The 144179-nt window shown below is 42.4% G+C and overlaps 1 protein-coding gene across 5 annotated transcripts; it reads right to left on the reverse strand.

Moving 5' to 3' along the window:
- Nucleotides 1–26076: 26076 nt before the first annotated feature.
- On the reverse strand, nucleotides 26077–95463 carry ZNF366 (zinc finger protein 366). 5 transcript variants are annotated; one of them, XM_035014613.1, is made up of 6 exons: nucleotides 94455–94730; nucleotides 69166–72467; nucleotides 45486–46828; nucleotides 42045–42236; nucleotides 33250–33424; nucleotides 29637–30184 (listed from the first exon to the last, which is right to left on the reverse strand). In XM_035014613.1, the coding sequence occupies exons 3-6, from the start codon at nucleotides 46812–46814 to the stop codon at nucleotides 29637–29639; spliced, it is 2244 nt and encodes a 747-aa protein (XP_034870504.1). In that variant the 5' UTR covers nucleotides 46815–46828; nucleotides 69166–72467; nucleotides 94455–94730. The 5 variants fall into 5 exon arrangements, with proteins under 5 accessions (XP_034870503.1, XP_034870504.1, XP_034870506.1 ...); XM_035014612.1 differs by lacking the exon at nucleotides 94455–94730 and having other exon boundaries at nucleotides 26077–30184; nucleotides 69166–73001; XM_035014615.1 differs by lacking the exons at nucleotides 69166–72467; nucleotides 94455–94730 and adding an exon at nucleotides 94874–95463.
- Between the last annotated feature and the right edge of the window lie 48716 nt (nucleotides 95464–144179).

Below are 144179 nucleotides of genomic sequence, written 5' to 3' on the forward strand. Positions count from 1 at the left end.
GCAGGGCTCGATCCCATGACCCCGAGATCATGACCAGAGTGGAAATCAAGAGTCAGAGGCTTTACTGACTGAGCCACCCTGGTGCCCCAACTTTACATGACTCTTAAGAGCTGTTTTGTTATAGCTAATGTTTCAGTATGTGGTAGCTAGGGTATTGTCTGCGGAGAAAGAATAAAGTATGACGTACCCAAGGAAGCTGCTTTTTTAACAGTGTGGTTGGCTCATCCTTGAGAGCAATACTGGGGGGAAGAGAGTTAACTTGGTATAGACATGTCATTTTCAAAACTGATAACTCATTTCATTTAGGTGCTATTGTGCTTAGATTAACTTTTCACTCCCTGCCACCCCGCCTTTCCACTGGGAAAAGCCCCGTTTTGCCATTAGTCAGCTGGTTTGCTCTCCAGTGTGTGAGAGTGGTCACAAGGGAGACTAGTGTGGATGACTCAACACAACCCATCACCGCCACTAGAAAAATATCCCAAACCAAGACATACAGGGTCTGATTTCCTGGTGTCATTTATCTAAAGAGCAGTACCATCTCATTGATCCTATAGGAATCCCCTCCAGAGAGGGGATTTCTCAGAAGTGCCTAAGTGTGCAAGATGAACAAGAATCCAAATTTGACATGGATGAGAGCTGTGAGAAAGAGAACTCAAGCGACATTTCAGAAATAAGTTGGTTTGGAATGGAGTGTGACTAGGCAAGGAAGACAGAACTGGTCTATCCTAGGAGAAGGTTTAAGATCTGTTCTCACAGAGGAACTCAGGGTAGGAGCTGGGAAAGGGAGTCAGGAGAGTGGCAGCTTCTTGGGGCAGTTTTCACTCTCTTGTCTCCCTTCTCAGGGAACTGGCCCCTACCACATGGTTGGGCTCCCAACTCCTGTGTCTGAATTGCGTGACCCTATTCTTTGTTAGGCATAGGTGATTGATACAGGGGACCTCTGAGCTAAATGGAGCCAATAAGATTTCTCTCTGCAGGATTTGGAAGTTTAAACTGAGAAGTACAGATATCAGGAGTTCCTGGTGTTGAATGAGGGTAGTGGTCTGGAACTGTCGCTAATGCTAATGACTGGATCTGCCTTGGATCCAGCCCTCCTTCAGGCAGGTTGTTCAACTCTTCCGGGGATTTCCTTATTTATTTGTTATTTACTTCCTTATGTTTAGGTTAGCTAGGTTTGATTTCTATAATTTGGGATCAGAAGGGCCTAATCTAAGACTTTCAGAAAGCTGGCAAACACCTCTCTAGGCATCAATGCCATCTTCCCAATTCTGATTGAAGGAAACTAACTTCTTCTAAGTAAGACTGACAGGTTAATTAGCTGGAAATTAAGGCTCCATTGAAGTTTGAGACTACTTAAGAGTGGAAACCAAGAAAAGTGGCCTCTCTCTCAAATAATTTAAATGATATCTCAGAGAACAAGATTAAGGACCAACCGTGATTGACTCTAGCCAGGGGTAGCTGAGCAGCCTGCCAGCTGATGTTGGCTAAGATTTCTAGAACATATTACTGGCTGCTAAGCCAGACTTAATGCATCAGACTCTCTAGGACCCAGGAACATGCATTTTAAATAAATTCCCTCATCAAGTTTTATGTTTTTTAAATATATCATATATATATATATATAGCACTTAGTTCTTCTAAAACATTTATTCTTGGACTACTAAACAAATTACCACAAACTGGGTAGCTTAAAATGACAGAAATGTATTCTCTCACTGTTCTGAAGCCCCATGTCCAAAACCCATGTGTTGGCAGGCGCATGCTCCCACTGAAGGCTCTAGGGAAGAATCCTTTCTCGCCTCCTGTAGCTTCCAGTGGCGGCCAGCAGTCCTTGATGTTCCTTGGCTTGTAGCTGTGTCTCTCCAGTCTCCACCTCCATCATCACATGGCTTCTCTCCTGTGTGTCTGTATCCCTATTTCCCTCTTCTTAGAAGGACACCATTCAGGCGCCTGGGTGGCTCAGTTGGTTAAGCGACTGCCTTCGGCTCAGGTCATGATCCTGGAGTCCCAGGATCGAGTCCCGCATCGGGCTCCCTGCTCGGCGAGGAGCCTGCTTCTCCCTCTAACCCTCCCCCCCCTCATGTACTCTCTCTCTCTCTCTCTCATTCTCGCTCTCTCAAATAAATAAATAAATCTTTAAAAAAAAAAAAAAGAAGGACACCATTCATTGGATTAGGGCCTACTTTAATTGAGTATGGCTACTCTTAATTATACCTGTAAAGACCCTATTTCCAAATATGGTCACATGCAAAGGTACTAGGGATTGGGACTTGAACATATCTTCTTGGGGAACACAATCCAACCCACAGCACTTCCTGTTGGACATTTATGTTGTTTCTAATTTTTTGCAAATGGTAATGGTACGATGGACATTCTTTTATATAAATCTTTGATGTCATCGTCTCCAATTGTTCCCCTATGAGCGATTGCTAGAAGTCAGTGGTGGGTCCGATGGAGTATCGGTCAGAGTCCAATCAGGAAAACAAAAAACACTCAAGTTTTTATAACAATGGGGAAGTTCATGCAAAAAATTGTTCACATGGGTGATAGCTGTGGAGTCGCTCGGGGCAAGTGAGGTAAGCCGGAGTTTGGGGTTGAAGCCACTACTACCCCTGTGAGCACCTGAGGGACTCTAGAACCACAATAGGCCTGGTGGGCAGGAGGTGGATCCCTAGCCCTGGATTTTGGAAGTGCCACCCAAGGTAAAAAGAGGGAGGGAGCTGCCTTCTCCTTTCCTCCCACCCCCCAGCTTCCCACTAGTATCCCCCTCAGCCAAGTGACTGGGGAATCAAGCACATGACCCCCAGGCAGCAGCTCTCTGAAATTCCGAGCAGACCAACCAAAGGCAGAAGTGACCTGGGGGCAAATGGACAGAGGCTGGTACAGGTATGTGGCGCTGTAAGCATCTGCTGCATTGCTAAATGCTTTCCAGAAAGTGTCTAGCAATGTACACTCTCATAGTAATAAATGAGGGCCTGTCTCATAACACTTTTGCTTGTATTTAGAAGTTAAATTGTTTTTTAAGATTTTATTCATTTATTTGAGTGAGAGAGTGCGCACAAACAGGGGAAGCAGCAGGAGGAGGGAGAGGGAGAAGCCGACTCCCCGAGGAGCAAGGAGCCCGATGAGGGGCTCCATCCCAGGAGCCTGGGAACATGACCTGAGCCGAAGGCAGATGCTTAACTGACTGAGCCACCCAGGTGCCTGAGAATTTAAATTTAGTAAATAACATTTTCCTCTTTTTTGAAAGGCAGTGCATATTCACTGTGAGAAATTTGGAAACTAGAAAAGCAAACAGAAAAATTTAAAATCCTCTCTGCCTTTACCACTCAGTGACAATCATGGTGGACTGTGCCTCATACACATCAGCAAGTGTTCAATAACTGTTCTAGAAATGGAATGGGATAATGTGCTAAATACCTTATTACATGCAAAATGAGAGTTGCTGTTCACAAGAGTGTCCATCTTCTAGGCATTTTTCTGAACATTTGCTCTCCTGAATTCTTGAACGTGCATCCCAGCATTATGCAGCTAAAAAAATCCAGCCAGAAATCCCACCAATTCTGCCTTCTGATCCCCCAGTTTAGTAGTTCGTCTCGCTGGATGGCAACATTCACACGGACTTTTCTTCTCAGCTTTATATCCCCAAATTCAGCCTGGTGTGAGGCTTGTAGTAGGTGTTCTGTATATAAGTGTGTGTGTATGTGTGTGTGTGTGTGTGTGTGTTGACTGATAACAGAAAGAGTACGTGAGTACTCTCTCTGAAACTAACCACATCAGCATTACACCCTTAGCATTACATAAACTCAAAAGTAAGTTAGGGAAAGATAGGAAATCATTTTCTCACAGAATAGCATAATAAAGTTACCGCCCCTGGCAGTATTCTCAGAAATGGAGGAGACTCCTCTCAGGCTCTGGAATATGCTGCAAACGCTGGAGTTTACTATTCCTCAGGTAAGGCAGCTTCTTCCCTAGGTCTGTGTCTGAACGGATTTTCAAATAAAACATATGAACACATCCAAGACTCAGACCAAAAGACAATGCTGCCTTGAGTAAATAAAAGCCTCCAGGGTCTGTGGAAAGAGAGGAAGCCGTTTGTTCACATTCATTTACTGATAACTGAGGGAGAGACAACACCTTGTCCATGGCCCCCGGCCCTCCGCTCACAGTATCAGAGACTCAGGCAAATCAAAGGCACAGCCTGCCTTTAAGTTCCCATCACTGGACTCTGCTTTGTATTTTACTTCCCCACATTACTAAAGTGATGACAGAAAGCCCCCACGGGTGCTGTAAGGGCTATGAGGCATTTTTCAACTTTGTTGAGCCCTTGAAATAATTTCCAGACCTTTGTTTTCCAAAAGAGACAGATATAGTCCACCAAGATGCTGGGTGTCGTGTCAGACAAGGTAGTGAGTTACCAAGGAAGGAGGAAGAAGGGTGCTTTCTGCTGTTAGATGTAAACCAGGTACTGTGTAGGGGATTCAGGCAAACAAGGCTGGACAAAGGGAACCAAAATCAGGACACAGTGGTTGCAGAAGCCTAGGCGCCCCCAAAGAGGAGAGGAACGAGAACAAGACACCCTTGGCTCTTCTTGTCTGGAGTTTTCATGGCTGTGAGCTCATCCTCCTTTATGATCTAGCTGCTGCTCAAAAGTATTTTTTCCTTCGTTCCATTTTTAAGCCAAAGTGTTCAATGGGAACTATCAGGGATCAAGGCCAAGGCCAAGAGGTCCCCACGCAGATTAGAAGTTCTGGAACATTTCTAAGCAGTTTCCATTGCTCCGTGCTCCTCCTCTTGTCACTCTAGCATCTCTGCAGTTGGCTGAGACTCCCCGAAGAAGGGGCTACAGCGCCTTTCCCTTGCTCTGCCTCGCTCGAACACCACTTCATCCCTCCACCCCAAAGATGTTGAAGAATTCAGAGAATGTAAGAAGAGGTCCTTTTTACAAAGGAAAAAAAAAGTCTTAGCTCAGGCAAGTCATTCTTTCTACAAATACTTACTGAGTACTTATCCTGGCTCGGGTTTTGCTCTTCTTGGTGCTGGCAGTGCGGCAGCCAGACAAATCCCTGCACTCATGGGGCATATGATCTGCTGGGGACAGACAGATAGTAACAGATACATGGTGAGGACGTTCGACGGCAGTAAGAACTGTGGGCCAGCCAGGGCAGAATGAGGCAAGACACAAGGAGATAGAGGTGGGATGGGGCTGTGATATTTTAAATAGGGTGGCCAGGAAGGGCCTCTCTGATAAAGGACATTTGAGCAGAAACCAAAATAAAGTGGGAGAAGGAGCCAGGGGATGTATGGGGGAAGAACATTCTAGGCAGAGGAAATAGCAAATCCAAAGGACAGGAGTCCAGAGTGAAGGTGGCTTATTCAAGAAGCAGTGAGGAGATCAGGGAGCCTGGGACACGCTGAACACAGGAGGCCTTTGCCAAAGTTCTACCCAGAGACCGACGGTGCGGCTTGGACTGAGGCAGTCGGGGTAGACGTGGTTGAGACGTGGTCAGATCCGTGAGATACTGTGAAGGCAGAGCTTCCAAGATGTGCTAATTGATATGAGCATAGAGGATGAATAGCATGGAAACAGTGGAAGGAAATCCAGAGTTTGTTTTAGATGTATTCGTTTGAGATATCTTTTAGATACTCAAGTAGAAGAAGCAGCTGACTCTAAAGGTCAGGGATTTCGGGGAGATACTAATGTGGGTATCTGAGGTCAGGGAGATGAGGAGGCTTCAGCAGGGGAGAGGGGAGAGGAGCTGTCAGTGGAGGGGATGAGAGAGAAAGAGAGAGGAGAGGGAGAGGTCTGCCGGTACCAAGTGAGAAGGAGTTGGAAGAAGGCAGTTGTGATGGGCTCTGTCCCAGCTGAGGAGAGAGGAGGAGGAGGCCAGCAGAAGGGGCAGTGCGGAGGTGACCAGTGACACAGACAGTGGTGGTGTTGGTGGAGTGTGGGGAGGGAACTCAAGAGAAAAGAGAGGGACTAATGCAGAAAAGGTGGGCAAAGACTGGCCATCAATGGAAACAGGAGATGGGACAGAAACTGGAAGCAATATAGCGTTAAAGGAGTGTTTCTTCATGATAAGAAGTAAAAGTATTCTTTTTTCTTTCACGTAGTGTTCCTTTAATTCTTAATTACACAAGGAAGGCATGTTTACTGTAGCCGCATTAGGAAATAGAGAGAAGAAAACAGGAAGAATGAATGTATCCTACCGTGAAGAACTGCAACTTCTGTGAACATTTTGGTGTGTAACCTTCTGGACTTTTTTCCACGCTCAGAAAGCTATTTAGTAATCTACTTTTTAAACTTCACAATATAATCTGAATACCTTTTTATGTCAATGTGTATTTACATCATCTTTATTGTCTGCATAACATTACCTTTAATTGAATATACCTAGATTTGCTCAGCCAATCTCTTATTAAATATTTGAATTAGTTTTCTTCTTCTAACTATTAAAAATACTTCTTTGTACCTACATCTTTGTGTTCTTGCCCAGTAATTTCCTTAGAACTGCTAGGTCTACGAGCATTTTTAAAAGATATTTAATATACGGTAGATAATTATAATGTCCTAACCGTAATGTCCTATATTTTCCAAGAGTATAAACAGTAGTGGGATAACATGTTCTCCAAGGCCACTGTAGAATTGAAAATTCAAAGCCCCCCAAGTTTTTAAATTCAGAAACTAAAGTGAAACAAAAGGTCACAAAGTTTTAATAGTAGGAACCTTGAGGGAAGGAGAAACTTTGATGTATTGGCATAAGGTTTTGAGAATAAAGCTTTTATACAAATGAAGATAAAAGAATATGTTCAGATCAGATATTTGAAGATCTGAGAAAATAAAACTTTGAGTAAAGTTTTGTTAAAAATTGTCAAATGTACTCTTTTTAAATTTTTTTTTTTATTATTTGACAGAGAGAGACACACAGCTAGAGAGGGAACACAAGCAGGGGGAGTGGGAGAGGGAGAAGCAGGCTTCCCCCTGAGCAGGGAGCCCAATGCAGGGCTTGATCCCAGGGCCCTGGGACCATGAAGCGAAGGCAGACGCTTAACGACTTAGCCACCCAGGCGCCCCTCAAATATACTCTTGTTCTGTCTCTTGTCATCATAGAATTCAGTCCTGGCTGGTTCATTTATAAGAAACTTTTCTGAGCTGCTAACTGCTATTGCTTCTGGTTATATAACCTTGTTTTGAGATTATGGTGCTTGTTTGTTTATTTTTGTAGGAAATTTTATTGACTTGCACTTTTGTTAAAAGAAATTGGTTTTTAATTTATTCAGCCACCTTGTAACTTTTAACCCACTCACTATGACTTCAGATGATGGATCTTGTTTTAATAAACCCAGTCAGTATAAAACTTGTTCTGATTCTCCTAGAAATAAGAAATCCTTCCCCCTTTTGTATCATGTGGAAGATTCGAATGTCTGTCATTTCCTTTGGCTTACACCTGGACAGTGGCTCCTTATAGATGTGTCTCAGAAGGTGTGTGTGTGGTGGGGTGAGGGGGGAGACAAGAAAATCACCTGGTTATCATTTCCCACTGGTTACCTTCAACGTCACTGTGCCTTTTCCTGCATATCGCTCTTGTTGTGGACTGCTCCCCTATTTGCTGGGGAGGCCACTTTAGACAGATTTCAGCAGATCTCTACCCTCACTAGAGGTCTGGACATAAGGTCCCAGCTCTGCTGTGAAAGCCAGCAGAGTCGTTTGGCATCTGGCCTCTGCAGGCATCACACAGGTCCTATAGGTTGAACTCTGCCCCATGATAACCCACAGCCCTACTTCTCTCCTAGTATTCTGGATACCAAGGAATCCAATAAGAAATACTCTCCTCTTTTATCTTTGTAACACAAAAGGCTTTCTTCATGCTGGATGATCCTCAGGCCTTGGCTGTCTTTCTAGTATCTAAAGATTTCCTTCTCTGTGTGTGTGTGTGTGTGTGTGTAGCATCACTGAGACATATAAAACAAATGTTAATTCCTCTTTGAAAGTAAGAATAAAGGCCTAACTGCCTAGCCTTTGTTTGTGGGGAGAAGGGGATAAAATCCCCTTTTGTTTCTTTCCAAAAGTCTAGAGTAAGGAGGAAAAAACAAACAAAAAGGCAGTAATTAATATAACAATAACTTCTCTTGTTACATGTTAATTCATTCCAGATTCAAAATTAGGTCACATCTGGATTCCAAAGCTGAAATAAATATGAGCCAAAAGAAAATAGTGGGGGGGTGGGGGGTGGGAGCATGTATGCTAATAGCAACTGCATTCATAAGGGGAGGAAGCAGGGGCCTATTGCATTTCTAAATGCTCAATGATCTAGACTCCTAGATTCTAAAGAGTAGAAGAAATCATTGAGACTCTAACTTCCCTTCCAATTAAGAAATCTGTTTCAGGATATCTCTTGCAAATAATGACCTGTCTCAGACTACATATGTATGGTGGGGAAAAGCCTGCTTCTTTTGGAGATGTCTCCTTCCATCCCTGAACAGTTCTAACAATTTTTAAAGTTCTTTGTTGTCTTAAATCAAAAATGTTCTAGGGTGTCTGGGTGGCTCAGTTGGTTAAGCGTCTGCCTTTGGCTCAGGTCATGATCCCAGGATCCTGGGATCCAGTCCCACATCAGGCTCCCTGCTCAGTAAGGAGACTGCTTCTCCCTCTCCTGCTCCCTCTGCTTGTGCTCTGTCAAATGAATAATTAAATTTTTTTTAAAAAATATATTTTGTCCTTTACCCATAGGTTTTGTTTTGTTTTGTTTTTGTTTTTTAGGAGCAATATGGGATAGGGCAGCATAGCATTCAAACATTTATTTATTATTATTTTTTTTTATAATTTTTTTTATTATGTTAGTCACCATGCAGTACATCATTAGTTTTTGATGTAGTGTTCCATGATTCATTGTTTGTGTATAACATCCAGTGCTCCATGCAATACGTGCCCTCCCTAATACCCATCACCGGGCTAACCCATCCCCCTGCCCCCCTCACCTCTAAAACCCTCAGTTTGTTTCTCAGAGTCAACATTTAAAGCCAGTTATCACACTCTCCCATCTGATTCTCTGAGTTCCCTGGTGTCCACATCTGGAAATGCTTGCCCCTCATTGCGGTCAATCAGGGTGATACACACAGACACACACACACACACACACACACACACATGAGCATGTGTCCCATTTAATACTGGGAACTACCCTATGAGGTAGGTACTATTTTTATTCCCATTTTACAGATGAGAAAATTGAGATCACATAGCTAGTTACTGGCAGAGCTGGGATTTAAACCCAGGCATTCTGGCTCTAGAGTTCACATACTTCATCACTAAGCCAGTGGTTCTCAAATTCGAGTATGCATCAGAATCACAGAGGGTCTATTCAAACATAGATTGCTGGATGCTTCTAATTGATTCAGGACTCAGCCTGAGAATTTGCATTTCTAACTAGTTCCTAGGTTATGTTGGTGCTGGTAGTCTGAACCACATTTTGAGAATCACTAGTTGGTGCTAATTAAATCCTCTCTTGATCCCCATTTTTGAGTTCTCTCTTTTGTTGCCTGCCTGGCACTCCAACTGCTCAAGAACTTGACAGCTCTTTCTAAGTTCCAGAGTATGACTAGGCTCCCATTCTGTGCTCTGAGATAACCCTGATAATACTTGTTTTCCTGAATCTCTGTCTATTGTCATCTGCCAGGTGTTCCTGTTCTCAATCTTTCTTCTTGTGCTTCCAGATGCTAGAAATCTCCCCAAACACAGCCACTCCATGATGGGTTTATCTTGTCTATTGATTCTGCTCTGTCCTGTCTGAGTACTGACTGAGCTGTGGCTGAGAGCTATCATCCCTTAAAGCTTCTCTGACCTTGGACGCCTAGGTGGTTCAGTCATTAATTGTCTGCCTTCGGCTCAGGTCATGATCCCAGGGTCCTGGGATCGAGTCCCGCATCAGGCTCCCTTCTCTGTGGGCAGCCTGCTTCTCCCTCTCCCACTCCCCCTGCTTGTGTTCCCTCTCTTGCTGTGTCTCTTTCTGTCAAATAAATAAATAAAATCTTAAAAAAAAAAAGCTTCTCTGACTTAGAACAATTAATGGAGGTCACATGTTCGCAGGTAGCATGTCCTCAAACCTGTCACTGTTCAGCTGAACCTCTTCCGACCTCTCTCTAGGCCATCTATACTCACTTAGTGTATGGAGCTCAGAACTAGACACAGTGCTCCCTATGGGATCTGACTCCAATTCACTGCAATCATCACTTCCTTTCTTCCAGACTTTTATATCCTGTTAACACTGCCTGTGATTGCATCAGTTTACCCTTTTGGCATACGTTGAGTTTTGACACAAGACTTCCAAATATTTTTCAAATAAACCGTTCTCACACCCATCTTTCCTCCATTTTATGCTTCTATAAAATCGTTTTCACTTTGACGGAGACTTAACGGTTACTTATGTTAATTTGCATCTGGTGTGTTTTTATATTGTTCCAGCCAATGGATTTTTTTCTTTTTGAAATAAGTCTCTTTATTATTTTTTCTTATTATGAAGGGAATGCTTCTACATTACCAAAAAAGTCATAAAATATAGATAAACAGAAAGAAGAACATTAAAAATTTTATTATGCCAGCCACCCAAAGTTAATCATTATGAATACCTTGGTGCGTATCTTTCTACAACCTTGATAAACATCCTTCCAAAATGTCCATGCGTTTCTGTACATAAATGATCCATAGAGATTATTTTTAGGCTCATTATAAATCCAATATATTTTATATTCCTTCTAGCTCTGCCAGCCAAAAGTGGCTTCTGTGTTTTGTTAATAAAATATTGTATAAGATGGGCAAGGACAGGATCCTGCAGCATTGCCCAAGATCCTGCCCTCCAGAAGACTACTGAGTGATCATTCAACACTCATTGGATAGCAGCTTTCAACCAGTTAGAAATCCACATGTTAGTACCCCTAGTCCAGTTTTCCATGTTATTCTGATAGACTACATGAGACGCTTCACCTATTTAAGTTGTGACGAGCACTATGCCACCTGTACATGTGATCTCAGTCTTGTAATTCTGGAGTAACCAGGCTTCACATTAAGTTGACTATTTTGTAGTTTCCAAAACCCAAATTATACTACTCTGCCTCCTTTCAGAAATACAGCCCTTTGTCCATTTCCAATTTTCAGGCTCCTTTTCCATTCTTTTTGATTTTCCAAAAATTACTGGCAGCAATTCCATAATTTCTTTGGTTGGGTCTCTCAGCACCTTGGGATAGAATTTAGCCAGGTCTGAAGAACGAAGTCTTTAACAGAGGCTTCCTGTTCCCTTACTATCTTGGCTCCTATCTTGGACTTCAATTACCTCTTAACCATGTTTGTTCCACACTTTCAGCTTTGAAGATCTTTCACTTTCATAAAGAAGATGGAAGCAAGAGTTGTGAGGAAGTTCTCCAATCCACCCCCTCCCCCCCACCTTCATCTGTTAGCCTTAGAACATCAGACTCAGTACATTGTTCTGGCCACTTTGCTCTGGTCATATCCAACAAAAAACCATTTTGATGCCTCTCACTTTTTTCCCATTCATTTTTTTCTCAGCTCAAGCCTTCAAGCTATAATTTTAACTCTTTTATACCAACCTTTTTTTGCCCCTTAGCACTATACTGTTCTCTGACCCTGTCTATGTATGATCTTTCACAATCTGATTTCATTGAAGTGGCCCATTATGCACTTATTTGCTTCCTTACATTCCTTTCTCTTTTCTTTTACACAAAGATCATTTTTAAAAATCATATTTTCTTTTTTTAAAGATTTTATTTATTTATTTGAGAGTGAGAGAGCACAAGTGGGGGAAGGGGCAGAGGGAGGGAGAAGCAGATTCCCTGGCGGAGCAGGGAGCCCGATGCGGGGCTCAATCCCAGAACCTGAGATCATGACCTGAGCTGAAAGCAGATGCTTAACCGACTGAGCCACCCAGCCACCCCTAAAATCATATTTTCAGATTTCTTTTTTTGTAGAGTCATAAGTCACTTACCCCTTGATAGGCTCTGAGCTATATCAACACACCTATCTCTTCTTTGAGTTTTTAAGATATCAGATAGATACCTCACTATTCCCTCCGTTTTACTCTGGGTTATCACAAAGATGATATGGTGTGTCATATTCAATAAGGAGTATATAGATGTCATATTCAGCACAGTTATTAGGTTAGTAGCAGTAGAAACAGACAATGGCTAAGTTATACAGAAATGGAATTTGTTGGGAGAGTTGAAGCTCAAGACTGATGAGAAGTTTTGGAACCAGGCTGTGAAACAGATAGAACCAAGGCAGCTCCAAGGGTTCACTCAGCAGGAATTATTCTCTCCTTGTGTCAATTTACTTAAGATCAAAAGTTCTAGGAGAGACAGTGCATCTGACTGACTTAACTGTCTGGCATCTATCCCTTGGCCAGGGGCAGGCAGGGAACCCTGCTTAACATGCCCAGTAAGACTGCCCTCAATGTGGGGATACAATCACTGCACAGGGAATTGGGTGCAATCACCTGTAGTGGGATGAATAGAACTCTGAAGAACAACAAATGTCCACTAGCTACTGTCTCCCAAGGTTGACCTCACTTCTACTTTATCAACAAGTTCTACCTTTTTTTCTTGGAATTAAGCATTGGTCAGCATTGGCTTTATTGATCCAACTGCTTCTGAAAAAAGGTGTTGTTAGCAAGGGGTATTAGGAATTTATGAGATGCTCTGCTTTAACCAGAAAACTTCCCACAGTTATCTGAATAGTGGAAGTCCCAGGAATACAAGTAATCTCTGTGCCAATTTTAACAATACCTCTAAGATTCTATTTACCTTGTGATCCCAAATCTTTTAGAGAGGAGTATTCACAAACAAATGCATTTATCTTCTATTAAAATATTGAATTACTATAACAATCTGTTTTGAGCTTATCAGACTTTGGGAATCATAAATATTGTCCTGAGTCTTTCCCATTATTTCTTCCTGAAAATTATGAGCTGTCCCCTCAATAACATTAATAACCCCTCTGTGAAAGTGCTGACTCTGGACTTCCTGATACTCCATTTCATTTTTCTTATTCATGCCTAGTACCATTTATAATCTTTGATATTATAGTTTTTCTTGGACTTTTTCTCCCTTCTCATCATTTCAGGAATGCCATTCATCACTATCCTATTAAATATGTTCCTTCAAGCCTCCATAAGTTGTCCTCAACTTTTGCCTGGAACGTATGCCAGCCATGTAGCCAGCTGATCATTTCTCATGACCATCTTCTTTTAAAGACAGATCTTCCACAAGAAGGGATAAAAAATTATTGTGATGTCCAGTTCTTTAATTTCCTATCTAGAATCAGAGATATGAACGTTTCTTCCAAATTCTACCATTTGCTCCCCTGTGGTAGTTGACCGAAGGGAAGCTTTCCTTGTCAAACATCCTCCCAACAGACAACCCAATTCTAAAGTGACCAGGACAGGTTAGCTACAGTCATCTCCTTATTCCTCACCATGGATAAGCTCCACAAAACACATCTTCCACCTAGAAAATGATTAAGCATATAGAAGTTGGAGGAGTAAGAGCAATTCTTAGAATCATTGATTCAAAGACAAAGTCTTCGGAGGTAGTGAGAGTGGCTGGAAAGATGAGACTAAAGGAGAAACATGGTAAATAGAAAAGAACAAAATTCCTGAAGTTTTTCTGCGAATGAGTTTTCTCATATTATCTTGGAGATCTCCCTTGCTTAACAAATCAGAAGGACAGTGGAACTGGGAGATTATTTTTTAAAACTTCTGACTTCTAGGGACTGTATTTGAAATTGAAGCAGGGCCCATGACTAGTCCTAAATGTCATACATAGGTGTTACCAACCCCAGAAAGGCTTGGACTTTGTTAGAAAAGTTGCTGACTCTTGAGAAAGCACAGTTGCCTTGAGGAATTGAGAGCCCCATTAGAAGTTTACACTGGGGGCACCTGGGTGGCTCAGTCAGTTAAGCATCCGGCTCTTGATTTTGGCTCAGGTCATGATCTCAGGTTCTTGAGATTGAGCCCCAAGCCAGGCTCCACACTGAGTGTGAAGCCTGCTTAAGATTCTCTCTCCCTCTCCCTCAGCCCCTCCCCCCATTCGTGTATGCAAGTGCTCTTTCTCTACAAAAAAAAAAAAGAGAGAGAGAGAAGAAGAAGTTTACACTGGAACCTGTCTTTGGGATGCCCTTTTAGTTTCAGAGACATAATAATCTGAAATTTGAAACTTGCCCATGACTCAGTTTCCTTTTCTTTCAGCTGTCTTTAATGAATTTATGAGATCTGACAATGGCCAGGCACGCAGCCACTGAAAGTGCTCCGGCTCTGGCACTTACTAGGCAAAGTAGTTTTTTGGGGTACTTACATGTGAGGGAAGCTGGAGGTAAAATAACATCGGTCTAAGAGAATGCTAAGAGTCAAACGGGAGAAGCCAAGTTCATGGTCCAGGGATTCAAGAACAACACAAGAAAAGAGGAGAAAAAAGCAGGAAGAAGGAAAGACCATTTTGCCCTGAGTAGCGCTGGGAGACTGGAGCTCTCTCTGTCATATGACTGATTCTCCAGGGTGTGGGTAGGGCAGCCTAGGTTGAAGGCACTGGACACAATGAAAAGAGCCATTGGTTTTAAAGACACATCCTTCATTCTCTAGAGATTTCCTTCTAGAATGCTCCCCTCAGTGAGTAGAAGCTGAAAAGTCAAAGGGATGGTTTATCTTACAGCGCACCAAAACCAGCAGCCACTCCTGGTTTTGGGGATGAAAACGTTATTGGTAGAAGGGGCTAGGAAGCTTAACAGAAGCTAGATTCAGTTAGATTGCGCATTTATTTTGGGGCAGCTCTAAGGTTGATGATGGAGATGGGGGCTGGTGGCTACGGAAAGTCCAGAGTCCTCAAACCACTTCTTGGCACCACTTCCTTTCACAATTAAATTAGTTTGCTCCACTGATGATGAAGGCATATTGTGAAAGATACAGAGAACTGTGGACAAGATGTTTGTAGGAGGTTGTGATGGGGTGGAGGACAGGACACACAAAGATACTGCCTGACATCAACAATTTAATGTATACCAGTGATGCAAGGGAATACAGTTCAGATTTCCATGCTGTATTTTCATTTTCATCCATGCAAATAGGGAAATAATGAAAAGAAGGTGAAGGAAAAAGATATAATAGGAATAAGATTATTTAATTCTATCAAGAAAAAGGGAGCAAAAACATTAATCATTAAGTGTAAAAGGGATACTCAGTCAATAATGAGCACATATTCCATGCCCAGGGTAGACATAATTAAGGAAAATAGACTGCAGCCCGAGGGGACATTGATCTGGGTAATAGAATTTCCTCCTCAGGAGTTCTCTGGAACAGAAGAGATGCCCTTGTTCTGATAAGGCTTAGTTGCAGCCCCCAACCCTCACCACTGTTCTCCCTGCCTCAGCATGGAAAGCACAGCCAGTCTTCTCAACCAGATGCACCCTGCCCCAGACTCTGCCTGACATGTTGACCACAATTGACATGTAGACCACAAACCCATGAGAGACTATCAGCCAGAACCACCAGATCAGCCGCTCCTGAATTCTTAACCTACAGGATAATGATGCTTACTATTGTTTTAAGCTGCTAAGTTGTGGGGTGATTCACTACAGTAAATAACCAGTATAACAACCTGTGGACCAGAAGGGACTGAGCCAGGTTTGGGCAGAGGGAGCAGTTGAGGTGTGATCACCTCAGCCGACGCTATGAGAGTTTCTGAAGCTCGCATGACCCTTTACAGTGATACGTATTCTTTTTTTAAACTATAGTGATTTCATTTTTTTTCTGCCTATTGGAGATCATTCCATATCCATTCATAAATAGCTTCCTTATTCTTTTCCACAGCTACATAGTACTCCACTGTGTGGAGGTAGGTATCATAATTTGTTGAGACAATCTCTTCTTGGTGGACATTTAGAGAGTCTTGCTATTTCAAAATATGCTTAAAAGTACGTATTTATACATCCTCTTTGTACACACTCACAGGTAGAAGCATAGAACTAACCCCTGGAGTTGGAACTGATAATACTCAGGCTTCTCACTCATGTTTCAGCACTGATCTATAGGAGCTGCCTGGCCCTTTATGCTTCATCTACCTACCCCTGGTTCTCACCTAAGTGCTGAAACCTTTCTCTTCTGTGAATTGCCTGGAGATCCTACTGCACTCATCACACAAAAGGCACTTTATGTGAACTCAGAAAATTCCTGAAAACCTTATGGGTGCATCCTATCAAGACATTAACAGAGAACTAGCTCAGCAAGTCCACCACTGTGTCCTGTACAGACTTTTAGGTTAACACAAAGTTTTCAAACCCTTATGGTGATAGGACACTGTAAGAGAGTCAAAAGAAGTTAAAGACTTGGTCTTTACTCTTTAGAAACTGAAAATCAAGTCTACTTCATTAGCTGGGACCCAGAGGAGCTGAATCCAATCAGCTAGTTTTTCTTCCTCACTGATACAGCTCCAGTTACCAGGGGGAGGAACTGCCCTGAGGTCACTGAAGATGTTAGGACACTCTTTCAAACTCTTTTGACTATGGCCAACAGTAACAAAACCATTTACCTTGCAATCTATCCAATTATCCACCTATCTATATATGTCTTTTTAGAAAGTATCACCAAAAGCACCTAGCCTTATATGCATAGTACTCTAGAATAGATATTTTCTATTCTAGTCTATTCCTTTTTGTAAAAATGCTGGTCTTAACCCACTCGATTTCATGAACGATTAATGGGTCACGACCTGTAGTTTGAAAACCACGGCTGTCTGTGCCACACCACAGGCCTGGGGTAAGTTTCAGGTGTTTGCCTTGTGTAATAAAAACCTTAAAACCCGGTGCTGTCTGCTTGCTAAATTGTTCTTCCTTTAAAACTTAAAAGTTATCCTCACTAAATGTACTGGAAGCCACATAAATCTGAGACTTTCTCAGAAGTTGGCATTAATGTGCTGTAATTTGGTGCCAGCGCTGGGAATATCAGTAAGTGCACCTGGCTCTGTCATTCTGCTTGATTGTCTGTCACAGCTGGGGAGGTACTTTGCCTCCAGATGCCCTTTGATGCAGCTTGCGTGAAGAGAATGCAAATGCTAGTCAGCTCCGGCCAAGAATCCATCCCCCTGTAGCTGATTGGATTACATGGCCGAGTGGCATGTGTGTCTGTCACTGGGAAGAGTGATGTGTTGTATGGGAAAACCAGGGGGATGGAGTGCAGTGAGAAGACAAGGAAAGGGGTACAGGTATGGGAGAATTCTCCCTAACCTTATGCCATCCCGCCCAAAGTGGTATTAATGATGCCACATTTGCATTCAAGTCAGTCCAGGAGGATGGGGGCGAAAGACCGACATGGTCTGTAAGTTGCCTTGTGTGTCAGGCCCTTCTCTAGGCACATTTCCATGCGGTCACTGCAGTAAGGAGTTAACATGTACTGAGGGCTTATTTTACTTGAGGCATTTATATGCATCATCCCATTTAGATCTCATAATTCTCTGAGGCGGATGCTCTGTGGCTCTCAGTTTTGCAGAGAAAACTGAAGCTTAGGGAGGGAGACTAATTTCCTCTAGTTTACATTGCCAGTATAAGAGGGAGCCAGGCCCAGCGCCCAGATCTGCCCCAGCCCCGAGCTTGTGCGTGTCACCACCGCCCTGCATCATCTCTCTTTGACAGATAGGAAACTGGCTCAGAAAGGTTGTGTCCACACAGCTAAGAGGTGGCAGAGCCGGGAGTCACGTGGAGTCTGTCCCAACACCATGGTCTTTCACTGGAACTGCTCAGCACTGCTGTATCCCAAGCCCACGGCGACCTGGGATAATTTAAAGACAAATGTGGTTCTTCCAGGAATGTAAGCTTGAGTAGGGTAGGGTGAAACAATCCCAGGGCTGCTACTGAGAAACAGGGACTCTGGTGTGATTCCCCACAAACCTGTGAGGACTGGAGGTTAAGGAGAGGGATGTCTCAGATAAATCATCCTGCATCTTCAGGCAAGTAACAGTAACACTGCAAGCTCGTGGACATTTGTGAGCTCCCTGAGGATCAGACCTAAAGGTGTGAGGGCTTTGAAAATGTTTTAGTTCCATAGAAAGATTGGACTCTTAAAATTCCTTCTTAAACCATGTATCTTATGAGAGGCCAAGAGAAATGTTAAATACTTCATTGCTTAGATAAATAGAAACAAATTCCTGGAGGGCAGGAACCATGCTGCATGGCACTTAGAATACTTAGCTCTCAAGTCCTTCTCCACTGTTACTTTGTAAAGCCCCGAAAAGGAATTTCCAGTGTCAGGGAAGATATTTAAAAGTTGGAGGGAGGGGAGGTGGTAACCCCTGCTAATTAATACCACTATTAAGCAATAGTTGTAATAGATGTTAATATTATAGTTAATTAAGGTAAGAATTCTAGAATCATTCTCTCAACAGGAACATAATTATTCTGCTCATAATCTGTACATTTTCTCTATAACTGATATATTGTTTTAAGTTACTCATATCAATGGCCTTTATGTATAATGGCCTCACAAGTTTATTTTATTTTTTTTAAAGATTTTATTTATTTATTTGAGAGAGAGAACGAGATTGAGAGCACAAGCAGGGGGAAGGGGCAGAGGGAAAGGGAGAAGCAGGCTCCCTGCTGATCAAGGAGCCCAATGTGGGGCTCAATCCCAGAACCCTGGGATCATGACCTGAGCTGAAGGCAGATGCTTAACTGACTGAGTCACCCAGGGGACCCCCCTCACAAGTTTATTTAGGAGAGTGACTGGGTCTGTAATGCTCATTCTGGTATCTCCAGAGCCTCTCAGCACACTGCCTGTCACATAGCAGGTGCTCAATAAACATTCATTGGATAAGTGGAGTTGTTGATATCTTCCCCCTTTTTTAGTTCAAATGGGAAAATAATGGTTGGCAAATACTGCAGACACGTTTTTAGCTTAAGAGTAAGTGTCAAGGTTTTGGTGAACGAATTCTATTCCATTGTCTTCGAGACTAAATAGAGGCTTTCATCCCTAAACATAAATATTACTACAAGATTAGCCACATTGGTTCATTCTCTTCAAACAAACAAATGTCGAATAGAGGTTTTTTGATTTGGGGGTTGTTTTGGGAAGCTTGTACAATTTAAAACTGGCGACCTTGGACAAGAAGATAGACAGTTCCTGGGGACTTGATTCGTGGTGGATGTGTGTTCTACTCCTGCCCCTGGGTACACGCATGTCTCCGTCCTCCCACCCCCACTCCCATGGAAGGTGCGTTTCTCCCGGCTGTTTACAGACAAGTCCCAGGGAAGACTGCCCTCAATCTTTTTGGTACAAGTGTTATAAGGGTCACCCAAGGGTACAGCCAGCTTGCTCTAGCTGTTAGTTGCACCTGACTATTCAGGGTCAAGGGAAAATAGGAACAGAGGCCTAAAAAGAAAATAGACTGGTAAAATGGAGGAAAACAACTGGAATAAAGACTTCTTTTCAAAATTCAAGCAGAGTCCTTGCTCTTTGAAGAATAGGAGGTACAAAACAATGGCAAGACAATAAGAATAAAAGCTACATAAATCACTGGACTATTCAGTTTCTATTTACAAGGAGAAACCTCTAGTCCATCCTTTATTTTCTGTTGATATTCATGAGAAAAACACAGGGAGATGATAAAACTAAATAGGGATCTCAGCATTAACAGCTGAACAGACGAAGGAATTTACATGTGTTAATCTAAAAATTACGATCACAATGAGATACCAATTCATACCCATTAGAATGGCTGTTATCCAAAAAATGGAAAATTGCCAAGTGTTGGAGAGGATGCAGAGAAATTAGAACCTTTTTCATTGCTGGTGGGAATGTAAAATGGTGCAGCTACTGCGGAAAACAGCCTGGTGGTTCCTCAAAAAGTTACACAGAGAGTTACCACCATATGACCCAGTAATTCCACTTTTAGGTATATGCCCCAAAGAATTAAAAATAGGGACTCAAACAGATCTTTCTCCACCACTGTTCTCGCAGCATTGTTCACAATCGCCAAACGGTAGAAATAACACAACTGTTTGTACCAGGACAGGTGAATGGATACATGGAAATGCGGTCTACACATTCAATGGAATATTATTTAGACTTAAAAAGGAATGCAATTTTGACACATGCTACAATGTGGATGGACCTTGACAACAGTAACGTCGAGTGAACTAAGCCAGACACAAAGGACAACTATTGTATAATTCCACTTTTACGTTATTTACAAGGAAAAAACTCCAGCTCATCCTTTATTTTCTGTTTATATTCATGAGAAAAACACAAGCTTATGAAACAATATGGATCTCAGCAATAACAGCTGAACAGATGGAGGAATCTAGAGTAGTCACATTCATAGGGCCAGAAAGGAAAATACAGGTTACCAGGGGCCAGGGGGAGGGAGAGTGGGGAGTTAGTGTTCAGTGAGTCCAGAGCTGCTGTTTGGGATGATGCAACAGTTCTGGAGATGGATAGTGGTGATAGTTCTATGGCATTATAAATCTACTTAATGCTACTGCAGTGCACACTTGAAAATGGTTAAAATGGTCATTTTTACATTATGTGTATTTTATCACAATAAAAAAGAATATATTATAAAACCTGTGGATATATGAATTACATTCGCGGTGTTGTACAAATATCACCACCAGCTGCTACCGCCTCCCTCAGAACAGGGATTACAGAGTCCAGAGGCAGGGGAAATAGGAGCTGCCGGGGTTGGCCTTGACTAGCCCTCTTCCACCAGGAACGGGAGCTTTTGGAAAGACAAGCCCTTTGAAATCCACGAAATCATCTGTGTCTCAGATAGGGGCTTAGAGTGACTTCGGAGGGGATTAGACCCTGTCGGTGGTGCCTACTTCCTAGAGATGCATCATTATTCTCAGTGATGTTTACTGAATGTCCCCTGAGAGGCCGGCATTGTAATGATCTCTTTAGAAAGCTCTGCCTAACCTTGCTTTGGTTTTTGCTTTTTCTTCCTTTAAAGACTGCTATTGCTGGGGATTTCATCTTTCTTTTCTTTTCAGCTGGTTTTTCAGGAGAAGAGGCAGTTGACTCAATGCTCTGTGTCTACAGTCTTTCAAAACCACAGCTGAGGATTTTAAATATTAGCCCGATTTGGAGAACGTGCCACTCTAAGCAAAGGCTAGGCTTGTGACAAGTTGGAAGGGAAGCTGTCCTTCAACAATGGCAAATGACACAGCTATCATCTCTGCAAGTCCAGAATGATGAATAGATTTTACCTCATCCCTCCCCTCTCCTGACAGAAGTTGGAGAACAGTTTCATTATTACTACTTTCTGGAAGAAGAAACAAAATTATTTGCCAGTGTGCTTACAATGATGAATTGCTAAAATGGAAGAAGTATCTTTATAATCCTTTTAGATGTCTCTTAACGTAATCTCTTCATTTTCCTTCCAAAGACAGTTTGTTTATTAAGATCCGCCCAGTGAAGACTCGCAACGCATATTGCAAACATCAGTTTAAAATGATTCTTCAGGTGTGATGCCAGAAACTTTAATAGCCCTCTTCGCAAAGCTTCTGTATTCTCTGGCATGTCCTTCCAAGTTCCCTCCTGTCACCCCTGCCCTGCCCTAGGGCATTGTGAATAACAAAGATTTCTGGCTGGACAATGTTGGGTCAAGTTCAGAGAGTGTTCTTGTGTTTCTTTCATCATCTAATGAGGATGGGGGGCTGCTGTGGTCAGGAGAAGCACGTCTTAGGGAGGAAGGGCAAACTGAGATCTTTGGATTCAAAGACTGTGGCTCCATCACTTTCTCTTACATAAAGATTGTATTTGTCGCACACTTCCTACTGCAAATCACGCTGGTACGACGTGACAATGCAGCGGACACACGAGCACTTTTCCCACATCACACTACAAACACAGCCGCCCTCTCTGGGGAGCCGAAGAGAAACGTTTGGGCTTCCAGTTCCCCTCCATTTGTTTGAAGGATCAAGAGAACACAGTTTCATTTTCAACAAAAATTAAAAAGGGAAATCATGAAAAGAACCAGCCTCCTCTTTTTTTTCTCTCTCTCTTAATATATTGTTGCATCCAGGGCAGAGGAAGCAGTGAGCGCCACTGATACTGGGTCCCTCGGGACCCTCTAAGGGTCACTCCCCAGCTATCAAATGAGCATGTCTTCCTCCACTTGCTACAGCAAGTTTGTAGTGGAAGTTACTGGAAGTTACTTTCAGCTCGGCTCTGCAGTACAAAACCATGAAATGCCGCAGCATCTCAGGATTCAGGCCGTGTTCACACCTGGGTTTTCACAGGGAAGACAGTTTTCAGTTTGAAGGCTTTGGAGGTTTGAAAAACCATTAGCCATGTTCCTGCCAGCCTCCATAGGCCTCTCTAGGAACTGTGTGTTCCTTAAGGACAGGAGCCAATTCCTTCCACACGTTTTTGTGTTTTATTTCTTCTTCAGGTGCTCACTGTGGTGCCGTGGGCCAATTCAATTTGGGGACTTAAAATATGACAATATCCCATTTATTCTGCATTGTTGCAGAACAATGTGTGCACTGGATAAAAATTTCCGGATGACGGTACTGTCACCCTTTGAAGAGCTTAAAAGGAAAATGTTATTTGGAGGGCATCTAGTGAATAAACAGGCAAGTTCATTGTTATTAACATGCATTATTTTACTGGCTGCATCAGAGATGTCCTCAGGGCCTACAGAGACAAAAAGGACTTTTTACAGCCTCGCTTGTGGTCTTGGGAGTTCTAGCGTCTTTCCTTGGTTTTCGGATTTCTAATCGTGTGCTCATTTGTCCTCACTTCTGCCATTCCTTGTCAGGATCTCTGTCTGAGAAGCTTCATTGATTTCTTTGGTCCTGACTATTTATTTCATCAGCAACTGTAACCCAGAACAAAACCCAAGAAACCAGATGGGCTTAATTCTACCTACATTACTTGGTAAATATGCTGTCTTGCCAACTGAGTAAAGAGCATGGGTTTTATGATAGCTCTGAGACTCTAATTCATCCCTTCTATCATTATGTGAGGAGATAGACTTTGTATTAAGTGGCATTTTATTTTGTACTTAGAAAAATATACATTTTTGTTATTATGACAATTAGCCTTCAATAGAACAAACCAACTGGACCCCCAAAAGAGCTTTTGAACTGTCCACTCCTAACTCTTCCTTGCTACCTCTTTAATCAAGGCCAATGTTAACTCTCACAGACTATTAAAACTGCTTCTTAGTGGTCTCCCAACATCATCCTGGCTTCCTTCCAACCCGTCTTCCACACTACAGCCAGAATGAGCTTTAGAACATGTAAATCTCATCATTTCACCCCTCTTGCCCAGTGGCTTTCCATGTCAGCCTCTCCTTACATCACTCTGTCCCTGCTGGGTGTCTCACTGGCCATGTTTCCTATACAATAGCCCTTTGCACATGCTGTCTACTCTGTCTGGAATGCTCTTCCCCTGGTTTTCCCCATATGACTGACTCCTTATATCCTTAAGTTCTCAAATTAAATGTCACTTTTTCAGAGAGACAATTCCTGATCCCTCTAATTAAAGTAGGTATTCATTATTATTCTCTTTGTAGGGTGGATGGACATATGAGAGTGAACACAAGAATGAAAATCTTGGTATCACATGTTAACATCCACCAGGTTGCATGCACCATGGAAGAGAAATTAAAAAATCAGGCAGACAATGACCTTGCCAGTTGACTTCATCCCCCTATCAACAGGCACTCCAGTGCTAAACAAAACAAAACAGAACAAAAAACATATGAAGTAGCCACAGTGATAGATATGGAGGCTACACATGTGCCCAACAGCATAAAGTACATTTACCAAGAATGATCTAACTCTTATCACTGCTGAATATCCAACATACCAGCAACAAAGACTGATGCTGACCTTCCAATATGGCACCATTGCTTAGGAAGATCAACCGGTCACTTAGTGAGAAGTTGACTATATTGAGTCCTTTTCATCTTGAAGATCCAGGGGTTTTCTTTGTCATAGGAACAGACCTATACTTCCAAGGGTAGAGACAGGAGTGCCCCCTCCCCCCCGGCCCTTGTCAATACTCACAGTAACACACTGTTATACTTCTCATCCCTGTCACTCTGGGTTCTGCAGGGTTAGAGATTCTCATCCTCAAAAAGGGATACACTTTCACCTGGGGATACAGCAAGGGTACCATTGAGTTAGAAGCTACAGCTGCTATCTGGGCATTTTTTGTTCCTTGTCTCCAGAAACCAGCAGATAAAGAATGGAGTCACCATTTTGGCAGAGGTAATCAACCTAATCATTAGGAGGGAGAAGGCTGTGGTTACAAAATGGGTCATGGAGGAATACATGTGGAACCCAGATCACCCATTTGGGTTTCTTTTGGTACTTCCTTCCCTACTTGTGACTACAAATGAACAAGTATAGAAACTTCATTCTGAAAAGGGCATGTGTCTTAGTCCACTTGGGCTGCTATAACAAATACCATAGACTGGGTAGCTTTAGCAATAAACATTTATTTCTCACAATTCTGGAGGTTGGGAATTTCAAGATCAAGGTGTTGGCAGGTTCTGAGACTGGCAGAGGTGGTATCTGATGGTGACAGGGATCCCGACAGGTAGTGGAGGAAGGAGAAGATGAGTTTTGGCTGTGTCTCCTAGGCTAATTACAGCAGTGGGGGCTAAAGTTTTTCCCACTCATCTTCCTCTTCTAAGTTTTCCTTCAGAAAGAGAGGCCCACTGGTATGCTGGAGGAGATGTTCCATGAACGTACATGAACAAGTGGACTGGAGTCATACAAGGGGTGGACTGTGGTAGACAAGGGATGAGTCAAGCAGTGTCTCTTCAAGGAAGGATTTGTATCAAGCCGTCAGTCAGTAGACAACCTCTCGCCACTGGTTCCTTCAAGGTCTGTCCCTGCTACAGAGTCACACCGTCCTGAGGTCCTGCCCTTTCCAGGGCAGCCCATACCTGGTGACTGAGCAAGGGGGTGTGTGCAAAGGCCTGGGCATCTCTGCTCAACATGGCACAACTCTGATGGGCAATCCTTGCGATGAGCTACCTGCTATGTTGAGTGAGGCTTAGCAGGCTTGTATCACACACAGTTTGTCCTCTCTCTTTACTCGGCCTTCTTTCCTCCCCTTTCTTTTCACTGGCTCTAATCCCTGGAAAACATCTTGCACCCAGATTTGTCTCATCATCTACTCCCAAAGAACCCAACCTGGTACATGCTTTGGCGGCAAATGAGGAACTTGCTAACTAGGTCATTTGGAGCAACTTATTTCACTCTGCCAAGCCTCCATTTCTTCATCAGTAAAATGGAAATAAAATTTGCCTCTCAGGGTTGTGTGAGGTTTGAATAAAATCAAGTGTGTGATCACCTAGCACCGTGCGTGGTGTAGAGTGGTGTATGATGTTTAAAAGGGAAGCCTTCTCAGAAATGGCTACTTTCCATGCCGACACAGCGTTGTAAGCTGAGAAGGGAGAGCTGAGTGTTCTGTCTTCTGGCCACTTTGTTGGTGACAATAATGGCAAATTCTCACATAGCATGCACCATGAGCCAGGCACTTTTCAAGTGTCTTGCATATATTAACTCATTTAACCTACAAACAACTTGGTGAGGAAGGTTCCGAATCCCATTATCACAGGTGAGGAAACGGAGGCATGGAGAGGTTCACAAACCGGCCACAGGTCTCAAAGATTGCAAGTAGGAGAGTTGGGCTTTGAACCCAGGAACCTGATACCAGAACCTATGCTCATGCCCAGTATAGTACATGGCCTCTTGGTTCAACTGCATCCTACAAAGAACTTGACGCAGAGTAAGGCAATCTTGCCGCTCACTTCCCACTTCCTCATGACACCCTTCCAGAACTAGTTTTTTTGAATGGGCAAGATAAAGAGGATGAGGAAAGTGTCACCCCCCTGCAGATGGTCTGAGCTTCATGAATCCTTTCTGAAACCTTGAGGCAGGGAGAATCCAACATCTATCTCCCTGGGGTTGAAGCCCCAAAGGGAACTACTCTGGCAGAAGGGATGAGGGCAGGAGCGAGACACTGACAATGGTAGTTTCCTAGCAAAATTTCAGGTATTTGCAAATAATTAACTCAGCCTTTTCAACATGTCTTTATTTGCTTAAATTAACAAAATATAGGTTACATGCTATTTTCAGGTAAACTGCTTTTCCACTGAAGCAGAAAGCAATATTCACAACTTGGGTTACTACATACTTGGAGTTTTCATATTTAAATAGCAAGCCAGAATTCTGTACAAAATCAACATTTGGTGTAATGTTGTCCAAATATGCGAAGGATTTTAAATGTTAGCTCTGTTACATTTTGTTCCAGCAAAGCAGACAAAGATCATGATTCAAAATGCGATGTTAATATTTTATTAAATGTCTTTAGGGCTTAATAAATACAGTATGCACATTGGACTTTCTCATGCCGCTACTCATATACAAATATACCAGTTACCCTTGTGGGGTTATGAAAGGTCAGCCTCAGTCTCATGGCCAATGGGGAGTCAAATTTTTTAAAAAAGAAAGAATGAGAGAGGAATTAGAAGGCAAAAAGAGGGAGGTGGTCATAGGCCTGAATAAAAAGGATAAAAGAGAAATACGCCACTTGGCTGGTCAGTTGGCTGTTTCAGAGTGACAGCGGTCAAAAGTCTGGAAAGCTTTCGGTAGTGACCTATTTTCAGAGTGTCACAAGAGGGTGAATGTTATGCTGCCCTAGCCCTTAGAGTGCTGATAACCTTGGACGGTTTTGCCCCTCAGTTGTCTCAGGGTGACCCCCCGTGCTGTCCTTCAGGTTTGCATTCTCATTAATTAGCCCAGTAGGCAAGGTTGGCCAACCTTCCCTTAGCTCTGCACTTACACATGAGGTATCCATGTAATTTCTCACCCAAACTGGGATACTTCTGAGAGTTGAGGTAATACTCTTAGCAATGATCTTGGGGCAGAGGTATAAACCAGGGTTGGTCCAGGCAAGTCAGGATGGTGGTCACTCAACAACATACAAAACCAAGATTTTAGCCTTAATTCTCACAAGGTCAGTGTATATTTTATATTTATCATCAGGCTAGATCTAATTAAGTCTCTCATACCCAGAGTCAAGAACTAAAAACAGGCTTTATAATACACTTCCTAACACTTTTTAAATTACTTTTCTTAGGCATTTTTTCCCCTCAAAATGAAATTTTACTTGAAAGGCTAACATGAAAAACAGATGAAATGTGAGCCACTTTGAGTGAAGAGGGTGTGAGGGCTGAGAGTTTCTCCTTCTCCTCTAGCAGCTTTGGAGGGACCTAAGAGGGACCTCTGGCTCCTTGATCCACAATTTGGAAACCATCATTCTAGACCATACTCTCTCCATCTCAACATGAACTTGATCCTCAAACATTCCCATGCGATTCATTTGGTTGGAAAAGACTAGAGCTTGCTATTCTAGATTTCCTGGTTCTGGCGAGGCATGCCCAGAACACACTGGAAGTATGTCTTCAACTACTATAGGCTACTGAAAGAATGAACTTGTAATGGGACCCTGACAGCTGGAGGCCTCACAGACCATGCAGCCAGCCTCCTGCATGATTTGATCAGAGGCACTAATGAACTATATCAATAATGACTGGAAGGCAAGTCACCCCTCCAAGGACTTGGGACACTTTCCTGGCACAGAGTTGGGCTTGTACCCACAGAAACCCAAACTATTTCCTTCAGCATCCCCTTTGCAGGAGCCTGACCTCAGCACACAGGTGGCGGTAGGAAACCCAAACAGCTTTGGCATTTGCAGTGGTGGTGAGGCTGAAGGAAAGAGCTTTAGGCGAGGGGGGCGGGAGAAATGCGTCAGGGATTGACAAAGCCCATGGGGGGATGATTAGAAGTCAGTGAGTGTCGGGGGAAGCACCTTGGCCAAGAGAAAAAGCTGACATCCAGCAGTCAGACACGGGCCAGGTCTTCTCAATAAATGTACTGGAACTTTAGGAGGAGAGAAAGCAACACAATAAACAGTACCTCACTCTACAAATAAAGAGTTGAAACTACCAACCAAGAGGCAGTTTTTACATAAACACAGACACAGTACCAGAGGGTTACTGCTTATGGTCAGTCACAGATCTGCAACATCCCGTGAGCACTGCTTTACTTGGCACTGGTGCCTAAGGAAAGCCTACTGGCTGGGTTCAGCCCACCCATGACAGTCATGGCCACTCACTAGAGTCATGATTCAAGCATCTAGGAAGAAATAATGAGTCACTGTAGGCTGGCTATATATTTTTAAACATATTAGGTGACCATAAACATCACAGGCATCATCTTCTAATACAAAGAGTGTGTGTTTATACAGTGTGTGTGAGTGTGTGAGTGTGTGTGTGTGTGCACACATGCACATGCATGCGTGTGTTTGTGTCCTTGTGAGGGTCTTATGGAACAGGTAAGAAGCCCTAGGTCAGCAGTATGATTTCAAGGTCTCCTGCTCCACATTTTAATGAGTCTGAAGCCAGAAACACATACTCCTGGAGTCCAAGAGAGCCACCCTATTAGCCCAGTCAGTCTTTCTCGATCCTCCTGCACAGAAGAATCATCAGGGGGAACCTTTTAAAAAACACCAAAGTTGGGGCTCCACTCTAGACCAAATTAAATCAGAATCTCAGAGCTTGAGGCCTCAGCATTGGTATTTTTTTTTAAAGTTCCCCTAGATGATTCTACTGCGCAGGCAGCATTGAGAACACAATCCAGAATCTCCCTTAGCAGTAATTAGCTGATGGTGATTCTAATATTCTAAAGAAGCAGCACTCAGATTGCAAGACTTCCCGACCACGCCCCCAGCTCCAGCGCTGAGGAGAAAGCCACTGCTCAAGGCGACAGCTCTTCCTGCAGCTACTTTATGGGGCACGGGGCCTCAGAACAAGGTCTCCAGGAAGGAGCTCTGCTCAGGACACAAGGGGTGAGCCTGCAGACGCTGACCACTTTGGGGCCATCTGACAATACGCTCCAAATGCCACATCTGATGAAGGCAGCTGGAGCAGAACAAGGCAGACCCAGGCAGGAAGCTCAGAACTGCTGGTTTTTCATTAGTTGAAATTATTCATATTTTCTTAAACTTCTCTCTTATATCTGCAGCAACCACTTGAGAATATCCTCTTCTATACCTCACTCTTCTTGTCATTTCTGGTATGTTGGCTTATTTAATAAAGGTGATTTTCATATATACAACTAGGAATGTTTTCATCTATCTGGAAAAATATGGTAACTTGCACACATTCAACTAAATCATCATTGATAAGGTAACGTGTCAAGCACCATATTTTTGCAACTAAAAAAAATTTCCCATGTATTGCATATTAGTCAAAGGAAAATAGAATTTCTAAAAGCACCTCAGCATCAGCTTACAATTAGGTCTCTAGAATATGTACAGTCTATTATAGTGGAGATGCATAAAATAGCACTGAAGAGGACCCTGCATGTGTGTTAGAAATCAAGGGGCCAAGGAAAGACCTGAGAAGCATTTACATTACTGAGGACAAATCCCTGCTCATGTAGTCTGAGCCATTTATAAAGATTTGCACCATTTGCCAGTCTCCAGCAAATGACAACTCATGCAGAAAGCTATATTTGAACTGCCTAGTTCTCATTTTCCAAATGCAATTTGAAAACTGTCCACTTAGATACCTAAAAGCACTGCTTGTTTTTCCATTTTCCTCTCCAGTAATTCTTTTAAACTCTCATCTCTGTGCTTGAAGTACAAGTAATCAGAAAAGGAGGGGCCCCTCCGGGCACTCTGCAGAGCCCTGAGGTGGAGACACTCTTCTCTGAGGGCGAATTCTCTCTCCGGGCTGCCCTCTGCCCCAAGGCTGTCCTTGCTCCTCTCCTGGTGCTCTCCTTTGGGCTTGTCCTCGTCGTCGTCCTCCTCTTCCTCCTCACAGGGGTCCTCGAGTGCCCTGGGAGCTGGCTCGGGCTGGGTGGGTAGATCGTGGGGTGTGCAGGGCTGCCTGCTCTGTGGGGCCAGGCCCGGGCTGTCTTGCTCCACCTCATAGCTGGTGTCCTCCTCCTCTTCCTCATGGCAGGGGCTGCCCCGGGCGCTCTCCCCATCTGACTGGAACACTGGCCCCTTTGCCCCACGCTTCTGGGAAAGGTCAAAGGGCTCCTCTTGTTCCAGACTCCTGAGCACTCCTGCCGTCGGGGCCAGGGCAATTCTCCCCCTTCCAAAACCTGTGAGAGCAAAAGCAATATTCAGGCCCCAGGAATAGCTGTGAAAATGGGTCATTGCGTGGTACCCAGGGCCATTTAGTATAGTTTCATTTTACATTTTAAAAACAAATTCCTAGGCGCGCCTGGGAGGCTCAGTTGGTTAAGTGTCTGACTCTTGATCTCAGCTCAGGTCTTGATCTCACAGTCGTGAGTTCAAGCCCTGTGTTAGGCTCCACGCTGGGTGTGAAGCCTACTTAAAAAAAAAAAAATTAAATTAAAATAAAAAATAAAAATAAATTCCCAGTAAGGGTATGGAGAGATGGGCCTTGTCACAGATGTAGTTTACATCAGTAGAACTCCTTTAAGGTATATCTGGCAACATGTACCAAAAGCTTAAAATAAGCATAGCTCTGACTGAGCAATTATACAATTGAGAATTTAAACTATGAAAATAGTCATACAGGTGCACAAAATGTATAAGGATGCTCATCACATTTTTTTTTACAGTGAAACTGAAATGATAGAGGTTTACTTAGATAAATAATACAATGAACCACATGTAGAAGATGTAGAGACCTACTAATAGTCATAAAAAGGTGTTCTATATATTTTAAGTAAAAAACATATTTATCATATATATATTTATAGTGCAGTCCCAATTTTATCTATCTTTATCAAAAAATATCTGGAAGAATTTACATCAAAATCTCAAACATTAGGTGATTCTAACATTTTTCTTTTCATTTCTAATATATTTCTTATTATTTTCAGTGAGCATATATTTTACCATAAGAAAAAACAAAACCATAACAAAGGTATTTTCATCTTGAAAAAATTATATTTACCATTTTGGGCCAAGAAGGCCACGCCATAACTAGGCCCCTAAGCACAGATAGAGAGGGCACAAAGAGATCCAAAGCCCCTGTGTCCAACCACAAGTATCTCTGCTGTTGGGCACAGCCATGCGCAAGGGGCTCACTTTTAGTTTCAGTTTGAGGGCCCTGCAGGGAGGGACTTTTCAGGAGCCAACAAACACATGGTAACATTCTGCCCGATTTGATCTTGAAGGTCTCTGGTCCTGGTGAGCCAGCAATCAGGCCCTGAGGAGGAGGTGGGAACAATCAGGCTTCCAGGGTGGGAGCACATAAGGGCAAAGGTCCAAGTCAGCCTGCCTTACGATATTGTCAGGCAATGAAGCTGTCTATAGCTTTAATCATGTAAGGGGCATGGGGAGGATCTTTTTAATCTGAGTCATGATTTTTGAGCCATTTCAAACACTAGAGTGAAAAAGTGCTAACACCTTCTGTAGATGAAAACATTAAAATTGTTGAAAGTCTGTTAACTTTCAAAGCATCTCTCTGATATATAGTGATGCTCTTTATTTTTCCAGAAGAATGACAGAGTTGTTAGGTGCCTTTTAGGATTTGAGCCCCCATGTGGGGTAAGACACGATGACCAGGGTAGGCTTTCAAGTGGAGGACTGTCTCCTCATTGCCTTCTGTCCCCAGGCGCAGTGATTGAACAAACTTCACCTATTCTGGAAAAATCCAGGCCTATGTTTGAAATTGGCTCAGGCAACTAGAGATGCAAAGAATAATTCAGGAGAAAACCAATCTTGGGGAAAGAAAACGGCTTTTATTTTTTAACCAGAATTTTTTCAGAGCTTTTGCATAAACTCTAGGCTTTGTTTTGTGATGACCACAGCTCCCTGTCACTCAGGAGCAGTGTAAGCTCAGTGGGTGCCGTGAAAAATAGGAAAACTATAATCATTCTGTTTCATGCTGTGGGTATACGTGTGTGTTGTATTTATGAACACGTGTGCCTATTTGACCAGCTCTCTGAGAAGGGTAGGAGAAGCGGCCAACAAGAACAGATCACCCCATGTGTTCACCTAGTGTAGTGGGCGCCAGCTTCATTCAGAAATTCTGGAGTTGGAGTCCCAGTTCTGCCTTCAGATTTGGTGTATGACATCGAACAGTTTATAACGCCTCTTGGTCTTGGTCTCCTCTTACATAAAATGGGAATAACATAGGCTACTTTGTGAAATTGTGGGCACAAACAATAGTATTTCTAAAGTGCATGGCACTGCGCTTTAATCACACCAGTATCAGAAAACAGCTGTTCACAGCGTTTTGTTAAGTTACCTCAGTGTGTGCCTGCTCTCCCCCAACACGGACTTTCCAGGGAGCAAAGATGGTCTCACTTTCCTGGTCTCTCTGGCAGCACGTAGCGTGCTGTTTGGGATAGAGGTGCATTTCTTGCCTGCTTGTTGAAGGACCGCTTGTTTAAGTGACTAAAGAGCAACCTGCTGAATTTAGTGGATCGGGAACCTAAACTCTTCACAGCTAAGGGCCCTGGGACTGAGAAAATGGAAGAGTCAAGAACTTTTTACTGGCTCAGTGAGGACTCAGTGAGGGGAGGCAGCAGCCCGTGCTCTGCATATGGGCCAATTAGCCCCACCAAGCAGGAAAACTGTCCTTGGGTGCATCTGGTTGTGAACACGAGGAGACCTAGCCTGCTACAGGTACACTTCTGCTAATGCAGAGCTTACAGACCTGTTTTTTATAAAGGAAAGAAAAATCACATGTCCTTTAACAGCAGTGCGATGAAAAAGATCCACTAAAGGCTTTAGGGTCAGGAAGGTCTGTGTTCAAATCTTGACTCTGCCACTTTTGAGTTGAGCAGCTTTGGGAAAATCAGTATCTTGAAGCCTCAGTTACCCCATCTGTAAAATGGAGGTAATAGAAGTTCCTCCCGCCTTGAGTTGTTTAAAGATTAAAGGAGACAGGACACCTGATGTGGTGTCTGGAGCAGAAACTAGTAACAGTACTGATGGGTGTCGTTCGGATATTCCAATTTCTCCTCTATGATTCACTTTTATGCACTACCTTCAGATATTAGCATTCTATTTGTTATAGTAACATTGTAAGACTCTTCTTTTTCCTCTGCTGTGGTCTTGAAAATTCTGATCCCTTTTCAACTACAGGAATAGCCCCCCAAAGTAAAGCCCCCTAAAAACAAGTTCAGCTCCCTTTTGTTATCCACTGGCCTCAGCAGGCTTGGGTGCTTCCTGGAAGAGTGATTACCTTGAGAATGGAGGCCCCGCTCCATGACCCCGTGCTTGACTTTCATGTGACGTGTCAGGTTCCCCTTTAGGGTGAATTTGCTCGGACAGTAGAGACACTTGAAGGGTTTGCTGTCAGAGTGCAGGTGCATGTGACCCATTAGGTTGTGCATCCGGTTGAATTCCTTCCCACACAGCTGTCAGAAACAATGATGAGGATAAGACAGGTTACTCATGGTGGTGGGCCCTCCCCAGATGAACCCACACCCAGGCCCACGTGAGGATGGATGTGCTACTCCTTTGTTTGGATCTTGGCATTTTAAGCGGCCTCCAAGTGAAATGTCCCCAGTGACGTCAGGGAGGGCCTGGATTGTGCCCGGCTCAGAGTGGAGCCAGTAGGAATGGACTCATGAGATTGTATTCCTATTACACAGTGATTTTTAAACACAAGGCAAAACTTGCAGACCTATTTCAGCTTCATTTGAATGCAGGTTGTAGAAAAGGAGAAAGGCTGATGTGAAAAACAACGGCTCAAAGTGTGCTTCACTTTAATCGTAAGTGTATGATTACTTGTTTAATATTTATGGAGCATTATAACATGGAAGATACTGTCCTAAGTCTGCCATGGAGTATCACATCTAATTCTCATGTCAATCCCATGAGATGGGTGCTGTTATCACCCCCATTTTACAGAGGGACAAAATGAGGGATTAAGGCACTCAGCCAAGGTACACAGCTAATGGGTACTGGAGCTGGGATAATGAACTAAGGCCACTAGACACCAGAGGCCACATGGTAAACCACCACACCATCCTGTGTCCCCTCAACATAACTCTTCTGTTAGACTGTATCGTGCAATGTGTTTCTAATTTTTTAATTTGATTATTTTGGGGATGGATGTCAAAATTAGAAAGAACAGAGAGCTAAAGGAAGGAATATGTCTTCTCTATGGGGCAGAGATTTGAAGTACTGAAAAATATTATCTCAGCTATACAAAAAGTAAACATGTTTTATTCATTTCTTTCTTTTTGTTGTTTTGTCATTTCTTCTTCCAACAAAGTGCAGATGCATGATGGATCAGAACAGTGGTTCTCCAACTTCTTTTGAAAGAACTGAACTGCCTTTTCGAAGGCAATTTATGCAGTTGCAGAAGGTGGAAAACAGAATCTGCTGCTCTGGGTCTTCTCCTTCCTTTTCTTGTCCCCAAGCCCTAGCAGAGCAGGGTTTAGAGGATCCAGCCCTCCCTCAGCTGTGCTGGGAAGAATAGAAAGAAGGGTTTTCTGTCTGTGCTAAGGCCAGAGTGTTAAGAAGGAACATCTTCCTTCCCTCCCCAAACTCAGAGGCCCATGTCGTGAGGGCAGCGAGATGGGGGGAGAGATGGCTTGGAGAGAGGACTCAAGGTAAGTGTCCCCTGAGGCTGACACCAGTTTTCCTTTCTCACAGAGAGAGATTTTCAGGGATAGTGTTGGGGATCCTGGATTGAATGTTTATTAAAGAAGGCACTGTTTCTGTTAGGTGGCCTTGGAGATGAGACTTAACTGGCCCTGGAAGAATGCGTAGACCTAACAAACAATGACCTTGGGAGGCCAGCCGAAAAGAATGCTGGGTGGTAAGAGGCAGCCAGCTGGGATGACAACTTTGTCACAGATAATCCACGCATGGATAATGAATAATTGGTTCTGTATTTTTAAATGATTCATATTTGGGGGTTTTAAGTACTTTTTCCCTTTTTACTTCCTTACTGGCAAGAATGAATTTGGCATACTGGTGTCCCACACTCAGTATTCAGAGCATCTGCACACCACATTCATGTGGAAAAGGTGACCCAAGAGGGAAAAGACTGAGAGTGTTGGTCTAATTTTAACGTCCTGGGGAGAAGCCCTACGTGTGGGATGGATACTTGCTTTCTTTTATTCTCAATAGAGACAATTTAATAAGATGAATCAATCTGTGACTCAGCTTTGCACATGTGTGGAAGTTCTGGTAGAGTATTACTTATTAGCTTAGCTTGGTTTATCCAGTTCTCCATCCTGACTAAGGGGGAAAGAAAGCTTTGAATCTAGAGATTCTACATTAGGTATTTCCACTCATGATTCATTTTAGAAAAAGTATATCTCATTTGGTTTGTGGGATGGTTCCTGATTATTTGGAGTGAGGTTGCAGCAAAAGATCTGAAAACAGCAGAAGCCCTGGGTGGTTAAGCACAAGACACGTGGAGCTGGAGGCTGCAAGATCAGACTACTGCACTAGTTCAAGCTTGGATGGGTCTCATGGTAGTTTAAACCAGACAGAATTGAAGAGATGGGTGCCTTCTGCACTTGGCTCCTAAAAAGGAGACATTCTACTTTTAGGTATTACCTCTACTTGCTAAGGTATTAGAATCTGGACTTGTCTGAAACGGTTTTTATAAAGGAGATGGAATTTTAGCCAAACCTTGAAGAATGTATAGGGTGCCATTTGTTTTTGTTTTGATACAGAATGAATTCTCTTCATTAAGTAGTTTCAGGCACTCTATTCAACCTTAAATGATAGGCAACACAGTGATCACAGCTGTGATAATGACCAACTATTCGCTGTTGCCACAGCTGCTGTGACTTAGAGGTCAGAGGGATCGTGCAGTTCACCCGCCCCAAGGTCCCACTTCCCTTTCCCCTTCCCCATCCCACTCCCACCCCAACACACAGAGATGTGTGCACACATCAGAATGGCTACTGATAAGTAATTTCCAGATTCTTTTTTAGCTTTAGACAAGCCACATTTTATGATCCTTTAACATAGCCCAGTGTGTATTTTTCTAATATAATGTTTTTCTAACTCAATTCATTCACTCCTGAAAATCATGAAACATTTTTAGTGGTACATGAGTATATCAGGACATTAAAATGATATTGTTCCCTGAAGTCAAAGCATATGGCTTTAGGGAAGGTCCACTGTAGGGCATGACTGGTCAGCTATATTATCAGAAGGTGACTGGTAGAGGACACTTATTTTTGTGCTGATGGTAAAATTTATTTTTTATATATCAGAGTTATCCTTCATGGTTTATGGTAGCCTACTGGACCAACCGATGGAAAGCTTTTGCAGGGTTGAATGAAGGTGTGTCAACTCTGAAAGATGTTTGGGGCACTAAAAGGAACCCTAGGTTATCTTCTGAAATGCAAGGGCTACCTTCCTTTTCTTTGTGGCCAACCTCAATATGAAGCACAGGGCTATCCACATAGTAGAAGATATTTTATGTCTGTGAAATTCAGAGAGAGACCTCTCAGTCACTGTTACTGAAGAGAGGCCAGAGAAAGAGAACTGGGCGAATTAAAGATGGCACCCTTGGGTGGGGTTTGAGATGTGAGCTCCAAGAAGAATCATTATAGTAGAGAAAGGGAAGTAGACTGGAAGGAAGAAGAAGAGTTGGGAGGGATCACCAAAATGCTAGTTTCTTTTCCTGGGGAAAGCAGTCAGTCTATGTCAAGGCCCCTGTAATCATGAGGTTTGAGGCTAAGAGCTTACCCAAGTCAAGACTTGCTGAATCATCTCCTGCCAAGGTCTGTGGGGATTAAATTAAGGTGGCTGTCGATACAGGAAGCTACTGGAATGGTGACGTCTCAGATGTCATGGTGCAGGTGGTCATCTCAACCAGTCTGCCCCTCCTGAATTCTCAGTTGCTCTAATGAGGGGTATTCGTGTGCCTCTGACATTAAATCTCAGCTTCTCCGTCAAAGACACACTTTTATGCCTACTTTTTAAATGGAAGGGGACCTCAACATTTAATAGAAAATTGGAACAAATGTTTTGAACTGTCCTTTAAAAGTGGGTTGTACGAATCATTAGGTTTGGAGATAGCAGAGCAGAGAGGTGATGGTGAGAGCCCAAAAGGATAGAGAACTTGCTCCATTTTCTCTTCTGTAAAATGTCAATGATAATAATAGTTTCTTATGAAAGTTGTTGTAAGGATCAAATGAGATCATTCATGCAAAGGTCTTGCCAAATAGTAAGAGCTCAATAAATATTAGCTCTTATTATTATCATTATCATGTACATAGTAGACTCCTTTACATTCTGGAAATAGAAAGATCTTTACAGGTAAGAGTGCTTTTTAAACCAAATTATTTGGAGGAAATATTAGAGGGAGGACGAAGTAAGGAATCCTTTGAGCAAATACTTGCCAGGTCACTTGAGACGTACAGAAATGGAAGGAGTTGTGCCTGACCCAGCACTGAGAAACGTGGTTGGAAAGAGAAGAGTCATCCTGAATTGCAGCCTTTGGGAAAGCCCTTTATGCGGCTCCGCAATCCTCAGCCCTTTAAATAGCTGGCCGAAGCCCTGTTCACTCCTCTGAATTCTGGCCTCCTCCTGCCCCGTCCCTCGCTGTCCAGGGCCTGGAGGCACCTCAGGCCACTTCACGTGAGCTGCAGTGACAATGCAGCCAGCCAGCCACACCGAGAAGCCGGCTTCGTGCAGAGACTGGGTGATGGCAGCAGGCAGCCCTGGCCAGAGGCCCACAGAGCCAAGAAGAGGCATGCCGCTTCGTGCCAACCAGCCTCATCTGAGCCTGAGGACTGAGATGCACCAGGAAACCTGTGTTTTCCTATTCTAGGAGAAAAGGTCAAAGAGCTGAAGCCTGCAGCCGAGGAGAATGGCCTCTGCTAAACTGCCCTTCCCTTACATTCTTCTCTCTCTCTCTCTCTTTTAATAAGAAGGGTGTTCCTTTCCTCAAAGGGAGAGAGAGGGAGGGAGGGAGAGAGAGAGACTGTAAACTGTCCAAAAGGACCGTGAGAAAACAGGAAGCTTTGAAAAGTACAAGAGAAAGCAAGATGAAATCTATTTGCAGGCGGGCCCCTGGGGACATGTGAGGCATTGTTAAGCAGGCAGTTCATACAGCTATATCCTTCCTTCTGCTGAGGAGGGCTTTGCTGCCAAAAGGCTGCTATCTGGTCACTGCCTTAACCCCCTCCATGCCAGCCTGAGAGCCCTGACCCAAAGTTCTGGGCCCCTCACAGGCCCCAGCCGGTTTGTTCCCCATGGGGCATCCAAGAGCTGGAGTGCCAAGCAAAGCCATTGTGGCAAAGGTGGTGGGACCCTTTCCAAGGAGACCTCATCCTCTTCTATCAGCTCTGCCCTCCGCCTTCGGGCCTCTGCCTCAGACGAGGCTGCAGATGACCTGGTGATTCATAACTTAGGCAGCTCCCGGCTTCACCCATCTCAAAGGAGAATTTGTCCCGGAAATTCTGGATGGCTGCTTTTCCTGGACAGGTTTCCCAAAGACGGCAGCTGGTTCTTTGCTATTATGGAGTGTGGCTGCTACAAGGATAGCATCCAAATCAACCCCTGCGTGCTTACGCAGAATCTGGGAAGCGTATTTCTGAAACATGGCTTAAGTCTACAGGCGCAGGTCTTTGGAGATCCTCCAGCTGGCTCCAAGAAGCAGGGAGTCCAGAAGTGGAGCCAATAGCAAAAGAGCCCAGAAGGGCAGTAATTTTTTTTTTAAGAGAAAAAAAAAAGAAATATAGAATGGAAACCTTTCCTCTCCTCTAATTTTCCGTCCTATTGTTAATGCTTAATCTCACAGTGAGCGAATGTTTCTGCTTGCTGTGGACAGCTGTTTCCACTGAGCATGGGGCCAGAGAGAGCCAGTCCATGTTGCAACGGGGCTGGGGAGGAGGGGGGAGTGCTTTAGGTTAGGAAGGATTTTTAGTGGTGAGAAACCCAAGAAAGTAGAATCTGTTACTTAAACAATCTCCCCTTTTTACAAGGTTTTGGGTCAAAGAGACAGAGCTAACTCTTGGAACATGATTGGAGCAAGGTCTGCCTCCTTTTCCAGCCATGTCAGTCATGTAAAGGGAACATCTCCTCCCTGTTACCCACAATAAAGCTTGGGTTGAGTTTTCTGGGCCTCTTCTCCAACATCGCTATGCAGTCAGCCAGCAACTCATCTCTGACTGACTGTGAATTTTGTAGCGATCAGCAAATGGCCCTCCATTCCATACCCAACTCCCAAAGTCCCATCAACCTCCACTCAGGGCCAGATTTCCAAGAATCCACAACGACACTGACGGAGAGTGAAGTCCACAGGACACAATATCCTACAGTGGGATCTGGGGCTAGTTTACAAACACATAGAGCCCTGTCACATACTCTGTAAACTCAGACATGCCCTGAAATTCCTTTGAAATGAAGAAGGGTGATGACACAAAGAGGACACCAAACAGGGGAGCACTTAGCAGGGAGATGGGGACAAGGAGATGCTTCTGGCACCTCCCTGGAGGTAGATGGCTCTTCAGTGAGGTGACTGACCCCTGTCCTTGTTTCAGAAATGTCTAAGAATGGAGAAGGGCCACCTGCTTGACCAAAGTACCTTTCAACAGCCACTTGTTTTTTTCTAATGATAGATACACTCTCCTAGGCAGCCTTCTGACCCATAGTGTGGTCTCCTGGGAAAACCCCTCCACCAGGGAAAGGTGGCCTTTGCAGATGATTCGTCCAATTCCTGCAACAGGCCCATCTGCTACTGAAGAATATAAACTGTGCATCATCTCAGAGCTGGCATTTCATCCTGCAATCAGGTGGTGTGAGCACACATACAGAGCCTAATGCACCCCCAAGGAGAGGTCAAATTGAGTTTCTGAACCACAGAGTGGAACCTCAGGCACCCGTTGAGCCCTGTATGGTACACTATCATTGGGGTGGATGGTGGATGCCCAATGCCCATAAAGCATTGGGCAAAGCTGGCTCACTGATCAATGGGCCCAGGTTGCACTATAATATGCAGTCTTCTGTGCACTGGTACCAGAGAGAACCTTCTAAACCCTCAGATACCACCTGGCTCAAGAAATTCTCCAGGCCGTTCCAAAGCCCTTGAGGTAGGCACACAGAACTGCCCCTATATGTCCCCAGATCAAACCCAGCCTGCAAGTCCTTTTTCTGTATCGGCTCTGCTCCCTGACATAGCCCTTGTTTCAGAGATATTTTCTGCCTGGTTTAAACCCTACTGCTGGACCTGAATTGATGAGGTGGAAGTGGGAGTTGGCTGGACTGGACAGGTGTGGAAGGGACGGCAAGCATGGCTCCCTTCGTGTTTTAACAAGGTGCATGTTCGGCCACCAGTTGATAAGATAAAAAACACAGTTTGTGCTCAAAACCCAAGAGTACACTCAGCGTAACACATGAAGAGTGACTGACAGCGCCTGTTTGCACCCCCACTGTAGGAAAGAGCAAACCCCTGGGCTCAAGTGGGAAGTGGGAAGGAAATCAAGGGTGCCTAACGAGAGAGCAAAGAGGTGGGATATGGAATCCACAGGCTCGTGCAGCCAGGGCTGGCTTCATGGACATGGGACCAATGCAGTCACACAGGCCCCAACTCAGAAGGGTCCTGAGTTTAACACCTTGAAATTCTTAATAATGTTTGAACAAGCGGCCTCACATTTTCATTTTGCACCAGACACTATGAATTCTGTAGCTCCATCTGCATGCAGCTTCCTCCCCCTTCGGCTCAGATGACTCAAGATGGACATAAATTGACTTTCAAACCACTGGGAACTTGAAGGAAAGGAGGGGAAACACAAGTGGGTGGCAGGAAAGGGCTGGAGGGAGAAACCTCCCTCCCCCACCTCCAGAGAATGCTCATAGAGGTCTAGGGAAGCTCTGGTTCCTGACCCCTCTCACCCCGTCCAGGAGTGGCCAACACAGGAAAGCAGTTAGCTTCACAGGGGGTTCCTTCAAGTGGGGAGGGGGGACAGGGGACATGCTGTAGAGGGATTAAAGCAGGAACAGACCCTCGGATGGACAGAGCATAGCATCGGGACCCTATCAGACATGCAGCAACCAAGAAGGAAGACTTCCATTTCAAACAGAGAGGCTCTAACTGAAGGTGGGGTTCCCCTCTCCTTCCCCCTCAGCCCTCTCTTCACAATGGGGATGACACGTGCCCGTACATTCCTTGAATTAAACTACCCAATCCTCGGCAAGATTCCTTCTCACTCTGGAGGTAGAGAAGGGAAGCAATGTGGGGAGGGGATGGGAGGAGAGGGGAACAGTCTGGAAAGCCCAAGCATTTCTAACTAATACCAGTCATTGCCTTGAGTTTTACAAATCTCCAGCTCCCACGTTATCTCCGCTGATAAAATAAAAATCCAACCAGGTTAACCTGATACAGACATTTTAATGAAGATGCTCAATCCTTGCACTCCATGGTACTTAGGAACAAACGAGAAACACTTCAGATGACTGTGCTCACAGTTATTCCCTGACCCAAACAAGCATTTCTGAGGTCATCAGAGGGGCTAACCTCAGAATCTCATTCATCTTGCCTGGGAGACCTGCCCTCAAATTACACGGCTCAGTCCAAGTGTCAGGAGGGCAAGGGGGGTGGTATGAGACAGGAGGGGTAGTGCTAGAAGCCTCTGTGACTCCTTTCTCTATTCTACTTATTGGCTTGTAAGGAGAAGAGGACTATACCTGATTGCTCCTTTCTGGAATGGGAACTCTCCACATCACCTTCGTCCTTTAACAACCTCATTCCCCAAATGGGCCTTCCATCCTCAGACCTCCCCTACTGGCTCCCTCCTCCCCTCTACACTCTGATTTCACAGTGAGACAAACAGGGCAGGATTCTCAGGGACTGGCTAAGGGCTGGTGTGAACATAGGGGGTGCAAAGAGGAACAGAGCAGCAGATGGGCCTGGGGTTGGCCACAGACCTACTCTGAGCCTCAATGACCCCACCTGATGACACAGTAGAAAGTTTCCTGGAGATTCTCCCCCATAGGGCATTAGAACAACCCTCTGAGTCCTCCCCACCTGCATCCCTCCTGGGGCCCACTGCCCACCTTGCATTTGAAAGGCTTCACGTCAGAGTGGACGATCATGTGTGCCTTGAGGGTCTGTTTCTGCACAAAACTCTTGTAGCAGAGGTGACACTGGTAGGCGCGAATGTTGGTATGGATCAGCACGTGTCTCTTCATGTTGGCCAACAGAGTGAACTCCCGCCCACAAATCCCACATTTGTGCTCCTTCACGCCCTGGAGGGAAGCAAGATTCCAAAAACACTGTGGTTAGCAGGTAACATGCTTTCATCAGAATTATAATCTTCATTTTTCTCTTTGCCACACAAGTCCATGAAGAGCTTGGTGACAGATGCTGAGTCCCAAATGGTGTGGCATTAGCCTTGTTAATTGCTGTTTTCTTGAAAAGTGTTGATTACATAATCTTTTTTGTTTTCTGAAAACCATGAACTAAGCCAGACCTTTAGAGGAAAAGAAAGCTACTGCTCTTGTTCCTGCTGCTACAGGGGTTAATTCTACAGTAACAGTTCTGGGGATTAATAGGATTTTGGTAAGAGCACTGTGGAATGATATGTGAAATGAGTCTATAATCCACCTTTCCTGATAATGAAAAAATAAAACCTTCTCAAGTGATACTATCATTTCTCATATGAAAACCACTGTTTTCTGGCATTCTCATTAATGGACTTGAAAATCCCAGAAGAACAATCCTTATGCACACTTGAATAAATTACAACGCTTGAAATAGTCTCTTGGGCTCCCACAGGTCATGGTGACCTCTGTGATTTGGCTATGGAGCCTCTACTCGGCTAGCTTCTGCCCTATAGAGAAATTTGGCAGAGGACAGCCTTCTGAATTAGAAAACAGGACAGAAGGAGACTTTCTACTTTCCTTGCTGTTTATAGAGAAGTGTTTGAATTCTTAAGCATCAATGCCCTCAACTGAAAGCACTCCCAGGGACTCATAGTGTAAGTAGAGTATTAGCTATTCCTGACTCACCAGTGCTTTCCTGAAAAGGCCTCTACAAGCCATCTTAACACAGAATGACTTTTCAGAAGGAAAACTTAGAGAACCATGGCATTAAAACTAAGGTTGTTACAGGATTATAACAAGTTGCTTAGCTAACAATTGTACCTTATAAAACACATATTATCTGGTATCCATAGTGACTTAGGGAGAGAGGAGTTCCAAGTATAGGTCTGAGTCTCTCTGCCTATATGTCCATTTCTTTAATGTGGGACATGATAAAATATCCCTCTTCAGTTTTGGTGAGCCCATGGCACCTAAGGGCAAGTCCACGTCTCTGCCCAGCCATTTATTGGCTGTGTAACTTTAGACAAGTCTCATGGCCTCTCCTGGGGATGGCTCCCTCATCTCAAGATGTGGTGGTGGATATGAGAATCAGGTACTCTTTCCAGCTGGAATACTCTTGAGTCTAGATGATTGTAGATGAGTGGGAATTTAGGCTAACAAAGAGACCTAAATTTTAATGCCCTCCTAAGAAGATGAATTTTAACAGTATGTTGCATATTCAAGCCATGAGTTTAAAATTTTGAAATTAATAAATTAATCTTCTATAATTAATTTTTATAAATAAAAATTATGTTCTTGATGGGTTTCAAACATTACTTCAGCATCTTCTCAAGATTGCCTCTCCACTTGCCTATGATTCTGTTGTCTTGCGACCAAGGAGAAGAATCTACTTATCACTGTTTTCCGAATTCTCTAAAGAGTAAAATTCACACGTAGGCTGGCCTAGAACTCAAGTGAACGGAAGGCTGGACACAACTTGGGGGACCAAGGAAGTGACTGTGTCACTAATAGGATCAGTGGAAGCACAGAGAGGGAGCCCGTGGGGGTTGTTAGGAGTGAGGGAGGTAAGGGGGTGGAGAAGGGGAACACTTGACAGTAGCATTCAAGAGCTGGAGTCCCAGATTCTGGGTGACTACCCCATGCCTCAGTGCCTTCATCTGCAAATCTGGAGTAGAGATACCTGCAGGTAGCTCTTAGAGTTGTTGAAGAGGATTAAATGAGAAGTAAAGCACCTGGTACACAGCAAGTGTTCAGTAAATACTACCTCTCACTATTTGCTGACACTGTGGATTAAAATGGGTTTTGTTTCCTAATTCAAGTGAGACATTTCAGATACCAGGTTGTTTTGTCCATTTTTGACTTCATTTTCTACTATCTTACAGAATTTTTATATGTTCTAAAATGCATCTTTGGCTCCTTTTCCACACATGTAGGAGTCCTTGAAATCAGCATATGGTCCCCTTTGTGGCTGGATCTCAGTACAGATTCTTTGTTGATGGTTCCTGCATTTGGCAGGTGCCCCCTCTCTGGATGGAATCTACGGTGCCTTTTGCGGGGCAGGAGCTGTAGAATCTACAGGTACACTGCCAACAGGGCAGCCACACATTTCGTCTCTGCTGCAGAGCCAAAAAATGCCCCTGTTGTGTCCTAACCTATCAAATGGAACCCATTATAGCAGAGTAGAGATGTTTTCTTGGCTGGGCAAAGTCCTCCACTGACGTTTCTGAATTAAAGAGTGGGTTTTAGAAACTCTGGCTTACTAGAAGTCTCTCCCGCCAAGAAAACCACTTGAGGTCAAAAGTGTGAGGGGAGAGGTCAGTGGGGCAGAGCTCCCCTCCCAGAAGCTCAAAGCAGACCCAAGTCAGCTTAGCTGGGTAAGATTTCAGGGACATGACTGGGGCCTTGCCTTAGTTCATCCTGCAGGACTCCAGTGCTCTGGTTGCAAGCTAGGCTGAAATTAGACCCTCGGGCCTGTAATTCCCAGGGAAGATAAAACCAAAGCAAACAGAAGGATACTCTCTCACTCCTCCCAAAACAAACCACATGGCACTGCACCCAACAAGGCGGGGGCTCTACTACCGGAAGCGCAGGCCTTGCTGGACCCAGAGCCATGTGCATATGAAGCAGTTCTCAGAGCTAAGCGAGAAAACGACCCAAAACGGAGCCACGGCTTCGCCAGCAAAGGACCAAGACAAGTCTCTAGAAGAAGGCTCTGATTAGTATATCCCAGGCACAGAGCTGGTCTTGGGTAAATGAGGCCTAAGGCCACACTCATGCTAGTGCCCTGGATGACGTTTCCAGAAACCGAATTTTAGCGGTTGTAGGAGGCTAAGAAGCAACAGCACAAGGACCTGCTGTTTCCTTCGGCCTTCCTCACCCTCTTTTCCGAACTGGCCACATTATTTACTTCGAGGCCCATCTTAGACTCTAGAAGGCTGGAGGGCAAAGGACGTGCTTGCTGGTCTCCTCAGCGTCTGCCATGTCAAGGCGAGGAGGGAGGTGAGCACTCAGGGAAGCAGCCCCTTGCGCAGGGTTGCACAGCCCCTCCCGTCCCAGGCGGGGGGCGGCGGAGGGCTCCTGGCCCCTCCCCTCCAGGGCTCTGCGCCTGCTCCCCAAGCACCGCCCCCACCCCCACCCCCACCCCCACCCGCCGGCCCGCCCCCGCCGCCGTACCTTGTGCGTGAGGGAGTGCTGCTTGAGGTGGTGGGGCTGCACGAACTCCATGCCGCACTCGGAGCAGATGTAGGGCCGGATGTCCTTGTGCTTCATCATGTGGTTCTGCAGCTGGCTCGGGTACTGGAAGGTCTTGTCGCACTCGGAGCAGCTGTACTGGATGGGCCCCCGGTGCGTGGTGAGGTGCCTCTTCAGCTGGGCCAAAGTGGGGAAGTCGAGGCCGCACTCCACACAGATGTTCTCGCGCCCGCTGGCGTGCTTGGCCTCGTGGGCCTTGAGCTCGCTGGGGTAGGCGAAGCCGCGGCCGCACACGCGGCAGTTGTGCGGCTTCACTTCGCTGTGCTGCATCATGTGGCGCTTCAGGTGGCTGGTCTGCGTGAAGGCCTTGTGGCACACCTGGCACTTGTGGGGCCGCGTGCCCTGGTGGGTCAGCATGTGGGTGTGCAGGTGGCTGAGCTGCTTGAAGAGCTTCCCGCAGCGGGTGCACGCGTGCGGCTTGATCCCGCTGTGGCCCAGGATGTGGGTGACCAGGTTGTACTTGGAGGTGTAGGACTTCTCGCAGGTGGGGCACTGCCAGCGCTTCTGCGCCCCGCCCACGTCCACGTAGTAACTGTCGTCGATGCGCACGTTCACGTCCACCCTCTCCACCTTCTGCTTGGTCTCCTCGCTCTCCTGAGGCTCGGCTTTGCGCGGCAGCAGCGCTTCCGGGGGCTGCTTGGGCAGGAAGGTGTGCCGGCTGAAGGGGAAGGGGGAGGCCGAGGGCACGAAGAAGGGGAACATGAGGCCAGGCGGCACCTTGGGGTAGTAGGGGTAGGGCGTGGGCAGGAACGGAGCGGAGGTCGGCTGGGGCCATACGGCGCTGGGCTTCACGGGCTCCTGCTTGACGGGCCTGCCCCCTAAGTGTTCCAGGGTGCGGTAGAACTGGAAGCCCACATTGCACAGGTCGATCATTTGCGAGTCATACTTGGGGCGCGGGGGCTGCGGGAAGAGCAGAGAGAGGTTCGGAGGGCCGTGGTTTTTGCTCTCCTCATGGAGGACGAGAGGGGCTTCTTCTGCAGCGTGGTTGTAGGGCATCTTGGTGGGCATGCTCTTCCGTTTCCGAGACCCTCCTCCTTCAAAGACCCCCGGGAATCCATCTAGGTGTCCCGGAGGAGGTTCATACCGAAATTGGGAAAAAGGCCCCCGGAGAGCTTCTGGGAAGGGGTGTCTTTGGGGAGCTTTCCCTCGGGAAACCACTGGCTGCAGGCAGTGGGGAAAGGAGGGGGCTCTCTTCACACCCAAATTGAAATGCACATCCTCATCTTTGATCATCTTCATTTCCTTCTGCATCCTTGGCAATTTTCCTTTAAAGAGAAAGAAACTTACTGTTTAAAAAAGAGTCCCTTTTTTTCCCTGAAGGGTTCTGGCTAGATATCAGTACTAATTTATGAAGAGTGATGCTTGTTTAATACTGACCCTCACTTATCCTAGGGCTGTTTGAGTATCACATTTTTTCCCCTTACAAACCCGTTACTAAAGTGGAAAGCCCTGGCCTCCTGGAGTGGGACCCTTGAGGTCCAGTGTAAATCCACAGCCACAGAATCGTAGCTGGGGGTTGGTGGGGGGCGCTTGGGAGTGCACTGGACTGGGAAGAAACCTGAGAACTCAACTAGCCATTGTGCCCACTTAAGATGAGGCTACAAAAAAAAAAAAAAAAAGAGGGTAACAAGGCCCAGACAGATGAAGTGACATGCTCAGTGCAGGAGTCAGAACGGGGATGCATTCTGATGTGGGTTTTCAGCCTGAGATGGAATTGTCATCTGCTAATGGTGACTTACATTTGTCTTTGGGGTTGTTTCTGTTCTGAAGGAACCAATTTCCCGTGCCCCTCCCTGTCTTGGGGACCTTTGCTGCTGGAGGATGAGAGTACTCAAGTCCACACAGGTGAAGAGATTTAACTGGTTAACTGGGATCTCAGATTTTCTGAGTTACCCACTCTGAGCAAGGTGTGCTGCTGGGATGTATCAAGTGGATGAGGTCAACGTGATTAAGAAAAGCCTGAGCCAATGTCACAAAGTCATCTTGGCAACTTATGCATTTTCATCTTCCACCTGGAGCAACCTCAGGTGAAAATTTCCAAGACTGGGAATCTCTAAAACTGCGCTTGCGTCTCCTCCTTCACACAGGTGTCGGGGTAAAGCTTGGCTTTCAGTGACTCCTGAGGTGCATGACATTTCCTTGCTGAGCCAGTTACTGCATCCTGGTGACTACATCAGGTATGTGTGGGAGAGCCTGTGGGCTGGAGTCTAAACCAAGGACTCTGCTTCCTTTCACATGTCTCCTTGCCATTTTTCTACACTCCTCATGTGGATAGTGGTAGAAAGAACCAAGTGGCTGACTCCACGTTTACAGTGAGGGCCCTTTGTACCCAAATCCTCTGAGCTTGGATGGGATACTTAGGGCCCTGACCCTGTGAGATTGGCTACATGCTGAGCAATGTAGGGTGAAGGTCCCAGGGGTGAGAGGGCCAACAGCTTCTAGTGATTTTCTTCAGTCCTTGATGAAGAAAATGTAGATTTGCAAGGACCTGGATATTCCCAAAACTGCACATGTGTCTTCATGAGAGGTTTGAAAACTGCAGCACAGTTAAAACAAAATGGGCTTTTTTATATTGGATTACCAATTCCATACACAGAGGATCCAACTGAGAGAAAAAATATGTCCTTTATTATATGAATATTTGGGCGTTACTTAAAACTGTTACATAAAATCATCAGAAAATGAAAAAATGTCTATTAATCTTTGTATTTATGTGGTGGGAAGACAGTCCTGGTTTGTCTTCTTTCCATGGGTTTGGGGCTTAGTAATTAAGAGCAAGAGCTTGCTTGTTTAGCAGAAGGAAACCTCAGCCCTGGATCCCATCTTTCTGCTGCTGCTTCCTAAAATTGTTACCAAATGCTAGGTCTCCTACCACTGCAGACTCAAGGACCAGGCACCTGTAGGAGATGAAGAGAGCAGCTGGAGAATGAATATCTAGGTTTATGAGGTCGGGGAATCCTGCTCTGCTGTTGACGACACCAGGGTAAGGATGGAGAGGGAAGAGGCTCTTGGATGGTTTTCCATGTTTACTAGGTCTCGCCTTGCACTCCAGCAGCTCCTGCTCCCTGAATTCACATGCAGTTATAGAGGGTGTGGGGGACCCTGATCTGAGAGTTTGTTGCTTCTATAAAAATAATTGGCTTCCAGACAAGGTTAATGTGTCCTATTGAAATAAAGGTGAAAAATGGCAGCTCCTTTCTCTGGATTTCATTTTGGCCATGGTTGGTTGTATACCCTTGGTGGAGAGAAGATTCTATTTGCAAAAAGGCTACTCAGACTGGAGACAACTACTCCAGGCTACATGTGACTATGGCAGACGATGGGAGAGCCCATCCAAGTACACACTGGTTCTGTCTGTCTTATTCTGATCTGGTTTAAAGAGGCAGTGATTCCTATTTCCTATTCGAGAGCTTGATTGGAGAATTAGTAAAAAAAAAAAAAAAAAAAAAAAAAAAGTTGGGAGGGAGAGAAAAAGATACAGAGAGACATATCAGAGCATGGACCAGAATGTATTGAGTTTTTTGTGTATTTTATTGTTAAGAAGGTATTAGAAAATGCATGGCTATTGATGTCTGGTGTCTTTATACCATGTGTTATATCTTACACTAGAAAACTACTTACATGGAAATGAATGTTATCACTAATTTTGAAACAAAAGGTGTTTTGGTATATACACATTATTGCCTTTGTTTAATATATTTGTTTTTAGTTGTGACATAGTCGACTAATTGAGTCACTTTACTGTATTAGTGACATTTTTAATACAATACTAATTTCAAAAGCATATTTTCAGTGTTTACATTTTAATTTTATCACCATCAACCTAGTAAGGCAAAGAAACATTGTTGAACAGAGATGATGTGTTTTTAAACATCAACAGCAGAATTGTGTCCCCCAAGTACAGAGATTTTCCATATGTACATTTTAATTTCCTCCCTATTTTAATATGATTAAAATTTTCCCCAGTTTCTGACTTGTGTGTATACACACCCCACCCCTAAAATAGTAGTGTGCCTATTCTAGAATAAAATCATTAATTCAGGAGCATTAAAAAGGCATTGAGATCCATCCACGGACATTTTTCCAGAACTTTAAAACAGCAGTCCCCTCTGCATAAAGATTTTAAGGGACACTACCAGTCCCTACAGAGGTCAAGGAGAACTGGATCTGCTTCCTCTCGGCCCTCTTGAGAGAGAAATTAGCTGTAGCTGCTGCTGGTTATTAATATCCCTGTCTTCTGAGCAGAGGGTGCTAAGGAGAAGCCCTAAAGGGTAAAAGAAAAAAATAAAAAGCAAATTCATTTTGGGATGGGGAATGCTAAAGGGAAGAACAGGGAAAGGATGTTTTCCCCAGGAGGTAATTTATCTTGAAATCAGTCAACTTAAAACTCTGAGTGGCCTCTACAAAAATATTAACCCCTAGAAAACCTCAATGTGTGCCACCCACAGGCTCCCCTCTATTTCTAAAAATAGGTCCACAGGCATCCATGGCGGATAGGGATTCCCATTTAGGCGGCAAGAAGAGATCTGAGAGCCACAATAATCTTCTTGGCCAAGGGCAGAGGATCAGGGAACTGCAAGCCCTTCCCTGGCCAGTAACCCGTGGCTTCTCCCAGAAAACTAGCATGTCGTAAGACTGTACCCCACCAGGATGAGCAAGGCAATATGCAAAAAAGAAGAACTGGAATTGTAAAGTAGCCACCTATGGGGTAGTTTGGAGACTTGCTTTGGAGGCTGAGGATCTGGATTTGAATTCTTTGTGTTAGCAGCTGTGAGAAACTGATCAAGTTAATTTTGGGGCTTGGTGTCCTTGGCCATGGAGGTTGGGATATCCCCACTGGGTTGCTGGAAACTTAAAATAGAGGGTGTATGTGAAAGTGTGTTAAGCACTGGACAGCGTGGTGCTCGTGAGTGGACAAGAGGGGAGGATTGCTGTTGTGATCAGTAGATGGATGCTGACTGACAGCATCTCTCTTTTCCAAGTGGAAGTTCTTGGTCAGCCTCTGCTTTGCAGGTTAAAACATAGACTTGACTCATTTACCCTGAGTCGGTCTTGTCGCAGCAGTGGATATGAACCACACTAAAAGAGGCCGGTGGATGAGGACAGGACATGTGTATTCATTCAGTGTGAAGAGCAACCTTCTGGTTTGAGAATACTCCCCCATCCCTTCTCCTTGGCTGTCTTTCCTATTACGGAGATGGCTCTGGGCCTACATTAGTAACAGATGGCTTTCGTGAGTGGGGACCAAAGGGATCGGGTGGTCTTGTAAGCTATTTCAGCCAGTCTGTGGGAAGCTGAAGGATTGCCCCCAGCCTAATATCAGAGGTCACCTTCCCAGAGATAGGAGGACCTGTTTGTCAAACCCCAAGTCTCAGATACTTAGGACAGTATTGAGCCAACAGTGACAAACTGACTCTTGCAATTCCTGCTAGACTGTGAGGGCAGGGACTGGGTCTGTTTTGTTCACCACTGCATTTCCAGTGCCCAGCACGGTGCTTGACACCAAGTAGGTGCTCAATAAACTGCTGTGGGATGAGAGAAGGAATGAAAAACTCTTGTTTTTAAAGTCTCCACATGGAACTTTTAACTGTATAATTTTATCTTACTTTATTTAGACTGCAGATGACTTTTTGAGACATCCCTAATCAGAGCATGAGCACACTCATAAACTCTCAGGTAGTTACTGTGGGAAGAACTTGAAATATACACCTTGTGTGTGTTATTGCTTACCCTCAGTTTCCAAGAGCTACAGTCTGTGAACTGATCCTCAAATCAGGGTAAGGCCTACATCCTGGCTATTTCCAGGATGCAAAGTATATGGAAACTAATTCCAGGGAGCCATCCTCAAAGTGCCATAAGGTTCTGCAACCCAGTCAGACAACAGATGCCTGAAAAGGCCAACAGGCAATAGTGAGTAAAAAGACAGACCCTTGGGGGCACCTGGGTGGCCCAGTTGGTCAAGCATTGGCCTCTTAATCTCAGCTCAGGCCTTGATCTCAGGGTCGTGAGTTCAAGCCCTGCATGGAGCCTACTTTTAAAAAGGCGGGGAGGGGGGTGCTGGATCAAGAATGTGAAACATAAACCAAGACTAAGTAGTCACCCTGCACTCTTCCACCCAAAAGAGATGTTTGGAAAGGTAGTAGCAGTCCACCTTTTGTACTGTGAGGTAAGGGTGGAGGTTTAGAATAATCATAGATTTTCATTGCTACTCTCTGAGAATGTCCCTGACTTTCTTCCTTGTATACTCAATCACCAAAGCAAACAGGCTGTAAGTCAGGAAGCAAATAATTTGAAGAGGAAAATATTGGGTTGGTCTGTGTTAGAAGAATCTGGGACTTAAGATGTCTTCTTTCATGGGTATTATCCACAAGAGTTAGTGATGAGGAAATGGGGAATGAAAGGATTTTAAAAACAAGAATAAAACCTCCTTTTGAATCATAAGGACCAATTAGAAATGCAAGGCCTAAGATGAAACCACATTTAGTTTGGGGAAAAAAAATTCTTCTAATAATGCCCTTTAATCAGGAATTCACCTACTGCACTAAAATATAAATATTCCCCAGATAAAATTACTGGTATTTTGTGGTTCTCACTTGAATCGAAGGTCATTCCAGTAAATAGTATCAGAAGAGTCATGGTGAGTCAGCAAGCCAGAGGCAGATCTACTTATCTTGACTCCATAACACTGATTTTTGTTCATCCTGAAATTCCTGGAAGAATATTCTCTCACATTCTTTATTCCTTGAAGATTTCCACATTTCACTGGAGGTTATTACATCTTGGTACTGGAGACAGTGGCTTCCCTTTTAATTTGAGAGAGTGGCACTTTTTTATGTGGTCTACCTGGAGCTCTGCTCTCAACAAAGATGGAAGCAGGGAGGAGGTGGGCATTGAGGAGACGTTTAAGAAAAAGCAACAGTGCTAAGAGAAGCAAAGGGTAGGGAGTTGGGGGTAAGATACCAGGAAGGCAGGATGGGAGATACATGGACTGATTTCTAACCTCTCTCTGTTCATACAAGAAGATTTTGTTGTAACATTCCTCCAGAGTGGGATTTTATTGGATCACCTGGCTCTCTCTGAATTTTTGATAACAAAAGGAGACTTGGAATCTTAGAATTAAACATTGTAATGATGGAACATAATTGTCTTAATATATACGTAGTTGTATTGCTGAGTTCTTCATGTGTATAATATGTTTGGCAAATACTGATTTGGTCTTGTCTTCCTGTAGTCGGCAGGCATAGAAGGGTTTCTGTATGCAGCTGGTAGATAAGGCAATATGTTCTAAAGAAAGGAATGGTCTGCCTTGTCACTCCCTGAATTAGTGCTCTACCTCAGAAGAGGTAACCAGATACCTGATAGCAAGACCCCAGGTAGGGCCCTTCTGGATGGCTCTGGGGCCCTTATTTAATTTATAAACCCAAATTCCTCCCATTTTGTTATAAAAAGTAACCTGTCAGCCCACAGCATGGTGGTCAGAAAATATTAATTGGTGATGAGACCTATTTACATGTAAAATAGTTCATTGAACTCACATGATTTATTTTTTTAAGTTCCTAAGTATCACCAAGACATGACATAGTTAAAGTCAAGTTTAATTTTTCATTGTTTAGATTGTCCATGCTGAGTATGCGTATTTACCTCATATTGACATATACACTAAATAGGTCTTATTAAAACAGCAACAGCTACTAACTTGCATAGATTAAATAGATGTGGGAAAAAATAAATAAAGAGATGTGGGTTTCATTTAGGAAAGTGCTTGATGCCTATGTCAAGTTTCTGGAAAGCAGGAGTGAATATAATTACTTGAGCCCCGGAACAGCTGCTAGGGTGTTGGGGTTATCTCTCCCCTCGTGACCCATTTAAAGGAAGGAAATGAATTGGAGATGTGACTGAGCAGTTTGCTTTCCCAACCCTCAGAGCTAATATATCTCTTGTGGATGGAGCTGTAACTGGAATTAAAATTTTTTCCTACTTTCTTTTGGGGGAAATGTCCTTAGAATATATGTTAGGGTTTTGTTTTTTTGTTTTTTGGCTTTCTGTTCATAGATGAAGTACGCCTGATATACCTCCTCCTAGCTAAGCAAATATACACATGCATATGATAAAGCTTTATTTTGTCTATCTCTGGGAATGACAGCATATTCTGTTAGGTAAGCCTTAGAATGGGTAGCTAATGCCAGAAAATATGACCCTCTGGCAAGCAAGAATGGTAAGAATTAACACATAATAAACAAGGATAGCCGTCTGTGGAAGGAACCTATCTTAAAAGTATAACTCAAGGGTGTATTTTTGGGAGAGGGGTGTGAAGAACTGTTTTGTATCTTAATTGTGGTGGTGGTTACACAACTCTATTTGTCAAAACTCCCAAAACTCAAATGAATTTTACAGTATGTAAATTAAAAATAAGTTTAAAAATAAAAAGAAACATACCCCAAAATCGTACTCTCCACATTATTATAAAAAGAGTAACTGGGGATATTTGAGAAATATCAGTCAAGGCAAGCAGACTCCACCCTCTCTTTGGAATGAATACAATAATATGCATATGGTATATGAAGAAGGGAACTCAGTTATAAGCATTTGATGATCCTAATTATTGCTCTTCCGAAGGGGAGACTTTAAATATGGCAGATATACCAGCTTTTTTTGTTTTTAGTTTTATATGTTTTCTATTCAGCATGAATGTTATGGGGGCAGGGATAGTGCTTTAAATTACACTTCAAGGTCTAATTTTTGGCCATGATTGCATATTCAGTAAATAATCTTCTGTTACTTCTCCAATATTTTTGAAATATATGTCTACCATCGGTGGACAGGATCATTCTTGTCATTAGGAAAGATATTTTTCCCCCTTTTAAATCAATAGATTGGTATTGACATGCAGGTCCACAGATAACTCTTGTGAATGAATCATTTCCTCTAAGAGTGATTAACTGAGTGCTTTTATGAAATGGAACACTAGAATGTCCAAACCCACAGACTAAATAATGGCAGCCCCACCAGGCGCTGCTATCCCGTGAAGTCTACCTGAGCAGTCAGCTGCCTTCTTTCTTTGATACCTTTCACTGGGTATGTGAGCCAGACTGTCCCAAGATTGTACAGGGCAGGAGGTAGAGAGACTCTTGCCTACTGGAGGCTTTATGGAGACATACAGGTGAAACTTTCCTTTCTATCAGAGCTGGAAGAAAATTCCTCACTTCTCTGGTGTTTATCACATTTGTCTGTTTGACTCATTGACAAGTTCCTGTGTTGCTAGTCACCTTTCTCTGTGGGTAGGTATCTTATATTTCTAACAATCTGGTTAGAAAGTCAGAAACTTGTCTGGTGCGTTACCTATTGTTGGGATCCAATAATTGTGTGGAAATTGATTTAACAAGTCCCATGTTTTAGCTTGCTCTTGCTCCCTGATCCCTGTTCCTACCTGAAAGAAGGAATAACTGGTTGACATGCCCTGTCCCAGTCCATCCCAGACCAACCTCACATCAGTAAACTGCCAAGAACAACTCTGGTGAGGAAGGTGGTTTAGCTAAGGTGTAGCAATGCTTAGGATTTTGCTTTTCAGAAAGCATGGCCCCCTTTGCTTCATGTGGGTGCAGGATCCTTAGCCAGTGTGTGCTGTATTCCTTTGACCTGAAAGGTGGAATTCAGTCCTGTTACACTGAAATAATATGAGTGAATGTGGGAGGGCTCTGGAAATGCCCAGTGATCAAATGCCACCGAGCCTCTGAGGGGGTGTGTCACCCTAGAGTAGAACATGCCCACGTTCTAGCAAACAATATCCCAGGAAGGCAGGCCACCACAATTTCTCTCAGTCACTCCATAACTGCAAGTTCCCCCATGATCTGCTGGGCAAATGTCCATTGGTTTTGTGGAATTGCCCACCCTAATGGGCAAAGGGATCTGTGACCTTACCCTTTGTTTTTATTTTTATGTAGAGAAAATTCCTGCTCTATTTTTGTCTTCTGATGAGTGATGACTTTTCATCCTGGATACCAGTTTTCCCCTCACACTTTTTAAGTTTAAGATCTTCTGTTTCATGTTGATTTTTCTACTGATTCTACTCACTAAAAGCATTCTTGGAAAATACATATACTTATATGTATTTATTTCCTCATGTTCTTGTACCCCTAGCCTGTTTCTGGAAGGAAATACAAGAATCTGATAAGACTGGTTGCCTCTGAGGAGGCAGACTGTATGGCTGGTGGAGGAAGGCTTGGGAGTCCAGCAGTTGAGTTACCCATTCAGGATGGACCATTGCCATCTTAATCTATAGATGTGGGAAGGTACCCTTTGGGTGTGGAGTTCCCTGGGTGGAGAGGAAACTTTTAATTGTATACCCTTTCAACTTATACTTTAGCACACTGTGACTGACTTAGCTGCTCAAATATTTGCACTGAAAAAGTAAAATTCATATTGGCTTTCAAACAGCAAACGTTCAGACAGAATTAGACTTGGGATCCCCTTCCTTTTGAGTGCTGAAGAATTCTCTGGAAGCATTCCTTTGGACTCCTCAAGTTTTCTGCCCAAGGTCTTTTGATGCCCCTGGCAAAGTTAATCCTGGTTTAGACTTTGGGCATGCAGCTTTACGACCCAGGGAAGTAAGTATAAGCAACCACAAAGACTCAGCCTTGAAGAAACCTCCTCAAAGGCATTCATTCAGGAAACGCCTTCAAGTGCTTTCTCTGTGCCTGCACTGTGTGGGAGCCAGAGGACAATGTCTAATTAACCAAGTGCTAACTTCAAGGAACTCGCCTTCTGGGAGAAGAAACTGTGACAAACAGATGTGGGGAAAAGTATTCTAGGAGCTACAATAGAGGATTCTTGAACTGGCAGGTTGATTTGCTGGATATGAGAGATCAAGAAGCAGAATGACATTTCTTTGACATAAAATATTTTCTTTCAAGATATTTCTTAATTTCCTTTTTTTATCATTAAAACTTCCATTAGAATAACAAGAAACAGATGAAGGAATATCCATGGATGTGAGAGAAGTGAGGAAAACTACCTTTTTCCCCAACCAGTGACCCAGTCTACACTAGCCATGTATCCTAGAGAACAGAGGAAGACTCTGGTGATTTGAAAAGTGGGCTGACCTTTGATGAACTGCATTAAGAAAACCAGGTATATCTAAAGACAAAAATACATTCAACCTTGGAAGTTCAGATTAAATGAGTCTGATGTGAAGATTCACAGTAATTACAGAATCACACACTGCAAATACGACTAATCCAATTTCTCCACCCTACCCATCCCTGAGTTTTTCCTTGGCTCCTTCCCCCATGGTGAGAAGGAACTTTGGGACGCTAAGGATGAGGCCCTTGGATTATCAGGTCCTCCCCCAGGTAATTAAGTTGCTTAAAACTTCTTCCAGGGTAAAAGTCCAATCCTATTTATGCCACTGCACAATCATAAAATGTCAAAGGACAAGCATGCTCCAGCCCTCAGACAGAATTAGTCCCTCCTTCATCTGGGCTCCCACAATCTGTGCCCACACCCATCACGCTGATTCCTCCCGGAACGCTGCAACAACTTGCTTCCCCACATCACTGTGATTCCCTTGAGGTCCAGACTAATTCCTAAACTTCTCCGAGTCTTCACGGCCTTGTACAGTGACTGGTACTTACTAACAGTTTTAAGTGAGACATTTTCAAATTGCAATAGTTTTCTAGTCGTAAAATGAGCTTATTCTGGTCATTAGTGCTAACTAGTAGATAAAAGTACCAGAAAAGTCTGTGGAGTTCTTTCCTTATACCCTTTTCTTTCTACTTCCCTTCTAACAAATAGACAATGCTTTTTTGTTGTTGTTTAAGATTAGTCATCAAAAGGAACATAATTTATTTTCAGATGTGATTCATCTTGCTTATTAGTCACAAATGTATTTTATATTCTAATCTGTTCTAATGATCTGCTAAGTGTTGTGTTTAGAGAGTGCAATGCTCACATTCCCAAGCAGGAGCACATTCATATTAGAATCCATAACTTCAAATCTAACTCGTCTCTTTTCCATATCTCAAGTGTTTATTACGTTAACATGTAATAATACTCCAAGATTTGTAATTGCCTCAACATGTCTCGTTCTGGCATTTTTCTTTGTCAGTTTCTCCCTTTAATATGTTCTCTCCCATAAACCCTCAATACTAACTTTATGTAAAAAATAAGGAAGGAGTGGAAGGAGGGAGGGAGGGAACCAAGAAGTCAACTTGCCAATACCTTCCACATTGACCATGCATTGTTGGGTGGGTGCTAGAAAATCTTGTTCACTGTTTCTTAGAAATGGCTATTAGCTTCTCTCTTTGTTTCCATTCCCAGAGCTAGGACTGTAGTCTGGGTGCCCACTCACTCCTACATTACTTTCAACAGTTTCCACCCACTCTTCCAGAACTTTTTCCTCCTTCCTGAATACCAGCATCAAATTCATCTTCTAAAAAGTCGTCACTTTTTCTAAGACAGCTCTCTCTTGAGGAACTGACAACAATAGTGTATAGATATTGCTATGCATAGAGTGTAGAGCTTGCTAATTGCTGCTCCCATATCCATTCTTCCTTCTGCCATTAGAAACAGAACCCTGATTTTGCTTATGGTGGCAATGTGCCCAGCCAAAGTTCTAACCTTTTCAGACATCCCTTCAGTTAAGGGTTGTCTAGTACCACAGTTCTGGCCAGTGAGATGTAAGCAGCTAGGGCTAGGGATTTTTGAGAAAGCTCTTGCATTCCCAACACAGAAACCACCTGCTTTATCTTTTCCTTTTTTAATTCTTTCTGCCTGGAATGTGGGATATGAGGTTGGAGGTGGAGCAGTCATATTGCAACCATGAAACAAGGTTAATGACAATGCTTCCCACAAAGTATAGTAGAGGGGAAGAGGGCAGTTGTCAGTATGAAACTTCGGTTACCCTCTTGGTGCTGGTCTTCATGTTATTTGACAAAACAAATCCTTTACTTTGTTAAGAAAATGTATTCAGAGTTCTATGGCTTACAACTAAACAGAATCCCTACCTAATACACAGGGCAATGTAAACTTCACTACCCGACTTTCAAAGCAAATGTGAACTCCTCTCCCTGACTTTTAGGTCCTTTAATAAAACAGATCCAACTCAGTTCCCCTTCACACTAAAATCCTCTCAATCCCAATGAGACCAGGCTTTCACTATTCTCTCTATGTGGAACAAACTGATTTCTACCTCCTGGCTTTTGTTTAGACTGGTCAGCCATCCAGGAATATTCTTTCCATTGATCCATCCCATTGTTCCAGGCTTCCTCCTGGAAACTTTTCCACCCTACCCTTATGCCCAGTTATCTTTCTCCTCTTTCTTTCTCTCTCTTTTTTTTAAGATGTATTTATTTAAGAGAGAGAGAGTGCCTGTAGTGGAGGGGGGGAGGGGCAAAGGGAGAAGGAGAGAGAGAATCTCAAGCAGACTCCCCACTGAGCACTGAGCCCCACTCAGGACTCTATCTCAGGACCCTGAGATCATGACCTGAGCCAAAAATAAGAGTCAGACACTTAACCATCTGAGCCACCCAGGTGCCCCTCCCTTCTTTCAAATCCTATTGTATCACCCCACTGAGCCCTGGGTTAAATACAGAGATTTTTTTTTTTTTTTTTTTTTTTTTGGTCTTTACTGCACTCTGGTTCTTTCATGTTTAGGTTTTGTTTTCCCATAAGCTTCTTTCAGCCTGGGATTCATACCCTTCTGTTTCCCATTGTGCCTTGCATGGTACTAATTGCCATGAAGTTACTCAATACAGAGCTGTTGCCTGGTTAAGATTCTTTTACTGTGCACTGCTGTACCTGCTTTTTAAAGCACATTTGTTTGTGGCTTTCAGAGGACATGTGAATTTAGGTTGTATTTCCATCTAGTAAGTTAATGTTACTATAGATTGCCAGTTCAGATTCAGTATCATTTGCCAGTTGGAGATATTTGCAGTAGCAAACATCATCATTGTGGATTATTAGTTCCTATGAGAATTATGTTGAAGTCACACATTGTTGATAGAGCATTTGCTAACATTGGAGATCAACCCCTAGGCCCTTAATCTGGGTTTTCAGCATCAAGAGAATGTGAGATTAGGACTCTTTGGAGCCCATTTCTCCCTGTCTCAGAAGCACTACAAAGGCCAGTTAAAAGACTCAGCTTGGGTGCAAGGCCACAGATGTGCTGTCAGGTTCCTGTGCTGAGCTGGGGCTAGGCTGCCACAGTGGGCCAAACCAGCCCAATACTCTCCACAGAGAGTGGCATTCCTCGTGTTCTGCTGAAGGCAACGAAAGAAAGGAGGGAGAAGAGGGGAAAATACCACCTTTGATTAAACCTCTGGGGGTTTAGTTACTCTCCTATGAAATGGAAATAATCACTGGACTTATATGGTGGACAGTTCTGTGTTCTTCCTTAGACACTTCAATTGTGAAAAATGAAAAGGACATCAGCACAAGGAGGGGGTTCCAACTTCAGAAATGAAGGTTACTGTAATTTTCTTTTTTTTTTTTCTTAAAGATTTTATTTATTTTAGAGAGAGAGCATGGGGGTGGGGAGGGGCAGAGGGAGAGGGAGAGAGAGTCCCAAGAAGACTCTATGTTGAGCCCCATGTGGGGCTCCATGCTGGGCTCCATGTGGGGCTCAGTCCTGCGACCCTGAGATGACAACCCAAGCTGAAACCAAGAGTTGGACGTTCAAGAAATCAGGAGTCGGTCTTTTAACTGACTGTGCCACCCAGTCACCCCTAATTTCTCAATTTTCTATATTTTTCTTCAAGGAGATATCACCACATTAATATCCTTGCTTTCTTCCCCTTTGTCTCAAACATACACACATATATGTGCATACACCGACAAGCCATGTAAAGCTATCTCTTATCTAATTTGTTATATTCTCTGTATCTATTACATTAAGAAATGTAGGCATTATGGAACAGAGTATGGAGGTTCCTCAAGAAATTAAAAATAGAACTACATATGATCAGCAATATCACTTCTGGGTATATATCCAAAGGAAATGCAACTATTATTGAAGAGATACCTGCATTCCCATGTTTACTGCAGTATTATTCACAATAGTCAAGAGGTGGAAACAACCCAAGTGTCTGTCAATGGATGAATAAATCAAGAAAATGTATGTAATGGAATATTATTCAGCCTTAAAAAAAGAAGGAATTCTGGCATCTGTGACAATAAGAATAGACTTTGAGGGCATTCTGATAATTGAAATAAACCAGACACGGAAGGATAAATACTGCATGGCATCACTTATGTATGGAATCTAAAAAAAAAAAAAAAAAAAAAAGTTGAACTCATAGAAACAGTGTAGAGAAGTAGTTGCCAGAGGTTTGGGTGTGGGGGAAACGGAGGCTGATAAAAGGGTATACAATTTCAGTTATACGATGAAAAATCTGAGGATCTCATGTAAAACATGGTGACTATAGTTGATAACACTGTACTATATATTTGAAATTTGCTAAAAGAGTAGAACTTAAATGTTCTCACCAAAAAAAAAAAAGGTGGTAAATATGTGGGGTGATGGATGTGTTAATTAACTAGCTGGAGGGGATCTTTTCACAATGTATGTCTAGAAAGTCATCACGTTGTTTAAATATCTTACAATTTTATTTGCCAATTATACCTCAGAACAGCTGGAAAAAAATGAGGAAGTCTCTTCCAAGATATGTCCTCCTAATACCTTAAAACATCAGCAGAAGTGTGTCTTATGGAGTAACAATCCCTAGTCTAAGAAATTGCAATGACTTTGTTATTTGGTATATTAATCTCTTTTTTAAAAAAAATTTAATTAGCAAAACAAAACTGATGGGGAACATGAAATATCATTTCTTTGGGGCCAGACCTTGGGGCAAATGCCCATAGGACCCATTTATAAGTGTCTGTGAGTTGCTTTGGGGCACTCCGAGGAGTCTCAGTGTTGCTTGGTAAAAACTCCTCCTGGCAGTTTTGATGGGAAAGGACAGAGTCCAAGCTTATGAGCAACAACACTGAGGCTTGAAGGACTCAAAGGATTCCTTGGGGCCTCAAGGGCTCAGGAGTGATTGCCAGGCTGCCTCCACAAACTGAGCACTGATACATTTATTGCTCACCTCAGGCAAGGAACATGGGGGTAAGGAGAGAAGGGATTCTCCTGCAAAGATGTATATGACACAGTGCCTTTCCTCAGGGAGCTTGCCACCTAGTTAAGGAAATGACCTAGAGATTGTAGGATCACAGACTGTCTGAATTGGAGGGGACCTAAAAGGTCTAAAATGTAAGCCACATTATAAGTCTCTTAACCATTCAGGGTCTTGTTTTCCACATTTATGAAACAGAGCTGATACTCCCTACCTTAGTAGTGAATTGAATGAGATAATGTATCTTGTAGAGTGCCTGCACATAGTAAGTGTAGTTCAATCTGTTTTTAGTATTATCATTATTACAAGTCAGCAAATTATGTTCAGTAATGATGCTGATGATAGGATATTGCTTTAGAGTGGGGCACTCAATTAATAGTGGGTGAAAGGGAAATAGGGAGGGGGCATGCTGGCATACTGAGGATAAGGCATGTCCTGTGAGTCCGCTTCTGGTTACAGTGATTGATCTGGGCTGTCCAGTGAGGGTCTCCTATGGTTCATCAGTCTATGGAAACTGGGCTCAGGGGACACAGTGACACTAATTGTCCTGAACAAGAAGCAGGCATCTAATCACAGCCCTGCCACTAGCCCTGAGTACTAACAGAACTTACCATAAGCAAAGAAGCAGAGTAGGACTCTACAGTAATGATGCCCTGACTATTCTAAAGTTACATAATCTCACATCCTCCAGCTCTTTCACGGCCCCACGCTTTATTTTCCAGTGGCAGTCAGAAAAAATCTTTGCCGTTCATTTATTTGTTCTCTGTCTTACTCCACTAGACCACAAGCTCCATGAGACCAGGTCCTTGCCTGTTCTATTCACAGTTGTACCCACCAAGAGGAGTACCCTGTGCATAGCAGGTTAGCACATGGGAATCACTTGGGAACCTTTAAATGTACAGTATCCACCCACCACCATGACTAAACACAATGCCATGCCTAGACCCCCTCCCCAGATCTAAATTATATCAGGATCTCTGGGTGTGGGGACCAAGCATTGGTGTATTTTAAGAGCTCTGTAGGTGATTCTCACAGCCATCCAAGATTAAGAACTACTTCAGGGAGGCATGTGATAAAACTCTGTTGTCTACCAATGGCAGAACCTCTACAATAAGGGAAAGGTGATTGGGCCTAGGGTGGTAGAGGAAGGATTTTGATGGAAGAAGCCCTGTGACATGCAGTCATCCTTCCCTTTCTTCCACACAATCAGGCTACTAGGGATGAGGTATAGGGGTGATAAGATTCTTCTCTATGACAAGGCTGAGTTGATGAGGCACAACTCATGCAATGGCCATTTTAGGGTTCAGGTAATCCACAAATGGAAACATCCTGGGCAGGTCATGCTGTACCTGGTGGTGGTGGGGTACCACCAGTGCATCATTTGAGTGCATATGAGTCTCAGACTAGAGAAGCTTCCCCACCCCTTTATCTCCTCCCAAGGCCCTGCCAAGCCACCTGCTAAGAAGCTAGGCTGCAGATTTGGTACCTCATAGGGTTGGCTCTTCTCGGCTCTTCTAACCTGCAAAGCTTGACAATGCGGAAGAGAGTACAAGAAAGTTTTCTCCCTGCATGACTGATACTTGTGAAAGGTTGAGCTGTGGGATTTTTTTTTTTTCTCACTTCTCTCTTGGAAATCACCTCCATATGCTGATTGGACTGTAGGATAAGACTTCTTCTTTACATTGAGAAAGCATTTCCCATTATATTTAGGAAGCAGTGTGGAGCTGCTGTTTTTTCAGCTTCCTTAGTGGCTTTTAATGCTGTTTGTCAAGCTTGATTGTCCTTGAAAAAAAAAATCTTTTCATTTTCAAACAATAAGTGACTAAATGCAAAATCTTCACTTGTACATTGGTTGATGGTTCACACCTTTTAGAATATCTTGCTCGTATTTTTAGAAAGAAACAGCTGATACTATTGACATTTAATTCCATCAAATGCCTCATCCAATTCCCCCTCTCCCAGATAGGATACACAGACTATTGGAAAATATTCAATGACACTAATCCAAATGTCTATATTAAGTGTGGAGGAAAGGTAGAGTATGTGTTTAATATCCCAGAAGCTGAGCTAATGGCATTGAAATGGCTGCTCTTAAGAAAGCCATTGTGGCAGGAAAAGGTGACTATTTTAGGTGCTGTTGATATCTGCAGTGGGCCCGGGGGCTTTGAAATTGGGGTTGAACAAACAGATTTTTTTGTCCCTGGGTCAGGGTGAGTTTTACACAATGGAATTTGCTATAAATCAATGAGAGTATGAGTAAAATAATAGCTGTCATTAACCAAGGACTCAGCATATGCAAGGCTTTGGATTATCTCATTCAATCACTACTATTACTATCCCTACTTTACAGAAAAGGAATTTGAGACACAATAAGTATAAATTATTTGTCTAAGGTCACACAGCCTGAAAGTAGCAGCTCTTAGCCAGGTATTGGTAAACTTTTACTTAAAGGGTCAAAGAGCAAATATTGTTGGCTTTGTGAGACCTGCAGTCTCTGTTGCAACTATTCAACCCTGTCGTTGTACCTAAAGCAGCCATAGTAGCGGTGTCAACAAATGGGAGTGGCTGTGTTCCAATAAAACTTTATATACAAAAACAGGTGGTGGGCTGGATTTGGCCTGGGGGCCATAGTTTGCCAACTCCTGCTCTTAGCCATGACACTGAGCTCTCTCTTGAGGCCTGTGTCTGGACTCTTGTTTTAATAACCCTCTTTCAAGATCTTTTACATTTACATATGGGCTATTGCAAACGCTAATCAAGCCTACTTATACAATGGCCTACTGGTCAAATAATTGAGGTTTTGGACGAATCATAATCCTCAATGCCAGCAGCACTCTAAATGTTATGATAGAAAAGAGCTTTTAGATGAGCAGGGTTATAAACCACACAAGGACTCTTCAGAGGAAAGCCTCCAAGTGCATCTTAGCTCTCAGGAGTTTGGAAGCTGGCATGGTAGAAGAGAAGTTAGGTTCTTGCAACACCCACTCTGTGCCAGGCACTGTGCAGGGGCTCTTCATGCTCTGCCCTTCCTGAGAGGGTCTTTATATACTACTCCTTCCATGCAAGCTTCACAGTGGCACTCAAAAGCATACAGCACCAACCCGATGAAAGACCTGAAGGAGATGGAGCATTATATAACTTAATCCTCACATCAATCCTGCAAGGCCATTATTCCATTTTATAGATGAGAAATAGAAGCTCAGAGGGAAGTCACTTTCTTGAGGCCAAAGAGCAAATAACTGGCTGAGTTGGCATTTCATCCCAGATGTACCCACTTTCCTTGCCTGTACACCTGTTAGGCCACGCTGCCCCTTTGTAGTGCACCGCACACCTCTCACCTTGCTTCATAACTCAATCACAAACTCACTTAAGTTTGGAAAGTCAGTTACATTTGATAGTCTATTTACTTCTGGTCTGTAGAAAAGAGAATAGGAAACCTTGGTGTACCCTCCTTGCTTCTCATAGTCACTGTCATAACCAAACAAGGTAGAGCATCTAAAGGATACTTGCAAAGCGTGAAACACACTATGGATGTGCAGCAATGCCATCTGTCAGGGAACTGGTCATAGCTGTGGTGAGGCAGGCCCCTTCACCCCCTCACCGCATTGCTGGCCACTGAAAGTATTCCCCTGCACCCAGGGGACCCTGGCCACTGAATCATTCAGATTGCCCAAGTCTGGGAAGGAATTGGCCCCCCAAAATCCCCTGAAATCAACCCAAAGCTCAGGAACTAGGAAAAGGTTACAGAATAGTCATCTACTTTCTGGTCACATAAGTGACTCTTAAGCACACACGTTAGTGTCCTTGCTGTTCCTCCTCACACTGCATTCACCCTACTTCTATCCTCTAGTTTCACAGTGGCTTTTTCCTCCTCAGGATGTGGGTAAATCCAGCCATATCTTCTAGACTGATCTTCTGCCCAGTTGTTTCAACAACATGGTAGGGAAAGATTGTACCAGCTTCATTCAAAGCCTGAAGTTCCAATTCATTGGGAAGAGGGCTTTGATGCGTCTTTGCCTTAAACCTGTAACCTTTTAAAGCCCTTGCCTAAAAAAAAAAAAAAAAAACTAGAAAAGTTTGAATAATTTGATTATATAAGGAAAAAAAGTCCTGTATGTCAAAAATCACATAAAGTTGGGGCATCTGGGTGACTCAGTCTGCCTTCGATTCATGTCATGATCCCAGAATCCTGGGATCAAGCCCCACATCAGGCTGCTTGCTCAGCAGGGAGCCTGCTTCTCCCTCTCCTCACCCCGCCACTCATATTCTCACTCAAATAAATAAGTAAAATCTTATTTAAAAAATTAAAAATGAAATGGCAGACTGGAAAAATAATTACAACATATGACAGAGAAACAGTATCATTTGATATCTAAGAGCTTCCACAGATCACAAATGTGACTACTTAAAGTGGAAAATTGGGCAAAAGCCATCAAAAGGGAATGCAAATGAACAGTTCTAAAGACAGATCTAAAAAAAAAAAATTGTTTTTTTTTTTTTTTTTGGCTAGTTTCAAGTAACACCAGACATCCAATTCTCATGGACTCGCCAGTAATGGAATTGTTTTGACAAAACATACAGGATCATATCTGCCATTCCTAAGTTGTGTGTGTGCCCATGGGTGTGTGTAATCTCTGTATAAGCCCACACCTGCCTGAGACAGTTTAGATGATGGAAGAGAATGGTACCAGAAACAAGGATTGGACTGAGTTTCAGATTTAAAATTTATGAAAACACCATATACAAATACAACCAAGATTTCAAATCTGAGAATTTGGACAAAGGGAGAAAGAAATACGTATATATTTAGGGAGGAAGATAGAAGCAGCCTCACAAACTCTTGTTTTGCTACGATATCTGGAATGAAGTATACAAGGCCCTAGGCTCATCTAAGGCTACAATCACACAGGAAGAAAATCCATTCATGAAACTAAATCGTCCTAATGCAAATAGCATTTCATGAGGAGAGACTACAACCAAAGTGTGAAGGATATTTTCCAAATCAATGTAAAAGTGTGAAGAAATAGCTGGATCTAAATTGAGTGAGAATTGTGTGACAAATTGATGAGGTGGTGAGGAAAAGCTAGTTAAGATACTGACAGGCTTACTCTGAGAATCTGAATGCTACAAGACTGAATCTGGAAGATTCTGGCTAAAGACTATTTCCTTGGAAGGGTTAGCCAAAGAAAGAATTCTTTGACGGGCTTCGCCATAGGTTATTGTCTGTTTTGGGGAGCTTTTTGACTTTGAGTGTTCGGGAATAACTTGGTTTTAGTTGATCAGTCTGTCTCTGTCTTTCTCCCCCTCTCCCCTTCTCCCCCACTCTCCATTACTAGCAACAGGCTGATACTGTTAGATTATTAACCTTCTCTGGCTTTCTAATAAAAAGGGTACATTTGATAGATAGCATCATTTAATGCAGTATTTGGGAAATAACCCCTTCAAGTTTTCATCTTCATTTGTGCTGATTGAAGAAATGCTGGAGCTAACTTAACATGGAACTGTTTGATTGAGTGAATAATGTATTGAGTAAATAACAAAACACCTTTCTACTTACTGTCTGGTAAGAGGTAACTCATGTGAATTCCATTTAAAAACACAGTATGAGCAAATTTGATCTAGAGTTTAGAGAATTGTCTATAATTTCTGAAACCTTTGGTTTTTCAGAATAAAAGGCTATTGTGTAGGCTATCGTGTAGGGGATTGATAGGAAATTCAACATGAGGGGATAATGCCTCTGCCTGAGAACTTTTTTTTTTTTTTTTTAAGAGAGGGAGGGAGAGAGAGAGAGAGAAAAGGTCCATGTCCAGCACAGAGCCCGACATGGGGGTCCATGAGATCATGACCTGAGCTGAAATCAAGAGCCACATGCTCAACCAACTGAGCCACAGAGGTGCCCCTCTGCCTGGGCACTTTTTAGGGAGAATCAAGCAAGCCACACTTTAAGAGTGTCGCTTGGTAGATCTTATTCTAAAAGAAATGAGTCCTAGGCCAATTCACTTCTTGTGAACTTCATAAGAAGAAAGACTATATGGGATATTCAAGGAAAGAATGAGCACCACATGTGGACACTCTAAAACTGACAGGTGAATCCGCTCTCTGGGTGCTATCTAGGCTGCTGGCAAACAACAGGCATAATATAAAGCCCAGAGAATGTTGTTGTTAGCAGAAGAACAAGATAAGTCATGGACACAGTTCAGATAAGCTGGCTATTGATCAAGATGAACTAAAAGACAAAATGAGTTAACAACACAATTAGATGAAGGTGAGCAACTCTACACAATTTATTTTTAATGACCTTTAAGTAATATGAATTCATTACCATCATAAAATTTAATACTGAAATGCTTAAAGAAGAAAATGAAAATAATAATACCACCACCAAGAGTAACTGTTAATATTTTGGTTTGTTTCTTTCAAGTCTTTTACATGAATGAATGTTTTCTTTTCCAACACTATTTACTGTACATCTCTATACAATATGCAGATAACACTGCAGTAGACAACTTTATACATAAATCTTGGTTGACTATAATTTCCTTAGATTAGAGTCTCTAGAAAAAGAATTATTGAGTCAAAGGATATGAATTTTCAGGTCTTAGAACATATTGCTAAATTGATTTCCAGAAAGGTCACTCAAATTTATGCACAAACTACTCATTTCCTTCAATGCATCTTTTTACCTGCTGTGGATCCTTTCATTTTCCACCTGAAATTAAGTAAACTCCTAAACTTGACCCAACATTTTTGTAATAGAAATGAAAAATAATTCCAGGTTTATTGAGAGAATTACTTTGTGATATTGTGGTAACTTACATGGAGATAATTCTCAAGTTGTAAAAAAAAAAAAACTTTTATACTCATTATTACATTTAGTTCCCACAAAACCCCATGAGATGAAGAGAATTCATTGTAGAATGTTTCAAGCATGGGAGAGGATTTCAGGCATCATCTTGTTCAGATTGTATGAATGTTTCCATGTGACAGAGGCAAAGGGAGAATATGAGTCTTAAAGTTCTAGAGCCCAAGTGGCTATAATCTCAGTTCATATATTACTTCCTACTGGATGACCTTGACTCTATACTGGCTCCTGTAAGCCTTCCAACTTCCTCCCCTCCTGTACTTTTTTATCAGTCCATTGGAAGTATACCACTCAGTCTTTCCCTATATTAAGGGATTTGTGAATAACTGGAAATCTAGACACAGATTCCTAAGCAGAGACAGAGCAATTTGGAAACAAGCATTTTATCTGTGATGTGTATGATGACTTAGAAAAGAAGCATATGGATGAAAATGAGCCAGTGGAGTTGAGGTAATCAGGTCTGAACTTGGAGTGAACTTGATAAACCAAAGTGGTCAAGGGAAACTTAGTAAGAACAAGTCTAAGGCTCCAGGCTCGACGTATTTCACCACCAGACTGTTCTGACCATGAAGATTGCTGAATGCCAGAGTATGCTGACACAAGGGGAATCATTTCCATGGATAAGTCTCACCTGCTCATGTGACTTAGGTAGCACAGGTGAATTCTGTCAACGGACAGGACGAATCTTCAGTGAAAACTGCCAAGTCTTCTTCTACCCCAAAGACTTGGACACTCTTTGCAGATTATCATCTGGTTAATGCGCTGCAGGATTATAATATATTGCTTAGAAGTTAAAACACCATTCTGCTGATGTTTGGCTCTCCAGCGGTCCACCGTGGCCTCTGGTCAGCTGTTGCCTCATTTTATTTAGAAACATCTCAGTAGTATTTCCATTTTGGGGGTGTGTAATTTTAATTCAAAGAAACCATTTCTTAAAATGCTTGACATTTAAGAAAATCTGGCACTGTATTGCCACCACTGAAGCCAAGTACCACATGTGTAGAGAGTAGCATGGCTTAGCGTATTATGTGCGCCAAATTTTCCTTAAAATTAACATTTGTGCCATATGTTGGTACCCTAAACTCAATACTCCTTTGGCTGATGAAAATGCAAAAGGAAAACATTCTCAGACTAAGTCCTGTTCTCTTTCTTTGTATATCCTTTTACGTAGACACTAGCAGTGAATTCCTTTGGGCGTGAAAATGAGCACCTGCTCTGTAATTCTTGGTGAGAGGTCAAGCACCCAAAGGCTTGGAGGCAGGAAGACCCGGTGTTGGCAGGCAAGGGTGCCTGAAGGCAGCATATCTGCAAGGTAGTCCTATGTTCTCTGTTGATTATCCAGCTCCTCACGATGTCTTGGGCTCCAGCCTCCTCATTTCCCATCACAGTGTTCGAGAGGGCTGAGTAGACAGGAGGCAGCCAGAAATCTCTCATGGAATTTAGAGAGAGTGTAACACCAGAACTTTACAAAATGCCCAGGCAACCTAAGGTGACAAGTGACCTACATTCATACATCCCCCTTTGTGGGTCTTAGGTGTTGTGTCTTCTGGCCTTTGAGGCTCCATCCCCTCTGAGTTCCCTCCTCTGTTTCTACCTATCCCTGTCACATGTAGCCTCCATGATGCAAAGAAGAGGTAACAGTCTTAATGCCCGTGGGCCACGCATCTGCACCATTATGGGTTTGCAATATACTTTGTCTATATGATTTATCACTATGCTCCCTGATACCTTGTGTGGCTCAGGCAGAGTCTGCGGCTCTCCTTGACACAGAAGACACAGGCTTTGCTTATAAATATTGGTCCTAAATCTGTACCAAAGGGTAGGATGAAAGGGTAAAGTCTTGTTACACCAAAAACACCAGAGATTTAAACTACAGTGGGAATTTGGGGCCCTTAAACATATGGCTTTATTCCACTGAGGTATTAAATAAGAATTGTTTGTACTTGATGCTTAGGTAGGCTTTTGCATCTGTACCATGAAGCATACACAGTATTTAAGGGGAATGTTTGAAAATCCTACCTCTAGTAGGACCTAAGAAAGTCTGGAAATCTACCTTCAGGAAAAGAAAAAGTTTATTACATAAATATTCAAACTATAAAAGTAGAGAGAATAATACAGTGAATCCCCATGTGAATCTCACACCAAGTTTCAATGACAACAAATCTTATTTCATCTAAACCCCACCTTCTCCCCTACCTCCTAAGTAGGATGATTTTTAAGTAGATCCACGACATCATATTATTTCATCTATAAATATATTTTAGGATGTATCCCTTAAACATAGGATTTTTTCTTAAAACACAGCCACGGTGCTATATGTAATATCTAAAACATCATTAGTTTCCTTAGTCATTAAATATCCAGTTAGTATTCAAATTTCCTAAGAAAATCCAACTTTTTTGCCTCAGAATGAAAACCATTATTGGAATTTTGTCTGCTTACTATTGAACTAGCTAATTTCCCACCTTCAGCTATCATAGAATTTAGAAGTTTGGAAGGAAAGATTTCTTTGGGAAATGATAATTAAAGAGGAGGAAAAACTATTTGGACTTCCTTCTTGGGGAGCCAGTGATTGTTAAGATTGAAAACATTGATACATACTATCCAGCCCCACTGTGGTTCTTTTGTGGGCACTGAGGCATGGAAAAGAAAACCAACTTCCTTGAATTCATATAGTTAATCACAAATTAATTGCTTTTGAAATTGAAGAAGTTCTATTTAAAGTACTGCCTTTTTAAATTACTATAGAAGGACCTATGTTTTCAGTGTTTTGTACGTGGGTTTAGGATCTGCGTGGCTGCTTTAATGTCTTAGAGCTATGTGATCTAGTTCAGTACTCACTAGCCGTGCATGATGTGGCTTTTGAGCACATGAAATATGGCTAATTCAAATGCAGACATGCTGTACGTGTAGAAGCACACTGGATTTAAAAAATTTAGTTAAAAAAAAAGTAAAGTACCTTACTAATAATTATTCTGTTGGTTACATGTCTCAATATTTTGATTTATTGGGTTAAATAAAATAGGTTATTCAAATTAATTTCATCTGGGTTTTTTATTCTTTTTTAAATATAGCTACTTGCAAATATAAAATTACATTTGTGACTTGCATTATATTATGTTTTTAGGGGACAACGTTGGTTTAGAGATTGTGTTGTCGATGCAGGGACTACATTAATTCATTATACAACCAAGCCAGGAGAGGGCTAGGGACAGTCATCTCTCTCACCCTCTCTTTCTGGTAAGCCCAGACACTAAAGCATCCTACAGTAAATCTTATCTTTTTGAAATATTTATAGAAAAATAGATTTTCCAACTTACCCTGTGGCTTGGTCGAATACAAGTAGGTGAGTTCTACAAATAGAAGAGTCTTACATCCACTGGTACAAGTATTTGAAACAAAGAACTGGGAACACACCACTGGGCCATCCAAACCCAGGTCTACTTTCTAAATAGCTCTCGGATCTTGATCTTTCTTCTCATCATGACCTCCCAGCTCTCTCCAGGGTCCACAGGAGCACCAAGCACCAACTCACCTGAGCTTCTGCCTTTGTCTCGTACTTGGCCTTCCGCATCACTCTTACTCCACTCAGCAAGCACATAGGACCATCATTCCCCTGCTTTAAGGCCTCCAGCTGTTTCCCATTGATTCCAGGATGAGGTTCAAAATCTGAACATGGCCCACAAGCCCAACAGTCTGACCCTGTCCATTTCTCCAGCTGCATTTTGCTCATGTTCCCCAAACTCTCTGCATTTTACTCACATTGGCGTTCTCTCAGTTCCTCATCCATGCTGTGCTCCCCCTCCCTCCAGAACCTCTGTACATGCCATTCCCATTGCCTAGGACACTCTTCTCCTCCCTCTGCCATCTTTGTCCATGGTTGGCATGTGTCTCATTCAGATCGCAGCTCGAGTGTTCTTTCCTCAGCACCTCCTGACCAGGGCAGATAAACCAATTTTGACACAGCGTATATCAGAGTAGTCATTTTACATTTATGTGTGTGATTATGCACTTAACATCTGACTCCCTTTGTAAACTGTTTGCTCTGTAAGGGCAGTGATCCTATTTACATTCACTGCTATATCCCAGCACAGTGCTTGGCACAAAATAGGCCCTCAATTTACATGAAGGAAAAAGGACAAAAGGCAAGGTGGTTGAACCAACAAGAATCCTGCCTCTTCTTCCTTTACTAGAAGGGAAGAGGATACATCCTTCATAACCATTCCTTCACAGCTCACTGACATAGTCCTGGACAGACCTCCTAAGTGCCCAAGTATATGGATTACCAAATTCTCTGGGTTCTGTTTTCATTGTCCATGCAGATTCCAGCTATTTCTCACCACCTGCACTGCCCCTACCCTGGCCCATACCACAACAGGCTTCTTCTAGGGACTTTGGCTTATTTTTTTGGTAAAGATTTATTTATTTATTTTTAGAGAGAGAGGGCCGGGGAAGGGGCAGAAGGAGAGAGAAAGAATCCCAAGCAGACTCCCCATTAAGCCCAGAACCCGACGTGGGGCTGGATCTCATGACCCTGAGATCATGACCTGAGCAGAAATCATGAGTCAGACTCTTAACCTACTGAGCCACCCAGGCGCCCCCAGAAACTTTGGCTTTTACTCTAAAATCAGTGGAAAATCACTTCCTAATAGCGTCCTAGATCTTCTCCTCATTTCCAAACTTTGGATCCCTTTAGCTTACTCTCAACACAATAGTCAAATTGATTCTATTAAAATGTAAGTCAGATCTTGTCACTCCCCTGCCTAAAATTTTCCCGCCATCTTTTATTTTAGAATAAAAGCCAAAGTAGGGATGCATGGGTGGCTCAGTCGGTTAAGCATCTGCCTGCAGCTCAGGTCATGATCCCAGGGTCCTGGGATGGAACCCTGCATTAGGCTCCCTGCTCAGCGGGGAGCCTGCTTCTCCCTCTCCCTCTCTCTCTCCCTCTGGGTGCTCTCTCTCTCTCTCTCTCTCTCAAATAAATAAATAAATCTTAAAAAAAAACAAAAGAAAAAAGAAAAGCCAAAGTCCACCCAGTGGCATCCAAGGCTATCCATGATACACTTACCGCCCCCCGCCCCGAGAGCATACCCTACCACACCCTCCATTGCTTACTCCACCCCAACCCCACTGGCCTTTGGTTGTTTCCCACACACAGAAAGCAGTCTCCCACTTGCAGATCTTGGCACTTGCTTCTCTTTCTACCTGGAGAGCTCTTCCTCAGATATCTACATGGTTCTCTCTTTTGCTTCCTTCAAGTTTTTGTGCAGTACAACCTTTTCATTGAGGCCACCCTAACCCTGCCCCCCTCAGCACTCGTACTCCCTATTCACTCTCTTTTCCTGCTTTGTAATGCTCCATACCTTTTAATATGTAACGTATTTATTTTATTTAGTGTCTGTTTCCGTCCACTAGAATGCAGGCTCCATAAGCACAGAGATGTTTGTCTTTTGTTTCCTGATATATCCCCAGTGCCTAAAACAGTATCTGCTGGAATTGGTTAATAGACATTTGTTGAATGAAAAACCAAGACTCAGCCCATGCTGAGAAATAGGCAGGCTTGAAATCAGCCATTTAGTCTGAACGTTCAGAAGTGGCCTTTGTTGTCAGCAGGCTGACTTGGCTCTACCTTGGAGCTGGTTCAGGAATCTTAGAGGTTCCCTAAGCCTGGATCATCTGTCCAGTTTCCCAGTGTCATTCTGGTAACTGTCTATGAGGCCCAAGGAAATGGTTTGGTTCCAGAGAGCATCTAAATGTCTCCTCCCAACATCCTCTCCTCCTCCCCCTCCTTCATCGCACATAAATACACCACATAACCCCCTCACTTTCCAAGGACACAACTCAGGCTATTTCCAAAACTGAGATTCTGATCCAAAACAGTAGCACAGTGCACCTCCATGTGCACAGGAAGAGACAGAAGACCTCTGAGCAATTTCCTGGCCCTACATTTTTCCATTCCAGTAAATGAGGCCTTCTTTAGCTCAGGAATCTCTCTCTGAAACAAGCCAATGCCTTAATGCTGCCTGCCATTTGTCACTGCCCGGGCTTGTTTCTTTGTTCTCTTATTTTCTATTTTAAGTGATCAGTGCCTGGGTCCCTTATGTCAAAAAATTTTTGACTTCTAGCTCTACCAGGTGTTGACCACTAGTTAAGGCACATATAATGCTAATGGAGAGTTCCCTTCCTAAATAGCCATTTTATTTAATAATACATAATACTTCAGTTGCACTCTCTGTCTTCAAAGAGTTTTGCAAACTATATACTCATTAGGCTGAGCAGCACTTGAGTTTCTGCTCTATGGCTCAGAAACCAGCAAGGTTAAATAATTTGCTTAGATTCTAGCTAGCTGTGCTTCAGGTAAAGCACTTTGCTTTTTTAATGGATAAGGAAATATAACCAATAAAAATGTTATTCTTTAGCAAATGACTTAATAAATTAGTTTTCAGTTCTTTCCGTGTGCTTTTTAAAGCCATGTTTGTAACTTGCTGCCTTACTGTCCTGGCTTCTCTTTGCCTCCAGCTACCATTTCATGGTCCTCTTCTCCCTTCTCCCCATCCCTCCTCTTCCTCCTTTTTTATTTATTTTTTTAAGATTTTATTTATTTGTGAGAGAGAGAATGAGAGACAAGAGAACATGAGAGGGAGGAGGGTCAGAGGGAGGAGACTCCCTGCTGAGCAGGGAGCCTGATGTGGGACTCGATCCCGGGACTCCAGGATCATGACCTGAGCCGAAGGCAGTCGCTTAACCAACTGAGCCACCCAGGCGCCCCTCTTCCTCCTTTTTTAAAAAATACTTTATTTATTTATTTATTTGAGAGAGAGAGTGTAGGAGCAGGGGGGAGAGCAGAGGGGAGGGAGAGGGAGAGGCAGGCTCCCTGTGAAGCATCACAAATGCGGGCTCTTTCCCAGGACCCCGGGATCATGACCTGAGCCGAAGGCAGACGCTTAACAACTGAGCCACCCAGGCTCCCCCGTCCTCTTCCTCCTTTTCTCACCTTTATCCTCTCCTGGTTTCTAGGGGTACTCTAGCTGCCAAGGGAAACCTCCCATATCCCCAGCCTAAAAGTAATCCTTATCCCTGCCCCTCTGGGGTCCATTTTCAGGTGATAAGCATATTGTTATTCATGGATGGGGAAGGCTTGAGGTCAGGTTCCTAGGGAGTGGTGAAAATCAAGAATAAGTATATTTTTCTGGCCTATTGATTTTATGTAGTGGTGAGTGATTTAAAACATTTTACATGCAAACAAATGTGGATATATTATGGAGCAGAATGCAAACCTATACGCACGCACCCAGGACTGGTTAAAGTCTGAAATTGCACCTGTGGTAGACCACTTGGGATTTTTTTTCTCTCCCATTAGGGGTACTTGGATTAGAAAAGTCTGAGAAGAACTAACATAGCATAGCCTTTCGTCTGGGCTCCAGGAGATGAAATATTGGGATTGATTTTCTAAGGGCTGGTAGAATCAGTCTTGTTATTTTGTTTCTTTGAGCAAGATGTTTTTTTTTTCTAGAGATTGTCTTGAAAGTAATAGAGGGAAACTGGGACATCCTTTCCCCTGGACTTTGAACATCCACCAGGCAGCAGCCTTGCCATACTAAGGGCAGAGTGGCCCTTTTCTCATTATATAGCAAATAAAAGCAATAAGCAAAGAAACCTGTTTTACTTGAAACTATGATTAAAAACAAAAATCTGGCATGTGTTCAAAGATGAAACTTCTATTACATAATGATTTCATGCCAAGTGTGGTAAAGACCTTTACAGAGAGTAGAAATTGGTACAATAAAGTAAAGGCTGAGTCACATTAACTTTGATTTGACTCTAACCTGTTCATACCCAGGTGCATGTGCACACTTCCTTCTTAAGCCCCAGGGACACTTTATTTGGAGAGAAGGTACAGCACCACGTATGTGACAATGTGCTTATAGAACGCACCTGCTGTAGGAGAGTAGAGAGCCCAGGAGACCAAGTCACAAAACTCAGCTTGGAGTTCCAACTCTACCACCTACTGACTTTCCTAAGCATCCATTTTCTCAGCTATAATAACACTTTACCGACCAAATGTTTCTAGCTCTCCTTCTGCACATATAGTTGGATTGCATTTCTCTCTTCCCTTTATATGTAGGCATGGCCTTGAGACTTGCTTTGGCCAACAAAATGTGAGCATATGTGACACGTGTCATTTCCTTGTGGAATCTTTGAGAAGTAGTTCATGATTTTGCATAATTTTCTATCCCCCTGCCATAGCAACCTGAAACATTTCCAGTAATAGCTATTCTGTCAGCCTCAGGTCTAAAGTTAAGATGACCTGGAACAAAGCTACAGTTGAACCATGTAATGGAAATAAGATATAAATCCTTGTTTTCTTTCTTTTTTCCTTTTTCTTTTTTTTTAAGCAATGGCAATTTGAAGGTTGTTTGTTATTAAAGCATAGGCTAGTATACCCTGACTAATATACTCCTTCATGGATCTGGAGAAAGATTAGAATGTGATACATGATAGGTAGTCTGCTTGGCACATAGCTGGTGCTAAGTAAATGCTAGCTCTTTTGACCTTCACCAAATTTCTCTGCCTTGTGATCCTTCTCAGCCCTTCCTGATCAGTCCTAAGCTGTGCTACTCTGTAGAGAGTGATTTTTAATTAAGAAAGAATGAAAATGAACTTTAAGACTTCTTAATTCCCTAATATGCTCTCAAAAGTGAGAGAGCCTGAGTGGATTAGAGTGGGGAATTCCCAGGATGGGAAGAGAACCTCCTATCTGAAATTTATAAAAGAGAAAGGAGCTAGGGGTCTTATCAAAGAAATCAGTGAGAAAATAAAAGCAATGAACTCTGAAAATATCCAACCACAGATATCCGCCACCCTGCCGCTTCATGCTACGATTCTGGAGCTGGAATCAGGGCACAGACATCTCCTGGGATTCCAGTTTTGACTCCTCTTTACTAGGTTATCTGTCCTGGAGTGAAGTAGAGTCCTTGATTTACACAGTACCAGCTTTCCTGACATGTCAGCGAGAATGATGAAACTGGTCAGACCTCAAGCTTTTAGCGTTTTCCTCCTTGGTTTCTTAAGGGGCCTCTCCCTTCCTCCACCCGATCCAGACTGTAGCTTCATGGGTCTGAGAGGGAAAGCCAGCCAGGGCCACTGCTGCCGCCTGGGCCAAAACCAGATCACTTAGAGTTAATCACGTCACAATCCATTCACTGAGGCCATCGACCTAATACCTTTTTAGGGTATTTAAATCCACTTTAAAAGAAAAAAGTTTCTACGTAAGATTACTCTAGAAAGCCATGTCTTTGAGCTTTACTAAAAGAGTAAATCATCCCTGATCAAGTTAGAAGGCATTCATAAGGGCTGTGGGCCTCCAAATTGTTGAACATTTTGAAAAGAGGGGAAGGAAAGAGGATTGGAATATAGATGAGACAGAGCTATATAAGGCCTCCAGAAATTAGAATTAGAGGCAAGCTGGACAACTCTCTTTCAGAACCTCCAGTGGGAGAAGAGAGATACAGAAAATGGGAAGGGTGGCAAGGAGAACAAAGATTTGTATTAAGCATCTACAGAGGGACAGGTACTGTGCCAAGCATGGAGGGATGGTAGCAAGAAGACAGTCATGGCCCTGACTTTCTCAAAGGGAATAGACATCATTGCTATTTTGCATGGGTTCATTGCAGAACTTTACCATCCCGGCCCATCCCAACCACTAGATGCCAAAGGTGCCCCCTACTCATTCTGATAACCAAAAGGTATCCTCCCTGTTTTCAAATGTCTCAGTGTGGGGACCTGACTGCCTCCAGCTGAGAACTACTGAACTTGAGTAATGGTAGTTGCTGAAGGTGACAGAACCAAGCACTCAAAGGTACATAAGGGACCCCAGTGAGGGTAGAAGGAGTGAGAGGGAAGTCCACCCTGAGACGCCCTTCCTCTCCCTGAGATGGCACTTGCTATCTACATATTTCCCCAAGGAAGACAAAAGATGATAGAAGAAAGGGAAACACACTTACTGAGCACCCAATATGACCAGGTAAAGTACTAAGAATGTTCAGGTGTATTCTATCACAGAGAGGCTGAGCTATATATGACAAGGAGCATAAACTTGGAAGTCAGGAAGCCCAGGGCTTGAATTCTAGGTCTTCTGCTTATCATCTGTGACAAGGTACTTAATCGCTGAGTCCCAGTTTCCTCAGTTGGAAAATGGCGATTAAAAAAAATAATTAACCCACCTCACAGGGTTATTAGGAAATTTCACAAAATAAGAAATATAAACCACTTGATACTAAAAAAGGCACTAAATAAATAGTAGCTACCCTTTACTAGTATTTGGGCTTCCTAACAATGCTGGTAAGAAGATATTCTCATAGCTGTAAAGAGGAAGGAAGAAGACCTAAGACAAGATGAGGGCTGGGAGCTAGAAAAATAATTAGGCAAATAAATAATTCTCATTTCAAGTTCCTTGATTTTTACTCCAGGCTCCTTCATGGACCTTCTGAGAGAGAATCCCAGCAGTTGCTTTGGCCCTAAAAATGGGCCTCCAGGAGCCCAGTTATTGGTCATTGACCAGACCACTGGGATGGGGAAAGGGGACATTCTGGGTCAAACACGAGTGATGGAGACAAGCTAGAGTTTGCAGAGATGTACAACCTACTGCTGGGGAGTCCTAGAGCCACACCTTATTGAGGTGGCTGAAGGGACTTATGGGGTTATGAAGAAGGTGTGTTGGAGGCCTGGGGCTTGATAACCTAGGTTTACATACTTCAAAGAGCTGATACTTGAAAGACTGGATTATTTTGTGAGGTCCCAGTGGGCAGAAACAGGGCCAATGGATGGAGGTGGCAGGGAAGCATTCATCTCCATTTAGTGCAACCGTTAATTTGCTGGCAACTTCTGAAAGGCTCCAACTGGATTTTATTCACTTTAGCGTCCATGGCATCAGCCCAGATCCTCACCCACATGGACAGCAACGGAGTGGTAGCTGCTAGGATTATTACTGGCTGGTCTTAAAAAAAAAAAGCAACCAGTATGAGAAGCTGGTAGTCTCTTCAGTGGCCCATCTGCCTGAGACTTACGTTAAAAAACACTATGTCAGGGACGCCTGGGTGGCTCAGTCAGTTAAGCGTCCAACTCTTGATTTCGGCTCAGGTTGTGATCTCAGGGTTGTGAGATTGAGCCCTGCTTTGGACTCCATGCTGGGCCTGGAGCCTGCCTAAGATTCTCTCTCTCCCTCTGCCTCTCCCCACCCCCTCTAAAAAAATAAAGAAAGAAAGAAAGAAAAGAAATCTATGTCAGCCAGCACTGAAACTCAGGGCAGCCCATCTTTTAAAATCTAGCAACAGGTGCTTTACCCCTACCTTCAGCATTTCACTTTGCAAAAATAAAACCCTCTTTCTGTTAGGCTCAAAGATTATTTATGTAATAAAGCCAAATAACTATCCATGGGATAATCTGGAAGTGAAATTTTAAGCTAGATAAACATTGAGCCTGCTATGAAAGTTCATTCTAACTTCCTTTGACCCTCTTATAACTGTGGTCCTCAGCATTTTGGTTTGTGGTAAGAAAGCATTGCTTCTCTCCTATCTAGAAGGTCTACTGGTCATGTTTCCTCTTACAGTTTTTAAAGAGGAAAATAGCCTGTACTTCGGTTCTAAGCCCAGCTCGTTCTGCCTGATCCCTTCCACACGTGTCTTGATGCGTCTGCACATAAGTTGAGAGACTTGTAAAGTCTGAGGGACCAGGCTAGATAAGTCATCATCATCTCGCTAGCTTGAGCTCACTGAAGCAAAAACTCCTCAACAGAGCACCTGCAGCTGTCCTGGGATGAAGGAAATGTAGATGAATCACATATCTAGAACTGTCTTCTCTTCCGATTTCACATTTTCAGTTACTCATTGTTCATTCCAAGAATGTCTATCAAGTCCCAACTATGTGTCAAAAAACAGTGGCAAGTGGTGCCTAACACAACCATAATATTTGCTGAGTGTTTGCTATGTGTCAAGAATGTGTGAAAGACATCACATGAGTTAACTCATGTGACTGTCCCAGCATTGTGTGAGGTAGGTACTGTTCTTTTCCCCATCTTACCAATGAGGAAACTAGGACATGAATAAGTTAAACAAATTGTCCAAGGTCACACAGATAAAAAGGAAAGGAACCAGGACTTTTTTTTTTTTTTTTTTGAAGACAGTTGTTAGATGAAGAAATTAAATAGTAATGACGCCTACTTCCAGACACTTTCTAGGCTTCTATCAAATATACAAACTGATTCTAGGTAGCAGTTTAAGAATGGAAAACTCATTGCCACCAAAGACCTAGGTTATTCCAAGTACCTCCCAGTTTTGGTCTCCTGCAGTGATTCCCAGGCTTCTCAGCATGAGGACTCCCATTGCAAATTATAAAAATAAACCCATTTTCCAAATCCCCATTGCATTAGAAAAAATATGAAATAACCCAACACTCTTTGAGTTCAGTAACCTCTTCAAATTAACTTCTCTTTTATTAATTACCCTAATATAATTAGATTTGAAAAGCAGAGGTACATGTACATTCACAACATTGTTTAGTCTGCATGCAAACTATTAAGCACTTGATATCGAAATACAGATTCCTTGCCTCCTTAAACTGAGTCCCCAGACCCCCAGAGATCCACAGAGCTGTATCACTTCAGCCACTTATTTCTCTTCCCTGAGCCTCAATTTTCTCATTGCTAAAGTAGGTATAATAAGAGCTTTTCCATAGGATCTCAGAGAGAATTAGTGTGAGACCAGCAGGAATTGGAGGGCTCTTGTTCTTGAGGGGACAAAAATGCTTAAAAACACAGTGCCTAACAAATATAGTTCCGATGTAGTTAGGCAGAACAGAAACACATGAGAGATTTAGTGAGCTGGGCAACCCACTAAAGTAAACTATGCCTTCTGGAACCTAGTTCTAGAATGTGACGTGATAATGTATAAGGCAGGGAGTGCATGCAAAAGGGGTTCCCTATCACCTTACAAACGGGAAATTTAAATCACTTGAAAGCTATCAATTTGTTGTTGTTGGGGTCGGGCTGCTATCTGTGGCTGAGACACTTGAAGTTACAGGGACCCCAGGTTGTCCGGGTTTAGATACCTCCCTTGCTGTGTGGCGCTGAGACTGAAGTTGGGGACGATGAGCCTGTTCACATCGTGGTGATGGAAGAGGTTTGGTTTGATTTGCTTGGAAAGCTGCAACTCACATTTATTGAGTAGCTACCATGGTGAGGAGATTATACAATGGCCCTGATATTAATATTTGATGATATTTTGATCCAAATGTAAGGTACTTTTATCATGCATATTGAAACTTGCTCTTTAACTTAACAGGCTTGACCCCCAGCCTGATGTCACAGTCTCATGATTTTGCAGCTTGCATTCATCACATGTTCAGGATTTAATCAACTCCAGGGATGAAATCTTAGAAGTTCCCTCAGTGATATTGGCTTGGGGGCAGCAGAAGTGACTCCAGTATCTCCATTTGGGTCCTGGGATTAAGAAAACAAGCCATTCCGTCACCCCCAAACTCCCAGTTCATGACATTAGTGAGTACACAGCTTGATAACCTAGCTGCCTCTCTTCCCTCCACTTCCAGGAAAGTGGGTCCCATTAGCAGTGGAGTTCAGATTAATAATTACAAGGGCTAACATTTATTGAATATTACTATGAGGCAGGCACTGTACTAAGCAATTACATGCATTATCACTCGTAATCCCCACAGTAAACCTTAAGAAGAGGGGTGCTGTTTTATACCTATCATGCAGATGAAGAAATGAGAACTACCCATGTGTTTATTATCACACTGCTGGCAAGCAGGAGGGCTGGGACTTGATTTCAACCAGCTGCCCCTAGGACAAATGAGTTGTGAGCACTCCTCTGTATTGTCTTGTCACTCCTTCCCCACATATCTGCTTGCTGGGGTGCCTTGTCACCCTGGTTGACAACCATATTTTACATGTTGCCGAGACAATGGGGACCTGATACACTGAGATGCACCTGAGTGAGAAAGAACAAAGCCTTGGGTTATGGCTTTCTGTGTGGTAGTCCGTGACGGGCTGGCAAGGGAAAGACAACGGGAAGGTAGACAGATGTGAGATGATCATCCTTAAAGAAATTCTCAGAGTACGGAACTTGAAGTCAGAGGCATCCTTAGAGAGCAAGTGGTCCAACGCCTTCATTTTACAGATGAGGAAAAGAGGCTCAGACAGTTGCCCACAGTCATGGAGCTGGTGTGGGACTCAAAACGCCTCTTTCTTTCTCCCTCTCTCCTCTCATCTGTTTTGATTGAGTACAAAAGGATATTCAGTGAAAATGTTTCCTTTATGCCCCTTCCCCTACCCCAGCCACCCCACTCGCCTGCCCAAAGGCAAATTCTTTTCTTTTTTTAATTTAAATTTATTTATTTAAATTTAATTAAGATATACTGTATTATTAGTTTCAGAGGTAGAGGTCAGTGACTGATCAGTTGCCTATAACACCCAGTGCTCATTCCTTCATGTCCATCACCCAGTTACCACATCCCCCTACCCCCCTCCCCTCCTCCCCTCCAGCAACCCTCAGTTTGTTTCCTAGAGTTAAGAGTTTCTTATGGTTTGCCTCCCTCTCTGTTTTCCTCTTATTTTATTTTTCCTTCCCTTCCCCTATGTTCATCTCTTTTGTTCCCAAAGGCAAATTCTATTAGCAGGCGTCTTGTATCCTTTTAGAGATACTCTCTGCATACCAAAAAATATACTTTTGTTTGTTTTGTTTTTTACACAAAAGTGGTAGCATTGTATACACTGGAAGAATCTTGCTTTTATTCCCTTAAACCATACAGGTTGGAGGTTGCTCCATCATTACAACGTATAGAACTTCCTCACTTTTTTTCTTACACAAATTTGACAGCTTTATTGAGATATAATTTATATAATATAAAATTCATACATTTCTAAGTGTCAATATGATGTGTTTTAGAAAATTTATATAGTTGTATAATCATCACCAAAACCCACTTTTGGAATTATTTCATTACTCCCAGAAAGTTCCATTATGCTCATTTGCAGTCACTTCCAGCTTCTACTTCTAACCCCAGGCAGCCACCCAGCTACTTTTCCTCTCTCTAGATTTTTTGATTTTCAAAATTTCAAATAAATGAAATCATTCAATATTTGTTATACCTCTGGCTTCTTAAATACTATTGTGTCTGGCTTCTTTTCCTTAGCAAGATGTTTTTAAGATTTACCACATTATTGCATAGAACAGTAGTCCCTTTTCATGCCTGGGTGGTACCCCATTGCACAGATCTACCACCTTTTGTTTCTCTACTCACCAGTTGATTGACCTTTGAATCGTTTCCAGTTTGGGACAATTATGAATAAGGATGCTGTGAACATTTGTGTATGAGTCTTTTATATGGACATTTGATTTCATTATTAGTGGGTAGTTACCCAGAAGTAGAATTGCTGGGTTGCATGGTAAGTATGTGTTTAACCATTTAAGAAACTGCCAAACTGTTTCCCAGAGTGGCAGTACCCTGCCACATTCCCACTGGCAATGTATTAGAGTTCTAGTTTCTGCACATCCTCGAGAACATTTGGTATTTTCAGTCTTTTTGGTTTGGGACATTTTACTGGATGTATAGTTATATCTCATCATGCATGGTATTAATTTGCATTTTATTTATTGATATTACATATCTTTTCATGTGCTTATTTCCCATTTGTATATCTTCTGTGGTTAAGTATCTATTTAAAAATTTTGCCCAGCTTTTAATTGTCCTATTCTTGAGTTGTTAAGAGTTCTTTATATATTCTGGGGACAAGTGCTTTAACAGCTCTGTTTTGCAAATATTTTTCTCCTAGTTTATGGCTTGCCTTTTTATTTTACTAATAGTGTCCTTTTTTTGAACAGCAAAAGTTTTTAATTTTGACAAAGTCCAGTTTATCAATTTTTCATGTATTGTTAGTGCATTTTGTGTCATAACTAAGATATCATTGACTAACCATGGTTACAAAGATTTTCTCCTACATTTTTAAAAATTTTTTTTTATAATTTTAACTCTTACATTGAAGTCTATGATCTACTCTAAGTTAATACATGTGTATCATGTGAAGTAAGAGCCTAAGGTCAGGTTTTCTTTTGAATATAGATATTCAGTTGCTCCAGTGACATTTGTTTCAAAGATTATCTTTCCCTCATTGCATTACCTTTACACCTTTGTCACAGTTGACCATATACCTAGAGTCCATTCCTGGTCTTTATTCTATTCACTCTTTTTTAGGGTGTCATAATACTCCATTCTATAGCAGTACTGTGCTTAACTTAATCAATCCCTTATTAATGGGCAATTATGCTACTTACAATCTTTTCTTCCTATTTCAAATAATGCTGGGCAAATACATTGCATTGTAGGAATGTCTTTTTGCATCTTATTAGTATATTGTAGGATTAATTCCAAGAGAAGTCAGTTTTACGTTTTGATAGACATTAACAAATTGCTCCCTACAGTAAGTTTTGCTAGTCCACTATTGCACCAGATGCATGACAATACTCTCCAGATCCCCAGAAACAAATATGCTAACAAATGTTTCATCTTTTGTTTCATCGAGTAGATAAAAAATAGTGTCTCATAGTTTTAATTTATATTTTCTTATTATGAAGTAGGATAAGTATCTTTTATTTATAAATTTTAGAGCCAACTATATTTCGTTTTATGTGAAATGTAGTAGTTCATGTCATTTGCCCATTTCTTGTGATATTAAGTTCCTTGTGATACACATTATACGTTTCCCCCAGTTTTGTGTTTGTCTTTTGACCTTATGTTAATTGAGTTTTGGCCCTGTAGAAGCCCTTTAAGTGATAAAATGTATAATAAATGTTAAGGCTTCTTGGTAAAACCAGAAAGATTTTCCCTACTCTGAGATTCAAAAGATGAATCTCTCATTTTTTTTTTGATGTTCTTATTTTTAATCTTTTCAATTTTTTATCTGTTTGGAATTTATTTTAAGAGATAAAGTAGGGATGTCAATTTCCCCCCAAATAGCTACTGCGTGTCCCTAACATCATTAATTACATGATCCAGCATTCCCCTCTGATAATGCAATGCTGTTTTTGTCATATACTAAATTTCCATATGCATTCAGGTTTACTGATCTGCCATCTATTCATGTGTTGATAAGCATGCTCAACCCTCTATTCTCTGACTCCTTCTGTCCTGTGTTACGTATATTTTCAACATGACAGTGAATGAAAGCCTTTATGAATTGCTTGCAATAACACTTACGTCCTTTCTCACCTTCTATCCTGCTGTTACTAGCTAACAAAAATCAAACTCTCTTCAACATCCCTAAGGAAAATATGATTAGGATAGTTAAGTCTGTTTGGAAGCATAGGTGGTTAATAATCAGATAACTACATTTTTGAGTCAAATAAATAAGTTGGTGCTAATCTATGGTTTCCTTTTAGAACAACCAATGACTTTGGATAAGCTGTGTCTCTGTGTGTGTATGTGTATGTTTATACACATGTGTGTAATGCTCATGTGCCACAAACAGAAGAAATAGCACTTTACTAAATAAACCAAATCCTCCACTCCCCCAAATCCATAGTGGTTGAAAAACAAATAAGGTTGTCACTTCATGTCCTAATCATTCTGGGGTGGGATTTGCTCATGGTTCAGGGTCCTTCCCAGCTTCATGGATGAATATGTGATGCCAGTATTTCTCTCCCAGGAGGGTCAGAAGGAGCACAAAGGAGCCAGTGTAAGCCATTGTAAAGAGTGGGCGGTCTGAGCCCTTAGAGGCTGTGAAGACACCCTGGATAGAATTGCCTTCTTCAAAATGACATAGTACTGGGCTGTATCTTCTTGTCCCCAAACTGGGCTCTCCACCCCTTCTCTCCGGCATGCCCGCGCAGACCCGGGGCCCAGGCTGCAGTCAGGAGATAAGAACTCTACCCCCGGGGACCTAGACAGAGCCAGAGATGGGTCATTGTGCTGAGATGGGACTGGGTGGCAGGAGCACCGTGGACAAAGTTGGAGGAACCACTGACTTGCTTGCTGCATTACTGGATGTCTCCTGAGTGTCAAGAAAGATGGTGCTCGGAATAGTCCCTCCTCACTCACCTCTTAAAAAAAAACCTGGTAGAAAGAGAGATTCTGCACATACCTATGAGTAACTGTGTGGAACTTTTTGAATGTTCCTCACCCTAAAAATTCAAGGTCTAGCATTTCAGGAACCCCATCTTGATGGATTAAGTACAGTTTTCATTAGCACCTTAAATTGTTCAGTATATATATATATATAGGATAATGCTGGAAGATCTCTCCTTATCTTCCTTTCTTGACTGAAAAAGTCCTGTAGGGTGGTGGCTGGGGGAGGGAGGATCCACCGTGCTGTGGGGAAGAAAACTGCCTGAATTAGAAAAACAGCAAGAAACAAAGTGGTGGTGTACTACAGTGGGTGTTCCATAAAACAGAGCTGAAAACGTGCAGTTCTCCATCTCCCTGCACTTCCTGTGGAAGAAGCCCAGAGGGCCTTGATTAAGGGGGAGAAGCCACCATCTCCATCCAGGCAGAGGCCTGGATGAAGCAAACCAGAGGCTATTCCGGTCCTCTCCCTCACTCTCTTCCGGCCCTGCTTCCTTTCCCCACCCCTCCAACAATACCCCCTCTTGATTTCTGTTCCAAGACAGAACGGTGAGTCCCAATGAAAAGGAAACTTTAAGGATTCTTTCCATGAAGTTTTCTAACTGGGAAGAGTGAGGTGTGTGTGTTGGCATCTGCTCCTTGGCAGGAATGCTGGAGACCCTGGAGGCCCCCATCCTTTTCCCTGAGGCAGACTCAAGGCAGGTAACAGGGTTTCTTGTCCCCTTCCTCCAGCAGTCAATGGAAGAAGCTGGTAGAGTACCTCTTCTTCCTGGAAGGACTCTGAGCTTACTCTCTTTGGTGTGGTTGCTTAAATTTTTTTTTTCAAGCTGCTGAAAAGCTGAATGTCTTTTGGGACTGTTGTCACCCAAATACTTGTCATCACCCCTGCTGGGACTTCCTTACCCTGAGCTAGTAGCTTATGGAATAGGCAGACACTTGGCCCCCTCCCCAGCTTCATTAGACCTGGAGAAGGCCTAGAAATCTGCTCTGGGTGATTCTGATGTTTGATGCTCAGAACACACTTGAAAAACAATACCCCAGACCTTTCCTCTCTGATATTATCAGGGTCCCTTGGTGTGGAGTTGACCTGCTTGGTGAGACCATAAAAATCATGCCTAGGGCGCCTGGGTGGCTCAGTTGGTTAAGCAACTGCCTTCGGCTCAGGTCATGATCCTGGAGTCCCGGGATCGAGTCCCATGTCAGGCTCCTTGCTCAGCAGGGGGTCTGCTTCTCCCTCTGACCCTCCCCCCTCTCATGCTATCTCTCTCTCATTCTCTCTCTCAAATAAATAAATAAAATCTTCAAAAAAAAAAAATCATGCCTAATGTTGCTCAGAGCTGAATAGACTCAAGACTTGTCCAATAACCACTGTAACCACTCTCCAAGAGGTAGTTCTGTTGTCTTGGATAAGGTCAAAGTTAACCAGTGGTTCTGTAACTCTTTTGAACAGGGACCTATATTCTGAAATCACTCTGTATACAACCAGTCAAAACCCTAATACAGTGCTGCTCAAACTTGAATGTGTACCTTAATCACGTGGAGATCATGTTAAGATACTGATTCTGATTCAGGAGGTCTGGGATGGAGCTGGAGGTTGTGCTTTTCTAACAGACTCCTAGGTGATGCCATGCTGTAGATTCTTGGACTACATTTGAGGAGCACTACCTTAAGGGATACTTAATTTTTTAAAAATATTATTAGCTGCAGATAACATTTTCTCCTTAATGAGAAACCCAACACAAGCAACATCAATTTAGTGACTTAAGTAAATCACTTACTTTCTCTAGTTTATCTGTTAAACAAGGTGGTTGTCTGTCTTCATTTCAGAAATGAGAGCAAGAAAGCACTTACTTCTTAGAATGGGAAGGTTAGGTGAAATGATGTATATACAATTCTTAGCAGGCCCCAGACTTGGAAATGACTCCCATAAATGTTGCCATTGGTGGTGGTGGTACTCTTGTGGGGCTCATTCTCCCATTTAATATCAGTGGCCATCATAGAATGAGGTCCACGTGAGGCCATAACATGTTATAGGAAAATAGGAGAATGGGTCAAAATTGCTTTTGTGTGGTCTGGTGCTTGGCTTTATCAATGTGAACAGAAAGAGCTTTTCCAGTTTCTACTGCAAATTATGGAAACCTTGGACCCCGTGGGCAAAACCCCTTGTTGTTGTTATATTTACCACTTTAAATTGGCCAAATAAGTGCAGGACTGCCTCAAACCAGTATTTGTTCATTTGATTGTCTCCACTGCCTACTTATATAAAGGAAAGGGTGTTGTGCACCACAAGGATATCACATTTTCCTCCCTGAATTCACCCCTTCATGTTTGTGTAAACTCAGCCCGAGTGGCATCCCTTTACTTGAATTTACAACCCTGCCTATAAAAAAACAGAGAGCACTGAGCATTTCCTACAAGGCTGAATTTTGGCTCACAGCTCTTTCAGCCAAGGAAAAACAAATGGCCTCTCTCTGTCTCTCTTTCTCTAAAAACAGTTTGCTAACCCATCATCTGCCCAGAAAACAAATGGAAAATAAAATGCAACCAACAGTCTTCTCTGAGGATCTAATAAATGTTTATCTCCCACGAGCAAGTAGGTGGGGTCCTTGCCAAGATGACACATTAATATACATAAATGTAGCAGCCCCTGCACATAATGGTGGAATAAGCCATAATTGCAGTCAATTCAGGCCGGGAATAAATATGTGAAGCTGGCAGTTTGTCATTGTCTAGACCCTAAAAAAGTTTGACTAACTTTTTTCTTACTAACTACTGCCTTTGGTTTTATATAAAGATAGCATATGTCACTCCACAGCCCCTTTATGTGTTAAATTACCTATTCAACAAATATTTATTGTGCATCTGTTATATGCCATGAGCTATTCTAGGCCCTGGGCACATAGCAGTGAACAAATGAGGTCCCTGTCTTCATGGTGCCTATTTTCTGGTGAACTCCTATATTACACATATCTCCTGATGAAGACATGTTCTTATTCTTTTATCTAAATGTCTTTGTTTTTATCTAAAATTATTTGGTATTTGAATGGTCAAAAGCAAGCAACCATTATTAGGCTAGCTGTTTCTTTTTTTTTTTTTTTTAAAGATTTTATTTATTTATTCATGAGAGATAGAGAGAGGCAGAGGCAGAGGGAGAAGCAGGCTCCCCGTGGAGCAGGGAGCCTGATGCGGGACTCGATCCCAGGACCCTGGGATCATGACCTGAGCTGAAGGCAGACGCTTAACCGACTGAGCCACCCAGGCGTCCCAGGCTAGCTGTTTCTAAGAGTACCCATCGAAATACTTGTTGTCTTTCTGTTCGTAGCAGATGGAGACCTGCGTCCATTGCTGCTCAACTTAATTAGGTATAAACATACGGGGAAAAAATTGGGTGATTTAGGTAGAAACAAAATCAGGGAAATCAGAACAATGTTTTCTTTAAGTTGCAGATTTTTCTTATAATTAAAGCAGATTTAACATTGCTTGTGAGTGCTGGTTTTTCAAACACCATAATCATTCTTTTGCCTTTCCATGTCACCATTAACTTAGAGACAAGGATCTGTTGTCTAAAATAGGCTCAGCAAGCATACACTGTAAAAGTGTAAAAACAAAACAAAAAGCTTATGAGATTGAATCTAGCAATAATTTTTAAAACTTGCATAGAAAAATTTAGTATCTATTTTTCTTGACCAAATAAACAATGCATGCTCATTTTAAGATGAAAATAATATAGAAATGCATAAATCAAAAAGTGCTATGCATGCAGCATTACAATATTTATATGCCTAAGTAATTGCTCTTTTTATGATTTATATATGGTTATAGAACATTGATTAGTCTCATCAGATTGTTTGACCAGCTAGCATATTTCTCACTTTATAATACTAACAGCTTCTAGAACAACAATTGATAAATTTAAAACTAATTTCTAGAGAGGATATCCAATGCTGAATAGGAATTCCACTTAAAAGCATGGTTCTTAAAACATACATTTTTATTTAATGTCAATGCAATCCTGACGAAACAGAACAAGACACTTATTATTTGTTTAGAGAATCATAGGATGTCAGTATCAGAATCTCATAGATCATCCAATGCAGTGGGCAGGAGAGAAGAGTGTAAACAAGCCCCCAGGTGAATTCTGATACACACTGAACACACACAGACCACCCTGAGGATTACCGATTTGCTCTGACTCCATCATTTTGTAGATAAGAAAACTGAGGTCCAAGAAAGTAAAGAAACCTTCCAGGTCACACATATAGGGAATGGTGGAGGTCAGACAAGAACAGAACCAAAGTGTTGTGACTCCTAATCTGCTCTTTGTTCTACTGCACTAAGCCACATTAGAAGACACCTTTTGCACATTAGTGTAGAACAACCCAACTTCAGTTTGCTCTCCCAAGATTAAGTTGTTCAAACAAGTCTTTATTGTATCAGAAACTCTTATTAAAACAAAGAACCTCAAAGTTTCACATTATTAGTGACAGATTTCTGGTCGTTGTTGTGGTTGTACGTTTTCTTCGGGAAAGTAGAGAGGGAAGTTTAACCAAGACCTAAGCTAAAGTATCATTATTACTTGACAAATTAATCAGCATGTATGTTTTAAAGTTTAGAGTGAGAGAAAAATAGCAGTTGGATGAACCACACCCCCCACCCACCCACCTCCAGCCATACACACACACACACACACACGCACAGTAGTGATAATGGTGTTCTTAATATCCATGTTAAGTTAAGTGGCTCTTTACAAAAACGTTTAGGGAAATAGATCGCTGAGTGTGCCGCCCTCAGTAGGAAGACAACATGTCATTTCAAGTCCTTTCTCTGTGGCTGAGTCACGGAACTGCCACGATGGTCTCCAAAAACCGTGTCTCCAGCCCTCCATGGCCAGGGAAAAGGTCACCAACGACACAGAGCTCAACAGTTTGGGGAAGTAGGTGAAAGGGAGAATGGGACGTCTGCAGTGTAATTGCAGTCTCTTTGAACACTCATCTAAACTGAAACCTCTTCTTCCAAGGCAACCTTTCCTCTGCATTGAGCTCTGTTAAACAGAGCTGGCATTTTAGTGAGGCTAAATCTGGTGTTTCTGCCATGAGCGGAGAGGAACATCAAAACATTCAGCTCTGCCTTCCTTTATTTTACAAGAATTTGGGGTCCAGGATACCTTTACTAAATGTGTGCCCACTTCTAAAGCCATGAGGAATCATTTTGTTCTGATGGACCCTTGGCACAGTATTGACCAAAGATAATGACACAAATTACGGAAGATGTATTCTCTTAAAATACATCTTAAAATACGTTAAAAAAATACAGTACCCTTAAGTAATATACAACTTAAAAGATTACAACTGACATTGATTGACTCCTGCTGCTTGCCATGCATTGTCCATAGTCGCCACGCTTAATTGCATTACATACATAATCTCATTTAATCCTCACAAGTCTATTACATGGATGCAGGTTTACACTTGAGGAAACTGAGGCTTGGGAGGTGAACAACCTGGCCTAAGGCCCATAGTCAGCAAGTGACAAAGCTGGAATTCAAACCCACATTTGTAGGACAACAAAGTCTGTGCTTTTGATGCTCTGCTTTCAGTGCTCTAATTTGATTCACATCACAGCACAAAGACCTACAGGACACATCCTAACATAATTTGACATTCATTCGACAAATTTGTAATTAGATGCACAGTGTTGACCCAAATTAATTAACGAAATCTTCTTTGCATCAAATTCTGAATCATTCCAAGCTGGAGTTCCCCTGATGATATCACAAAGGAGCCTCTGATGACCCCAAAGAAGAATCACACAGTGGAAGTTTCCACAAATGCCAACTCCTTGGAGTTGAGTGGAGACAGATTGGTAGCAAATACACTAAATGAGTCAATGGCTTTTTTCTTTAGGTAGCTGAATATTTCCCCCCAGCATCAAACAAATATTCTCATTGCAATGGCTTAACAACTTAAATGGAAATAATATGTATTTTTTTCTTCTAAAGAAGAGAACATATCCTGAGCTTAATCTTGGGCCACAGTGAAGACGCATGCTAAAAGTGTGGCTGTTTTCTGCGCCATTGACATCATACCCACCTTTTGCCTTACTTGTCTTTAGACAGTGTGACTCTGCTGTCATTTTTTGTCATACTGTATTGCATCTGACGCTTCTATTCAATAACCCGAACTACAGAGCATTCTATGATGTTGTTTTAATTAAGCACAAAATTAAGTATGTTATCAAGAAAAAATGAAACCGAAAGAAGCAAGTCAAGATCGCAACCCAGAGTCTTCTGCTGGGGTCACAGTTGCTGATAAAAGATGCAAAATGCCCAAGTCAGTCAGTCCTGGCTACCTTTTCACCTGAAGATCTATGAAATGGGGTGGCTGGAAGCCCCTTTCAAGTGTTATTAGAATAATTTTGCATCCTCAAGCAGGCAAACGCTAATCACGCCTTTCTTACATTGCTCATTTTACAGTGCTCGTAAGGTAAGCCTCTTGAAAAAAGGAAAAGAAAAAAGAAATCTGACTAATGGAACAAAATGTACATTACAGCCTAGTGGCAGTATACTTTCTCAGTCTTATTAAAATGATGGCTCAGTTTTGAGTAAAGATTAATTACTTGATTGTGGTTCATACACAGTCTAGCCAAATTAATTTATAAATGAGAGACTGGTTGTTTTTATCATACTCTTCACTTCCTAGGTTACTTCATTCCCTAAGTTTTATAGAAATGAATATTTTTAAAAAGCTGCATGATCTTTGTCTTTCACCCACTCAACACCTCTCTGAATTAAATAGCTAATATTAGTAATTATATGTAGTCTTTCCGAGTGACCTTGCTGGCCTATTTTTGACAGTGTGCTCTTGCCTCCCTCATGGCTTGCCATGATGAGTTCTTGGTAAAATTATCCTTTCTGACAAGTTTAAATGAAGCAAGTTAGACTTTTAAAAACTAGCTGTCTGTATAAGCTTGACCACTTTGCTCTGTTCTATTTGGTGCTTGGAAAATCAGGTGCTGGGTGAATATTTTTCAATTGCGTCTATAACTTAGTTTTTCGCTCTACTCTCAGAAGAGATCAATCTTAATCCTATTCTAGCCACATGTCGTCTTCCAAAACTAAAGCTATATGCCCCGAAATCTTTGCCTTCTGTCGTGTGGCAGATGACATCTTCCATTGACAGTGGATAATAAATTTACACTCAACCCACATGTGAAAACGGAACACGTAAGCATGCAGTACAATTCAAAGTGACAGTCTTTTCTTTTTCCTCCAGCCTCAGTGATGCAGAATAACAGTTATAACTTAACATTCTTTTTTTTGGGGGGGGGGTCTTGAATGGAAAGAAAAGAACAAGAGAAGGCCACCCTCAATCTAGACAACAAGTAACAAAAGCCCTAGAGCAAACCACAGTTCTTAGCAGACACCCTCCTGAGTTTCCCAGGGCATAGCACTGAGGAAGACTGAATCCTCCAGTAAGACACATCACACACTTCAGTGGCTCCTGGCTAACCCAGCCACACTATCTGTACCAAAAATCAGATTTAACACACTGTCCTCCTTAGCCCCAGTGCAATTTTATTTCCAGTTCGGCCAGCCATAGCTCTGCAAAGCATCAGTAAACTCTTTAAAAAAAAAAAAAAAGTATAAGCTTAAATCCTGGGCCATCCATCAGTCATACCCCTTGATTTAGGATTATACCCAGCAAGGTATATTCTGTTGGAGGTGCCCACGGCAGTATCCATCCCAGGGACATTGAAATGGAAGTAGAAATGATTGCATGGGTAACTTACCAGCTCCTGAGTCTGAATGGCTGCAGCAGCCCCAGTGCTTTACCTGATCCCTTGCTCTCTCTGTCTCTCTCCCTCTCTCTCTCCCTCTTTCTCTTGTGTACAGATTGCAGGGAACTTAAAGAACTCGCAGGGACAATGTTTCAAATGACTTAAGAAAGAGAACAGGAACAATACTTCGTTCTCTTTTTCTCAGATGAGTACCTTCGGGAAGAAGGAAGGAAGGGAGGGGAGAGGGAGGAAGTCAACAACCCTTTGCTTTCCTGAAAAAAAATAAGGAAACAGAAGATAGACATCTCATTTTCTCTTAAACAAAATGTTGGAAGGGGCAAAAAAAAAAAAATCTTTGAAAAAAGGAATTCCTCAAATATGCTCTCCCCCCACCCCCACCCCAAGAGTTTTAAAGAGATGAAAAGCCTTACTGGCCTGTCCTGTCCAAACAAATGGTGTTCCAGAAAGGCAGGCTCTCCTGAGCTTGTAGCCTCTGGTATCTGGTTTGCAGAACTGACACAGCCAAAAGGGAACAAATCATTTCGTGTTGCCTCTGAGCAAAGGAACGGTTGGTCTGTTGTGCTAACCGAGGCAAACCTGCAGCGTATGAGGCTGGGCAGGGTGCCGGTCAGCCAGGACATTTGGCTCTTCTTGGGCTCTTTGAAACACCAGCGTTGCGGCAATTTTGTAGCCTGACTCTAGGTCCTTAGAATTCTTCCAGGAGCAAAGCAGATTTATGCACTGGTTCCTGAGCTCTCTGCAGCCAACACCAAGTCAAGCTTCCATCTTTGCTGATATTAAAAAAAAAAACTTGCCAACACTGCCATTGGACATAGTTAGCTCATGTTGGATTTAGTCACCTCTGGAAAAACTGAAAGGCGATTTCTCGTTTGTTTTCACAAAATACGGTGGAGCAGCATAGGTCTTAGATAAGTCAGCCAATTGTTGAAAAGGGAAGGGGAGGCTGACTAGGAGGAGCAAAGACATGGAGGGAATATCCTTGAACAAGTGAGAGGTGCTTGGCAGTACAGTGGGTCGGCGTGAGCTCTGTTTGGAATAATTGTGCTCTGATTGTGTTGTGGATCTTGTGCCTTTCATTCATCTGGTTAAGACCATTTTACCACAAACAGGAACCAGCAGTTATGTGGACCTTTGTGGCAGCGGAAGAAAAACCAGCTTTAAGGTACTTCCTTATTTCACTCAGTTGTGAAAAAAAGGGTGGAGAGTCACACCTGATCACAAGGAGCAATTAAAGTGAATTCAGGGAAAGAGAGATTCTGATTCAGTCTCTCTGAAAGACTTTTATTGGGTTCAGTGGTGAATAAGGTTACAGTTTTATCCCCACAGTTTTCTTCCCCCATTAACTTATCTGTCTATCCATCCAGCCATCCATCTGAATATGTGTGTGTATATCAAAGAGAACACGAAGAGACTGTTACTCAGTAGGTTTATAAGAGCCAGAACAGAGTCTTCTTCCTTGCATTCCCCATGGCAACCCTTCTGGCACAACATACAGATTTCTGGCATGGGTCCCCCAACCCCATGGACACATGAGAAAACTCACACCCAGAGAGAAGAGTCTGTCCCACTTGCCCGAGGTCACACACATCAGTGGCAAAACCCAAAACACTCATCTGTCTCCTGAGTCAGCTCTAGGGCCCTTGGCCCCCTGCTGGCCTTCCTCTGTACCCTGCCTTTGTAGAAATGGGAAGGGAAATCACAATGGGAGTCTAAGAAAGCAAAAGAGGAGCAGGAGAGAATGGAGCAGAGAAGGATAGGTATGGATTTTTTTTTAAAGGAGTAGCAGTATTGGGGGCAAACGTTGGGTGCTTGTGAGGGTCAGGGAGCCCTCTGCCGGGATGTGCGATAGAAAGTGGAAGTAGATGGGGGTGAGGTGAGGGTGAGTGGGGAGAAGTAGGCAGAGACTGGGCTAGGTTTCTGTGGCATCAGTCAGCAGAGGCAGTGAGGGGACATGGAGGCACAAGGAAGCTCAGGCTACAGAACTGTGGCAGGACTGAAGATGTCTGATCACTCGAAGAGCCAAGAGCCGGTGACAGCAACAGGCCCCCTTTCCTTATTGTTCTTCCTCCTGCAGCCTCAGGCAAGGCCAGGGCTGAGCCCCAGGAGCCCAGTCAGAGGCCAGAGGATTTCCCTTTTAAGTCTGCAGAATGTGGGAACTGTCACGTTGAGGCCTGTTGTTTTCTGCAAGCCAGCTGACCCGCCCAAAGACAGGCTGGCCTGGCCGGGGCCATGTGCCATCCGAGCCTTGGGGCTTTGATGTAACGGCCCGGCGTCCAGTCGGGGTCTGGCCACGCACCTCTGGAAAACCTGGAAGGCCATTTGTCATGTTTTCAAAGAACCGTGAAGCAGCGGAGGTCTGAATCTGCCCGCCACCGTTTCTAAAAAAGAATTCTCGACGTTGCCTGCACCAAGCCGTTCCACTCATGTACCTCGTCGTAACCCAGCCTGTGAGGCTCACAGGAAAGGCTTCTCCCTCCTTCCTGGCCCTGCCAGTCACATGAGGAGTCAGCCTGTGATGCTCGGAACATCACCCACCACGTGTCTAGAAGCTGAAATTCCTGAATCCCCCCCATTAGGCTTCATAGGAGAGATCCCTGTGGTCCCTCAAGCTGGTGAAGCTTACTGCCCCGCTGTCTCGTGGCTTCTTTGGGTTTTGACTGAAAGTGAAGGAAATGGATGTGTGTACCACAGACAACTGAGGAAACACGTGTGTAGAAATGGAATATGGCTCAGCCACTCACCTCTCAGGTAAGCCCCACATGGCACTGGATATTGTGGAGATTGTTTGAGTAGAAACAGGACTGTGAGACCCTATGACTGGATCAGAGGACAAGAAGAAAACCCGAGATGTAAAATTCATTGAGGCCAAAGAAGTGACTCAAGACTCGGAACCAGCACGACAGAAATATGAGCTCTAAGCAAAATGGATTCCCAGTTCGGAAGCATCCTCTTTGGTACTTCTCCAGCTTCTGATTATCTATAACTCTGGAGCTATCTATTGACCCCAGGACTAACTTGTCCCCAGCCTTGGAGGGTGAGGAAATGAAGGGTGGGCTGAAATACAACATATGGTCAGAATAGTACACAAAAAATAAGTGTATGTCAGTGAACTTTCACAAAATGAACACATCTGAGTAACAGAAACAGAAGACCCCCGCCCCCCCAAACTGGGGGCACTCCAGCCACTACCTCCCCTCAGGGGTCACATGATCCTGACGTCTCACACCTGATATAGATGTGGATTACCTGGTTTTGAATTTACATAAAATGATATCAGATTGTGGTTTTTGTTTTGGGTTTCATTACCCCAGTATTATATTTGTGAGATTCACCCCTATTGTAGAGTGCAGGTGTGATTCATTCATTCATGTTTCTAGAGAGTATTTTATTTTGTGGCAATACTACAATTTATATATCCACTCTACTGCAGATGGACATTTGGGTTGTTTCTAGTTTGGGACCATTATAAGTGGGCTGCCAGGAATTCCTGTCCCTGACAGATGTCTTTTAAAAAGTCTAATACAGGAATCACCTCTCTCCAGGACAATTGTCCATAAGTAATTCACAACCATTTTGTTTGATTTTTTTGTTTTGTTTTGTTTTTTGGCATTTGCTTCCTCTCACATGAGTTGCATGACATAGATTTTTTTTTTTTTAATTCAAATGGATTCAGTTTGGGGATGTGATGCCCTTGGAGATACTGGCAGAGCTCCTGAGCGGCTTTGGAAGGACTTGGGAGCCAGAGTTCTGACTTCCTCCTGCAGCCAGGAGATACTGCTCTGAGTCAGGCTCCATTGACTCCCTGTCTCCCTTCCACATTCTGTGGAAAGTGGATCCGTTCTTCCCCCTCTCGTCTTCTCATGGACATGCTAAGTTTCATCATATCAATGTGTAGAAGAGAGGGCCTAGTCCTGGACCTGAAACCGCCTTCACACTTCCCTTGTATCTTTGATTTATTCTCTTTGTCTTGCCAAGACCCAACATCCTCCAAGTCTCAACTCTCAAAATGTGAGAACATTCATTTCTTTCTTCCTTTTTAGTTTTTTTTTTCCAGCATGCAAAAATGATATGAAGGATTTATTTAAACAAGTTATTGAAGAAAGTCTTTTTTATGCTTCTAGTTTCCTCATTTGACAAGGGGGGATAATAGCATAATACCTAGTTTTCATAGTATTAGGAGTAAAGAAGAGGAATAATTAACATCTTTCACATACTTACCAAGTGCCAGGCACCGTTCTAAACATGCTACATGTCATAACTTAGTCATCACACTGCCCTATAAAGTAGGTGCTCTTACTGTCTTTTCCCTTGTATTTTTTCTTTAGATGAGGAAACAGGCATGGAAAAGTTCTCCTACTTCCCCAACACCACATGATGAGTAAGATTTCAAACCCAGGGAATTCTGGCCTAGAACCCCAATTCTAACTTGCCCTGCCCTCTAAACAAACACTTCCTGTCATATTGTAAAATCTCAGTGAATGGCCCTTCAAATTGGAGAGTAACATGCTTTATAACATAAAAGGTAAAAATGTGTGGCACAGAGGCTCCTTCTTCAATCATTTAGTGAGCATGTCTTAAGGACCAGAGGACCCCCTGCTAGATGTGGTTAATGTGCTTCTTGATGTCCCTGCCTGGTAGAAGCACATCAAGCAAACTGAACAGATTGTACCTGAATATGTAAATAATTACAGTGGTGGTCAGTGCTCTGAAGAGGAAATAGAGGAGTTAGGAGAGCTTAAAAGTCAGGTACTAAATCTGGACAAAAGGTCAGGGAAGGTCCTCCCAAGAAAATGACATGTAAATTGAGACCTGAAGATTGAGCAGGCATGTGCCAGACAAAGATGGGGTGGTGGCAGCTTATTCAGGGAGCAGCCCGGTAGGTCTAACTTTGGATTCTGGGCCTGATGCTAAGATGGATGGGAAATCATTGAAGATTTTACAAAGGGGAATGACATCATCAGATTCGCATTTCAGAAAGCCTATTTTGTGGCCAACAGACACATGAAAAAGTGCTCAATATCGCTCGGCATCAGGGAAATCCAAATCAAAACCTCAATGAGATACCACCTCACACCAGTCAGAATGGCTAGGAGAAACGACAGATGTTGGCGGGGATGCGGAGAAAGGGGAACCCTCCTGGTGGGAATGCAAGCTGGTGCAGCCACTCTGGAAAACAGTATGGAGGTTCCTCAAAAAGTTGAAAATAGAGCTACCATATGATCCAGCAATTGCACTACTGGGTATTTACCCCAAAGATACAAAAGTAGGGATCCAAAAGGGTATGTGCACCCCAATGTTTATAGCATCAATGTCCACAATAGCCAAACTGTGGAAAGAGCCAAGATGTCCATCAACAGATAAATGGATAAAGAAGAGGTGGTATATATGTACAATGGAATATTATGCAGCCATCAAAAGGAATGAGATCTTGCCATTTGCAACAACGTGGGTGGAACTGGAGGGTATTATGTTGAGCGAAATAAGTCAAACAGAGAAAGATGTATCATATGACCTCACTGATATGAGGAATTCTTAATCGCAGGAAATAAACTGAGGGTTGCTGGAGTGGGGGTGGGGTGGGAGGGATGGGGTGACTGGGTGATAGACACTGGGGAGGGTATGTGCTCTGGTGAGCGCTGTGAATTGTGCAAGACTGTTGAATCTCAGATCTGTACCTCTGAAACAAATAATGCAATATATGTTAAGAAAAAAAAAAAAAAGAAGGTAGCAGGAGGGGAAGAATGAAGGGGGGAAATCGGAGGGGTAGACGAACCATGAGAGACAATGGACTCTGAAAAACAAACTGAGGGTTCTAGAGGGGAGGGGTGTGGGAGGATGGGTCAGCCTGGTGATGGGTATTGAGGAGGGCACGTTCGGCATGGAGCACTGGGTGTTATGCACAAACAATGAATCGTGGAACACTACATCTAAAACTAATGATGTAATGTATGGGGATTAACATAAGAATAAAAAATTAATTAATTAATTTTTTTTTAAAAAGCCTATTTTGGTCACTGTGCAAAGAATGGATTTTAGAGGGACAAGAATGGGAGCAGATTAACAGTTGTAAAGTCTCATCTAAATTTGATCATGCCATTAAGAGCTTATCTGGAAATGCAAGTGGGCATGTTAATGCCTAGGGAGGTCATGGGATGATAAGATTTGAGAGCTATGCTGATATATTGTATGACAAGAGGATATTGGAAAATCGCTATTGATAATGCCTGTCACACAAACAGCTGACTTATGAAAGATTCATACTCCTGAATGGCAACACCTTCTACCACGTCCCCACCCTCATCCTCAATTTTCAGAGCCTCCAATGCTGAGTACCTACTTGCCTTGCTCCACCCCAACTTGTCTGCTTGTCTTGCTGTCACTGCCCTAAGGTGTATCCCCATGCCTAAATTTCTTAATATTGACCCAACAAAGTTCCTTTTCCTCTAGCATATGGCCAGTGCTGTTACTGAAAACTAGTGGCATCAGACCTGGCCCAGGAGTGGTAAGTTTGAGGGAAGAAGTAGAACTCAGTGTTTGAACTACTAGGGTTGGGGAAAATGTGCTCTAGGTATTCCATGTTAGAATCCGGGCTGAAATTTTCTAAGGAATTCTGTTATATGTGATAGACTGGTAGCATTAGGATTTAGTTCCAGCATATAATGGGTCTTATGGACTGGCCCGTAGACTTAATCACCAAGGAACATGTGCTTTCTATGGGAAAGTGCATTCTGAGTTCCAGAAATCTGATACAAGCAAATGGGCATTTTTAATTTAAGGAATGGCAGTAGTTGCATTAAAAAGAAATTGTGGGTTCATTATTTTGCTAGAGATGGGCAAGCATTCTCCTCCAGTATTCATTTCCAAAATTCCATAGAGCTCATCCTTTCGGTCTTCCTCCACAGTGGTCACAAAGGCTTTTTTCTCCACGTACAGGTTCTCTCCAGGTATCCTAAAATTGTATATGGCTGTGGCACACAAGGGACAAGAAATAACTCTCTTTATATTTATAAATTGAATCAAATATGATAAAGCTGGCTTAACAATTCTATATCCTTTTTCATGGCTCTCAGGCCCTTCCTTAGGTTGTAACTTTCACAGTCCTAGGAAAAGCACTGAGACTTGATATATGTTGGCTGATTCATGGTCCTCTCATTGGTGGCTGATTGTGCTCGTGGCTCTAGTCCCTCAGTGCCAAAATCTGTACAGGAACATCCACCAAATATTCCAAGACCATATTTTTTTTTAAAGATTTTATTTATTTATTTGTCAGGGGGAGAGAGAGAGAGAGAGAGAGGCAGGCAGAGGGAGATGCAGGCTCCCTGCTGAGCAAGGAGCCCGATGCGGGACTTGATCCCAGGACCCTGGGATCATGACCTGAGCTTAAGGCAGATACTTAACCGACTGAGCCACCCAGGCGTCCCTTCCAAGACCGTATTGACTAATGCCCAGATCTCTGGTTACCCTTGGTAACTCTACAGCCCTACGTAGGTAACCCCAAGTTTGCTACTACTCTATGAAAACCTACACCCTGTCTCATTTCCTGATCTTCTAGGGTCTGACTCACACTGGTGGGCAGGCTTTTCTCTCCCTCAACCCCATTGCCACATCTTTCAGCCTCCTTGAGCCTAGAACAGTGATAAATCCATATATTAAATCAACCACAAATCAGTGCCCCCTTCATAAGACAAGAGGGCGTGGCAGGGAGCATGACAAATTGAAGGGTCCATGTCCCATCTAAAGTGTTTTGTGACCATGTGAGAACACAGGTCTAATGTGACTGGATCATCTTATTTTTAAAAAATAAGAAATCTGAATTTTTATGTGGAATCTCTTGGTTTTAAGATTTTAGAACTGAAAACGTTGTTTTTAAAAGATAGTAAGGAATTATTAATTTGAGGGGGATGATAATGATATGGTGGTTTTGCTTTTAAAATTTATAGGGAAGTATTAGGAGGTGAAACGTGATTTGTTTTAAGATTCTACAAAAAAATAAATTTTATATGAGGAAGGAACCTAAATTTGATCGTTTTAAAATATGTCTATAAGGTCTTTGATATTCCTCTTTTGAAGAGAAGATGGAGCCCAATTTTCCATCCTTTGAGATCTAATCACTTAGACTTAGTGATTTGTTTCTAAAAATAGAAAAAGGCAGATATGCTGGGGAGGGACTTAGAAGACTGGTCATAAAAGGCATTAAGGTTTCCTCTTCATTCACCCTCTCTTAGATTGCTTGCCCTGGGGGAAGCAGTCTAGATGCCATGTCATAAGGACACTCAAGTAACCTGTGGAAAGGACCACATGAACAGAAACTGAGGCCTCCTCTAACAGCCCTGTGAGTGCACCGTTTTGGCAGGGGATCATCCAGCCCAGTCAGGCCTTCTAATGCCACATTCTGGTGACAGTCTCATGAGAGCTCTTGAGCCAAATTACCCAGCTAAGTTCTTCCTGAACGCCTGACCCGTTGAATCTGTGAAGTAATTCACATTTGTGCTTCTGAAGCCACTAGGTTTGGGGGAAGTTTGTTACACCCTGAACGATAATTGATATGTTAGCACCAGAGAGGCTGCTAGTTTATTTTTGGCCTTAAATTTTCAAACCCCACATTCCAGGTGGGAATATTTGCTGGTAGCAATCAGAGTTTGACTCTGAAACTCAACAAGGCTAATAACGGCCACACCCACATCCACCCCACCACCAAACAGAGGGGGTCAACTTTAACGTATTCACACCCTGACTGCACTCTGCCCAGGATACCTGAGAGGAGAATCTACTAACGACCCCTGGTGTGGATATAACAGATTATAAGAGTTCAGCTAACCATCTGTACCATTGATTTGTTTTCTTTATTTCTCTCCTACATTTGTCAGTGAGTAGAGATGATGCCGTCAGGGGCAAATTCTCTTTTTAAGTTGTCTTTTTTTTTTTTTTTTAATAGATTTCAAATTGCCAAGGGTTGAAAGATCAGCAGCTAATTTGTTGTATGTAGTGGCAAAATCTCCACTTAATGCTGTTTGATGAGTATCAGTTAATGCTTTGAAAACTAGGTATGGGAAATATTTTATTTTTTTAAAGAAAAAAAGAACAGAACCATTTTACCAAAAACATAATCTTAGAGACCAGTATAGATAACAGATTATAAATTTTATGGGAACCTAGATTCTCTGAGTTCACTGTTGTATCTCTAGAAGTTACCTGCCACATAGAAAATGCTCAATAGACATTTGTTGAATGAATAAATGAGTGAATGAATGAATGAATGAGACCAAAGAGAAGAAGCTCCATTTGAGGGGCCATTAAGCATTCTCCTTTGTCCTTCCTTCCCCTATCCCCTCTCAGATGTCATCATTGCTGAGGCATCTTTGAGGAAGCTAAGATTCCTTTGAGAAACATGGTTTTAAATGCAAGGACCAGGTGCGCCTGGGAGGCTCAGTCAGTTAACCGTCTGCCTTTGGCTCAGGTCATGATCCCACGGTCCTGGGATGGAGTCCCACATCAGTCTCCCTGCTCAGTGGGTAGTCTGCTTCTCCCTCTACCCCTCCCTCCTGCTCGTGCTCTCGCTCTTTCTTGCTCTCTCAAATAAATAAAATCTTTTAAAAATGTATTATTTATAAAATTTATAAAAATAAATAAATACAAGGACCAGGAAGAACCCCTTGGGACTAGACGTGAGGAGACCTGGTTCCCCATCCTTCCACTTACAGGCCACAAGGCCTGGCAGTAGGCTGCACTGCTCTTCTTTGGTCCTGATTTCTTCTCTCTCTCTTTAAAAATTCTATTTATTTCAGAGAGAGTGTACAAGCGAGGGGAGGGGCAGAGGGGGAGGGAGAAGAAAAGAGAATCTCTCAAGCGACTCCGACTCTGTACTGAGCATACTCAGTGAGAAGCCCAACGCGGGGCTCGATAACGACCCAAGATCATGACCTGAGTGGAAACCAAGAGTCCGATGCTCAACTGACTGAGCCACCCAGGCACTCCAGTCCTGATTTCTTCTTCTGCAAAATGAGATAGAAGATTCCAGCCTTAATTCCAGAGGTGTCACGAGTTTTTCCAGGCTTCCCCTTCTTTTAACACCCCAAAGGAGGCAAGTCACCACTTGTGAGGCACTTTGAAGCTGACAGACCGGAGGCCTCAGAGTGATGTGGCCAGAGGCGCACAGCTTGGCAGATGACCTGATATGACTGATGTTCAAAGCAGCTGTCAGTGAATAGAAGGCAGCCTGCACAAAGGAGCCAGCCAAAAATAATGAGGGAGGTGAAAAGAAAAAAAAAAAAGAAGAAGAAAGAAAGAAAAAACAGGCAGGGCAGGGCTTGGGGTCACTTGTGTTTCCTCTGGTCTCACCTCCTCCCTGTCCTCCTCCACCCAGTCCTCAAACAACCCCCTTCTGCCTCCTCCAAAAGAAAAGTTAAAAGCTTTCTTTTGGAAAAAGTGTAGTTTGCTTAGACTGCTGCTGTTTACCTTTGGTAGGACAGCCATTGGTGGTGAGTTCAAACACAGGAAAAGGTCTCTGCTTACAGGAAGAGCTGCAGACAGGCCTTGGAAGACTTGCCACGATGCTGTGAGGTTGCCCCTTTCCCATCGGTGTGCAGCCCTGGGACCTGCTGCCACATCAGGCAACCAAACTGCACCGTTGCTTGGACTGCTCTACTCCTCCCTTCCCTCAGGAATATTGATCCTAAAGCATGGAGATTGTGAGGGAATGATGGGTGGGTGGGGAGGGAAGGGGGAACAAAAAAAGAGGAAAAGTTTACATCACAAGCAAGCCATAACCTCATTTCTAGTCTAGCATGGAAAACATAATTACAAGCAGCAAACTTTGGGTTTACATTTGGGAGTTTTGTTTTCAGTCATTAAAATTTTCATGAACTAAAGGCACCACATCTGCCAAAATGAGGTAATAACCCTTCCCTGGAAAACTGATCTGTCTACAGCCACCTCTAGAACCCTGTGATGTATTCGTAAAACGGAAGGGAAAGAATAATCTGCCCTCTTACTTTTCAAAGCACTTGCTCACGAGACCTACGCATCCTGAGAAGGGTTAGACTACAGTGTGAGAGAAGAAAATCATGAGGAAACAAATGCTGGCAAATGATCAAAATCTTCTGGGTCTTCCCCATCTCCCCCAAATTTCTTTCCTCTATTTCTACTTCAAAAATTCCCCTGGCTCCAAGAAGTACTAGACTTTCTGGTCAGGCCATTCGCAAGTTTACCATGAGGATCTCACTTCTCTCTTTCCCTGATTTTAGGATTATTTATGTCAAAATCTCTCTGCCTTCAGTGAGCCTGTATCATCCTGTTTCCCCCGGGAGACTTGCCCAACCAAAAGGGAAATAAAGAAAGGGCTGTTAACGTCCTCTCCAGCCACCCATCTCTGTTTTATCTGACACTCCTTGTCAGTGAGCCCCTGACATACCTGATGTGCTACATAGTGAAAAGCAACAATATCTCCACTGAAAAATTTTCCCCAGTACTCCAAGCTCACTAAACTTTGGTTGCAGTGTTTTACTTGGTGTGGGATGAGTTTGTAAAAGCCCTTCAGTTCTTTCAAGATTTTTCTCTTCAGATTTCATTTTTAGCAGTTTGACACTGATATGCCTGTGCTTGCGTGTGTGTGTTTAAATCTATTCTCTGTGGGTTTGCTCTTCTTTCTAAATCTATAAATTTAAATCTTTCTCCTAATTGGGATGTTTTTCATCTGTTCTTTTTTTTGAATATTCTTTGCTGCCCCCTTTTTCTCTTTTCTCCTTCAATGACTCCAATTGCACATATGTTAGACCTTTTGATATTGTCCACAGGTCTCTGAGGATTTGCTTATTTTTTTTTAATCTCTTTTCTCTCTGTTCTTCATTTCTACCACTGTTTGCGCTATTTTAAAGTTCAATGATTTTTGTTCTGTTCTCTTTATTTTACTGTTAAGCCCAACCAGATTCTTTTTGATGTTGTAATTTTCAGTTCTAGAATTTTCATTTGGTTCTTTTTTTCAAAAAATCTTTTTTTAAGAATCTCTTGCTGATATATTACTACACTTATCTGTGAAACAGCTATATGAAGAATGGTGGATACTTTTCTTAGTCCTATTTTATAACCAAGGAATCTAGAGGTTAAACAGATGTATCAAGATTGGAGAGGCAGCCATAAATAGAGCCAAGATATATAACATATAGTATATAAAATGGTGGAGGAAGATGAAGAAAAGAAAAGAACAGGGGGAAATTAATAAGTGGGAATGAGGTAGAGTTTACAGTTTCAAATAGGATGTCTAGGGAAGGCCTCAGTGAGAAGGTGAGGACAGAGAAAACATCTGAAAGAGGCAAGGAAACAGGTAGAGGCTTTTTTTCAGTGGGAAGAGCGAGCACCCTTAGTAGGATATATTATGTATGTATGTTATATATGATCTCTGGATCTTCCATTATATTTTTACAAGTTGGTGGGGTATAAGTTTATCATATTAAAGTCCAAAGGCCAGAAGTAGTCATGACTTAAAAATGTTTTATGAACTAATTTGTATCATACCAGATAGGGTTCTTTGAAAGGATGGATTTGATGAGTTCTCTATAATAATTTTGGTTCTGTTGGGTAAATTACATTCTTGGCATATGCAAAGTACTTTATAGGGACTAACAAATTGGTAGACATAAAGTAGAAATAAAGGACTATGAAAAATTTCCTTTCCTCTGATGACTAAATTGTAACTTCTACTCCCAGTAACTGATGACTGGGAAATTTGGACCAACCCTCCCACTAAAAAAAAAAAACCTAAAGAATTAGATGAAATACGAAAAACATCTTCTTAAAGGCCTCAAAATATCAACAAAGTAGTGAGGAGTTTAAAAGCCAAAATCCAGAAGAGGAGAACCCAGAGAATAGGACTGATCTTCAAATCTGATTTTGCCCTCTGGGTATTTGCCAATCCTAAAGAAATAGCTGCAAAACTAACGTACTTCTGATAAATTCCTAGGGCCAGGGGCAAAAGGAAAGACCTGCAATCCACCAGAGGTGGGGATTCTAGTCAACCACCTTCTCTTTAAACTGAGATCCCAAAGAGTTACAATTTCAGGTAAGGTGAATCATGAGTAAACCAATCCCTGCACACAGTTTCCTTCTGCCTTTCTGTCAGGTGGATGGTCCAGGCAACCTTAAATGTTGAACTTGGTTTGAGTTGGAGCTAGACTGATAGCACCTCAGGTGTCTGGCAGAGACAAATGAAAATCCTTTTTGGTGGCGCCTGGGTGGCTCAGTCATTAAGTGTCTGCCTTCAGCTTAGGTCATGATCCCAGGGTCCTGGGATCGAGTCCCACATTGGGCTCCCTGCTCGGCAGGAAGCCTGCTTCTCCCTCTCCCACTCCTCCTGCTTGTGTTCCTCTTGCTATCTCTCTCTCTGTCAAATAAATAAATAAAATCTTAAAAAAAAAAAAAAGAAAATCCTTTTTGGAAGAAGATGCTATCATGCTAAGTCTCAAATTATTCTTGCAAATAATTTTTAAAATACAGGGCCCGACACACTGTCAAAAATAGCCAGTCATTATGGGGAAATAAAACACACTGAGCAGGAAGCAGCAGAAACAACAGACAACTCAAATAGGCCCATAAGCAGATAATGGAGATAATGTCTGTTGGAATTATTAGCCATAAACTATAAAACAATCTTGCTTTGTTTAAAGAAGAGAGAGATAAACTCTTGTTTGAAGACCCTATGTTTGAAGAAGAGGGAGAGTGAAAGGTAATATCTTAAGATATAAGAGCTGAGAATATTTAGAACTAATGAAAGACATCTTTCCATAGATTCAAGAAGCCTAATAGAGTCTGCACAGTATATTTACACAACACTCCCACGCACATTATAGTAAAACCATAGGAAGCCAAAAAAACCCTGAACGGTCTATACACCATATATTTAAAGCAGCCACAGGGGAAAGTGTGTATTGTCTTCAAAGACAAAGTTAAATTGACAGCTGACTTCTGAAGTCAATAATGGAAGTCAGAAGACAGTAAAATGATATTGTGAACATGCTGAAAGAAATTAATTGCCTACTTAGGATTCTATTCCCAGTACATACATACATATATATATAAATATATATATATATATATAAATATATATATATATATATATATATATATATATATATATATATATATAACAAAGATGAATGAAAACTTATTTTAAATGAGAGAGTTTGGGAAATTCTAAAAGATGTGTTTCAAGATAAAGTAAAATGATCCAGATGGCAAGTCTGAGATGCAAGAAAAAATGAAGAGAAAAAACAAAACAAAACAAAAAAACCCACAAAAAACCCAATAGAAGTATCTTGTGGAATTTAAAAATTAGATAAAATTTAAAATACTGTTAACAATGGCAAGAGTTGGGATGTGGGTTAAAATGTTCTTGTGTTTCTGAATTGTATAGGCCAATAATAAAGATCAGTATTTATATTAGATTTGAATAAGTTTAACAATGCAAGGTTAAAGATATAATAAATAGGGCGCCTGGGTGGCTCAGTTGGTTAAGCGACTGCCTTCGGCTCAGGTCATGATCCTGGAGTCCCTGGATCGAGTCCCGCATCTTCTCCCTCTGACCCTCCCCCCTCTCATGTGCTCTCTGTCTCTCTCATTCTCTCTGTCTCAAATAAATAAATAAAATCTTTAAATAAATAAATAAATAAATAAATAAATAAATAAATAAATAAATAAAGATATAATAAATAGCAAAAAAAAAAAAAAGTTTTAAGCTAACCACTAAAAGAAGAGATAATTAATGTAACTCTTCCAAAATAGTAAAGGGGAAAAAATAATAAACAAATATTAGTCAATCCAAAAGAAGTCAGAAAACAAAAGAAGAATTATTGAAGAGGAGGATATGTTGAAATCGAGAAATAAGATGACAGATTAAAACTCAAATATATCAGTAATTACATCAAATGAAATGGACCAGGGTTACTGTTGCTTAGCAAATGCACATGGGAGGATTGTGAGGAATAGGAGAGCACACTGGGCTGAGGGTAGAAGGCCTGAATTCAGGTGCTGGTTCAGTCATCAGCTAACCATGGAGTTCTGAGTAGTTTTCTGGACCTGAGCCCCCCCCAGGAAATGAGGATATTAGGTTGGATAAAGAGTGAGCTTCATTCAGCCCTTACAGACATAGACACTGCTCTCAAGACCTCTTTTCTTAGGTCCCAGGTCTTAAGATAGCCTCTCGTTGCTAAGGGCTTGTCACATTCCTGGAAGGAAGCGTCGCCCTCTACTGAGATAAAATTGAATTCTCTTAAGCTTCTGTCATCTACTGGGCAAGATATCTGAGGTGGCATATGGGAAAGGCATATCTTAGGGGTAGAGAGGCCTTAGTTAAAGGTGAAATAAGTGCCCCTTTAAATGACAGTTCACACCCTTGCCAAAATCTTCAATGATCATTTACTTGAGTTAGCAAATGAAAAATGCAACTCATGGGTCTCTAAAGAAGAGGGGGCAGAACTTCCAAAGCTATTTATATTTAACCTCCCCATAAGAAATTTAGATTTATCAACACTTAATAGACCTAATGACACGGATGCCCTCCCTTAGTCCGTATGCAAGGTGGTCACAGTTCACAAACAGAGCTGGAGTTACCCTGAGGGAAAACTGGGAATTCCTTGCAGGGAAGCGGGTGACCCTTCCAACATCATTCCTTCATTGGCTTTCAGTGTGTTGCAACCTAACATAGCTTGTATGTTCCCAACTAATAATTTGGACATTTGGCTTAAAAGGATTCCTGCCAAAAAAAATTACAAATTGAGTAGAATATTAATAGTGCAAACTGAAGTAAAGAACAAGAAAACAGCACAGCTGACATTTTTCCCATTCCTTCAACCATATTACAAAGTAAAAACAATGATAATGATTTGATCAGATCTGCAAAGAAGCCTGCCAGAAATACTAAACACGATCAAGAAGGCTTTTGGAAATACAGATTTATACCCTATGTCCTTAGGGAAAACCTTAAGTAATATCAACTGATATCAGCTCCTGATAGAATGGGACCATCATTAATTAGTAGAAAACCTTGAAGTATGTTTTACTACGTTTTTTCCATCCTTTTAAAATTTCTTTTGTGTGTGTCTTATAATGAACGAATATCGCTTGTGTGTACAATTACTAAACAAACAACTAGACAAACACTTAGAGTTGTATGCTCAAATAGTGGTGAAGGGGTGGGGGGAGTGAGGGCAGGAGGGGGAATTATATGGACAAAGGAATCTGGAGGCCTCAGGCCTAGTTAAAAACCAGATCCCTGGGATTGACCTTGAGAGAGTGCATCCTAGGGCTCCCTGGGAACTGAGCAGCCTTGGGTCCTTGGACTGTAAGGGCTGAGTCCTGTGGTGTGATGGCTCTGAAGGCCGACAGAGACCCCAGTTCCAGTCTTGGGGTCTCTTTGCAGGTGGGACATTTCTAGCCATGGCTGAGAGGTCAGACACAGCGACTTCAGCCCCAGCTCCCTGGTTGGAGGTGTTGTCCCAGCACCCTGCTTCACTCAGAGAACCTGGTCCACCATGATGCAGAGTTCACTTGGCCCCCATTTCCAAAGGAACTCTGACAGGACCTAGTTTCCACAGGCCCCATGACTCCAACTTTCCAAACCTTTGCTGTTTTTGATTTTAAGAAGAGATTTTTCCTTCTGTTTCTGAATCAGTGTGATTTTGTAGTTTATAATAAGAAATACATATATATTTGGTCTTACTCTTCTGTTTCTGTTGGAATTTCCTATGTGATGAGAGCTAAAAATGTGTCCTTTGTTATGTTAATGAGGTAACTAAGGGGATATCCCCTAAGGACAGAAGCTGGTTGCCAAGGGAGCTAACCATATGATTAGAGCCTTAGAACTTTCAGTCCCACTCCTAGCCCCAGAGAGAGGAAAGGGGCTGGAGGCTGAATCAATACCAATAGTCCAGACTGGGGAGAATGTGCCCCTGGAGAGGGCATGGTAGCTCTGCCCCCTGTCCCCACACCCTCCCCTGCGCTGCTTTTCCATCTGGCTGTTCCTGAGTTGTATTTGTTTATACGAAACTGGTAATCTAGTGAGTGAGTGAACTAGTTGTCCTGAGTTCTGTGAACCACTCTAGGAAATTAGTTAAACCTGAGGTGGTGGGGAGTCACGGGAACCTCTGATCTACAGCAGCTTGGTCAGAAGTATAGGTGACAATCTGGACTTGTAATTGGTGTCTGAAATGGGGTTGGCGGACAGTCTTGTGGGACTCAGTCCTTACCCTGTGAGAACGGACGCTTTAGGTGAATTGTGTCAGAGCTGAGTTGAACTGTAGGACACCCAGCTAGCTGGTATCCCAAGAATTGCTTGGTGGTATATGGAAACACCACCCCCCCCACACACACACATTGGAATTGGGTCCTGAACTCTTTAGTATGATATCTATTTTTTAATGTTTTCTATTCCATTTGTATCACCATTTCTATGTGCTTGTATTATTAGAGAGAAATACTCTTGTGATTACTTTACTGTCTCATCTCACAGTCTTTGGACATTCACTTGAAAGACTGACCAGCTGAAGCCCAGACATGTTAGTGGGACTTTGCAGGTGCCAGAACAAGGTATTATTAAAGCCAAGTTCCCTGATTAGGATACAGTACTCTCTCCACTTTATCACATTGAGCTATGGGATTTTATTTGCTTTGTCTTTTTATGTAAAATGATTTATTAAGCTTCCGTAGCCTGGGATAGAAACATAATAACATCTCATTTGTATTTCAGACTAAAGCAGCTCAGTTGGGATAGAGGAATGTGTAGGGGCCCTGTGCCCTCTGCCCGAATTGTCCCAGAACGCTGGGGGTTATTTGGTCCACAAGAGCCCTTCCTGCTGTTGTGGTGCTGGTTCTTCTCTCCCTGACAGATCTCTCACTCCAGACTACTCCAAGTCTTTCAGTATCCAGTTATGTCGCCAGTGAGTGGCTCAGCATGGACTTTGTGACCCAATTCTGGCCAGTTAATCCTGAGAGCAAGGGGAGAGGTGGGATAGGAGACCTCTGGGAAAGATTGTCTCACTCTTAATAAGAAAGATAAGAAAGGAATCCTCCTCTTTGTTTACTCTGGATATTAAAAATGTCTGGATGTAACTTTTGGGACTTCTACAGTTAAATATTAACCTTGAGCTGAGCCAGATGAGAGTAGAGTGGAAAGGTGAGAAGGAATGAAGCCTAAGGATGCCATTGAACATCATTAACAACCCTAGCATTTCCCAGCCTCTGTTATCTCTGCAAGATAATACATTTCTTTATTATTTATTCCACTTTGAGCTGAGGTTTCTGTTACCTGAACACTGAAGCATCCTAACTGATAATACCTGCTTCCAAATGGCTCCAGCAGTGAGATTGGAGTCATCTAGACGAGTGTTGTCCGATAGAAATACAATGCAAGCCACAAATGTGGGCCACATATGTCATTTAACAATTTCTAGTTGCTATGTTAAAATGAAATTAATTTTAATAATGTATTTTAAACCTACTATATGCAAGATATTATCATTTTGACATGTAGCCGGCATAAAAATTAAGATATTTTATGATATCTTAACACAAAATATAACACAAACCCTAAGAAAAATTTTTTAAATTGGACTTCATCAAAATTAAAACTTGACCTTCTTTGGAAAATAACATTAAGAAAATGAAAAGACAAGTCACAGTCTGGGAGAAGATATTCATGATGCATATATCTGATGAAGGACCAAAATATATAAAGAACTCCTACAACTCAGTAAGAAGAAGACAAGTAATCAATTAAAAATAGGCAGGTTTGAGCAGTCACTTCACAAAAACAGACATATGAATGGCAAATAAGCACATGAGAAGATTCTCAACATCACTGATCATCAGAAAAAGCAAATTAAAATCACAGTGAGATATAACTACCAAGCCTATAGAATGGCTAAAGTGAAGTATACTGAAAATACTATGTATTGGTAAGATTATGGAGCAACCAAATTTCTGACCCATTGTTGGTGGGCACATTTTATTATATGTAAATTATATCCCAGTAAAGCTTTAAAAAAAGAGGTAAGCCAATGAAGTTTCAGAGTAATGGCACATGATTTAAAGCAAAAGCAAAAAAAAAAAAAATTACAAAGGAATAATGGAGTTACTGCTAGTATTTCAAGAGGCACTATCTAAATCTTTGCTGTATTTCTTCATTCAATCTTGGAAACAGAGCCTATGAGATAGGTATAATTATCTCCATTTTAGAGCTGGGCAAACTGAAGCTTGTAGAGATTTAGTGGTCAGTCCAGGGCTAGGGACAGTATCTAAACTCTTAAGCATTAAGCAAAAGTAACTAAAATTAGAATTAAAACAAGATTAAATGTGGTAGGGCGCCTGGGTGGCTCAGTCGGTTAAGCAACTGCCTTCGGCTCAGGTCATGATCCTGGAGTCCCGGGATCGAGTCCCGCATCAGGCTCCCTGCTCGGCGGGGGGTCTGCTTCTCCCTCTGCCCCTCCCCCATCTCATGTGCTCTCTCTCTCTCGTTCTCTCTGTCTCAAATAAATAAATAAAAAAAAAATCTTTAAAAAAAAATAAAATCTTTAAAAAAAAAAAAAAACATTAAATGTGGTAAAAGAAGATGGCAAAGCTGTGGTTTGAGGAGACCAGTGCAGCAATGGCTTCCAAGTATGGGTGGCAATTCTGGTTTTGGCTCTATTGCTCTATCCTCTTCACTTTTTTTCACTTACAGAAGAGAATAGAATAATATCTCCTTAGAGATTTATGGTCAGGACCAAATAAAGTACCTAGCACACAGCATGCACTAAGATATATTTATTTTTTTCTTCTTCCTAATGGAAAACAATATATTTCATATTCTGATAGAAAGTTAACCCTTAGGTTAAATTGCAGTCTTGAGTCCAGAACAAACTTGGGATCACCTTTGGTCTCGATTTTGAGTATTTATATAGATGTCCCCATTTACATTCATCCCCCACTCCCAAACAAAACCCCACCTCCATATAAATTGTTCCAAAAGTGAGAAATATTTATTCTAATTAAACCTTGATGTTTGAGAGTAATCAAAACATGCTCACGTGATTTCAGGGTCTAGGTGCAAATATAGGAAGAATCTGGGTTTGGTTAATGAGAAGACACTCCCTTTGAGCACAGAGGTGAGTAGAAGTTACAAGGAACGAAGTAGAAAGCAGGTTAAGTGGATTCTGCAAAAATTCAATTGAACCCAGTGCTCTTCCCTAATGCACTTCTATTTCTGGTTCTACCAGGCTCAGCCCTGTAAATCTCTGATTTGCTTTGTCTGTCCCATCCCTCTAGATCAGGCTGTCATGCCCTTTGTATGCCTATGTGTCAGGACAAAGGCCATTTCCCTACTAAGAGGATCCAGCAATTAGGTGAACATACGTGACAGCAAAAGAAAACCAGCCTTCAGTTAATGTCTCCATTTCTCCAAATTTTGAAAAATAAAATGGGGTGTGGAGTTACACCTGACAGCACGGAGCTACTAAAGTGAGTCAGGAGTAGGAAAAATTCTGATCCAGTCTCTAGGGGTGTGTGTGTATGTGTGTGTGTGTGCCTGCGTGTGTGTGAGAAAGAGACAGAGAGAGAGAGAGAGAGGGAGAGAATGAGAACGCAAAGAGACTGTTACTCAGTAGGTTTATAAGAGCCAGAACAGAGTCTTCTTCCTTGCATTCCCCATGGCAGCCCTTCTGGCACAACATACAGATTTCTGGCATGGGTCCCCCAACCCCATGGACACATGAGAAAACTCACACCCAGAGAGAAGAGTCTGTCCCACTTGCCCGAGGTCACACACATCAGTGGCAAAACCCAAAACACTCATCTGTCTCCTGGGTCAGCTCTAGGGCCCTTGGCCCCCTGCTGGCCTTCCTCTGTACCCTGCCTTTGTAGAAATGGGAAGGGAAATCACAATGGGAGTCTAAGAAAGCAAAAGAGGAGCAGGAGAGAATGGAGCAGAGAAGGATAGGTATGGATTTTTTTTTAAAGGAGTAGCAGTATTGGGGGCAAACGTTGGGTGCTTGTGAGGGTCAGGGAGCCCTCTGCCGGGATGTGCGATAGAAAGTGGAAGTAGATGGGGGTGAGGTGAGGGTGAGTGGGGAGAAGTAGGCAGAGACTGGGCTAGGTTTCTGTGGCATCAGTCAGCAGAGGCAGTGAGGGGACATGGAGGCACAAGGAAGCTCAGGCTACAGAACTCTGGCAGGACTGAAGATGTCTGATCACTCGAAGAGCCAAGAGCCGGTGACAGCAACAGGCCCCCTTTCCTTATTGTTCTTCCTCCTGCAGCCTCAGGCAAGGCCAGGGCTGAGCCCCAGGAGCCCAGTCAGAGGCCAGAGGATTTCCCTTTTAAGTCTGCAGAATGTGGGAACTGTCACGTTGAGGCCTGTTGTTTTCTGCAAGCCAGCTGACCCGCCCAAAGACAGGCTGGCCTGGCCGGGGCCATGTGCCATCCGAGCCTTGGGGCTTTGATGTAACGGCCCGGCGTCCAGTCGGGGTCTGGCCACGCACCTCTGGAAAACCTGGAAGGCCATTTGTCATGTTTTCAAAGAACCGTGAAGCAGCGGAGGTCTGAATCTGCCCGCCACCGTTTCTAAAAAAGAATTCTCGACGTTGCCTGCACCAAGCCGTTCCACTCATGTACCTCGTCGTAACCCAGCCTGTGAGGCTCACAGGAAAGGCTTCTCCCTCCTTCCTGGCCCTGCCAGTCACATGAGGAGTCAGCCTGTGATGCTCGGAACATCACCCACCACGTGTCTAGAAGCTGAAATTCCTGAATCCTTCCCATTAGGCTTCATAGGAGAGATCCCTGTGGTCCCTCAAGCTGGTGAAGCTTACTGCCCCGCTGTCTCGTGGCTTCTTTGGGTTTTGACTGAAAGTGAAGGAAATGGATGTGTGTACCACAGACAACTGAGGAAACACGTGTGTAGAAATGGAATATGACCATGCCTCTGAACCAGCAGATTTGTTCCAAATTGTATGGGATTGGGTGCCTGGGTGGCTCAGTTGGTTAAGCGACTGCCTTCGGCTCAGGTCATGATCCTGAAGTCCTGGGATCAAGTCCTGCATCGGGCTCCCTGCTCGGCAGGGAGTCTGCTTCTCCCTCTGCCCCTCCCCCTCTCATGCTCTCTCTCTCTCATTCTCTCTCTCAAATAAATAAATAAAATCTTTAAAAAAAAATTGTATGGGATTTACAGTTTAAATAAGAGCCAGAGGTCTGAAAGCTCTTGTGTTGGGGTGGGGAGAAGGAAAAGGACCATGGTTTGCTGTTGACGGAGTAGAAGCTACAACAGCAGAACTCTGAACGCATACCCCAGTGTCCTAAACTATGCAAAACAGCTTCCGACCATCCAAGGCATCTTTATTCCTATTTCCTGCTTTAGGTCTAATTATCCAGACCAGCAAGGCCATCATTTAGCCCAGGACAAATTTAACACTAGACTCCTGCTGTTTTTTGCTTTTTTATTTTAAAATTATATTTAAGTGTAACATATGTCCATGCAACTGCACAAATTATTACAGTCAGGTTTATACACATCCAGGTCCTAAGATGGAGCATGATCAGCCCCCAGGAGCCCCTCATGTCCCCTTTAGCCTCTGCCTCCTCAGGTATAACCATGACCCCTACTGACTAACTATGACAGTCTGTTTTGCCTATTTCTGAACTTGCTTAAAAAATAGAATTATATGGTACGTACTCTTTTATGTCTTTTTTGTTACTGAAACATAGGTTTGTGAGAACCAACCATGTTGTGTGTAGCTGTGGTTTGTTGACTTTTGCACTTGTTCTTGTAAAGTATTCTGTTGCTTAAACATGCAGGATTTATATATCCCTTCTACTGAACAGGGCATTTGGGTGGTCTGGTTTGTGACCATGTGCATAATGTTGCCATGAACAGTCTAGCACATACCATATCATATTTTATTTTATTCTTTTAAAGATTTTTATATATTTGAGGGAGAGAGAGAGTACAAGCGGAGGAAGGGGCAGAGGGAGAGGGAAAGGGTAAGAAACAGACTCCCCATTGAGTGTGGAGCCTGACGTGGGGCTCAATCCCAGGATCCCAGGATCATGACCTCAGCTGAAGGCAACACTTAACTGACTTAGCCACTCAGGTGCCCCCAACCATATCATATTTTAAAATTTTGATGCAAGACTGCCCATTGTTGCTCTGATCCTTGTTACCAGGAAGGCGGTTCACTCCTAAGATTCACAACATTTTTTGAGTTATGATACCCTACTTTTATTTCATTAGGCACCCACTTCCTCCCAAAATGATGTATGGCATAGATGTTTTTTAAATAAAATTAACCTGGTTTAAGGACATGGCAGTGTCATCAGCATGTACTCAATTCTGTCTGCCCTTAGCAGCTTGTCCTCCGCAAAGTAAATAATTACAACATTTATTCAATTGCAATGAGTTGTTTGAGAACAACCTCCCCCTACACACCCTCCACAATTTCCACCTCTCTTCATCTTCTTGAAACAAAAACCCATCACTCCCTTAACTATTCTTTATAGCAATTGTATTCTTCCTTTTGTTCTGCTACACAGGGTAAAATATTTTTGGAAAACACATACATAATCACACACTTTTAAGCTGGCATCTAAAATTTTTATCATTTAAATAAATCAAAAAATGAAATTTCTGCCATATTTTAAATTGTTTAAGAGTTTAAATTTTTTTAAACTTTGAAACTACAAGCTTAGTTCATACAATTTATAGAAAATGTCCACCATGTTACATGTTTCATAAAGCTGTCCTCTTGAAAATCAATTAGCAAAATGAGACTTTCATTCAGATGTTGCTTTCCATTTTTTTTTTATCATTTCAAATAAACCTGTTAATACTTATTCCTTGGCAAACATTACAACTAAATTTAAATTCTAAGCTACATGGATTGATGGATGGATGGATGGATGGGTGGATGGGTGGATGGATGAATGGATGAATGGATGGAATCTCACTATGACCTATTCCCTGGAGTGAAAAAAAGAGCCACACTTTGATATTTCCTCCCAGTACTTTCTTTGCTTTGCTTTCATGTGACTCTCAGAAGGGATGCATTCTTGGGTTTTTTGGTGCCCAGAAATCTTTTACACTCCAGAATAATAGTACTCCACAGTAAGATCCAGGATGGGTGAGAGGTCTGTTTTTCTACTTTGTTAAAGTGAGAGAAGGGAAAGGGGAGATGGAAAGCTAAGCTCTGAACCAATTTGCTCTACACTTTCTTTCTAAAACCATGTGGAGGAGAAAGTGGTATTTTAAAGATGTTAGGTCACTTTATTTTCTCATGCTATTAAATAGGCCAACCTGTGATGCTTAGTTTTACCTTTATGTCAGATATAAAAGACCCATGGGAATCCAGAAACTAGACAAAGGATAGGTTTTCCAGTCTCTCAAGAAAATGGACTATAAGAGATTCCCTGCTAGGATATTTGCTTACCTGGTATTTGGAATGTTTAAAATTCTCCCTCTGAATTATTCTATTTTGCTTGTTTATACTGTGTTCAGGTGTTTTCTAGATAGTATTAGAATCAGCAGTATCATCAGTTCTTAATTATCTAACAATATTCTGTTCATTACTTAAGGTCAATTTTTTTTAAATGCTTTTTATTTTTATTTTTTTTAAAGATTTTATTTATTTATTCATGAGAGACAGAGAGAGAGGCAGAGGGAGAAGCAGGTTCCCAAGGAGCAGGGAGCCCGATGTGGGACTCGATCCCAGGACCCTGGGATCATGACCTGAGCCGAAGACAGACGCTTAACCATCTGAGCCACCCAGGCGCCCAAGGTCAATTTTTAATTTGGGTTGACTTTCTCTTGAAATTTAGCACAACAAACATCTTGGGTCATTTGCCCCCTATAGCTCAACTGGTCTTTGAGTTCATGGAATGCAAACTAATTTTAAAATAAGCAGTGGACTCCAAAGGCAAGATTTTGCGCCAAATAATAATAATCATAATGCGTTAAGAGCCAACTGAGATTATCCTGACATCTGGTATTCCCTATTCTCCACAATATCTGCAAACCTGAAAATATCCCCAAAAGCCTCTGGGAGTGAACACTCTTGAAAGATTCAAACCTTGAAGTTTACAGAAGACACAAGGCAACCAGTTCTTCCCCCAGACAACAGAGCATGCCCAGGAGAGCAGGACCTCTAAAGGTAATAAAAGCCAGGCATGGAGAATTAGGTGGGAGAAAAACAGAAGGAGTAGAGAAAAGTGATGAAAAATGAGAAGCAAGTGGCAAAAAAAGAGAAGCCAGAGCGAAGCCTAGAAATGAAGATTATTCAGGAAGAAATAGAGTCCCCACGAGAGAGGAGAAGGGGCTTAGGGAAACCCAGAAGACAACCAAGGAATAGTAGCAGCAGCTGAAAGAGCAGAGCAGACTTGAAGCCCTCGGTGTTGGTGCCTCCTGCCCCAAACACCTCAGTCTTCTGAGGGCCTCTACACAGTATTCAGTAAGGGTCCCCCTTGTACTTCCATCTTTTGGGCTTTAAAGGCCAAACACCCACTCAGGACCCTAGGAAAAAAAGGAAGTTTCTGAAAAAATCCATGTTATCAGAACATAATTTAGAACTGGAAAGCTATCAGGAAGTAAGATGACTTAAGCAATTAGCTATTCCTTCTTTCTGGATCACAGAATCCCCACAGACCCTGCTTCTCTCTGCATACTGGCTCCTTAGCCTTGCCTCAGTCAGCCCTTTATCTGCTTCATCATAATTACTGCTTCCTCCTAGCCTTGCTTACTTATAAATCATCAGGGAGTCTTCAGTTCCAACTTCTATGTCACTCAGCTTGCCAAGGATCAGCCACGTCTGTTCCCTTATCTGTTTATACGAGGAGTGCTTTTATTATAATTTTATAATTAATTCATAGGTAAACTCAAAACATACGAATAGAAAAAAATTAATGTTTCTACAAAAACTAATTTGAATGCTTTGAAAAGACTCATAAAGTTGAATTTCACACATACAAAAACCTCACTATCAAATTAGGTGTGATAAAGACAGTTCTAAAAGACTAGGGGAAAATACCTGAAAAACCTAGAAGTATTCTGCACTCAGCTTGCTTAAAAATTGTCTTTAAGTTGTTGATTCACGGGGCACCTGGGTGGCTCAGTCATTAAGCATCTGCCTTCGGCTCAGGTCATGATCTCAGGGTCCTGGGATTGAGCCCCACATCGGGCTCCCGGCTCAGCGGGGAGCCTGCTTCTCCCTCTCCCACTCCCCCTGCTTGTGTTCCCTCTCTCGCTGTCTCTCTCTCTGTCAAAAAATAAATAAAATCTTTAAAAATAAATTAAATAAATAAGTAAATAAATAAATAAAAAGTTGTTGATTCACTTGAAAGAAATCAAAACTGGAAATGGTAGAGGATTCTCTGAGTGTGATTTATTCCAGAAAGACAATACAGAACTTCAGTGAGCCAGTCCATAATCAAAGCAAAGGTCTTAGCCTTCATGAAAAGATGGCAAATGAATTTACATGTATACATATTTATATGTACTCGTGTTTACATATTAATCTACTTATATCTGTAAAATTAAAACTTTTTAGGTGGTATCATTTTTAAAAATGTTTTCCTCAATCACTACCAGCCATCAGTGCAGTCAAATTGGGTAGGAGGATTTCTGCTGCTATTTTCATCCATTCTGGTCCTCCTCGCTCAGTGACTTGCTTAGCATGGAGTACATAACAGGCACTAATGAACCCTTGTTCCTCGACAACCTCGAAGGAGGTAAACAGACCAAGCAGTGATAACCTAAACCCTGCCCCCAAATTATCTTTCTGTCCCAGTAGTCCTCAAGCAATGAGCCAACTGTAAGCAATAATGAATTCAACCCAGTTCCAGGAAATAAAATAACGTGGTCTCTTGTTTTGAATTCATTGTTAAAGGATTTGGCATGCTTTTTTTTTTTTTTTTTAGATTTTATTTATTTATTTGACAGAGAGAGACAGCGAGAGAGGGCACACAAGCAGGGGGAGTGGGAGAGGGAGAAGCAGGCTTCCCACTGAGCAGGGAGCCCAATGTGGGGCTCGATTCCAGAACCCTGGGATCACGACCTGAGCCGAAGGCAGATGCTTAACTGACTGAGCTACCCAGGTGCCCCAAGGATTTGGCATGTTTTTAAACATTCCCCCAAAGAGCAAAGTTCCCCCTGCCCGAAACACTGCCCTATCCCTGGAGGTGGGGTGAGCAGGAAAATGGGAACAATGCAAAATAGAGATCATGCATTTTTTATCCCACCAGCCAGCACAGAGGGTTAAAGCACAGCTCTAGAGTCTGAAGCTCCTTGGCATTAACTTGCCATGATACCTCAGCAACAACCTAACCTTTCTAAATCTCAGTTTCCTCTTTTGTAAAATAGGTTGTCATAAGAACTAAATGAGGTGATGCATGAATGTCAAGATAAGGTTTTCTTTTCCACACTCCTTTTTCTTCCTCTATCCACTCATCCACCATGGGGCAGGGGAAGGTGGTAAACACAGGAAAAAGAAGAAACACCAACCCTAATGAGGCCTAGAGTCATATGCAGAGTGGTTAGCAATAAGAAGAATGAGGAATATTATTATGTTTGCTGTACTCTGAAAATTATGAAGGGCCTAAAACCTCCTTAGCATCTTACTGTAAGGCCCACAGTAGGAACACCTTGAAACTCTTCTCCATGCAACCATTCATCCATTCAGTGAGTACCATTTATGTGCCAGGAATTTGTTCAGGCACAACAGTGAATAGAACCAAGTTCTCTTTCTTAGGGAGCTTATAGCACATTCTAGTTGAAGAAAAACCAGAGACTAGGAGGTTACCTCTGAAACCCATGTACAATGCCTGTTACAAAGTAAGCACTCAGTAAACACTAGCAATGTTAATTGTTATCAACCCAGCTGAAAAATCTAATTTAGGATTATTAAAAAGTGTTTCTTGACTTCACACCAAATAGAGGTTTTTCCTACTCTAAAACTGGACCCACCATCTTACACTAGCTTTCTCACAAGCCAACCTCGGAACCCCTGTGTCTATCTCAGCACAGAACTCTTTGTATTTTTTTATCTTTTCCCTCCCCTAACTTCCTACCTCTTATCAGAAATCACAACTCTTTTTCCAGCTCTTTAGAGGCTAGGCATGGAAGCTGGGGAAGTCAGAGCTGTAATGTCCTATTAAAAAATGAGCAATTGGTTTTTTGATAGGGATTGCATTGAATCTGTAGATTGCTTTGAGTAGTATGGACATTTTACATCTTCCAATCCATGAGCATGGTATATCTTTACATTTGTTTGTGTGATCTTCGGTTGCTTTCATCATTGTCTTACAGTTTTCAGACTATAGGACTTTCATCTCCTTGGTTAAATTTTTTCCTAGGTATTTTATCTTTTTTGGTGCCATTGTAAATGGGATTGTTTTCTTAATTTCTGTTCCCTCCAAACCCACTTTGAGGGTTTTTATCACCAACAGATGTTGTATTTTGTCAAATGCTTTTTCTGTATCTATTGATGATCATATGGTTTTTATCTTTTCTCTTGTTAATGTGCTGTATCATGTTGATTGATTTGCAAATATTGAACCACCCTTGTATCCCTGGAATAAATCCCCTTTGATCGTGGTGAATCTTTTTTTTTAATGTATTGTTGTATGTAGTTTGCTAATATTTTGTTGAGGATTTCAGCATCTATGTTAATCATGGATATTGGCCTATAGTTTTCTTTCTTTCTTTCTTTCTTTTTTTTGTAGTGTCTTTGTCTGGTTTTGGTATCAGGATAATGCTGGCCTCATAGAATTAATTTAGAAGTCTTCCTTCCTCTTGTATTTTTTGGAATAGCTTGAGAAAAAATAGGTATTAATTCTTCTTTAAATGTTTGGTAGAATTCATCTGTGAAGCCATCTGGTCCTAGATTTTGTTTGTTGGGAATTTATTGATTACTGATTCAATTTCAATACTAATAATTAGTCAAGAAATGGAAGCTCATGTGTCCATCAATAAAGAATTGATAAAGAAAATGTGAGATATACATACCCCCCCTACAGGGTATTATACAAAGTGAAATAAGTTAGAGAAAGATTAATACCATATGATTTCACTTACATGTGGAATCTAAGAAACAAAACAAATGAACAAACAAGAAAACTAAACTCTCTTTTTCTTAAAGTAATCTCTACACCCATCATGGGGCTCAAATTCATGACCCTGAGATCAAGAGACGCATGCTTTAGTGACTGAGCCAGCCAGGCACCCCAAAAATTACACTCTTAAGCACAGAGAACAAACTGATAGTTGCCAGAGAAGTAGGTGGAGGGATGGGTGAAATAAATGAAGGGGATTAGAGGTACACACTTCCAGTTATCAATTAAAATGTTTAAATATGAATAATTTATGGTTCACCTCCCATCCTATTCTAGAAGTAAAAGCCTCTCTGCAAGGGTCTCCAACTCTGTGCAAATCTGTGAACACAAAGAAGTGCTCCTAAGAGTCTGCCCCAGGACAGAGGCACTAATCTGCACTTGGCCTAATTTCTACCTGGCTGATTTCCATTGTGTGGTCGTCTGGGGTGCTCCCCAGGCCACCTTATGTTAAACTGGAACCCACCACACTCTGATCCCTCGTACCCACTTATCTGTATTGTTACCTCACCTTCTAACCTGTGATTCCCTTATTTATTAGGTTCCTTATTTTCTCTTTCCTCCACGAGAATGCAAATTCTTATGAAGGCAAATATATTAGGTTTGTTCATTACAACAATGCCTGGCACATATTAGTCACTCAGTAAGTATTTGTGGAATGAATGAATGAATGAGAACTTCAGAGAAAAAAGCTTTCTTTCAATCCTAGAAGGGTCTTGGGGTCCTAAGGGAGGGCTCTGAAATGCAAAACCAAGCAAAACTTGGCCAACTGGCTGAGACTATTTTCTCATGCAAACTGGAGAGCAAGGGGAGTGGAGGCAGAGGCTCCAGCCCTTCTGCCTCGCAGAGGAGGCCAAGGCAGCAAAGCAGGGGAATGATGCCCCTTCAGCTTTCTGGGACAAAACAAGCAGTGTTTCCTGCTTGTTTTGTTCCCATTCTTTGGATAGTTCTTTTCCTGGATTTTATATTGTGAGCCTATTCTTTCAATATCATAGCTACTGTGAATAAATAAATTGAATAAGGATGAATGCATCTTCCCCCCGCACCACCCTTGCAGCATGACTAGCAGTTAGCTGGGTCCAGTAGACAGGAAACACAAATATATAATGAAACTGGGATTTGAAAGTGCCACCTTCAGTTGCAAGATCTGCTTCTTAAGAGGACCGACTGCAGTGCCCAGGCAAACCCAACTGTGTGCAGGGCTGCAGTCCCGGCCCTCCATGCACTTGGGACCAGGCAGGGCAGGGATAAAGAAGAGCAGGCAGTGTGGGGGACATGGGAGGGGAGTGCCGGCTCTCTACTTGCTACCCGCCCCCATCCCCAGCCTCAGTTAACTGGAAAAGGCTGCATGTTCTGGGCCTTCTGCGGTATCCTCCAGGCTAAAGCAACAGCAATGTGATCAGGGTGGGGGCGTGGGGGAGGAGAGGACGCCGAGAGCAAGGAAAGGCGAAGCCGAGGGGGATCCTAAGCCACTCCGCACCCAGAGGCTGAGAATGTACTCCCTGGGAGAATGAGGGGTCACTCTGTAGAATCATCTTCCTGGCTTTAACCAACTTTGCTCCAGAACCCAGGGCTTTCAGGCAGAGGTGGGGTAGGAGGGAGGGGCTCTGCCCCTTCCTCAGGCCAGGAGAGAGATGCTGGCTGCTCTCTGTTCCTCTTCTCCCAGAGCTGGCCTTGGGGCTCTCCTGGTAGCCCCTCTACTTCCCCTGAAGCCTTTTCTGACCACCTTGCCTCCTTGGGATCCCCCACCCCTTAATTGCTGCAGCACTTTCAACAGTTCACACGATTTTTCATCTCGGTAGTATGTGTCCCCAGTTAAATCGTGAAACACCTAAAGAGCCATATGCTCTTTTTTCTTAAGCTTTCTTTTTTTATCAAGTGCTTCTGTAGTTTCTGTCATGTTCAACCCAAAGCAGTGATCCTCACCGGCTACTAAGTGGGTGACTTTAGAAAAGTCCTTCTGGACTGGTGTCCTCATGTGCCAAATGAGATTTCTAAGGTCCCTCCCAGTTTTCAAATGCAGGGACTTTCCAAAGAGAAATAGAGTTGGTTTACTGGATAGAGCTGATCTGGTTACAGTGGTTTTGGGTCTATATGCATGTTTCTGGAGGTCATGAGTGGGTCACATCTGTGGGCAGTCATCATGAAGAGGAGCCAGCAGTGACCCCTGGCTTCTTTCCTCATGGACACTCACTACCTGCCCGAGCTCCTCTAGAACCAGGTCCCCAGGTCATAACATGTAACCTCTCTAATACTGGCTGGGTATAGGAAAAATCCCTTCTCCTTAAGTTCAGCACTGAAAAGCAAGAAATTTTTCAGAAGACTTTTTGCTAGGAAAATATAAAGTACAAAAACACAAACCCATAGACGCATCCAGTCAGAGCCCACGTTTGTTCAATAACTTTAATAACAAGTAGATGTTGATTAGCGCATTTTAGGCAACCTTGAGCCCCAGGTCATTTCCCTCAGCTGAACCATGAAGGAGAAGGAAGTCAAGTCAAAGACACTCAAACTTTGGGGTGCTGGGGTGGCTCAGTGGGTTAAGCATCCGACTGTTGGTTTTGGCTCAAGTCATGATCTCAGGGTCATAAGATCGAGCCCCATGTCAGATTCCATGCTCAGGGGAAATCTGCCTGAGATGCTCTCTCTCCCTTTCCCTCTGCCCTCCCCCACCATGCATCAAGTGCAAGCATGCACGCGCACGTGTGCTCTCTCTCAAATAATAAATACATAAATCTTAAAAAAAACAAAAAAGATACTCAGAATTTCCAGGGTCTACACAGAGGAAAGGACATGGGCTCAGAGATCGTTCACATGGCAATTTGACTTCAGTCTTGCCCTTTAATGGCTGGCTGGTCTTAGACAAGCTTCGTCAATTCTCTGATTCTCACTGTCAAGTAGGAATAATATTTTCTGTCTTGTTGAGTTGAATGAGTATTAAATAAGAATGTATATGTATTGTTCAGATTCTTCGCTGTAAGCATGCACTTACCCCATAGGCTTCATCAACACAGCAGCCATTTATTATTAAGGAATGCTGAGGGACCACAATCTCTAGGAAGGCTGGGGAATAGGGTTTGGAGGCAGTGAAGCCAGGAAGACTTCCCAAATTACACCACCAGGTGCTCCCAGGAGATCCTCCTGCTTCAGCAGCCGGGACAGGCCCCATCGTCTATACCACTGCTCCCAGGCCTATAGGTCCTCATTACAGCTTCTGCCACTGCTGCTTCTGAGAGCTAGACTTCTCAGGATGCCACCTTCACTGCAGCATTGCCTTGCAACCCGAAGCCTTGCACAACCTGAGATAGTTTTCTGTTATCATCCCCGAAGGTCTCCCTCTAGCCCCTGAAAAGCCCACCCTCTCTGACCCATTTTCTTCCATCTTGTTTGATTTATTTGACACAGTCATCTGCCTGTATTTTAGGCTAATTCTACCCTTGGGTGAAATTCAGCTTTTCAGTTCTTCCTCAGGAATAGAACAGCATGACCATGGAAGGAAACACCAGCTCTCCCTGCAACCTCACCACTTTACCCCCTCACAGCCCCAAGTTAGTACTTTATCCCTTCCTGTCATAAAGCCTACACTATTTTTATACCTGATATATTCCTATGTCTAGTCTGAGTCAAGTTCAGTTACCAGCTGAGCCACCACTTGGATGTTCTTTGATTCAATATCCAGTCTAAACCAGGGTTTCTCAGCCCCTGGGTGCACATTAGAATGAAGGGGGAGTGGGGTAACTGGTCCTTGGAGGGTCTAATTAATTTGGTCTTGAGTGAGCCCAGCTGTAGGCATTTTTTAACAGCTCCCCAGTTTGTTTTATTGGGGCAAGTGCCTACTAAAATCCCCTCAAGGTTTTACTAACAACACCGAAAGCTATAAGCAAGCGGTAAAAATTGAAAACATAATATCAAATAAAAGGGGAAGAGAGAAATATATTCTCAATCTCTAATAACTATTGGCAAATATTAATTTTTGAGTAAATAATTTTGCCAGTAGGGGAGACAAATTAGTCTTTTTGGGCCATTTCAGCTTCTGGTTTGATTGAAAGTCATGCAAATTCCTCTTAGCTCATCAGTACCTATTGATATTGAATGTAAACAGAAAATGGGCTGGAGGAGAAAAAGGGGTCTTTAAGGAATGTGGCACAATGCCTGGTTGTCAAGTCTCTCTAAGGTGAGTGAGGAATGGCAGATTCTAAATTCCATTTATCTCACATGTTGGATTCATTAAATAACATGAGTCATCTGATGACCAAGTGATTGAGGTCAAAATATTGAAAACCGTGAGAATGCCAGGGTGTTTATTACTTTTCCCTGATGCCCTGACACATCTCTTTTCAATTTCCCCATCTAGTCACCATTCTGAGCTGTCAGTTACAGTGATAAGAAAGGAGCAGGAGAGAATCAATATGCCTTCAATGAAGGAGTAGGTAAAATGTTATCAAGTGATGGAACAGCATGGAAATAACATTACAACATGACTCACATTATGTAGCTGACTCACGAGCATTGTGAGGCTGTAGTGTGGATAACTATGAGAACACTGACATTCTATTGCTACCACCATTGTGGAAAAAGCCGGGAAGGCTCACCCCATCCTGCCATTTGGTGCACAATTAGGCAGAAGCACAAGGACTAAGGAAGGAACAGAAGGAAGCCACCAGGGCTGGACACTTGTCATTCCTTTTTGGCCAATTATTCTGAATCCCTGTCCTGTGTTTGGGCATCACCCACTTCCACTGTAGAAGCTAGGAGTGTCGGATACTCATTTTGCCTGCTGCCCTTGCAGCTGGGACAGAGACATAGATACCTGATGCCGGCTTCACTGATCACAGGTAACCTCCAGACAGAATCAGAAGCTCAGTGAGCAGAAGGGATGCATGATGGTGTTGGGCAGAGGTTCTAGCAGATGGGTCCAGCAGGAGCAGCATTGCGGTGCAGGCACAGCACTGAAGAGGCATGCGGGCCGTGGAAGGGCAGTGGAGAGCCAGTTCCACACTATGGGGGAGCTGGCTTTCCGACCTCTCAGATTTTTTTTTAATTTTTTTATTGTTATGTTAATCACCATACATTACATCATTAGTTTTTGATGTAGTGTTCCATGATTCATTGTTTGTGCATAACACCCAGTGCTCCATGCCGAACGTACCCTCTTTAATACCCATCACCAGGCTAACCCATTCTCCCACCCCCCTCCCCTCTAGAACCCTCAGTTTGTTTTTCAGAGTCATCGTCTCTCATGGTTCATCTCCCCCTCTGATTCCCCCCCCTACATTCTTCCCCTCCTGCTATCTTCTTTTTTTTTTTCTTAACATATAATGTATTATTTGTTTCAGAGGTACAGATCTATGATTCAAGTCTTGCACAATTCACAGCGCTCACCATAGCACATACCCTCTCCAGTGTCTATCACCCATTCACCCCATCCCTCCCACCCCACCCCCCACTCCAGCAACCCTGTTTGTTTCCTGCAATTAAGAATTCCTCATATCAGTGAGGTCATAGGATACATGTCTTTCTCTGATTGACTTATTTCGCTCAGCATAACACCCTCCAGTTCCATCCACGTCGTTGCAAATGGCAAGATCTCATTCCTTTTGATGGCTGCATAATATTCCATTGTATATATATACCACCTCTTCTTTATCCATTCATCTGTCGATGGACATCTTGGCTCTTTCCAGAGTTTGGCTATTGTGGACATTGCTGCTATAAACATCAAGGTGCACGTACCCCTTCAGATCCCTACATTTGTATCTTTGGGGTAAATACCCAGTAGGGCAATTGCTGGATCATATGGTAGCTCTATCTTCAACTTTTTGAGGAACCTCCATACTGTTTTCCAGAGTGGTTACACCAGCTTGCATTCCCACCAACAGTGTAGGAGGGTTCCTCTTTCTCTGCATCCCCGCCAACATCTGTCCTTTCCTGACTTGTTAATTTTAGCCATTCTGACTGGTGTGAGGTGGTATCTCATTGTGGTTTTGATTTGGATTTCCCTGATGCCGAGCGATGTTGAGCACTTTTTCATGTGTCTGTTGGCCATTTGGATGTCTTCTTTGCAAAAATGTCTGTTCATGTCTTCTGCCCATTTCTTGATTGGATCATTTGTTCTTTGGTGTTGAGTTTGATAAATTCTTTTTTTTTTTTAAGATTTTATTTATTTATTTGACAGAGAGAGAGATAGCGAGAGCAGGAACACAAGCAGGGGGAGTGGGAGAGGGAGAAGCAGGCTTCCTGCTGAGCAGGGAACCCGATGTGGGACTCGATCCTGGGACCCTGGGATCATGACCTGAGCCGAAGGCAGATGCTTAATGACTGAGCCACCCAGGCGCCCCAAGTTTGATAAGTTCTTTATAGATTTTGGATACTAGCCCTTTATCTGATATGTCATTTGCAAGTATCTTCTCCCATTCTGTCGGTTGTCTTTTGGTTTTGTTGACTGTTTCTTTTGCTGTGCAAAAGCTTTTTATCTTGATAAAGTCCCAATAGTTCATTTTTGTCCTTGCTTCCCTTGCCTTTGGCAATGTTTCTAGGAAGAAGTTGCTGCAGTTGAGGTCAGAGAGGTTGCTGCCTGTGTTCTCCTTTAGGATTTGGATGGACTCCTGTCTCACATTCAGGTCTTTCAACCACTTTGAGTCTATTTTTGTGTGTGCTGTAAGGAAATGGTCCAGTTTCATTCTTCTGCATGTGGCTGTCCAGTTTTCCCAACACCATTTGTTGAAGAGACTGTCTTTTTCCCATTGGACATTCTTTCCTGCTTTGTCAAAGATTAGTTGACCATAGAGTTGAGGGTCCATTTCTGGGCTCTCTATTCTGCTCCATTGATCTATGTGTCTGTTTTTATGCTAGTACCATACTGTCTTGATGATGACAGCTTTGTAATAGAGCTGGAAGTCCGGAATTGTGATGCCGCCAGCTTTGCTTTTCTTTTTCAACATTCCTCTGGCTATTCGGGGTCTTTTCTGGTTCCACACAAATTTTAGGATGATTTGTTCCATTTCTTTGAAAAAAGTGGATGGTATTTTGATAGGGATTGCATTAAATGTGTAGATTGCTCTAGGTAGCATTGACATCTTCACAATATTTGTTCTTCCAATCCATGAGCATGGAACGTTTTTCCATTTCTTTGTATCTTCCTCAATTTCTTTCATGAGTATTTTATAGTTTTCTGAGTACAGACTCTTTGGCTCTTTGGTTAGATTTATTCCCAGGTATCTTATGGTTTTGGATGCAATTGTAAATGGGATTGACTCCTTAATTTCTCTTTCTTCTGTCTTGTTGTTGGTGTATAGGAATGCCACTGATTTCTGTGCATTGATTTTATATCCTGCCACTTGACTGAATTCCTGTATGAGTTCTAGCAGTTTTGGGGTGGAGTCTTTGGGGTTATCCACATAAAGTATCATATCATCTGCAAAGAGTGAGAGTTTGACTTCTTCTTTGCCAGTTTGGATGCCTTTGATTTCTTTTTGTTGTCTGATTGCTGTGGCTAGGACTTCTAATACTATGTTGAATAGGAGTGGTGGTAGTGGACATCTCTGCCGTGTTCCTGACCTTAGGGGGAAAGCTCTCAGTTTTTCCCCATTGAGAATGATATTCACTGTGGGTTTTTCATAGATAGCTTTTATGATATTGAGGTATGTACCCTTTATGCCTATACTCTGAAGAGTTTTGATCAAAAAAGAATGCTGTACTTTGTCAAATGCTTTTTCTGCATCTATTGAGAGGATCATATGATTCTTGTTCTTTCTTTTGTTAATGTATCACGTTGATTGATTTGCAGATGTTGAACCAACCTTGCAGCCCAGGGATAAATCCCACTTGGTCGTGGTGAATAATCCTTTTAATGTACTGTTGGATCCTATTGGCTAGTATTTTGGTGAGAATTTTTGCATCCATGTTCAACAAGGATATTGGTCTGTAATTATCCTTTTTGATGGGATCTTTGTCTGAATTGGGGATCAAGGTAATGGTGGCCTCATAAAACGAGTTTGGAAGTTTTTCTTCCATTTCTATTTTTTGGAACAGTTTTAGAAGAATAGGTATTAATTCTTCTTTAAATGTTTGGTAGAATTCCCCTGAGAAGCCATCTGGCCCTGGGCTTTTGTTTTTTGGGAGATTTTTGATGACTGCTTCAATTTCCTTAGTGGTTATAGGTCTGTTCAGGTTTTCTATTTCTTCCTGGTTCAGTTTTGGTAGTTGATATATCTCTAGGAATGCATCCATTTCTTCCAGGTTATCTAATCTGCTGGCATAGAGTTGCTCATACTATGTTCTTATGATTGTTTGTATTTCTTTGGTGTTGGTTGTGATCTCTCCTCTTTCATTCATGATTTTGTTGATTTGGGTCATTTCTCTCTTCTTTTTGATAAGTCTGGCCAGGGGTTTATCAATCTTGTTAATTCTTTCAAAGAACCAGCTCCTGGTTTCGTTGATCTGTTCTACTGTTCTTTTAGTTTCTATTTCATTGATTTCTGCTCTGATCTTTCTTATTTCTCTTCTACTGCTGGGTTTAGGCTTTATTTGCTGTTCTTTCTCCAGCTCCTTTAGGTGTAGGGTTAGGTTGTGTACTTGAGACCTTTCTTGTTTCTTGAGAAAGGCTTGTATTGCTATATACTTGCCTCTTAGGACTGCTTTTGCTGCATCCTAAAGATTTTGAACAGTTGTGTTTTCATTTTCATTGGTTTCCATGAATTCTTTCAATTCTTCTTTAATTTCCTGGTTGACCCATTCATTCTTTAGTAGTATGCTCTTTAGCCTCCATGTATTTGAGTTCTTTCCGACTTTCCTCTTGTGATTGAGTTCTAGTTTCAAAGCATTGTGGTCTGAAAATAGGCAGGGAATGATCCCAGTCTTTTGGTACTGGTTGAGACTTGATTTATGACCTAGGATGTGATCAATTCTGGAGAATGTTCCATGGGCACTAGAGAATGTGTATTCCGTTGCTTTGGGATGGAATGTTCTGAATATATCCGTGAAGTCCATTTGGTCTAGTGTGTCATTTGAAGTCTTCATTTCCTTGTTGATCTTTTGCTTAGATGACCTGTCCATATCAGTGAGGGGGGTGTTAAAGTCCCCCACAATTATTGTATTGTTGTCAATGTGTTTCTTTGCTTTTGTTATTAATTGCCTTATATAATTGCCTGCTCCCATGTTAGGGGCATAGATATTTACAATTGTTAGATCTTCTTGTTGCATAGACCCTTTAAGTAGGATGTAGTGTCCTTCCTCATCTCTTATTACAGTCTTTGGTTTAAAACCTACTTTGTCTGATGTAAGGATTGCCACCCCAGCTTTCTTTTGGTGTCCATTAGCATGGTAAATGGTTTTCCACCCCTTCACTTTCAATCTGGGGGTGTCTTTGGGTCTAAAATGAGTCTCTTGCAGACAGCATATCGATGGGTCTTGTTTTTTAATCCAATCTGATAGCCTGTGTCTTTTGATTGGGGCATTTAGCCCATTTACATTTAGGGTAACTATTGAAAGATATGAATTTAGTGCCATTGTATTGCCTGTAAGGTGACTGTTACTGTATATTGTCTGTGTTCCTTTCTGGTCTATGTAGCTTTCAGGCTCTCTCTTTGCTTAGAGGACCCCTTTCAATATTTCTTGTAAGGCTGGTTTTGGTTTCGTGTTTGCAAATTCCTTTAGTTTTTGTTTGTCCTGGAAGCTTTTTATCTCTCCTTCTATTTTCAATGACAGCCGAGCTGGATATAGTATTCTTGGCTGCATATTTTTCTCATTTAGTGCTCTGAATATATCCTGCCAGTCCTTTCCAGCCTCTGAATTTTTCTTTTTCCCTTTTTCAACCAACATCTTATCAATCCCTTTTTTAAAAAACATTTTTATTGGGGCGCCTGGGTGGCTCAGCCGTTAAGCGTCTGCCTTCGGCTCAGGTCATGATCCCAGGGTCCTGGGATCGAGTCCCACATTGGGCTCCCTGCTCTGCGGGAAGCCTGCTTCTCCCTCTCCCACTCCCCCTGCTTGTGTTCCTGCTCTCGCTCTCTCTCTCTGTGTCAAATAAATAAAATCTTTAAAAAAAAAAAAAAAAATTTTTATTTTTCATTTTTAGAGTCATATTCTATCCCTTCATAGTAGTTACCCTTATTTTTGGCATATATATATAAGTTGTTCTCTCTTTAAAATTTTGAGATAGTTTCTTCTAACAGATCAAAATATACCCTAAATCTCTAGTGTATGGTTTTGTTCTACTCTCCTGCCTGATCACATTCTCTCCCTTTTTTTTTCTTTTAAATCTTCTTTTCTTTTTTCAAACAACATTTGAATTGAATTTGCCAATCTAATGTTTCTATCATTGTAGGTTACAGATCTCTTCTCCCGAGCTGCTTTCAGGATTTTCTCTTTGTCTCTGAGACTCATAAGTTTTACTATTAGATGTTGAGGTGTTGACCTATTTTTATTGATTTTGAGAGGGGTTCTCTGTGCCTCCTGGATTTTGATGCCTGTTTCCTTCCCCAAATTAGGGAAGTTCTCTGCTATAATTTGCTCCAATATACCTTCTGCCCCTCTCTCTCTTTCTTCTTCTTCTGGGATCCCAATTATTCTAATGTTGTTTCGTCTTATGGTATCGCTTAGCTCTTGAATTCTGCCCTCGTGATCCAGTAGTTGTTTATCTCTCTTTTTCTCAGCTTTTTTATTTTCTATCATTTGGTCTTCTATATCACTGATTCTTTCTTCTGCCTCATTTATCCTAGCTGTTAGCACCCCCATTTGTGATTGCACCTCATTAATAGCCTTTTTGATTTCAACTTGGTTAGATTTTAGTTGTTTTATTTCTCCAGAAAGCGTTTCTCTAATAACTTCCATGCTTTTTTCAAGCCCAGCTAGTATCTTTAAAGTCATGATTCTGAACTCTAGATCCGACATCGTACTAATGTCTGTATTGAGTAGGTCCCTGGCAGTCGGTACTACCTCTTGTTCTTTTTGTTGGGGTGATTTTTTCCATCTTTTCATTTTGTCCAGAGGAGAATAGATTAATGAGAGAACAAAATGCTAATAAGGTAACAACGTCCCCAGAAAATATACTCTAAACAAATCAGAAAAGACCTGAAGCTGGGGGAAAAAGAAAGGGAAAGAAAGATAAAAGGAAAAGAAAAAAAAAAGAAAAAGATAAAAACAGAAAAAAAGAAGAACAAAACAAAAAAAACAGAATATGATCAAATATGATCAGGCTGGTGCATAGATCAGTGCCACACACTAGATTTTGGGTGTATTTTGGTCTGTTAGAAGAAAGTGCCTCCCAAAATTTTAAAGAAAGAGAAACTTATATATGTACAAAAATAAGGGTTGATATGATGAAGGGATGGAATATGACTGTAAAGATGAAAATTATAAAAAAATTTATAAAAAGAATTGATAAGAAGTTGTTTGCTCTACCTCATGCCTTGTCCTTCTATAGTCTACTCTCCATGAACGAGCTGGAATGTTCCTGTGAAAACATCAATTGTGGCATATGATTTCTTAGCTCAGAACCCTCCAGTGGTGTCCTTTCTCACTCAGAGTAAAAGTCAAAGAAAGATGTCCAGTGGCCTAAAAGGGCCTCGGTGGCCCCTCTGACTGCATTGCCATCATCATGCCTCCTTACCCAACCTATGACGGCCACTCAAACAGTCCTGCTTCAAGGACTGTTCACTTGCTGAAATTCTCCCTGGAAAGTTCTTCCCCCAGAAACCCGCATGATCCACTCCCTCACCTCCTTCAAGCCTTTGCTGAAATATTCCCTTTGTGGTGAAGGCTTCCCTGGAAATGCTGTTTACTACTGCATCCCAGTGTCCCCAGGCATGCCTCATACACTTTCCCTGCCTCAATTTCCTCCATAGAATGTAGCACTGTCTAACATGTTTTATATTTTACTTACTTATGTCAGTCTCTTAGCCACCACCAATGTGTAAGCTCCAGTGCAAACACCTAATATAATGTCTGTCCCAGAGAAGTCACTCAAGAAATGGTACTATTATTATTGTTGTTGTTGTTATTGTTACTGTTACTGTTGCAGTTAATATTGGAGGAATTCAGAGTTTGGCCTCTTGGCTCCATACTGTGAGGGCTCACATCTGTGCTATTGAAACATTAGTGGGTAGCATTTAGAATCAATTAAAGTGCAAATTTCTGAGTTCCAACCCTCAAAATTCTAATTTAGTATATATGACGGGGGCTAGAAGTCTCACTCTTAGATGGAAAATTGGCATTCTCTTAAAGAACTCCAGAAAGAGAGAGAATCTCTACCCTTCTTTCTAATGTGCCAGCTAAAGTCCTTATATGACACTGACCTCTCAAGCAGTATGGCCTATTGGTTAAGAGATTGAGTTCTGGGACACCTCAGTGGCTCGGTCGGTTAAGTGTCTGCCTTCAGCTCAGGTCGTGATCCCAGGGTCCTGGGATCCAGCCCCACGTCGGACTTCTTGCTCAGTGGAGAGCCTGCTTCTCCTTCACCCTCTGCCCCTCCCCCTGCTTGTGCTCTGTGTCTCTCACTGACAGATACATAAATAAAGTCTTTAAAAAAGAGAGAGAGAGATTCTGGCTTCTCACAGCTATGGGAATTTGGGTAAGCCTGTGTACCTCTGTGCCTGTCTTTATGCATAAAATTGGGATAACAACAATTCTTTTTTTTTTTTTTTTTTCAAAATATTTATTTATTTAACAGAGAGAGACACAGCGAGGGAGGGAACACAAGCAGGGGGAGTGGGAGAGGGAGAAGCAGGCTTCCCGCTGAGCAGGAAGCCTGATGTGGGGCTCGATCCCAGGACCCTGGGATCATGACCTGAGCCGAAGGCAGACGCTTAATGACCGAGCCACCCGGGCACCCGGGATAACAACAATTCTTACTTTATAGAGATGAAGGAAGGCTTAAAACAAACATGTAAAATAATTAGAAAGAGCCTGGCACAGATTAAGTTCAATAAAGGTTAACTATTATCATTTGAATCTACTTCCCATTCTTTGGACTTGGATTGGTAGGAGGATTAAAAAAAACAAGAGATTTTTCCAGTCCCAAACCCTGCAAATAAGTATCCCTGGTTGGTCTTCATACTGAAGGAGACAACGTACTGAGCCACTTCTGCCACGTTCTGTGCTGCAGGTCAGGCCTGCTGCGGGTCCCAGACTCACCTTACGTAACCCTTGTCACTGGATGTATGTGAACTTAGGAAGATTTTTTCAATAGCTAAACTAAATCTTACAGATTAAGATTCCACATATGTTAGTGTGTAGGGAAGAAAGAGGATGTGCACCCATCTCCCCAGCCACTGAGGGGCTCCATCATTTCCTTCCATGAGTCTCTCTCACCTGCCAGAGGCCACAGCACATTTCTTCCACCTGGGATCCGATCTGCCCCCTTGCCACAGCTGCTTCCCCTTGCCAAACTTCACATGAGAGTTTACCTGTGCCGAGAGACTTCTCTGAGTACACACTCGAAGAGCGCCCCTCACCCCCAACACCTTGACGCGCACACCATCACCCTGCCATTTACTCTCTCTGAGCCCTTGGTTTACTTCACAGCTCTTATCACAAGACATAATTACATAACTGATTTCCTGCTTTCCTGTTTCCGGGCTGGGCCCCTGCGTTCCTATGGACATGTGTGCTTGTTCCTCCTTTTTCACCAGCATCTACCTCAATGCTAGCTCTCAGCGCATAGCAGCTCTCAACAAATATTCAATAAAAGTGTATGAATTTAACATCTTCAATCTAAAGAGGCATTTGCTCTGGACTCTTCTATCTGAAAGAAAAGGCAAGCGGATGGATCTGAATAAATAGTAAAGGAAAAAAGCATTAGACACAACCTCTGTAATTTCCCAGAGTTTGGCCATTAGGAGCTTCATGCCAACACTTTTAAGATCATTAAATGAAGATTTCCCACCTTAAATGTGAAAACCAGTAGCTACACAGAGGCTGATAAACTATTGAAGTCATTGGAAGGGATTATGAGTAAAATAAAGTTCAGTTACCATTTTTTTTTCTGAGAAAAGAGAAAAAACTTTGATGAGATCTAAAATCTCCTGATCTTTCTGAGAGAAGTCAGATCCTTCTCTTTTTAAACCATTTTTGTCATTTTGATTTTTAAACTTAGAATGTTCCCTCAGCTTCCACTTGAACCACTGTCTATACCCTAGGTATCGTCATTCCTTCCCCCTACTATATGAGTGAGTTTTGAAGTTGGAGGGACTTTAAAAATAATCTTGTTTAGTCCTTCCTTTCGTGGAAGAGGAAAAAGAAGTCCAGGCCATACTGTGAGAGGGTCTCAGGACCCAGGTCTCCTGACTCCCGAGCTAGCCTTCCACTCCTCCAAGTTAAATTCGGCTCACTTTGACTTGTCCCCTCTGACATGGGGCCTGATCCACTTTTCAGCCCCAGTACCGTAGTTCAGGAGGCAGCTAGTCAATATCTTGTCTGCTCTGAAGACAAGAACAACTCCACAGATGTCAGCCAAGACCTTTCTTTTCTGGCAGCACTAAATGAGCCTTCCTTTCTCCATTCAGTGGGTCCAGCCAGAATATTTCCAACTAGGGAGTGGCCCATTCCTGAAGATAGTTTCTTCTCTCCTTAATCTGTCTGGGTTTGCTCCATAAGCCTGACAGGCAGCGGGAATGGAAGTGGGCATATGGAATGTCCCACAGTGTACATCCTCATCCTCAGAAAGCCTTGATTTTCTGCTCTTGAGACCGCCAAGGCCAGAGTATCTTCAGTCCTCTTTTATCTTATTTCCACTACAGAAGGAAAGAGGGCCCCCAAATACTTTGGTGAAGAAAACAATAGGTGTAAGGCCTGACAGGCCATGTGAAGGTTGAGGAAAGACTATGTCCTCCCTCACAGCCAGGTGGGGGCACTGCTCTGGATTCCAAAATGGTGGGCGACAGAGCTGAGTCGGTTAGTTCTGCCTCTCCCTCCCTTCTGTCCATCTCTACTGCAGAAAGTGCGATGTGCCAAGAAATCCCTTGCTGTGGTCCTTTTCTCCCTAGAAACTCTGTTCACTCAGCAGTAAATCCCACAGGCAGTTCACTTTTTCACATGGTTCCATATATTGCCTGGGTTTATTCTTGACTTCTGTTAGTGGTTTGGGATTTGGGGCCTGTGTGCATCTGGGAGCTGATGTGGGGGACAAGTAGGATTTTGATGATTTTAAGACAAAGTGACTCACGTTCCTCTCAGTCTCTAAAATTGTCTCTTTCTCAGCTCATTTTCTGTTTATCACGCAACTCATCCACTCACCAATACCAGCATTTGGGTTGTTTATTGGGTTTATTGTTATTGTGTATGAGTTTTTCTTTTTGTTTTAGTTTTGTGAGGGTTATTTGTTTTAAGATAAGGAGCCATCTTCAGCTCTAGAACAGTCTATTCCAGAAGTTACATTCCCTGCAACACTAATTTTCCAGGTACCTTCAGTGGCATCACCATATTCATGTTCTCTCAGTCTGTGAACAAGAATATCTTCATCTCTTTTGTCTTCTCCTCACTTGGCCACCCATTTTTATTAAGAGTTTCTCATAAGAACTTCATTTTTATCACTTCCAGCTTTGTATTACTCATAAATTTTACAAACTATTGGCATGAATTCTAGTCAAAATGGTGTTGTAGGTTCAAATCTTGAGGCTTTGTTCTGCCCCAAAGACATTGCTGTGATATAAAATAGAAAAAAAAGAAAATAAAAAAATGGCCATCTTCAAAACAAGATAAATATCTCTATGTATTACAATAAGAAGAGAAACAAAAGATGGGAAGTGAGACCATTGGGGACTGAATCATAAGTGAACAGAGATGGCCAGTAATTCTAGCTCCTGTCGGGTTATGGAATCCAAAATACTCCAGAGAAGGTAGGGACAGAAGTGTGGGCCCCTGAAGTTACCCATCTGCAGCCCATTCTAAAATGGCAGTGCTAAGAAGCCCTATTCTGTACCATATCACCTTGACCTACTCCCTCCCAAACCACTGACCAGACCAAACCGCTTACCTTACCCAAAGGCTCCTATGAGGGGAACTAAACAGAAGATTTCTACCAAATGAATAAGAAGTGGCCCTTTAAGATTCTTATTCCAATAAAATTAAATTGGGAAATATGTGGAGAAGTAAAAAATTGTAAGTGGGAACTAAAGATGAAAGATCCTGAGGTGGAGAGAGGGCAAAAGGGCTCAGATGGACCAAAGTCATGAGGAAACAGAAACTCTGGGATCACAACTGATAAGCTTAGAGTGGGGGATAAAGATGCCACCTGATGGCTAAATGAGGAAACCAGACCCATGGAGAGATCTGGGATCCTGTTAATGCAGAAAAAGAAAGCATATTCTATAGCTCCCACCACTGAGTGACCTAGGAGTGCTTCAGATTCTGAAGGTCTTTCTAATTTTAGCTTCCAGGAGACCCAGCTGTGCAGTCATGCCAGCCGGTCCTCCTGGGGGCTGTTAGTTTAGCTTCTCCTGGGTGATTGTGAAGCTTGGCCCCACGCTTGGACCTCTTTTTCCTTGGTTTTATGGATATCTTTATAACTGTCTCCCTTTTGCCACTCCAATTACTTGAGCTTATTTGAGTGAGACTATTTCTTACAACCAAGAAAACCCAACTGAAACATATGTTAAGTCATTTAATCTTCCCAACAAACCTGAGAGGTAGGAATAATATTCCCATTTGTAAAACTGAGGCCTATGAGACATCAAGCAGCGAGATCACATAACTCCTCCGCTGGTCCTTTGCCTCTTTGCTCTCACCTCTATTTCCTGGCCTTCTCCTGCTTTGCTGGCCATGCAAACTACATTTCCCAGGCTCCCTGTAGACCACATTATATTGACAGTTAAATCACAGATTTCTCTGAACTTCAACCACAAATTAAGTGATGTTTCCCCCAGAGCGAGCTTCCCACTTTGTGTTTTCACTGCTCACTGTCATGAGTTAACTTTACAGGGCCACCAACCCAGAGATCAAAATCAGGCCAGAAGAGTTCATTTCTAAGACACCACAGCACTGTACCCTGTTCTGACTCTGCTCCCTGAACCCTCAGGGCCAATCTCGTAGTATTGGATTTGCTACAAGGTGAGGAATTCTCATGGCACTGGTCACTCGCCATTAAGGCAGTTTAAAATCTCAAATTGCTCATTAGCCTTGCCACTGCTTGAGAGCAATCCAGTCTCTTCCTAGTGCTCTTGGTTCTGGCCCCTCCCCTAAGCTTCAACCCTTAGAGACCCTATCCTTTCATGATAATGCATCCTACTTGTACTCTCAGGTGTTTGTGCCCCCACACCCCACCCCGGATTCCTGGATTTCTGACCATCTGACCTCTCAGGCTAGGAGATACCAGTTAAAGTAAATCATGTACAAATAGTCCTCTGTTGGTCAATCATCAAGATTCATGTCACTCCTGATGAGGTCCTATCATCTATTTAATGTTGCACTAAGGTCTGGCTTACTGTACTGTATTGCATTTAGAGGAGCCTAGATGTGGGTGAATATAAGATTTCTCAAAATTTGATGCTCTGCCAGAGGGAGCAAAATGTTCAGATCATCTCCCCTGAAAAATCTAAAAAAAAAAAAAAAAAAGAAAGAAGCCTCAACTTTCTGGTCTTTAAATAAACCCATAATTGCATCCCTAATTGTAAATGCCTCCTGCACCTGGTCTCAATCCTTTAAATACTAAATTTACTCCATTCATGGGTGAAGGTGGATAATTTCAGCAATTAGCAAGTGTATGATGCGAAATAGACTAAGCTCTTGAGGTTTGTACTACACAGTATCTTGTAACTACTGACAAGTGACATCTATGTTTTATAGACCACAGTTGAAAAATCTGTACAATCATTTGTAAAAATAACCAAGTCCTGTTATAAAAATCGGTGTTATCTTTGGCATCTCCCTCCTCATTCCCTCTAGCCACCACCTCCCACATCCCAGCTGTCTCCTAATTCTGTGAGGCTTTTTGTTTCCCCAGAAAGCTTTAGTGCCTTCTCTGTTCTTCCTTTTCTCTCTCTAAGGAAATCTCAGTGTTACCAGAGACTAAAATGAATGGCCATATGTCACAAAGAATGAAATACCTTTTCCCAATCCCTATCTTTTGAGCTGACCTAGGATCCTTTCCAATAAGACAGAAGGATGGACTACATGTCCTGAAGAAGGCCCCTCAACCCACCAGCAGGTAGCTAACTCCTGTGCACCACTCAGATCTCAGCAAAAGAATAAAATTGTTGGGAAAATATTCTTCAACCCCCAGCCTAAGTCAGGGTCTTAAGAGTAATTACCTCAATTTACAAAGAGACCTTCATCTATATCATCTGGATAATAACTGTCTGCTCCAGGAGTCTGCAAGGTCCATGAGTATTTATGTCCCAAAGTGTATTTCATGAAAGTAATGGCAGGGGGCTGGGGGGGGGGGGTCGGACTACAGCAAATATATTTGGGAAATGCTGGCTTAATCCAAATTAGGCAAATTTCTTTGCTCTAGGACTTCTTTAAAACACTAGTGTGTGTAATAATCACCAGCATTTTACAAACCATATAAACCATGCAATCTTTTTTCAGAACACGTGTAAACATTTGGAGGAACCTAGTGTTCTGTGGAATGTAGTTTGAGAAAGGCCAATATAAAATGAATTACAATTTCTGCCTTTAACATTGCAGCAGAGTGGGAATTGTCACTAGTACACAGATTTTAAATGACCTTGGAAATGACCTTTTGTCAGTGGAAAACTGACAAAACTTCAGAAAGAAATAATCACAAAGAAAGAGAAAGTTGGGATAATGGTAAGTTTGAGGAAGATAGCCAAAAAATTGGGAGAGGGTGTGAGAAAGATAGTTGGTTTATAAAGTATGCAATGATGGAGTTCCATTTAAAGTGGAATACATGGCAACCAGCTAAGTCAAAAGAGAGCTGAGAAGATTCTTCTCAGTATATGATGCTGATGACTGAGAACCAGTGTGACACCTGCTGACCCCTGAAACACTATGGAAAGGAGTTGTGACCTTGGGTTTTCTGGCTGGCTTTTACATATAACAGAACCGTATGGTTAGCTTGTTTGTGATAATGTAGTTCAAAATTGGTGAATTTTAATTCAAGTCCCACAGGGTTATATTATTCAGGAACATAGCAATATACAAAAGTATACATAATTATACAAAATTAATAATATTATTTTTTAAATAATATAAAGGTATAAAATATATAATTTTTTTAGCTTTTGGTAAAATCATTTAAATAATTTTAAATGAAAACATATCAGTACTACTGTGAGCTACTTTTGTATGTGTGAGGTGGCAATAGATATTTCTTGATATTCCAAAGGGCTGCCCCAGATCCTTTATGCAAATAGAGGTTTAGACTTCATAAATGAATGTAAAAACAATTACTCCAAGTTTTGTGGCCATAAAGTGATGTCTAGGAGGTTACTATGGCTACAGATCATCATTTGGAGTTAATCCAGTGAGCAGGGATTTTCTTTTTGAGTCTAACTTCTCAAGGCATGTGATCACATGTGAACAATGGGAGCTCAGAGTGGAAGCCTTATTTTGAAAATCAACTAACATTTAGTTTTCCACTTCAGCCACTCAACTAAGATGACGGTTTCATGATGAAGATTGAAACCAACATCGAGTAAAATTTGTCTTAGTGGAAAGAAAATAGAAGTTAGTTGTTTGAGAGTCTGTGGGCTTTTAGACATTTGCATTATTGTGGGAAACAAAATCCATAATTTAATATAGGATACTTCTGGATGACACATAAACACAGATGTGTAGTACAAAGGCAAAAAGAGGAAGAGATCTTTGGAAGATGCTCAACAGTAAGGATTTGGTTTTGCCGGGCCTTTCTTTTATGTCAACCCTGGAATCTATCTTCTTGGGTGTTGATGAATAGATACAGAAATAGAACTTGCGTAGTCAGGACATAGGGGTCGATTGCAAAAGGTTTTTTCAGCCTCTGTGTTCCTGAGATCATGGCTATTTTACTAAGTTCGGATTGAGGAATCTGAATGCTGGGTGAGAAGTCAGAGAAAGAGTTCGTATGGAACAATACGGACACGTCCCTGAGGGAAGGAGGATTGGCTGAATGCGATGATCAGGTGCGAATCCACTCTGCTTTCTGATGCCACAACCCTCCATCTCCCTACTCCATCTTCCAGACTCGGGAAATTCCCTTGGCCGCAGTAACTTTTGGGTCCAGCCACTTCTACCTCACTGACTCAGGACCTACCCTTTATCCCCCTTAACTCCCCCACCACAGAGGGACCATTTACTTCAAACTTCCTCAAGGGGCTTAAAAACATGAAAGCTCTTTACTTCCCCTCCCAGAGGGTGTGGTGTGTGTGTGTGTGTGTGTGTGTGTGTTTGGAAGGGTGGTTGTTTTGGCACAGGCTGCGGTATGAGGACTTCTCAGACTTTAGAAAAAAGGTATAGCCTCTCTTTCCTGAGGGGAGGGTAAAGACAGTAAGGCTCCTTCTTAACACCTCACCCTTTTGTGTGAAGAGTAAGAGCCCACTGTTTGGTCCCTAGTTTCTAGCCAGATTTCTCTGCCCACTTCGTGGGGCTTGTGGGGGCATGCAAAACACAGCACCTGCCCCATCCTCCTGCTCACACATTTTTGCTTTTGCCTCCTCCATCATTTGGATCTCCCC

This window comes from Mirounga leonina, unplaced genomic scaffold (assembly GCF_011800145.1).
Source record: "Mirounga leonina isolate KUSES-001 unplaced genomic scaffold, KU_Mleo_1.0 Mir_168, whole genome shotgun sequence".
NCBI classification, from domain to species: domain Eukaryota; kingdom Metazoa; phylum Chordata; class Mammalia; order Carnivora; family Phocidae; genus Mirounga; species Mirounga leonina.

Coding starts and splice junctions, on each gene's coding strand:
- ZNF366 (XM_035014612.1), bottom strand. CDS start 46,814: ATGCAGAAGGAAATGAAGATGATCAAAGATGAGGATGTGCATTTCAAT. Junction 42,237..45,485: donor AGCACTCCCTCACGCACAAG/GTACGGCGGCGG, acceptor GCTTCCCTCCAG/GGCGTGAAGGAGCACAAATG. Junction 30,185..33,249: donor GCGGGGCCTCCATTCTCAAG/GTAATCACTCTT, acceptor TTGCTCTCACAG/GTTTTGGAAGGGGGAGAATT.